Consider the following 135,496-nt stretch of genomic DNA (forward strand, 5'->3'; position numbering starts at 1 on the left):
AAAGAAGTTTTTTTATTTTTTTGTTGGATCCTCGCAAAGCAAAACAGATCACAGCCCTATTTTATTTCACTACCTAAGAAATCAAATATTGTCATGTACCCCTTGCAATGCACATGGTATGGAATCTCCAGCAGGGGCAAGCACAAGTTGTGGCAGCGGCACCTATCTACTGCATCTGGGGGGGTGCCGCTATCCAGTGGCAGATACAACTACTTTGGAGGGATGCCAGACAACATGCTGCTGTTTGAGGGAGATGCCACTGGGTTAGTGTAGGCCTACCATAACCTCATACCTGCAGGGACAAAGAAAAAATACATTAGCCCTATGTGTAGCCTATTCCAGAGGGCATTGTCAAGCTTTGTCCACAAAAACACTCCACTAATACTGAAACCATATGCTGTATGGCAGGGGTCATCGACTTTTCTCAGGCTAAAGACCCCCAAACTGATGGTGAGATGGAGCGGGGACCCCCTAATTATATATATTGTATGAAATTGTGTTTTATCAAACTGGTTCTAGTCACTCTGTTACAGATGGAGTAATGTAATGAAAGTAATTTCTCCCTGGGATTATTAAAGTATTTCTGATTCCTCATTGATGGGACAGGTGTTGTGAATGAAATGGTGCCCAGCTTCAAAGAGCTCCTGTGTGTCGCCGAATGTGTGCAATGATGACTGAAAGACATCTTCTGCCTCCATTTATCTGTTTCCTACAGTGTGTTGAATTTATGTTAATGTGTATTTAAAGGCATTTCAATTAGTGGAAAAAATTGTAGGGGGGGGTATTACAAAAAAGGTCTAATCACTCAAAACCTTTGCCCGTGGACCCCTTAGGAGTTGCAGACCCCCTGTTGAAGACCTCCGCTGTATGGTATACCAGGGACAGTTATAGACTACTATGCCGAAGAAGGTGTTTAATTGAATAAATAATGTTTTCCTTTATTTAATGAAACAAAAACAGAAAGGAAAAAAAAGAGGACTCCACGTTATATAGGCATACCGGTTTAATTCAAGAGTATAAAAAGTGTTAAAACACTTATAGAGATAGATAGATAGATAGATAGATAGATAGATAGATAGATAGATAGATAGATAGATAGATAGATAGATAGATAGATAGATAGATAGATAGATAGATTAGATGAGCTTTATTGATCTCACAGCGGAGAAATTCACTGGTCACATATTGGCATAGTACTTAAATAAGGTGCAAACAAGGAGGAAGAGGTGCATTAGGAATAAAAATAAATAAAAATAAAATAGATAGATAGATAGATAGATAGATAGATAGATAGATAGATAGATAGATAGATAGATATGCATTTTCCTATATTGATGTATTTTTAAAAAGCATATAAAGATATGTTAACCTATAAGGATTATTTGCAGATTTTACAATATTACAGTAAGATACAATCTGTAGAGTTTCACGTGATAAAAAATAAAGAACTTTGTAAACATCATACATTAGAAAATATTAAAAACAAATTCCTTTCCCTAATTATCTCCCCGTGGTTATTGGTTGATGCAGTGCTTTGTCATAATGTTGGTGCCGCTTGTTTTAACTACCTGTATACCGCGACTGTGAGCAACAACAAAAAGAAAGTCATGACAGAAATCGGACAATATATAAACAAACACGCAATGATTAAATCCAAAGGAAACAAATAAATATAGATGAGAAAAACAAATATCTAGGTCGCTTTGTTTTAATAAAAGATAAAGAAACCCAACACTCCGCGGCGCTTCCTCTAACACCACCTCCCCGGCTGACGTGTGTGTGTGTGTGCGGGCGGTGCTTCTCTCTCCGGAGATATACCTGCTCAGAGAGCACCGAAAAGCCGTCCTCCCCACACCCCCTGCTCCATGGTTTCTATCTGCTTTCCTTCACTCGATCAGAGCAACCAGCTTCTCGAAGGGGACGGTAGAGAATCCCAGAGTGTGTGGCATGGTTCAGAGGAACACCTGCGTGTGAGAGAAGGTAACACAGACCCTCAGCATGGATGCCCCTCACGCTGTCTGCCCTCCACCTGCGGGGGGAAACGCTCCTTTTGGGAGAACGAAGAGGCAGGCCGTGAAAAGACACCACCACAAACACAACCTGAAGCACAGGTACGAGTTCCTGGAGACGCTGGGCAAAGGGACCTACGGAAAGGTGAAGAAAGCCAAGGAAAGGTCTGGGAGACTGGTGAGAGGACATTCTTATTTACAGTCAATATTTAATGGTTTGCAGCCTGCTGCTGGGTGGTCACCTGTTTACAGCCTGGTATCAGGTAGCTCTGGTTTCACTTTCTGGAAAACTGACCTTGTACTACAGCCTTTGCTAACAAATAGACGCATATATTTAAACATCCATCTAGATAAAAGGAATAGTAAATAAAATACTTTCAGATTTAAGTTCTGGGGCAAACATCTTTTCCATTGTCATTACTTACCTACTTTTATCGATAATCATTCTGCATAAAACTGATATTTATAAGTAATAATATCTACATTGATTATTTAATACGTTTTTATTGAAATTGTTATTTATCTATGATTTCACTGAGGACTCCTAGATGACTTGCAGAGTCATAATTTTCATAATTTTCTCTTTACCCCATATAACACAAAATCTAGTTCTGAAGAGAGCATGAATTTTGTACTTATCATCTTTGATGTTAGTATATTCATGTGTATAATTAACCAGTGTTTTTGTTGTCAAGAAATTATGAATATATAAAAAATAGCAAGTAATATATAAAAAATTAAATTAATATTAGACTTGAGAGTATTACTGCTGCCACCCCACATGGTCGGGTTGGCTAATGATTGGCTAAGAGTGGCCATGGCCACCCCTGGCCCCCCATCTAGCTCCGCCCCTGAGCAATTCAAGCACTGAATCGCCCAGTTTGTTTGTTTTTTCAGTCGACCAATCAGTGACCGCATTTGGCAGCTGTGCAAATGTATTGTTTTCTCAGTGCTTTCAAATAACTAACAGCCGGTTTAACATAATCACTTTGATTTGACGCGCACACATGAGTCATACCTAAAAGGCATTGTGTTGGGCCGAAAGAGGTGGCTCTTCCCCCTCAGGAATCTGTGACAGGAAAGTTTAGAAAAGTTCCTGATGCAGGAAGGTGGGGGGGAATTTCAACACTCCCTTATCAGATGAACTTTGATTGCCTATGACCAGAAGAAAGAAAGCATTGAACAGGAAATGGAAAGTGAACCAAAGTTGATGTCTGATTTCAAACGGCGTATTTAAAACTGATTTATGCTCATATTAATGGAATAAAGGAATACAAAAACATATAAAATGTAATTTTTTTGCAAATCTGACTGACTACAAAAGAGTATATCTATTTACATTTTTTAAGTAATCGCAAACATCAGCTTTCTGGTTTCCAATAACGTTGATATGCATTAAGAGATGTATAACTAACCTTTTAACAAAGCTGTATGAAGCATGTATAAAAACTGTACTGCTCCTCTCCCAGCATGCTTTGCTTCGTTTATGAAAGAAGGCAGCTAAACTTTTCCTTCAGCAAAGACAAATGTGAATAAACCAGATTGAAGCCCCCCTATAGAAATATACTTTTCAAAATAATTATTATGCTATAAAACCATGTTTATCTGATGTTTATATTTTGTATTTATTGTAGTACTATTGACATTTTTACAGAAGTTGGAATATTATCTTCTGTGTGGGTGACTAATAACAAATTAAGATCATGTTATAGGTTTTTATTTTTCTGTTCATCCTGTAGGTATTTTAACTTGAGCTTATCAAACCACTAAAATCTCATACCTACCAATGTCTGTTCAAAGCTTTTTAACAAATGTTTTGTGTTCAATTTTAAATTAACCAACCATATTGCCATGACTACAAATGTGTTATTCATCCTCATATATTTTTTTCATGAAATGTCAACCAGTAAAATGATTCAGAGCCCAAATGACTGCATTAGTGAAAGCTTTAACATTCTAAAGACAAAGATTCGATATTTATCTTCAGTGAAGTATGTCCTAAAAATAACTGTCTATTTTCAGCATTTGTAGTGCATCAGTTTATCTGATTGTTTTCTTTTTAAGTGTCTGGGAAGAGGCAGAACTGTTTGTTTCATACTACGGAAGCAAAGATCAGGAATTTCCCGTGAGCTCTTGAAGCAAACATTAAGTGATTCAAGTTCAGTCTTGTCGCTTCATCTTTTCCCCTGTTTCCGTCTGAGCAAAACAATTCTCCTAAGAAATGAGTAGTTGTCTCAGATTCATCCCTGCAGTCAGCCTCCTGACTTAATCTCCCTCAGGCCATTTCTTGAATAAACAAGAGTCTGAGATAATACCAGCCAAAAGATAAATAAAAAAATTAAAAAGACAATTATTTACCTGTTTTATGTTAACCTGCATTTTCACTATGACTTGTGTCTAATAACGATGGTTTGACTCTGGAAGTGGCAACACAATGGATGTCCTCATCACTCTTATTTTATCAGTGCTGCTCCTGTTGTCTGAGCGAATACATTTGATTACATAATCTAGTTTAGATTGGGGGTCAGCATATGTGAAGTGCCTTGCATTACATACCAGCAAGTCTGTCCTAGAATGGATTATAACAAGCATGCTAAACTTTATGAGTTCTGGAAGAATTGGTTTCATTTATTGATTTAAAAAAAAAAAAGTAACAGATTTGTTAAGCTGAGTGGAATTGCTTGAAACTACTTGCCGTAATCTCAATTGTATACAAAGCTTTTGACCCATGTTGACAATCTGTGAAAAGAAAACAGGTGAAAGGATATCATCCCAACTAGATTTCAGGTCAGAAATGATAAAAGACTGAAAGGAATTTTTATTACATCCATGGGAATTGTCCACAGAGAAGTTAAGATTATTGAAGGTTTGGTTTGCTGTGGGGCATGTGGATGTTATTTAAAGTAAAGTAAGAAGCTTCAATGTGATTCTTGGCATAAAAATCCCAGAATATGTAGTTTAAGGAAATTAATAAATGGTTTGTCATGTATGTTGTGTTCATATTCAAGATTATCATCTCCAGAAATCCATTGCAAGTTTTCATTGAATAGAAAATAAATTTACCTCCTAATATTTAAGATACTGTTTTTATGTGAGCAGACAAGTTTACAATCAATGACTTGACTTTTGATATTTAGCAGCTTAAAATGAGCATAATTAGAGTTTTTCTGGCAATGCTAAAACTATATTTTGTGAACTAAACTACAGTGTAAATTTTTTGATTAATGTCAGCCTAGATGTGTGACTGAACATTGCCTTTTTTCTTCTACATTAGCTGCATGTTAGTGTGCTACCATTAATTTATAAGGATGGTTTAAAACAGTATTTAAACCCATAAAACTGATAATGTAAAGACTTTTGCTTCCTTTTAATATGATTCATCAAACCCATTCAATTTTGTTAATTAATGATGATTTAAACTTCTTTTTTGTTTTTCATCAGTTGGTAGAGCTTCCTTGTAGCTATGAGTTGTTGGCTGTCAGTGTTGTTTTGGTATTAAGAGTTTTATTTTTGTGTATTTTTGTAGGTAATATAAAAATAAAGCAATCGACATTCAGTTTATTTTAAATAGATTTTGGCTGCTTATTAATTGGAGCCTAAACCCTAAAATTTGTGGCATCAAAAACAAAAGATGGCTACTTCTCAGAACATTACTCTTATTTAAAATTGTTTTTTAAAGGAAAAACCTTTCTTCTCTTCATTTTTTTTTTATTGATCAGATTTAATAGATTTCAGTTTATCATTTTGTGAGCTTGTCGTTTTTAAACACCATAAGAAATGGTATTTTCTTTAAATTCTGATGTTATAGCGATACGATTTGCAAAAAAGAAGTTTTTGATTTTAGTTTATCAAATGTGTCCAAGTACTTTTTAGATGTAAAATGTTTCAGTATAATTCCTTTTTAAAAGATTTAAAAAAAAAATTTTACGTTATATTTTAATTCTTTATATGCATTTTACCGCTAAACAAAGCTTTATTTTTTTCCTCTGGATCACAGCTAGCTGCTTGATGCTGAGTGAGGTGAAGTTTATGACTTGGTGTGTATTTGTAGAGAAAGATGGTGTGAAATGTGATCAATTCACCCAGTGGTTGTGTATTGTGTGAAGCAGGTTTGCGTCTAACAAAGGCGGCTCACAGTCTGAAAACCTCCACAGGGGTGTGAGGTTGTCATGGGTTGGATTTTACACCCTCCTAAAGCTATGCTAACAAACGCAGGAAACGGTCAGTTCCCGGAATCAGGAGTTTGGTGTGAATGTGGTGCTGACCCCGGAGAAAACGCCAGACAGTGTGACTCATGGAAAGAGACTGCCGTTTGTCGAAAGTGATTTATCAAGTTGCTGCTTTACTCATTCTCCTGAGTCTGCAGCCTTGAGGGTTTAGAGATAAGCAGAGAAAAAAAAAAGAGGACACCCCCCGGCTGGGCCATCTGCCGCCTCATGAAACCCTTAAAGGTTTGGTTGGACTGATGACGCACATAGAGGAATCCCAGGCATTTGAGCTGCAAATACACAACCTTGACACACAAAAAGTAAAACTGACTCTCTAAAAAAAGAAAAACAGACCCAATGGTACCCATAATATGGGCCACATAGAAAATTATAGTCGACAGTTTTGTTTTTTTCTTAAATATCTGACCTTTTGTTCTCTCTGCCCCTTTAGAAATGGCGCTACAGTTTTTGGTCCACTGCGCTCTGCTGCTGTTCAAGAATTTCATTGTTATTAAATGATGGCCTGTTTGTAGATCTTCTATTGAAGTGTGGCTATCGTGGCTCCAGGTCAATTTATTCTCCCACTAATTTATACCCTATTTCACATAACTTGAAATTCTGTACTTTTTATTTCTAACAAAAGAAAAAAAAATTTCATACCAATTTTCCTAAAGCATGACATATAAATATCTTTTTCAAATCAAATATTTTCATAACCTTTGCAGATAGATCTAATCTAAAGTGCTCAAATCTCAATTTGAATGCATTTTAAGTCTAAAAATAAGATCTAAAAACATTGTTTTAAACCTATTTCCTATTTATTATGCTTCAACACCTTGTTGAGGCAAGTGTACTATAATATATGTCAGATTATGATTCTTGATTCAACCAAACTAACTCATAAACATTTTCTTACAGCAGAAATAGGTTATGAAACATCTTCCTGCTGGGTAAGAATTGACACAGGATTGGTCTTAAAAAAAAAATCTTATTGTAGCAGAGATTTGATGATGGCTTCTAGCTAATTAGTCTGATTGTTATAAGCTACAAACTGGTATTCATAAGAAAATACTAAATTTTCTCCATATCTTGGAAATTACTCAAAGAAGGAAAACATAAATGCATAACAAGATCTAATAGAGCAACCAAAACACGTACTATAGTGTTTACCACAGCTGGACCTATTTTCAATTGGATAAATTGGTATTTTTCTCCAAATACAAGAACAGCGCTGTAGCTTGACTAGTGATGTATAGCAATGGGTTGGGGAGGGGCAACTCTGTACCATGCTTTGCAATCACTCTGATAAATTCTCTGGCCTCTCATTAAAAGGAAACCATAGTACAAATGTGACAGCAAACTTTTTGCCATTTTATATTTGTGACTTTTTATAGCCTCGTTTTCTGTGTAGTTAAAAAAAATAATAATAATAACCTAATCCAAGTATTTAACTTCTCTTTTTTTTTTTTTTTAGGTGGCCGTGAAATCAATCAGAAAGGAAAAGATCAAGGATGAGCAAGACCTGGTTCATATTCGCCGAGAAATTGAGATCATGTCCTCACTGTGTCATCCCCACATCATAACTATTTATGAAGGTACAGATTTAATTCCACTTTTTAGGAGGCTTTACGGTAACTATGTGCTATCAAAAATAAAACCTATCTGGGGAAAGAAGATTAAAAGTGGATTCAGAGTTTAGTCATCAAGGTCTCTGTGCTAAGGACTCAATGCAGAATTACCCCAGCAGCTCTGAGACCATGTGTTGACTCTTGTCCTCTGTCTTAGTCACCTCTGATGAGTTGTCGCCATCAGCGTTTCTTTGTCCTCCGTTTAAAACTCTGTACCTCAGTATCTTACAGTTTTGGTTAAGCAAAGGTTTTCTTTTGTTTTTTTCCTTTTAGTTTTTGAGAACAAGGACAAAATTGTGATAGTGATGGAGTATGCTAGCCAGGGGGATCTGTACGACTACATCTGCGACAAGAAGAACCTCTCCGAGCCTGAAGCCAGGCACTTCTTCAGGCAAATAGTGTCTGCTGTGCACTACTGCCATCAGGTAGGACTGATTTCCTGCATTAAAACATGATTTCACAAGTTTTTTTTTTTTTTTTTTACTTTTACAGAATGACTATGACCTGGATGACTGAGAATCTTCAACAGCATGATTTCAATAGGTGTATCAAGGATGAAATTAGATTTTTAGTGTTATAGGCCTTCCAGGCCAGTACCACCTCTAAGATTACATAATGGGCATTATTCACTATCATGGTGCAGCTCGGAACAGGGAGACTGTGAGAACAATGTCAGGGAAATGAGCAGAGCCAGCATTGGGGCTAAAGGCCAACTCTCCTGACACAAACGCACACACATGGTTTAACGGTTTAATGAGGGCGTAAATGAACAGAAACAGAAACTTTAGGGCTTTCTATTTTTTATAGCAGTCTGTACTTCAAACTGCATCATGAATATGTGCCAGGAGGAATTTACTGTGTCACTTTCTCCGCTGCAGACTCTGTTAGCCATATGCTTCATTTTACTTTTATGGGCTTCTCGTCTCTTGTTAAATATTTAATCTTTTATGCTTACATAAAGTGAAAGATCATCTACACCTATGTTTTATTACTTAAAATGTTAGCATTGAAGATTATTTTTTTCTTTTGTTCCTTTTTAGAAGTAAACTCAAGGGCATAATCTGGTAGTTTGTTAAAAAAAAACATAACAAAGCAAAGTATTTTTTTTCCTCCAAAGGTAATTTAATTTGAATTGAAAGGTATTCCCCCCTGCTGAGTTGAAGACAAAAAAACATGGCTGACATCCTTGACAATTCAATTCAATTCAGTTTATTTATATAGCGCCAAATTCACAACACATGTCATCTCAAGGCACTTTACAGTTCAACCAGATCATACAGTCAAATTGATACAAAGTTTTCTATCTAAGGAAAACCAGTTGATTGCATTGACTCATTGACTCAAATACAATCCCCCACACTAAGCATGCTTGTAGCGACAGTGGAGAGGAAAAACTCCCTTTTAACATGAAGAAACCTCCAGCAGAACCAGGCTCAGTGTGAGCGGCCATCTGCTGAGGCCGACTGGGGTTCAAGGAGACAGAAGCAGAGATACAAAAAGCAGCTGTAAAAGGCGGCCCCGTCCAGGAAACACACAGCCAGGCAGACGAGCTCCAAGGCAGCTCCCATGCCAGAGGACGAAGAGAGCACATCCACTCAGTCACGGTCAGAGAAACAGGACCACACTGGAAAACAGGCCGATCTCCAACATCTATTAACAAGGGTGTTGATAGAAGCAGCACAGCTGATGTTTTTTTTTCCAGGATGACGTCACAACCAAACAGGAACAGACGAGGCAAAGCTACTCTGAGGAAAAGCAGAGAGAGCAGAAGGTTAGAGATTGAACTAACAGATTCTGCAGAATAGGAGAACAGAGAGAGAATGAAGCAGAATGATGAAATGGGGGTCCCTATGTCCTCCAAAAGTCTAAGCCTATAGCAGCATAACTATAGAGATAGCTCAGGATAACCTGAGCCACCCTAACTATAAGCTTTATCAAAAATGAAAGTTTTAAGCCTAGCCTTAAAAGTAGACAGGGTGTCTGCCTCACGGACTAAAACTGGTAGTTGGTTCCACAGGAGAGGAGCCTGATAACTAAAAGATCTGCCTCCCATTCTACTTTTAGAAATTCTAGGAACCACTAGTAAACCTGCAGATTGAGAGCGAAGTGCTCTGTTAGGAACATAAGGAACAATCAGATCTCTGATATAAGATGGAGCTTGGCCATTTAAGGCTTTATATGTGAGAAGAAGGATTTTAAATTCTATTCTTGATTTAACAGGAAGCCAATGAAGAGAAGCCAGGATAGGAGAGATATGATCTCTCTTTTTTATTTTCATTAGAACTCTGGCTGCAGCATTTTGGATCAGCTGAAGGCTTTTAACTACAGTTTGTGGACTTCCTGATAGTAAAGAATTACAATAGTCCAGCCTTGAAGTAACAAATGCATGGACTAGTTTCTCAGCATCACCCCTGGACAGGATATTTCTAATTTTTGCAATGTTCCTCAGATGAAAGAAGGAAATTCTAGAAACCTCTTTGATATGGGATTTAAATGACAGGTCCTGATCAAAAATAACACCAAGATTTTTTACTTTATTATCTGAAATCAGTTTAATCCCATCCAAATGAAGTGACTGGCTAATCAGTTTCTTTTTCAGAGACTCTGGTCCAAAGACTATAACTTCTGTTTTGTCTGCATTCAGAAGCAGAAAGTTAAGAGTCATCCAGGTTTTTATGTCTTCAAGACATGCCTGTAATCTATGTAATGGGTTAGCTTCATCTGGATTTATAGACAGATATAGCTGGGTATCATCAGCATAACAGTGGAAATTAATCCCATGCTGTCTAATAATTCTACCAATTGGGAGCATGTATAAAGTAAAGAGAATTGGTCCTAGCACTGATCCCTGTGGTACTCCACAGGTAACCTTTGAGCGTGTTGAAGATCTATCATTAACATGAACAAACTGAATTCGATCAGATAGATAAGATTTAAACCAGTCTAGTGCTGTTCCTTTAATTCCAACAAAATATTCAAGTCTTTCTAAAAGAATATTATGGTCAACTGTATCAAATGCAGCACTAAGATCCAACAGGACGAGCACAGATACAAGTCCATTATCTGAGGCCATGAGAATATCATTAGTGACTTTCACCAGAGCTGTTTCAGTGCTATGATGAGCTCTAAAGCCAGACTGAAACTCTTCAAAAAGTTCATTATGGTGGAAGTGATCGCAAACTTGTTTGGCAACTACTTTCTCAAGAATTTTGGATAAGAAAGGAAGATTGGATATAGGTCTATAATTGACCAAGTCATCTGGGTCAAGAGACGGTTTCTTAAGCAGAGGTTTAATTACAGCAATCTTAAAAGCTTTAGGTACATATCCCTGTAACAGAGATAGATTAATCACATCTAAAATGGAGGAGGAGATCAAAGGGAATACCTCCTTAAATAACCTGGTTGGAACTGGATCTAACATACAAGTTGAAGGCTTAGATGAAGACAATAATTTTGCTAATTCAGAGAGTTCAACTGGATCAAAGCAGTCTAAACCCGGCTCAGATTCCATGACTACCTCAGGTACAATCGCGGATAGAGGAGTGCTTATGATCTTATTTTTAATAAGATCAATCTTATTTATAAAGAATCCCATAAAATCATTGCTGCTAAGAGCAGGTGGAATGGACGGTTCAACAGAGCTATGGCTCTGGGTGAGTTTGGCAACTGTATTAAAAAGAAATCTAGGATTATTCTTATTCTCCTCTATTAATGAGGAGAAGTATGCTGCTCTTGCTTTACAAAGGGTCCTCTTATACAGCAGTAAACCATTTTTCCAGACTAGGAAGGACTCTCGCAGGCCTGTGGAGCGATATTTTCTCTCCAGTTTCCTAGCATTTTGCTTCAAAGTACGCAGCTCTGCATTAAACCAAGGAGCAAGCTTTCTATTTTTAACGGTTTTCATTTTCAAAGGAGCTGCGTTGTCTAAGGCAATACGCAGAGAACTAGCAACCCCATCAACAAAATCATCAACCTGTGAAGGGGAATAAGCTAAGCTTTTGCACTCTGCAGCACTGCTCAGTGACACAGAGCAGAGAGAAAGTGAAGCAGATTCTTTAAAATTTATAACTGCACTATCTGATAAAGATCTACTAAAATTGAACCTTCTTTTGGGGGAGGAGAACTCTGTTAAAGTAATCCTGAAGGTTATTAGAAAGTGGTCAGAGAGGACAGGGTTGTGAGGAAATACTGTTATTTCTTCACATTCTATGCCGTATGTCAGCACAAGATCCAAAGTATGAAGATGAGAATGCGTGGGACTATTCACATTTTGAACAAAGCCAATAGTGTCTAAGATAGCATTAAAGGCTGCTCTTAAGCTATCGCCTTCAATGTCAGCATGGATGTTAAAATCTCCCACTATGATGACCCTGTCAGTATTTAATACCAAATCAGAAAGGAACTCTGAAAACTCATCTAAAAATTCAGAGTAAGGACCTGGTGGACGATACAAAGTTACAAAAAGAAGAGGTTTTCTTGCCTTGAAATTTGGATCAGGGAAATTAAGGGTTAAATGTTCAAAAGAGTTGTAGGTATTAATTGTTTTGGGAGTAATCAGTAAGTCAGACTGGAAGATTGTTGCTACTCCTCCTCCTCGCCCAGAACTTCTGGGGATGTGAAAATTTAAATAGCTTGAAGGAGTTGCCTCATTTATGCTCACATAATCCTCTTGCTGCAGCCAGGTTTCTGTAAGGCAAAACAAGTCAATGTGATTATCACAAATCAAGTCATTAACTAGTAGACTTTTAGAGGAAAGCGATCTTATGTTAAACAGACCGCATTTAATTGTTTTAACTTTTTCCCCAATTGGAGTTATTTTGATTTTAATTAGATTATCATGATTTACTCCTTTGGGAATCTTTGCTAATTTATTAGATTTTGGTCGTGGGCAAGACACTGTCTGGATGGAGTAAAGAGTGGGTAACAGTAGAGAAGCTGCAGAGATGTGTGTTAAACTACAACTCTGCTTCCTGGTCTGCACCCTGGGTGGTCAGGGTTTTGGAGGACTAATAAATGTGGCCAGATTCCTAGAAAGAAGAGCTGCACCATCCAAAGTGGGATGGATGCCGTCTCTCCGAATCAGACCAGGCTTTCCCCAAAAGGATTGCCAATTATTAATGTAGCCCACGTTGTTTTCAGGGCACCACCTAGACAACCAGCGGTTGAATGACGACATGCGGCTAAACATGTCATCACTGGTCAGATCAGGGAGGGGACCAGAGAAAATTACGGAGTCCGACATTTTTTTGGCAAACTTACACACCGAAGCAACACTAATTTTAGTGACCTCCGATCGGCGTAACCGGGTGTCATTACCACCAGCGTGAATAACAATCTTACTGTATTTAACCTTATCCTTAGCCAGTAGTTTCAGGTAGGATTTGATGTCGCCCGTTCTGGCCCCCGGCAAACATTTGACTATGGTCCCTGGTGTCTCTAATGCCACGTTTCTGACTATGGAGCTGCCAATCACCAGAGTGGGCTTCTCAGTGGGTGTGTCACTGAGTGGGGAAAACCGGTTAGAAACGTGAACGGGTTGGTGGTGACCAGTGGGCAGAGATCCACGACTACGCTTTCTGCGTACAGTTACCCAATCGCCTGGCTGCTCAGGCACTTTTGGAGGACAGCTACGTGGGGGGCCTACTTCAACAGCCTGAAGCCTGGATTCTAACTCTGACACCCTCGCCTCCAAAGCTACAAAAATACTACACTTATTACACATCCCATTATCACTAAAGGAGGCAGAGGAATAACTGAACATCTGACACAGAGAGCAGGAGAGAGGAGAGGAAGAAGGAAGAGTTGGAAAAGAGTCAAGGGAGGGAGAGAGAGAAGCCATAGCAATGCTAAGCTAGCGCTAGCCTAGGCTAGCTACTTCTTGCTATCAGAAATAAAACCGTGTGAAACTGACAAGTGCTCAGTAGAAAAGTGCAGCAGAAGGTGCTATGTTTTAAAGTAGTCAGTTAGAGTTACTTAGATACAGAGATAAAATAACTTAACTTCAGATGGAGATCCTCTGAACAGCTGCACACTCAGTTGCACACTCAGTTAATCCAAACAGGAAGTGAACAGGTCCAAACAGCCAAAACAAGAAAGCCAAAACAAGAAAGCCAAAAAAAAAGCGACCTTTATGTAGGGCATCAATTTTAATGTTAACCGATGAGCTGTGTTGAAAAAAAGGAAATATTATACTAAAATGTGTCTGGTTTGTAATTTTTTTTTTCTTTTTATTTCCTCCTAGAATGGAATAGTACACAGAGACCTGAAACTGGAGAATATTTTACTAGATGGAAATGGCAATGTGAAGGTATGCATGCTGCGTTTACGTTTTATTATTATTTACACACAAGAACTTATCAGACTTTGGAAATTTTAGCAGAATTTCTCTCTTTTAGCTTCAATTTTTATATTTTAAAAGTATTTTTGGAATCTCTTACGTGATTAAGACTTTGTTTTTATTCTTAGAGTGGCTCTTAAAACTGCATTTACACTTGGCAAATATACTAACTGTGTTTACACCTGCTAAATTACTAAGCTGTATTAAAGAAGGAATAGCTGGTTGTATAAATGTCCATACTTTTGTTCATACAAATGTTTAGAATCATTTGTGCATGTGGTTTTACATGTAAGGTTGCAGGAAAAGGGACCCTTTGTCGTTTTTTTTTCTTCTATCATATGGTATGAACTGTTCCAAGTGTCAGCTAGTTTCGTTCCCAAATCTTCAGCATCCAATTATCAATGTAATGCTTTACCTGACATTTAAAAAAACGGATGACAACTATATATGTGGGATGCTGCTGTGTTCCTGCTGAAAAGACTTGCATCTTTTACTCAAGATGCTTAAAAAAGATTAAGTTTAATTATGGGCACACTTGTGAACTGCTTTTGTTTTTATATAAGTTTTTCCCCAGTCTGATTTGATTTTCCGTCTTGTGGTACAGGATGTAGGTCACATTTAATGTTGAAATGGTTTTATCATAGACTGATGTTTTTATTTGCAAAAATGTTGAACAAGGGTTGAATACTGTTTGAATTAATCTTGAACAAGAAGTCATCTCTAATAGTGGAAAGCTGAAATGATCATGGAGGGTAACTGGAAATCTGCAGTGACCTTTTGATTTCATCTTCTCTCAGATTGCTGACTTCGGGTTGTCCAACCTCTACCACGGGGATGAATATCTTCAAACCTTTTGCGGCAGCCCTCTGTATGCTTCCCCAGAGATCGTCAATGGGCGGCCATACCGTGGGCCTGAGGTGGACACCTGGTCCTTGGGTGTGCTGTTGTACACAATGGTTCATGGCACGATGCCATTTGATGGACTCAACCACAAAATCCTGGTCCAGCAGATTAGCACAGGAAACTACCGCAAACCAAACAAACCTTCTGGTACATCTGAAACCTGGTTTTTGCTTGTTATATTTATGTCCAATTGTAGGTTTTGACTGATGACTTCTTCCTTCTTTTGTTCTTACAGATGCTTGTGGACTCATTCGTTGGATGCTCATGGTGAATCCTGAGCGCAGGGCTACAGTTGAGGAAGTTGCTGGACACTGGTGGCTAAACTGGGGCTACCAGCAGCCACTGCTCTGTGAGAGGAAGGACAGTCTGACAGAGCAAACCTCTCCGCCGGTATCCCCATCTACACCCAATCTAACAGGGCTGGCTACTGTTGCGAGCTGGCTGCGCCGTACATCCAGACCTTTATTGGAGAATGGCTCCAAGATGCGTTGTTTGCTACGGTCGCAGGTCGGCGGAGGCGATGTGGTTCGACAGCGCTCTCTGCGAAGGTCTCATAAGGAGAACAATGTCTCCCAAACATTTAATGAAGCGAGCACTGATTCTCGGCCCTGTAAGGGTATTCTCAAGAGACATAATAGCATAAAACAGAAGACTATAAATGAGTGTCCAACGGTGGGTTCACTGAATTCACTAAACATTTCTCAGATCCCTTCTGTTGCAGCGATGCCTCGTAAAGGCATTCTAAAGAAACCCGTAGAGCAAGAGTCGGGGTATTATTCTTCTTCACCGGAACACAGCGACTCTGGCTGGGTGCCACAGACTAAAGAATGTCCTTCGGATCCACCCTGTAGGAAGGGAATCCTCAAGCGAAATGGAAAGTTTTCTTCAGGTGGGCTTCAAGAGTTTGGCTCTTTGGATCAGCTGGCAGCTTCTCTACCGAGAGGGGCCCCCATGTCCAGACCAAGTGGGGCCATCAGTGAAGATAGTATTCTGTCCTCTGAGTCCTTTGATCAACTCGACCTGCCAGACCACGTGAGACCCCCGATACAAACGGACAAACCAGCCAAAACTAGCATGAGAGGCAGCATCTCTGCAGACAATCTGTTGGACATAGCTGAAGACCGGATCCTGGCTGATGGCGCACTGAGACCGTGGGACTGTTATGGGTCCGGAGTGGCCGACAGTGCCTTCTCCATCAGTGACTGCGATAATGTGACCGAAACTTACAAACAGGCCATGGTTATACGGGGATCTGGAGCAAGCTAAGGGTCAGTCTAAAAATGGACAAACATAGCCTAATGAGGACACGGCTGGACTGGTGGAAATACGGGCTCACGTTTACTTTCTGGAAAACTTGAACTACACCGTGCCAAAAAGGGAAGATATGCTTACAAAGATCAGGTTTTATTTTAGATGTTTGATAAAAAAGGTTTAACTTAGAAAATTACACTGGTTTTAATATTATTTCAACTAAACAGACCTGCAGATCAGTTAAACATTATTTTAGGGGGAAGAAAATATCTAAAGATGAAAATTTGAGAGTCCTATTGTATATACCTGTAGTGCCCGATGACTTTATCCCATTTTAACCAAAACTGTGGTTTGGAGACGATATTTCCACAGCCGTCGATTTAAAGACGATCTTTCATATTTGTCCTAATATAGCCAGTGTTTGATGAGGGGCTACTTTATCACATCGACTTTGATTTTAATGCCATTATCGTGAGTCAACACTGTTTTTTACCTGTTTAAGATTCAGTTAATGATCAATAAGTAGAAAAATCAGGTTCAATGTTACGATTACTTGTCTGCTGTTTTAAACTTGAGATTTTTCTGTGTGCAAGATGACATCTTGTAGACCAAAGAGTAAGAGTAAGTTGTTGGATAAAAAAAAACAAGTGCCAAGATTATGTTTGCTTGCAAGTGATACCTAGTCTTGGTGTTTTTGTTTTTCCATTAAATTATTTGTTTGGATAATGACTTTGGGAAAAAAATGATGTGGTTTAACTGGTGCAACCTGCTTTGCCTCCAGGCTTGCACTGATTGCCTTTGACTATTTGCGTGCATGATGCAGGCTTAGTGAGGGTGAGGCTCTTTGAGTCCTTATTGCTGGGAATATAAACCTGTGTTTGTATGTCCCGGCATATCTGCAGTAAAGGTGAGGCATTGAGAGTTGGCTTTTTGGAGTATTCTGTATTCTGATCTTCATTAACTCATACTTGAAATGAATAACCACATATGCACATGAAATGTTTAATTAGGGCTGAAGTTTTTTCAATGCTACTTTCATATCAGCCTAATTTGGGGTATCATTTTTGTTTTTTTTATTTATTTAAAAAGGGCAGGAGATATGTCTGTATTTTTGTTTTTCTTTGATTAAAAATGTATGCATGATGACACACAAATTGCCTCTTTCTATTGGTAATAATTTAGGCCTAGCAGAACAATTTAATGGCCGCTTTAATGTTAAAGCTGCATATACATGCTGCTATTAAGAAAAAATCTGTAATTTTAAATAAAGGAATTGTTATTTTGGCTCATCAGGAACAGACCGTCTGCATGTTTGCACTAGGAATCCCTTTCCACCTGGAAATCATTTCCACATCTCTACAAATATGCTTTCAGTGATTAACTTAATGTAAACGTGGTCATTTTGTCATCTTTTTCTTCAGAAAAGGTTGAAGTTTGCAGGCTTTTTCTGTGTTGTTATGGTGTCTGTTTGCTAAAGTCTCTGGCATATCAGTTTGCTTGATCCACATACTTGGACAAAAGAATAAAATAAAAAATCAAAGAACTCAGTTGCTGACTGTTTTTTGTGACCCACATAGGATTTAGATTTGTTTTTTTGTTTAAGTTTGTTTTGGAGTCATTATGGATGTTGAAATCATGCAGAAATGTCAAGTTAAACTTATCGGAGCTGCAGACGAGGTACAAAGAAACTCAAACACATTGCAGTAGAAAGGTAAACATTGCTGTCAAGCCTGAAGTGGAGTCAAGTATCACAAGAGTAAAGACTACTCTGCAAGCACAGTCAGAAATTTCAGAGCTATTTTTAATGCAATATAAATCAACATTTTGAGAACAAAAAAAAAAAAAAAAAGAATTTGGGAAATTGATGCCTTTCAATTTCGTTGCTTCCCGAATCTGGTCTCCTGAATAGGCAGGGAGGAAGGCTTAAGCTTGGTTTCCTGGGATGGTTTAAGCATTGTCAGGACATCCTGGATGTCTGCAGGGCTGTAGCTGATCCCTGAACTGTATGTTTCTGTCCTGCTGAATCTTATCCTGGAAACAGCAGGGCAGGTTGAACTCCAACACGCTTCCTAGCAGCTCGCAGCAGCAGAGGATGGTATTCTGTTCAGGGTCAGATTACAAAACATCGTTGACACATTTTGGATAGCGGTATACATTAACACATAGAAATGAGCTATATCTAAAAAAAAAAATATGGGAGCATTGAGATCAATGAGGATATCAAAAAGTTTATTTCAGCAATCTAATTTTAAAGGATTTTAAAGTACTAATGACAACTTAAAGGTAATTTATCTGCATCTCAAATCCAGACTTTGTCTAGACCAATCCGACACCATGGGGTTTTTTTGTTGCTTTTTTTTTCTTCACTTCCCTTCCACAAAGCCCAAAGTTCAGCCTTAGGATTTTCTCTTACAATGCAAAATTCAGTTAAATCAGGATCTTCGGTTTACTCGGCTAGTGAAACATCAAATTAGACTCAGACTATCACATTATACCCATTCGGAGTTTAAGAATGGTGCTCTATTAAAAAAGAATAAATATGCATTCACATTCACACTAGATGCAAACCTTTACATAGAAGAATAAACAATATTTTACTACAAGTTTGAGGATCATCACATTTTATTTACAAATGGCCTTTTATGTTCTTTTCCATCCCCAGTTATCTTGACCTTGAAACTCTTTCATGAGCGCATTTTTTTGCCCAGCCTCTCTGATTATTAACTCTGACCTTAACTGAATCAAATAACTCCTGAAAACTTTAAATGTTCTTCTAAGCTCTTTTCTGACCTCCTGGGTGAAGTGTGACGACACTCCTGTTGTAATCTTATGTTGAGCATTCCTGGGAAAGTTCACCACTGTTCTATGGTTTTATTATACATATGGACAACAGCTTGTTGTGACTTTAGAGCTGTGCAACCCTTTTAATAACTAATTCATTATGGTTCCTCTGATTACTGTTTAATTTTGTGTGTTTTTTTAACACCTAACAGGTTAGATGAGAGCTATTAAAAATTATTCTTTATTTAACAGTTCTTAAGTTAATGGAACCAGTGGCATCAAATCAAATATGATTAATTACTGTTAATCCATGATTAAAGAAGGGGATAATTATTCTTTTACATAGGCCCAATTTAGCCTGAACAAGGTTTTTTTTAAACTGAAAGTGAAATAATGAAAATAAATCATTTAAAAACCACTTCAAGGGATTAATAAGAACTTTTTGTATTAGATTTTATCATTTTTTTTATGCTTAAAACATTTAAGTCTGACCAAAAAAATATATATAAATGTCTTTTTTTTTTGGCTGATGAGGAAGTTTTGGGGGGAAAATGCTCAAAAACATTCTGATCATTGTTGACAGGGCAAAGTCAAAGTAATAGTAGCAAATTCTGGTTAAATATTACCCTTACCAGATCAGTAGCCAACAGGTTGGCCAACAGTTTAGCAACTGAATCAGATGAGTCGTGTCTGTCCACCATCTTTAGCCTGTGCATAGCAGTGCTGACGCAGGCACATGTAAGAGTAGAAGGTAAGAAGGCCAAAAACCTGCAGTCTAAAGAACAAAAAGAGAGTGGGAGGGGGTTACTGGTTTTAATCATTGCAAAGATTTCTGAGATCCGCAAAGCAACACTGAGACACACCCTGAAAGACAAACAGAGAGAGGAAGTCCTTTCTCAAAACCTGTCCACCTAATATCTTAACTGCTGCAGGCAGGAGAAATCCTTAGACACATCCATTCTGTCTTTGTATCGCACATTTTTCAGTGAAGTAAACTGTTGAGATCTGGGAATTCTTTTACTTGTATGTGCTGTAATGCTATAGTCTGTTTAAACGGAAACTAACCAAAGGTATCCTTGTGACCTGCTGCCTCTGGCAGCATCACAGAGATTCGTGGGAACTGAGCCAGCTGAATAGTCGGACCCAGGTCTTTCAGAGCAGAACAATGTAGGATTACACAAACTCAGCTCCCTGCTTCCAAAAACAAAGTGCTGACACACTGTGACCAAAGTAGCCATTGCTGCCAACTGTTCTCTGCTCCAAAGACAGTGTGTAACAATTTAAAACGTGGAAAATGCTTGATTATGTTAGTTATTCACTCACTAGAACCATAACAGAGATCCCTTTTATTGCAGTGAAATGTGTTTACCAAGTAAATCAACTTTTGTTCCTCTTTATTTTAGCCAACCATCTCATGTGTAGGTAACTGAATTATGTAACTTACCCGTTAGCGCCAGAGCGATGTAGGAGTGAACATGCCGGCGGATGAGCTGGAGGTGAGGGGCCCGGACAAAAGGAACAACATGAAGAATTGGCTCCAGGAAGTCAGAGGGGATCACAGAGGCTAGACACCAGTCTAACCTGGACACCACCGCTACCTCCCACTGCTGCAACATACACATTCCTTTAAAGCAATCCACCATTATAATCTCACAGCGGGACCTTCACACACAAGGCCATTAGATATTAATACCCTTGACCCCATGTTGACACTCAGGAAGGACGTTATCCTTCCAGAGCAGAGTTAAAATGCAAAGCTCCTTAGTCATGCGTGCCTGAATACGATTCAATCACACTGGAAAAAAATCAAAATCTAGATAAGTAATTTTTTTTTCTTAAAATAAGTGCATTTGTTCTTGAATTGAGGAGGAAAAAGAGACATTTTGCCAATGAAACAAGACAATTTACACTTAAAATAAGAAAAGACAATTTCTTTGTCTTATTTTAAGTGAATAGTATCTTATTATCTTATTTTAAAAGTAAAAATACTCATTCTATTAGCAAACTATCTCATTTACCTACTCCAATTGAGGGTAAATACACTTAATTTAAGAAACTAGATTGTTTTTCTAGTGCATCGACATATGCTGAAAAGAAGTTCCAATTATGCATTTTCGAAATCATACAAAAATTGACTTTAGTGATGGTTTAAACTTATAACATTGTAATTGATTAATGCTGTATGATCTTTTTAGGTTATTTTCTTCATTATTTGTTCATAATATGATGATTTATTTAATGTTTTAATGTATTTAATGAAGCTGTCCTTGTTAAATCAGAAGCTGTTCTCCATGCTGTCCTCTGGGAAGAGGCTTCGCAGCATCTGCTGCAGGTCCAGCAGGTTCTGTAATAACTTTTTCCACACTGCTAACACACTGGTGAACTGTTGAAAAAACTCTAAATAAAGTCAGAAATCGAGACTCTGCATCAAACTGATAACATCCAACTAATAGAACTCAAATTAAATGTTTTTCTACTTCATTTTTGCACCATATTTATTTGTTTTAGCGCTGCTCTGAACTTCCATATCAATGCCTTTTGGGGGGGGGTCTTCTGGTTCCCATAATGTCTTTTAAAATAATTCTTCAGATAGTAATTTGACTTTTGTAGAAATTGCTTAAAAGAAAAATTCAGCTTCAAGTACACATGTTCATGTAATTTCATATAGTGTATAGTATTGTTCCTACATGTATTTTTTAGACGCTTCACATCAAATATGCAAGTGCTAGAAGATTTACCAGGATTTCTGAGGCTGAAACTGAGTTTTCTGTGTAGAAAGAAAGTTTTTCAGCTGTCAGAGGGACTGTTTCTCTCATTTTGGAGGCCAGAAACATGCAGACGGCCCCTAAAAGCTGCAGCTTGGACCTCTCAATAGTGTAGCGGCTCAGGTAGGAGTCCAGGTGGAACACCGCCTGGGGAAACACTTCCTCCTCACACAGCTGCTCCTCACACACCTATTAAAAAAATTATTTATTTTATAACTTTGTAATAATAATAATAAAAAAAAACGACTTAATTTTGCTATTGTTGGAAATAAGACACATTTGACATGCCCTGAATATCCAGACTGTAAGTATCTTCCTCATATGCGGTTGGATGTCCCTCTGGACCTCCCAAAGGGAGGAGGTGGACATGCTGCTGCCCTCCTCCAGGGACCGCAGGTTCTCCAGGACTCTGAGGTCCCCGATGACTGAGGGGTCTGTCCCTGCTCTGGGGACCACAACCTGGCCTGAGTCAGCAGGTTCAACCCCTGAGTCGTATTTGAAGCTTTCCATCTTTCCTTGCCAGTTCTGAAGCCGGAAAATTAGCTAAAAACGCCTCTTCTAGCTAGCATTAGCTGCTTAACCATGCGTGTTGTTACCATGGTGATGGTAGCTGCTGGTGCCGCAAAATGTTTTTAACCCCTGATGTTTTACCGACATTTCTATTTTTATAGTAATACTGAAACATACGTCATTAAAATATGAATACTACGGGAAGTTATCTAGCATTAATTTAAAGAAATAGTTTTTAAAACACGAACGTCATTAAATTACCCTTGCTCACCAGGGGCGGAGCTAGATGGGGGCCCAGAGGTGGTGGCCATGGCCACCCCTACCATTTATTTCCCCTCTAATACAGGTGATGGCAGCAGTAATACCCTCAAGTGGAATATTCAAAACATTTTTCATATATTAACAATTACTTTACCACAAAAACACTGGTATATTATGCACACCAATATACTAACATTAAATATGATAGGTACAGAATTCATGCTCTTCAGAAACAGATTTTGTTATATGGGGTAAAGAGAAAATTTCTCTGCAAGTCACTTAGGAGTTTTCAGTGAAATCATAAATGTTTTAATAAAAACTTATTAAATAATCAATCTATGTAGATATTATTACTTGTAAATACCAGTTTTATGCAGAAGGATTACTGATAAAAGTAGGTAAGCAATGACTATGACTTTATTAAAAAATATGGATGTTTTGCTCGTTAATTTTCCTGTTGGAACAGTGCAGATTGCCGTAGGCCAAGCTGTATTTCTTTTCAAATAAATTTTTTTATTTACTTAATTTTACATGTATTTTAATAATTCTATGGCCAATTTCCCAATTTAATTGTAGGTTTCATGTTTTTATTAGACAAATACATAAATGTTGCATCAACTTATTTTATGACATTCATTTCATGATAGATTTGGCCCTCTATATACTCAAAAATGTGAAAACCCTTTTAACAACCCCCTCTTTCAGAACCCCTGCTCTTAAGCATTTGCCCTCTGTTGTCAAATCATGTATTAATTACTTTTTTAGTACATGGATTGAATATTTGATTAAATCTATTGTCCCAAAGGAAATTTGATTTGGGTACATACTCTGGCTGCTACATAGTGAAAACTATGTGTCACACTACATTCACATATAAAAACACTGCTATAGAAATTCCATTATAAGACAATAAATACATAAGGGAGCATGTTACATTACATTCACAATAAAAAATTGGGAAAAATGTATAAAAACCCTTCTTTAAAAAATCTGTTATATGAGATAATACACACATAAAAATGTGACACATGTCAGTTTAAATTTTTAATACCATTGCCTATTTCACAATTTACTGCAATTTACTGAATATTAAATACCCTAAATGAAAGAAGAACCTGTCTGGCAACATGGAGCAGGTCAGACAATCTTAAACCCAATCTAAGAAAATTCAAGAATTGCTGAAAGACCAAGTAATTGATCCTTCCCTGTAAGTATGATTAAACTATCATTTGGGTTTTCGGCATACTGCAGTAAAAGCCATTATCCACAAATGGGATAACTTTTTTTTATGTTTCACGTTAGACTAATAAAACTAGAAGAAATCTTTAATGGGTCGATCCTTTTTTCTTTCAAACGCCACAGCAAACCGGAGAAAATCCAATAAAGTTGGAAAGTGGATAATAAGCGGTTGGATAACAAGGGAATATGAAAAAAAACAGCTGATATATGGATTCTAGTAACTGAATTATTATTGTATTTCGTAATGACAAAACTGATTAAAGATTGGGGTTAAAAAAAGAGCATTAAAGAATAAAAAAAAACAATAAATGGGTGGTAAAAGTATTTATAGATTTTTTTTCCCTTAAGACAGCCACTATTAAACAGTGAGAGGCTCTTTTTCACACCACTCAGTAGTTTGTAAAGGTTTTCTTTCAGAAAGTTTTGTTCAACTTTTCCAAGACTTTAACCCTTTATCGGGCAAGTTACCATATTTGAGCACTTCCGGAGACCTTCTAAATGACGTCACTGCGGCCTCGCGCATACTTGTCGAGTCACGTGATTTGGCCCAGCCAATCAGCAGGGACTAAGCTTGTTACGGTTCGCGCCATTGCGCCGTTCGACCAATCAGCGCGTGTCTGTGACGCGCGAAACGTCAGTGTTTTCCCGGGAGCAGGAAATCACCACTTCGCGGCTTGATTTCTCTAGCGTTTTCACTCGGCTCTCCAAAACTAACCATGGTAAGTTTATTAAACTTTCACATTACACGGTTGAGAAGTTGTACTAAATGATGACAGACATGTTTTTTTCGTGAGACTTTTGGAAATTGGCGAAATCATAGCATGAAAAACAGGGAGCACATATATGTGCATATGCCCAAAACAAGTAAAAACAGACCTGCATCAGTTTCGCCTACTTTAACTCATATGTTCTTTGTTTCTGAGCCACATTTTTGAGTTTCTGTTTACCAAACACGCATTATAACCAACAAATAAAACATTAGAATCTTATCTGATGCTTTTAGAAGCTTTTATAATGATTTATTCACATATATATCTCACTTCTAAAGATTATATAGCTAAAAATGGTGAAAATAAGTGATTTTGGATGTTTTTGTATTATATTTTGTATCACTTAACTGTTATTTTATGTCTTAATAGTATTATTATTTATATTATTAATTGTTTATATTGAATAAGTGATATTATGACTAGTTTTAGTGCTTTTCAAGTATATGGCATATTATTATCCACATAATGACAGTAGCAGTAATAAAAATATACAATAATTATAATATTTTTCTGTTGCAGATTTCAACAAACATGTTTTATGGAAAGAGGAAGGCGGTTGTGATTGTTCCAGCCAACCCTGCCATCAGCGATGACGAAGAGGATGAGGAAGATGATGTGGAGGTCGATCCTGATTACATTCCAGTCAGCCACAACCTGGACACTCCCACCACAAGTGAGATGAGTCCTCCTGCCAAGAGGAGACATGTGCAGCCTGCAGTGGAGGTGCTTCAGGATGGGGAAGATGAGGATGAAAATGAAGATCAAGATGAGCAGGTTATACCGCAAGCTAAGGGTCCCACTAAACCCAAACCCAGACCCACCACCTGGAGGAAAACCAAATTAAGAAATTCACCTCTGCCTGAGTACCAGCACTCTGCTCCCAACTTTATTGGGAAACCTTTTGTGTACTTTTTAAGATACTTTACCCCACAATTCATTAGCCACATAACTTATCACACCAACCTGTACGCCAGTCAAAAGGACATTAACACCACCTTCACCACCAATGAGGATGAGATGATGAAATTTGTAGGAATTCTCATCTACATGGGCATGGTAGAACTGCCATCTATAGATTACTACTGGGCCATGGACACCAGGGTTCCTCAGATTGCCAACACCATGTCATCAAAGAGGTTCAGGCTGCTCAGAAGGATGATCCACTTCAATGACAACACCCTTATCCCTGGCACCACTGACCGCTTCTTCAAGGTCCGGCCATTGTTCACCTTCCTCTGCAGTGCCTTCAGAAGTGAGGAGCAGACCCCGAAGCAGTCAGTGGATGAGGTGATGGTTGCCTTCAAAGGGAAGACAGCTGGGAACTTGAGGCAGTATATTAAAAACAAGCCTGACAAGTGGGGGTTTAAGTTGTTTGCCAGGGCCTCTGAGGATGGATTTATCCATGACATGGTCCTATACCAGGGCAAGACTACGCTGGAGGCCCATGGTGTCCCCCTGACACCTGAACAAAGAGCCTTGGGCGCCACCAGCCAGATTGTCTCTGTCCTGGCCAGTACCATGTCATCCTCCACCACAACAGCCATCTTCGCTGACAACTTTTTCACCAGCTTGGAGCTAGTCCGGTACCTCAAAACTCAGAACTGCAGGTAACAATTACTTTCTGTGAGTGAGTGAATGAATGATTACATTTTTGTTGCACTTTACTGCTGGATATGTAACCCACTTACATTGGATCCATTATTCATCCATTCCATATTTATGTGTTCAGATACACAGGAACTGCAAGGGACAACAGAATTGGACATCCTCCCCTAAAGTCCATCACAGAGATGGAGAAAAAAGGTGTCCCTCGTGGGACCTGTCACTCCGTTGTCAGTGATGATGGGATCCTGGTCCTCAGGTGGAAGGACAATAAAGTTGTCACTCTGCTTTCGACAGACATGGGAGTGGAACCTCTGTCATCTGTCTACAGGTATTGTTTATTTTAGTTTTGTCTGATTGTGTTGTTCCTGTAGATGTCAGTGCTGCCTTTATATTTTTTTTTTTACTTAGCCATTTATTTTCCTCCATTCATTTATATTTTTACACTTTTTATGGAGCTGTTACAACACCAAATTTCACTAATGGTGATCAATAAAACAAAATCGTGTTTTAGGTTCTCCAGTGAATCCAAAAAGAAGGAACCTGTGAGCTGTCCTGCAGTCATCAAAAGCTACAATTCCAACATGGGGGGGATTGACAAGAGCGACATGTTGGTGCACCTGTACCGCACCCCCATGAAGTCCAAGAGGTGGTATATGCGTCTGTTTGCATACACTATTGATCTGGCCATCTCAAATGCCTGGCTGATGTACAGGCGGGACTGCAAGGAACTGAAACTGGACAGCCAGTCTCTGAAAAGCTTCCGGATCGAGGTGTTCAAGCATGCCTCTAACCAAAGGCTGTCTGTAGTTCGCTTAGGAAGAAGCTCTGACAGTCTGAGAGCTGCCTTTGATGTTCCCAAGCCAGTCCGAGGACATCGCTGCTCCAACCCCACTGAGGCTGTGCGTTTCGACCACTCCGTGTTCCACGTTCCTGTCTACACTCATCGCCAAACATGCAAGTACTGCAGCAGGAAAGACAACATTGCAAGGTCCAATGTTTTCTGCGGGGTTTGCAAGGTCCATCTCTGCCTAAATGCAACACGCAACTGCTTTGCTGAGTACCACAACCCTAAATAAAGATAGTCAATAGATATTTAGAAGGCAGTAAGGCACTGAACGTTCTAAAATACTGTGAAAGAACTTTATTTCACAGTATTTTGGAACATTCAGTGCCTTACTGCCTTCTCAACATAAATTTATGTTCTAAAATGCTGTGAAATAATCAAAGTTCTATTTATGTTGAGAAGGCACTAAGACACTGAATGTTCTAAAATACTGTGAAATAATAAAGTTTTATCTATGTTGAAAAGGCACTAAGCCACTGAATGTTCTAAAATACTGTGAAATAATAAAGTTTTATTTATGTTGAAAAGGCACTAAGCCACTGAATGTTCTAAAATACTGTAAAATTTTAAAGTTTTATTTATGTTGAAAAAGCACTAAGACACTGAAGGTTCTAAAATACTGCAAAATGATAAAGTTCTATTTATGATGAGAAAGCAGTAAGGCACTGCAACATCCATCCATTGTTCTATTTTCCTATTATTATATTGTATTGTTATGAAATGTTACATTATACTCTATATTTAAAATATTCTGTCATGATTTTAGATGTTTTCTATGAAGTATTATCTTGTTAAAGTGGTTTCATAATGTTATTAAATGGTGTAAACAAATGTTTATTAAACTATTTCATGTTTTTTCAACAAATTCTATCTTGTGTTCTTTTTAGATTTTTTTTTACCAGAACGGGGCAAGTTACCATATATGATCACTTCGTTTCCTGTGATTTTCAGCATGAAAATGAAATTTTTTTAATAATGTAATTACAGATTATTATTATTGATATATACCACAATGACACCCTGAGATGGAAATTTAACATTTCAAAGTTTTTCAATGAGTGCCCTATAAAGGGTTAAACAATGAGTGAAGTCATGACTTAAAGACAGGATTTGATTTTGTGTGGCTGGTTGAAAAGCAATGACAGTAAATAAAGATCAATGATAACTAAAGCACTCTAAATCAAATTCACACAAAAAATAGTCTCTTTATTCCAAAGCTCACTCATGTTATGAAATAAACTCTTACATCACCACTAATGAGCAAGTCTGTGTGTCAGCAAGATGGAGCCAGATCACAATTACAACTCCCGGTTTCCACAAAGGTCTTTCTGACATGACAGTAGCCAAAGAGAAATGAGAAAGCAGTGATGCAGACTGATTCAGTCCATCTCAACTACAGCAGGGAGTCCAACTTCAACATCTCTTGACTCTGAGTTCTGCAACTCTCTGCGAACCTCTGCTGAAATGTACGGGTGTGTCTGGATCTTCAGCAGCTCCAGCAGTGCTTCCTTCTGCTCAGTGGCAAGGTCGGCCTTGTAACGCTGGGCCAGGGTGAGGAGGCTCTGATGCCACAGCACAGGAAGAACACGTTTGTCACTACGGAAGGACAGGAAGTGAGCCACCAAGGCATCCAGGACACGGAAAGGCAGGGCGTACTTCTTGTCCAGCAAGAGACGTAGGAAAATGCTGTTGGCACCGTTGTACTCCATCTCTGCCAACTTAAGCATTGCCGCGCTGAAAGACAAGAATGATTGGACCAGTTATATGACCCTGGACTACATAACCCCGGCTCTGACATAACACTGTGACAGTGAACTGTGGGTGTAAGCGAGCCGGCCTACCTGGAGTGCAGCACAGGGATGGAGCATTTGGTTAGTATGCTTCCAATAATGATGGCTTCCCTCAGGGTACAGGTCCCAGATTCACATAACGGAATCAGTATACCTGTGTTCCAATAAAAACAGAAAGTAAAGGTTAATTATTCTATCTAGAACTTAAAAACAACTTATCATTTCAGCTTTTCTATCAAGGTTCACATGGGTTTGTTAGAGAACATCAGTGAAAGAACAGGGAACACAGCAATTGTTTTCGGGCAGGTTCCATTATGTAAAAGGTTCTATATAATCGCAGAAAGACGTTTAATTAGAGGTTCTATGGCAAACTGATAACCTGCCAAGATGTAGGAACTAGCTGAAGTGCATTAATCAGACATCGGCCATTGGTAAACTTTGGAGCAGCTGCAGAGATCTGATGCTCAAGTGGGGAAATCTGTGGACAGGACAACTATTAGTGGTGTATTTCAAAAAGATGATCCTTATGGGTGTGTGATAAAACAACAAGCCACAAGAAGTCTTGGTAGAACTTTGCCAGAGGCTATGAAGGAATTAAAATAAATTATTAATAAATAATAAAAATTTTTGTAACATGAGTTCCCCTCTTAACCAAAAGTATTGATGATTGTACAAAAGTGGAACGTACAATATCTGAAATAAAGACTATTTTACTTAATCTTTTAATTTGAGCATTTAATTTTTATAATTTTATGCTTTCCATAAAAAAAAAAGAAAAAAAAAACACAAATATGTTGCCTAGAAGTTAATAACTTTTTGGCTGAAAGAAAAGCACGTTTTATTTTTTTTTTAATTGGTCCTCACAAAGCAAAACAGGTCCCTGCCCTATTTTATTTCACTCCCTAAGAAATATAATATTTTCATGTACCCCTTGCAATGCACTCACAGACCACTAGGGGTACAGAAACCCCAGGTTGGGAATCGCTGGTGTACACCAGTTTATGACATGAGGAAATGGAAAACAGTTGTTTTAGACTTTCTTGAAGCATCTTCGTGTTCCCCAAAAGTAACAGTAATTTTTGAGTTTTTCACAATCTCTTGATCGTAGCGATATTTAAAGGCTAAATCCAAAAACGTGTCTAGAAGTTTATAATTATGAACCATCAGCTACCGGAACTGTCGAAATGTTTTTCCATTTGAAGTTGGCTGCATGGTTTTAAATGTTTCTAGCTATGCTTTATAGAAATGTTGTCAATGCCGTGCTGAGGGTTGTGGAAGATAAATGACGGAATTTGGCTGTGCAGAGCTCGGGGATGGATGGCGCCAAACACAAGGCATTCCTGAAAGGAATCCTGCAGGGGCTGCAGAAGCCTTGAGAATGGGTTGGAGATTCACCTTGCAGCAAAACAAATACAAAACAACAACCCAGATATATAACAGCTGATTGCTGTGCTTTAATGACGTTGACAAAGTCCACAACTTAATTATATCAGAATAAAAAAATGCTGAAAACGAATCAACCTTCCAAGACTTTTTATTCTTATAAAATATTGGAGAAACGTGTACCTGTTATTTATAGTTAATCTTTCCCACTACTTGGTTTGTGTTTATCAATTAAAACCCCAGCAGAAAATAAATACCCATGTGGAAAAGTACAGGGGGTAGGAATGGGGGCCACAGGATGCCTCTTCATTGAAAAGCCAAAAAAAGACATTAACCTTCGCCCTTCAGCCAGAACACTGAATACCGATAGTGGATTGGTCTCCCAGTGAGACAACAACCTAAAACACACTGCAAAGGTCAGTGTGTTTTTTTCATGGAAGTGGATTTACTGCCACACAGAATGGAAGAGAAAGATGCAGCCAGCAAGCAGACCAATGCATACAAGGAGAAGTAAGCACTTTCCCCACAAAACAGTAAGGTCCTGCTACAATGGACTCTGGACGAGCAAGAAAACAATAAAAATCCTGGAGTGAATTATCTATATGCAAAGAAACATCCCAAAAATAATTGCAGCTATAATGGCAATTACAGTATATGCAGGTCACCCATCGGGGGAATGACTAGTTTTAAGATGGACAAGGCATAGACAATCACACACAGCAGTGCATTGCTACGTGTAATTTTGGAGCAATAGCAGATTTGGCATTGCTGGAGGACATCCTCAAAGAGGCAGCATGTTTTTAGAGATCATACTGTCCTGCTGGCAGATGAAGATGCAGGGCTTCTTAGCTGCGGTTTAGATTGTCTAGGGGGATTATTTTGGAGTCCTGAATGGAGCCGACACCAGTGTTAAGGCGGGAACACAGGGTTCATCTACATTCTCACTATGCTGGGCTTCTTAAATATGAATTAGTATTATATAGCTAAATAATTTGGTTTAATGGTTTGAATGTATTCAGCTCCTGCTGTGATTATGACATTTTTCACATTAAGCCTCCTTTCCCCCCCCCCTTTTTTACATACCAATACTTGAGGAATAAATGCCAAACACAGTAAAACCTGTATTCCATAATCTTCACATTGCTTTAGTAACCACCATTGCCACTGTCATTTCGACATGTGATGAGAGCCTTCATTGTATACTGCTTTGCATTTTTTTGTTGGTGGGGTCAGAGCGGCCCAGAGGAGCCTGCAGCTACGCCCCATTCTATGCAAATAAGAACGTGTGATGAAAAAAGGTGAAAGGAACACGTGCAAGCACAGTTTCAGCCAACAGACTTAAGATATATACCACCACCTTTAAACATGAAAGCTGCAGACTCTTTTGTCTTTTTAAGTAATTCTCTCTGCTTTTACACAATTGACTTTGATTTATTAGGTTATTAGGAGGCTTCTGTAGCAATCAAAGCCATGATGAGGAAGTAATGCAATCATCTGAATGAGAGGCGCAGGAACAGAGAGCTGCTAACGACAGGTTTAGATCTTTGTGTGATAAAGTGTAATCATTTTTCTCCACTAAGCCTCTTTGTTTCAACTTTAACGACTTGACTGATAAACTGTTATCCATGTCATATGCATCATTAGTATACGTCCATTATCATCTTGAAAAGCAGCTGATGTAGAAAAATCAAGTAAAAAGCTGCATAATTGAAGGCAATTGTAGCCGTTGTTTTACAGGGTTTTAGTTATGAATTGAGTTAACTTCTGTAACCATAAGGGAAATAAAAATAAAGCTATCTTCATACCAAAGCACTAATCTCTTGTATCTTATGGATACATGCAAAATAATTTATTCTAATGAGGGCTAATATTTTATTTTCTTACTAACAATTAGAGAGTGAATGGAAACATCTCTGAGTTATAAAGCATCAGGAAGACATTAGAACTAATTTCAGAGAAATTCTGCCCTCTAGTGATGACTCATAACCTTTTTATCTAAAGATTTTTTTCTCTCCTTCTATTATTTAGGAGATAATACTTCCTTCAAACTAGTACGACCTGTTGACACAATAACTGATGGGATTAAAGGTTGATAACGCTCTCAACGGTCACCCACAGACATAAGGAGACTGATGTGACCCAGTTTAAGTGGACTGTGACCGTGGCATGCAAAAACCAGCAGTGGTTTGGTTAACTCAACAGACAGTTGCTAATCCTCTGTCAGCGTCCCTCAGAATGAAATGTAGAAATCTAGCACTAAAATTAGAAATGTGTCAGATCCCAGGGAGCCTGATATTTCTGCTCTGCGACAAGCTGACAAATCCTTTCATTCATTTGATTTGCCCACATTTTGTCCTGCAAAGAAACAAAAACAACAACAACAAAACCCATAAAAAGCTGGATATTTGCAAGGTCTGCAGTGGACATTAAATGAAGACCTTATGTTTACAGTTTCTGGAAGCTGCATGCAAAGATTGGAAGAAGCAAATAAAGGCACTGATGGACACTGAAAATAAACTGTGCAGGAGCTTCAGCTCATCCGTTTGCTGTCCTGTTGTACATAGAAGACAATTCTTTCTACATCACTGTTAGTGCTCTCCATGCTGAGACACTCAGGCTTTAGTAGTTTACTGATAGTTGCTGTTATACATCCTTTGCAATGCCAGCTTTTATGTCTCTGACAAAAGAAGGAGCACAACACCTGATGTCTTAATCCACCTCTTGTGAAGGTTATCCTTCTAGTTGTGGTTAGTAACTGTTGCTACCTCATCCATACCATGCAACCAAAGTAGATCAGGGTCGCCATCAAATGCACTATAGAAAAAAAGACCGAAAATATCCTTTCTGTCCCTAATTATAGAAAATATACTAAACTACAATATGTAAAAGGTAGATAAGGACTTTACTGAGAGAATAGGTGCATTTACATCCATTTTGTTGTATCACTCATCTGTCAACTGGATCTCTCTGAAATAGGATCCTACCCTGCCTGCTGCCGCTTTTTTGTTGTTGTTGAATTTTTAGATAATTGTAGTTAAATAAAAACAACTAAAATCCAGATTAAAATAAGAGCAATCATATTTTGCCAGACTTATGACTTCAGACAAACATTTTAACAGAGAGAACATTAAACGGCCCCAATTCTGTCAGAGAACTCCTTAATAATTTTTATACCATGTAGTTTAGCATTTTTTACAATTTAAGGATAGAAATAATTATTTTAAATACAGTTATTACATAATCTATGGCAACCTGGATAATAATTGGTTGTACATGCACATATGAGCTGATGGTACGGATCATGCTTTTGGTACAGATCTGATAGTGACAGTTAGCAAAGCACCGTAAAGGCTAATTGCTGTTCTCTTTAAGAGTTACAATTTGGTTTAGTGAATGTATCATTAAATAACTTAAACACAGCCATGAATGTGGTCTGACAGCAGTAGCAATAAGCTATAAAAATGGAGCCTAGGCAGAAGTTCAACTGAAGAAACCTTTTGCTCGCCTACATCCACCTGCGACACAACCAATCAGCTTTGAACCACACCTCCATGAAAGCCAATCGGCATCCAAAGTTCATCTTAAAAGGCCTCTGATCGTACTGGTCTTCTCCTGTGTGCAGGCGGTGGATGAGCTGTGACTAAATTCAGATGACAACGTATCAACCCTCCAGCCCAGTCTCATCTCAACCGGTCCGGCAGAAGACCGCCATGGTGAGCCTGCCAGAGGCTGGGAGTGTTTCCTCTCCACTGTCGCTCCATGCTTGCTCATCATGGACAGATTCTCTCAACCTGCGTTATCCAACTGGACTTTCATCAACCAGGTCCCTGAGTGAAGCTCTAGTATCAGCCCATGCAATCCACTGGATCTCCCCATAAAGCTCAGCAGACTGTCTCGCTAAAAAGCAGTCTACAGACTGACCAACTTCATCTATCTCCACTCCATCACCAGTTTCAGGCCTGGGGGGGGAAACAGCCCTACTCTTTGCTCCTGTTCATGCATATCTATCAAAATTAGGTGCTATGTTTCCTGCCGAGGTCTGAGCGCCAAACACAAAGTAATTGTATCAATAAATTTCTTCTAATCGTCTTTTCGCAACATTAGCTTCACTGTTGATTTTGAGGAAAGTGAGGTTAGATGAACACTATCTTGTAGTTGAACAGCATTTTTTTTTCTTTTGTGTCCAGTGTTGATTTTATAACATAATCAGTTGATGACAGCTTCTTGAAAAGAAATAACCTGAAGATGCTTTGCTAACGTTACTAACAGCAACTGGGAAGAAAACAAAAGCTACATGTGCAACTACAAGCCCCACCCTCTGGTGGTCAGCAGGGACCAAACAGAACTACTGTCTCATTGGTAAGGTTGTAAAACAGCCAACAGCTGTATCCAGATACTATGCTAATTTGGAATGGTGTCTATACCAAATACAAGTGTTGTCAGCACATCTTTGCTATCGTTAATTTAAAATTTCTAGATTATTTACACATTAAAAGAATAACACCTGCCTCAACCATAAGATATCATCAAATAGGGTAATAGTTATTTTTTGGTACACTTTTCTGACTAATACAACCAGCGATTCTATTAAGAAAACAAGTTCCATGTTGAATCAAAAAAGGTCAGTTTCTTATAGTTGATAAATATGTTCTACATTCCTTTAATTAATCGGCTATTTTTATTCCCATTTAATAACGATATCGTGTTTTAGTAATGTGACAAGCCTACTAAAGAGGCACAATTTAAGGAAGAGTAACCTATCTGAGACAGTTTTCATTTCTTAGGCTGGTTACACCCTCAAAGTGACCAAATTTAACCAGTGTGCAGAGAAACACGTCCACAGGTGAGTAGGAGAGAATCTGCAGGTGCAAAAGCGCAAGGCGTAAGCTCAGAGAGTTAGCACGCTCTCATGCTTGTAATATACTGGGGGCCTCATTGACCTGAATCTAAACTCACTGAACGTTCAAGAGGTGGATGGAGAGTAGGTTAGTTTACAAGCGTGTGTTTTAATAAAACTGCTCATGAGTGTTTATCATGGGTGTGCAATTTAGGAAGAATTCTGATTCAGTAAAGCTATTTTAAAAGACTTAAAATATCAGGTGATCGGCTTTGTCTCCAGACCTGCAGATTTTGTTACAATGGAATAACTACCTGAACGAATCATTCGATCAATCAGTAGAAAAGTTACATTAGTGACCCACCTTTAAACCATGCTCCTGGTTTGAATAGGGCCTTCTTTAAGGCGCTGTACAGGTGAAAGTTGAGTCGCTTGTACTCTGCAATGTCGTCTCGAACTCTAGGCAGCAGCACTAAGTTGTAAAATCTCTGGGCCATTCGTTCTTTTAGATTAGAGGAAAAGATTCTGCAACAGAAAAGAATACATATATGTATTGCCTTGTTAAACCATCCAATGAGTTTTTCAGATACAAACATGAAAATGAAAAAAAAAAAAAAAAAAAGAATATAGACTATAAGATCACCTTGTAGCTTGGTACATGGCAGCTGCTGTCCAGGTCTCGGGTTCAGTCAAATACAGAACCTGCTCCCAGTTTGAGAGCGCAGGGATGATTTTAAAAGCTTTTGGCAGTTTGCCGCTGCGGTACTTTGACAAAACCTGGCAGAGAAGATGAGAGTTTATTAAGTTGTTCCTGGGTTTACATTAAACTCACACTTAGAAACAGGCTTTTAAAAGCAAACTAACTGAGAATAACGAGGGTTTGGTTGAACTGAATGACAAACATGATAAGGTTGATGAATATTATAAAGACAATAAAGCTAGAGATAAACAATGACTTTATAGAACAGTGCTGATAACTCTCTACTTTGGTTTGACTGCAGACACAGATACTTAAGTCTATCTAGATATTTATACCAACAGCATGATTTTATTTAAAATCATTTCCCATTAATACTGACACTTTTTAGCAATAAATCAACTTGGCTGCAGTTCCTTTATCCCCTCAACAGGAAAATGGCTTTAGTTCAACAAATAAGCTAATATAGCTTTGTAATATAAATTTTCTATTGTAAAAAGGTTTAAATTTGTCTGTACTAACTTTGCCCTGATTAAAAAAAATGAAAATCTATACCAACCACCTGGCCTTGCAACCCAAGTTTATACCATTTTTAGAAATTCAATCAGGGGTCACACTTTGGACACCTCTGACCTGGGGACTCCAGAGAAAAGCAGCTTCGTTTTCAACCATTCGTCCACATTTCAGACAACTTACCTTACTTACACCTTTGTACACCTCTATTATTCTTGGGTCCAGCTGGGGCATCGGGTGCCCTGAAACCTCAGACATCACTGTCCCCACCTCAGTCTGTTTCTCTGTGATCTTCTCCATGATGATGTCCGCCAAGGTCCTCCTGCAAGGATCAGGAAAAATAAAAAATAAGAAAATTATTAAAACCATCTCACTGCTGGAGGAAAAATGTAACCTAGCAGTTAGCTATCCTAATACAGAGAGGTGGGTTAAAAAAATCTGGTTAGTCCTTACCTGACTGGAGGGTTCTTATTCATGAACATCTCAATTGCTTTCTCATCATCGGGGTCCACAACAACTTCAGCATCACACTCTGCATCGGCACCACTGGCACCTGCTTCTCCCAGCGCTGGCCACTCCTCATCTGAGTCTGCATCCTGAGATGCGGGGCCTTTAAGGGGATTACAGAGTAACAACAAGACATTAGGTAGTCACTCAATATTATCCTTTGAATATTCCTCACTTCCCAGCCTCACATTTTTTTAAGATTGTTTTCATAATTGCAAGAAACCAATCTAAACATTAGGATAAGAAAGTATTTGATTTGTTAAATCATATTATTAGCACTTAATAATACATTTATATATATATGTATACATAATGTGTTAAATTTACTCTTTTAAACCGAAATAAGTTTTTCATTCAATCATGATGTCACACATTATAAAACAACAATGTTGCAGATGAAAAGTTTCAATTTGTGAACACCATTTTCAAGTATTGCCACAGATTTTGAGCTGGATTTAGGTTCTAAATGTCATGCCCAATCACAACCATGTAGCCGAATACTACAGTACAGCTCATTGGTGAATGTGTATGGTCGTTGTCCGGCTGGAGGTTGAATCAGAATCAAGATATTGCCATGTAGTAGCGGACAGCAGTCCGGATCCAGACCCACCCTGATTTAAAACATTTATAAATTACTGCATGTTGTCTGATTTCACTGCTGCTGCTTCTCCTGTTTGTACGGTAAAACCCTCCAGAGCTTCTGAAATCAGGCTGCATGTGATAAAAATTAGTCAATGTACTTTGTCAATCAGGGCTGCTGCTACTTTTAGACACAGCAGGCAATCCTTTGGTAACCCAGGCGATGACAAAGAAGGAGAAAACGACGAGAAGAAGTGAAAGAAAGTGTGTGGACTGCTGTAAGAACTGCGGTAAACTGGTGACAGAAAAGTTAAATGGTGTGCTCAAAGATGACCACGTAAATTTTGTGTATGTTTGGCTCAACCTACTGCTGTGAAGCAGGATTCTCCAACATGAACATAACCAAAAATAAATATTGATTCAGCCTCAAAATGAGCACTTTGATATGTGCTTTAAAATTGTCGTTAATCAAACCAAGGTCTAAAGCCTTGCAGAGCAGCCTAAAGCCAACTTCTCCCATTAAGCCATAAAAGAAGAAGAAGGAAAAACAAACAAACGGTCAGTTCAGGTGTTTCATGAAATATGTGAATCAGGAAATTGTCTATATACCAAACTGAATGATTTTTGTTCTTTACTTAAAAAAAAAAACACTTTAAATTTTAAAATGTAAAAAAATGTTCTATATTTGTATTCAAAAAGTAAATGTATAACATAGGGCAGAAACGCCTCATTTTATTTTAGTGTTCAGCTCTATACCCACATTAACTCTGACCAGCTTCCCTGCAATAGCAAACAAAACAAAAAAACAGCAGCATGGAGCTGCCATGATGTTTAGCTGGAGGATTGAGGAAATCTGTGGTATTATTCCCACTACACATTATATTTAATATATTTAATAAATTAAAACCTAAATACTAAATCGATGAGGACAATGATTATAGAGATGTTTTGACAAAAAAATAAATAAAATAACAACCATGTGCACATTCTGTGTTTAAATAAGGCAGCACTGCATGTAGTGTAAAAAGGCCCTCTAACCCAGAACAGTGAGCGGCTCCTTCTTCTTCTTCTCCGGGGCCAGTCCATATTCAGTCTGAAGCTCCTCCTGTTGGATCCGGGCCTGCTGTAAGATCTTCCTGGACAGGCGCTCATCCACGTACTCATCCTCATTTTCTGTCCGGACGTCTCGCCCCTTCACCCGGCCTCGGGCTCGGATCGTGTCCGCTTGCAGGATCTGGTCTGCCAGCGCCACTGCCGCTCCTCCGCCGCTCTTTTCTCCTCCTCCTTTGGATTTCTTTACTTTGGGCATGACTGTAAAAAATAAAACTCAGACTGGAACAATAATAGAACTTGTCTTATGTTAGCATTAGCGACCTAATCTATAAACACAGCTTGGCAAATAGTGTAAACACCTTGTAGCGCGACACGTGCAGACGCCGAGCTCAACGGAAGTGACGTCATTCTCGACCTTAAGTTTAGCGAAATAATACATCGATTAAAATTAATTGGAAACGATAATATGCAAAATAAGTTCCCAGAAAAAAGTAAAATTATTTTTTTTGCATTTATTTTATCATTATCATTATAAAAGTTAATATCTCTACATTTTATTTTTTTGTGACCCGGATATACTTAAATCCAAAAGAGGAGAACGGAAGTTATCGATGGGGGTAACATGGTAAGCTCCCAATTTACCTTTTAGCCGTGGTTTATACATACATATATATATATATATATTACTTTTAAATGTGTATATTGTCTCTCAAGTATTAGAATGTCTGTTTCTCGGTCGCGGCGCTTTTCTTTGGTGATTCATTGTGAATAAAACCAGAGCAGTAGAACTCGCCTGGCTCCTCGCTGCTCACTCTCTCTGTCCTGCAGTGTGTGCCAGGTTCCTGTGGTGGAGGGGAAGAGTGTGCAGCAGACAGTGGACCTCCTGCACAAGAAACTCGAGCAGCTGGGGGCCGTGAAGCATGGCAGCTTTTGTGTGGACTGTGAGACATACCAGTCTACAGGCAACGCAGGAGGTAATGTTCAGCATCATGCATTTCCTTTTTATGCTTAGGGTCAGTTTCCATTTCGGGGACACATTTTCACTAAAACATACACTTCCGGTCTGCCTGTCTTGAGATGCTGCAACATCCATCCATTTTCCTTCATGAGAATTTAGAGAAGGCGATAACCTAACAGTCATGTTTTTGGACCGTGGGAGGAAGCCGGGGTACCCGGAGAGAGCACACAAATGCTCAAGGAGAACATGCAAACTCCCTGCAGAAAGACTCTGGGCCGGGAATTGAACCCAAAACCTTCTTGCTGTAAGGCAGTAGTGCTACCAACTGGATCACTGAGCTGCTCAGATGCAACATTTCTGTATTATTTTCTACCTTGGTTATGCCACATAGTTTATTCTGAGAAGTGCACCAGAGTGCAACTCATTTAGAAATCAAATATATGTTAACTGTGGTAACCCTCTCAGGGCTATGAGTTAGCCAAAAGCATACAAAAATAAAAACTGTTTTAGTTGCATGGTGGACATACTCTTTGCCTTAAAAAATGCCCCGTCCATAATTGGCAAAAGTTTTGGTTGACTAAGTTCAAATTCTGTTTAACAAAAAAAGTATTCTGTCAATCAGCATTTGCTTTCTAGTAATAGAGTAATTAAAAAAAATGTTGACAGATTAATCAATGAGCAATATAATTCCTTGTTGGAGCCCTAAATGGTATGCTCCTAGACTATTCAAGCTGTTTTTCAGGCGTCTGGAAATTGTCCCCAATGTTTCCATAATGTAACTCACCAAAACAATGTGTTTTAGGTACTGCCTTAAAACGTATCTGGTTTGCCTTCATTTACCTGAAATGTTGTAGAGCAAACAATGAGAAGTTTAGAGTCATCAAGTTGAGCTAATTGTAATTACAACAATAAATTTGTTAAATGGAAATTTTTTTGAAAAAAAAAAAAGAAAGTTTTTTACAGATCGATAAGGTGTTTTTCCAGTCATATTGAAATTCTTATATTTGCAAAGCTGCAAGGGAAACAATTTTTTTGCATCACACAAGTCATGTGATCGAGTACTTGACCTTACTGCGCTGTAAAAAGACAAAGAAGAAGGCTGGAATAGTTGGAGGATGATGACGCCCTTAGAACCATGGCTGAAATATGGATTCATCTTCTGTGTTTACACCTGAAGCTGCCGTTTGTTTCAAGTCTTATCACTGGAAGAAATGTGTTCATGTGCAATTATAAGTGAATTTCTTATTACAAGGAAAAAAACAATTGCGAAAAAAAAGAATAATTTCAAAATAAGGAGAATATCACCATAGTTTTGCACACATTTGTAATGGAAGCTATTGTTTAAAATGGCAGTCATCTTTGTGTCTTTGAAATCTGTATTTTATATTTTTTGCCTACTGTATGTTGTTAGACTGGTTCAATTCAGTGATTACTAAAATATATTAGTAATTGGTAGAGTGCTGCTATTGAACCTGAACCACAGAATATGTGTTTAATCAGATTAAAGTTGTAACGTTTTATAAAGATTGAAGCTCTATTTCTGATTATAATACTAAATAGTGTCGAGTGATTTTGCAGGTTAACTTTGTGAAACCCTTGCCTTATTTGTAACAGGTCAGCCCTCTAAGCTCTTATACGTGATGCACAACTCTGAGGTTCCCCTGAGCTGCATGGCCCTGTTTGAAGGAGGACCCTGCCTGACAGCGGACACCAACTTTGACGTCCTCATGGTGAAGCTGAAGAGTCATTTTCAGAATGCCAAGGGACACAAGGTGGAGTGTCGGGGTTCAAGATATCGCTACTGTGACTTCTTGATTAAAGTCGGCACCGTCATAATGAGCTCCAGCGCCAGAGGGATATCTGTGGAGGTATGGTCAGAATGGGATATTAGCAGGAAGTGACACGACAAGGTTATCCGTTTTTTTCCCTTTATTTTAACTGAGAGTTTGCTTCTCACAGGTTGAATACTGCCCCTGTGTTGTCCCAGGGGACTGTTGGAACCTCATGAGGGAGTTCATGCAGTCTTTTCTTGGCAACAACGTTCCAGAACTTCCAACTGTCTTTGCTGCCAAACCTGAGGGTCTTTTTGCTCCGGCAGACTGCGTTGACACAATGACTCAGTACCTGGAGTTGTTCAACAAACTTCGTAAATTACAGATCACGGGAAGCAATGTCCGTTGATACTTTAACTTTTTTTTTTTTTTTATTGATGCCTTTATTCTGGTCCTATGGATCAGCTTAATATTGTAGAGGTGATGCAAACCCATCATTCATTTTTCTGTAGATTCAACTGCGCATTCATTTCCTTAACTTGATGAATTTCTTTTTTGATAAATAAAAAAAGTCAATTTTTTTTACTTATTTTTGTTCTTTTTTTCTATCGATTAGACTGTAAGCTCATCTATAAAATGTTTATATTCTGTATTTTGTAAAATAATAAAATCTTGCTGTTCAGGTTTCATAATAATGTCCTGAAAGGAGGCCCCTGTGTATAACAATGTGACACAGGCAGGATTCTTTGTATTGAATATACATTTTTTCTTTTAAACAAACAACACTACTAATATTTGCTGGTTAACCAAGCAGAGAAATTGCTGATCTGATGAAACGGTTCGAAACCTTATTGATTGGTCACATTTTCAACAGTCTTTTCTGGGAAAAAACTGGTCCAGATGATCTTTCCACAATAACCCATCCTCATAAACAATTTCATAGACTGTAAAACTAATCAGAAAGGAGGAATGCTATTGGCTAAAAGATTACAAATGTACTGACACAAGGAAATCTAAAACTATTTCCATTTTTCACACCAAAGTTTAAAGCTGGTAAAGAATATTTTGCACTTCATTACAAAAAGGGGCGGGTGTTCATACATTTCCATGGAGGGATAAACGAGAGGTTATTTTAGTTAATTTTCAAACATTTTGCATTGCTTTGCAAAGTTATTCATGCTACTAGATTTTGCTTACATCCTGTCATGTTGCTGTCAAAAAAATGTATCTTATTGAAATATTATCACCATAAATTTCTACTTTGTAAAGTTATTGTGTAAGCTATTTGGAGTGCACGTCTTTAGGTGTACCTTTGTATTGACTTAGCACATAAATAGACTAAAATTATTTAAACCAAATTGCTCAAGTCAAAGATATGCTTAAGCAAGTGAAAAGCAATTTTTAGATAGAACATTTCAAGTATTGAAATGCAGATCTGTTTTCACATTAACTCTGAACAGCATGCCACCATTGTATGTAATATAGGATAGTATATTAATTCTGATGTGGTGTAGATATCTGCACCCCTTTCAGATATACACAGGGGCCCCTTCTCTGTTCTTCTCTCCTCAGTTTAGATGGACAGCCATTCTTTAGGTGCTTTACACAACCTGTTTTCAGATAACGAAGAGCACTCTGAGATGTTAAAAGTGATTTTTTTTTTTTTAACAACTTAACCCCTGCCTACGCAACCTACCAGACCTTCAGGGAACAGCTGTATTAGTGCAGAAAATAATGCCTCTTTACTACTAAAAGAGATTGGGTGCAATAGGTTTTTTACAGAATATAGCTTTCATTAAATCAATTGGACTTATAAAAAACAAACCTTTTTTTTTTTTTTTTACTTTACAGTAACTCCTGTAAGTATGTTAGTCTAATGCATCAATTTTCAATATAATACATAAAAAAATATTGTGACAATGAGTAAAAACGGTTCAGGAAGTCTGAATGCTTTTGCAAAAGGCTGAATATACTTATGTATAATATATATACATATATAACTGTATTTGCTTTTGTGTTTTTTTATCTAATGCAGCACTAATATTGTTGATTATGACAAATGTATGCTGTTTTGTATAACTGCTTTTTTTTACATCTATTTTCTGTTTGCAGTTCAAATTCACACCTGCTTCCTTATAGTGGAAACCATTTTATTCTAAAATTGTCATTGTTACTTGAAAATAATGGTTCAAGAAGGTCATAGAAGTTGTTATTAATAAAATATTGCAATGTATTAAGTCTTATTTGGATAATTGCCAGTTACCCATTGTCTAAAGTAGTTTGTGAGAACAGGGAAACATTGGTGCTGCAAGGTAGCAGCTTTGCATTTATGACACTTTTTGTCAACAAGAATCACTAGCATTGATAGAGGGCTGGGATTAGAAGAGAAATCTCTTCCAACGTCTTGCACAAGTTAGACGTTTTATCAGGTATCTGAAAGGCCGGGAGCGGGTCAGACAGCCGCCCGGTCCTGCAGCCTCCATAGCGGCTCAGGGTTATTGTTCCATGTGGCTTGTCGGTGGGTGGACGGTAGCATGGTCCATCCTGCTGCCTGTTGTTCAGCTGCTCAGCCAATCAGAGCTCGGCTGCCCCTGATTCCCTGACCAATCAGAGCCCGGTTGGCCCTGATTCCCTGACCAATCAGAGCAGCGTGGTCTGGGATGGTTGCGAGAGTTGGGTTGTTGAATCTGTTAGGACAACAAGCCGCTGCAGCTTTCTCAGTGTACCGGATGGATGGATGGAGGGATGCTGGCGATGGTAACCATACTTTTCTTTCGAAATATCAGATTATGCAATTTTATTAAAATTGAGTGCAACCGATGGCTGGCGCCCTTGCTGCGGCGTGTCCCCGCAGACGGCACTATGCGGAGAATGTCACCGGGGAGTTTTTAAACGGTTCGCTCGGGAGCTAAGCCCTTAGTTAATGTTAGCGAACAACAACAACCATCAGGGTTAACTTCAATTGTCTTCGCTGAAACACGCTAGCAGCCTCGGCGACGCCACTTCTTCTTTAGCAACAAGAAGATAATCGGTTTAAATAACAAAGTGGGGAGCAGATAAAACACAGCAAAGGGGGTTTAGCAGCAGCGGCTAAGCACAGAGCAGAGCCGCTGTAGCTAGCGGCTAGCGGGGGTTAGCTAACTTACTGCTGGCTGGGCTAACAGCAACAAAGTTCGGCTCTCCGACTGTTCTTTGTTCTGGCTCAACATGGGGATGGTTGGCTACAGGCTAGCATGGCTTGGTGAAAAACACTCCGCTTCCAGTCGGATAGCAGATAAAGACACACATAGACTAAGCGAATGTGCTGAAATGTTAAAAATCTGCGTTAATGCGATTGTAATGGTCCATGCAGGCGGCAGCAGGACAACAGAACACGGTTTGTGTGTATATCTAGGAAGAGTTTTCCAGTGCAAGAGGGTTCATGGGTTCCCCTCAGTAATATATATGTTTTAGTTTTTAAGCAATATTTTAGTTACACGGCTAGAGGAGCACATCACAAAGGATTAACCTTTCTGTATTTCTTTCCCTAAAGTGAAGAATGGTGGAAACAATTATGATAATCGCACTAATCCTTATGCAAAGTATTTTCCTACATGAAATAAGAATGATAAATCACACAAATTCGCATGAACGCTGTTTTTTTTTTAGTAGCATTTTGAAAGGAGCATTCATTGAAAAGAGATACTGCAAATATGTTGATTATGAAAACATTTTTGGTCATTTTGGTTACTTTGTCACAACTAATGTTCAGATTGCCTGAAATTTTAATGCCAAGCGTTTAACTGAGTTAACAAGTATTTATGTAAAAAAAAACAATTGTATATGTTGAACTTAAAATGACACACACATACACACACACACATATATATATATATATATATATATATATATATATATATATATATATATAGTGGCCATTATCAACAAATAAGGAAGAGGTCAATCTTTCTGGAAAAGGATGGGCTGCCACCAAAATTACTCCAAAAGATCATTGGAAACGCATCCAGGAGGTCATGCAATCACAGAGTGCTACATCTAAAGGCCTGATCATACTTCTGCAACCACAGGCTTCATGACTGTTACAAAATGTTTAAAATGTGAATTATTCATAATATGTAACGTTTTCTAGTTTGTTATTGATGCGTTTCTTCCAGATGGCCAATTTTTGTAATTTCAGCTTCCATTAGCCCCTCTTCTCTCCTTTGTGTAGTAGGTGGCTGATGGATAGCTTTCAAAAATGTTCACAAATAGAAATGTAAAAGTGCCTATGTATCTAGTTTAGTTGAATCTCAACAAGAATCCAGCTATTCTGATTAGGCCTCAGAAGTTGGTGTGAGCACTGAACTGGGTATATGATAATAAAACAGAGTCAAGGAACCCCCCAGGTGGTTAAAAGTGAAGTTAAATGCAGTTTAATGATGGAGGAGCTGCAGAGATTTGTAACTAAGGTGGGAGATTGTATTAATAGAGCAACTATTACCCCTCACTGACTATATTACTCGGTTGGATGAGGATTCTTTCAAATTCACGAGGCTGTGGAAATTAATCCATTGACTAGAACAACGGTTTGTTAATATGAATATGACCACTGTTATAACGATGCTTATAACACCATTCAGTTTTTTATGCATCTTAAAAGTCTTGAAGATTGGCATTTAATGAACACTAAAAAGTAGTAGGCATACGAGAAACGTAATTTTACACAAATGATGAATTGCTAGTCAAAGCATAAACATTTATATACCGTTGATGAGGGTAGCTGTGGTGTTGAATGCCAAAATTGATAACTTTCACACACCTTCCAGTTGTATTTTCCTACTCAGACTCAGGAAATCCTGCCAAGTAGAAAGGGAACGCACCAGAATACCCGTCTGAGGTCGAATGCATGCCTTATAGTGAACATGGTTACCCCAAAGCAGAACAGGAACCTGTAACATGCAGTCAGAGTGGAAATCAAATCATAGTCATGTTAAACTGGCACAGTAAAAATTATGACCTAAATCTGAATCTGTGACAAGATTTAAAGATTGCTCCACGCAGATTAATTTAATCTGCTGGAGCTTGTGCTGTTTTCTAAAAAAAAGTCAAATGGGCAAAATGATCTGAGAAAATGCAGAGCAGGTAGAAATATATCCTAAACAATTGGCAGCTGTCAGGTTGTTCTACAAAGCATTGAGGGGAAACGGGTCCTTGAAAAGTCAAAGCGGTATTCCTTTGTCTAAGCAACGATGACCATAAAATGTTTCTTTTCAAACAGTCCTTTCTCATTAAGTCTTAATCTGCTCCTTTTTTTCCCCATTCTCCCAGAATGAGTTGCTGCTTTGCTGCAGGACGTGTGTCCTTTAACTGAGGCCACATGTGTATCCGGACAGATGGATCGCTGTAAGCACGTGGTTCGCCTTCGCCTGGGCCAAGATCATTCAATTCTCAATCCACAGAAATGGCACTGTGTGGAGTGCAGCACCACCGATTCAGTGTGGGCCTGCCTCAAGTGTTCCCACGTAGCCTGTGGACGTTTCATAGAGGAGCACTTTCTCAAACACTTTGAGGAGTCACAACACCCACTGGCCATGGAGGTGCGTGAGCTGGATGTCTTCTGCTTTGCTTGTGGAGACTATGTTCTGAACGACAATGCAGAGGGAGACCTGAAACTCCTCAGAGGTGCCCTCTCTACGGTTCGGAGCCCAGGTAGGCGGTCACTGCGCTCTTCCACCGGAGCCTGGGAAGGCAGGGAACCTGCCATGCAGCTGGCCCTCCGCCACAGGAGGAAAATGCTTCTGGGAAGGATGCTCCAGAAATGGATCAACAAACACCAGGAGGTTCAGAATCAGCGCCAAGAGAAACTTGAGGAGGTCAGGAGACAGAAGAGGGAGGTGAAAAGGAAGCTACTGGAAGATCTTGGCAACATTCCCCCCAGAAAGAGTGCCAGGCTTCTTACTCAGGCGCCACGTTCAACCATGACACTCATCCCTCGCAAATTTCGCGAGCCCCCAGAACGCCTACCTCCACCTCCTAAGAAGCCTTCTCTACTCACCCTGCCCCGCAGTGTTCCAGAGATAAGCAGAGCCGCTAGATTGCGGAGATACTACTCAACGCACGCGGTTACACGGAGGAGACGGGCTCCAGGTGTCACCGGTCTGCGCAACTTGGGAAACACATGCTACATGAACTCAATATTGCAAGTGCTAAGTCACCTGCAGAAATTCAGGGAGTGTTTTCTCACTTTGGACCTGTGTGAGACTGAGGAGCTGCTGGCCAAGACCAACCACTCCCAGGGAATGAAGGGGGTGACGGGAGCAGTTGTCAGTAGCGGCACCACACCACTGTCAGATCACCCCCTTGGACGTATGGGTAAGGCGGGTTGTTGGAATTTGCCTGTAAGAGAGAGCGTCCCTCCCTCCCCGCAGGCTGCAGAACTGGTCCAGCCCAAAAAGCTTCGCTGCTCCACTCGCCAGCAAATGTCTCTGTGCCACGAGCTACATACACTTTTCAGGGTCATGTGGTCTGGCCGGTGGACTCTCGTATCTCCCTTCGCCATGCTGCACTCCGTGTGGAACCTCATCCCGGCCTTCCGTGGATATGACCAGCAAGACGCCCAGGAGTTCCTGTGTGAGCTTCTGGACAAGGTGCAGCAGGAACTCGACACAGAGGGGTCCAAGCGGCGGATAGTTATCCCTATCACTAAGAGGAAGCTGTCCAAGCAGGTGCTGAAGGTTCTGAACACCATCTTTCATGGACAGCTGCTGAGTCAGGTGAGACTGTCCATGTATCATAGCAAGTCCAGCTCATCAGATGTTAGTTGCACCTGTTAGAGATGCACATATTGGATCATTTCCGGCCAACACTGGTTCCAGTCTTTGTTTGATGTCCAACTGTTGATTCAGATGTTGGGGATTTTTTAATCAGTTGAGTGTTTCTTGATGCAGGTATTAGTTTACATTTAACAGATGGTGAAGGGAAATAAAATGTCCTTTCCTATCTTTCGGTTTCTGATTTCCAGATCGCAGATCTGAGCTGATCAAGAGAAATGGCTGATTTCTGTCTGGTTTATTGCTGCATCTCTAATTAAAACTAGAAGCAGATCGTATTGCTTTATTGCTACAGCTCCTCTCTCTCAGTGAAGCTGTGCAATTTCCATAAAGAAAAAAAAAAAATACAGATCTCTGCTCCAGTTTTCAGTCTGTTTGATTTTGTGCATTAGATAAATTAATAAGGATCCAAAGGTTGTAATGTCTCTTTAACAGTCACAGCAACAGGAAAAAAGAAAACTATTACCACAGATCTAAACTTATACATCTTCACAAGAAAACAAGCATGTTTAGCTTATTGAGTTTTAGCAGTGTGCACAGGCGGTTAGCAATATTGCAGAAGATGTGGGTTTGCCTTTTCCCTCTTTGCCCACAAAGCCACCTGCACACTTGTATTCCATAAAAACTTCAGACATGCCTTATCATAACTTCCATTTAAAGGGCTTCTTTCATCTTCTATGGTTTTCATAAAAAAAGCTCATAAAAGATTTTTGTTGGTTTTGCGTCTTTAGTAATGCAAGCACCCATTGAACAGATATTTATAAAATTAGTAGATAAAGGCGACCGCAATTTGCACTGCACCAGGCTCTGCTGGCTGTGAACTCTGTAACAAAAACATGCAGCCGATGCATTCAGTGAGGGGATTACACTAGTTCCCCATTGCAGTGGCGAGGTTCGGTACACCAGCAAATTTTAACTCTGCTCCATTTTTGCAGGACACCATCCAAACGTTGAAAATGATTCACTAAAGACAGCTAGTCTTCCTCAAAGAGATTGGTAAATTGATGATTTATGAGTGTATTGATTTGGTTATGCTAGTATTTACACACATTAGATCAATTACTGGGATGTATATAGCCAAAACAGCGCATTGGAGCAGAGTGCAGTGCTGAACAAAACCACTTTTTGATAGTCTTGTCTAAGATTAAATGCTTTTAGGGCTCTGGGTTTTATGTCAGGTCCAAAGTGTGCAAATGTCATTGAATCTATTTATCTGCTTAATATTGCAGTAAGGCAGCCCTTATCATTTATCCGCCCACCCTTTTGCAACTCTATTCCTCATTTGCTGTCTGTGCTGGAAACTTCTTAAACTTTATTAAGGGGAAGTAGCTATAAAACACCCGGAATGCTACGGGTATATAGAGGGAAAACATGGAGGCTGTGATTCTTCCTGTGGCCTGTGAGTCAGATATCCGCTCTTTCACTGTGAACCTCACCTGAGAAACGCACCTTACGCTGCGGGTACAGCTTTGTTTTGCTTCCACAGACAGCTAGGGTTGCAACTAATTATTATTCTGTCGATTTTTCGACCGATTTCAACATTTGATCATATTTTACTGTGGAATGAGATGTGGGACGTTGGTCGGTCTCGACTTGGTCTTTGCCCCTAAAAGTCCTACTATTGCCTCTGTTTTGATATACACTGGTCTTGATACAACACCATGTAGTGTAAGTTTGGGATGAGAAGAAAAAAACATTACAACCTATGGTGCTTGTTAAACGATATCTTTACATATACGCACATACACAAACATTTGAATTTAGAGTCAATAATTGCTTTGGATATAATTGTTGTTCATCTCCTGTATTTAGTATGTTTAGGTATTTTTCCTGTCATTTGATTGAATACATTAAATCTGTAATAAGTTTCAAATAAATTGGTAGTTTAAGAAATTGGTAGTTTAAGTTTCTAGATAAGTAATGGAAAATATTCAAACATGTTTGTCTAAATACATGCAAATTTATTGGCATGGTGTTTTGTTTTTTTTCTGCTCCTCTACTGTCTTTAGGTGACGTGTTTGTCCTGTAAGCACAAGTCCAACACGGTGGAGCCATTCTGGGATTTATCTCTAGAGTTTCCAGAGCGGTATCACCATAGGAACAAAGGCTCTGGAGCGACTGCTCACCAGCGCAGCTGCACCCTCATAGAGATGCTGTCCAAGTTTACAGAGATGGAGGCTCTGGAAGGCAACATCTACGCCTGCAACCACTGCAACAGTTAGTAGAAACTTTTGAAGCCGCATTTCCATTTTACAACTGAAATTACTGCGGGGAAAAAATATATTTAGTCATGTTGATGTGAAAATTAGTTAACTAGGTCATCCATTACAAAAACACTATACCTCAAAGCCTAATGAGACATTTTGCATACAGCTAAAAAGAATAGAAAAGTAAACGGTTTTCTAGTTGGTTGGTTGGTCAGTGGGAGGAACTGCTGCCTGGCTCTTCAGCAGTTTTGGGATCCTGAAAGTAGGGGGGCAGTGGGCTGCTGCCTGGGCAAAGGTTTGGCTTTGGGGAAACATACGTCTGGGAAGGCACAGCTCTAGAGCTTCATTGTCCCTCTTCTTCTCCTCCCAACTCTTTTGCATGGAGGTTACCGTTTCCCTGAACTGCCCTTGAGGTAATACGGGTTTGTCAAGGACGTCTTCCTTCTCCTTAGCCGTGTGGTGAGATTCAACTACCTGGCTCTATCCTGTAAAACCATTAGTCCCATAGATCTGCCCATCGCCTGGATCGCCTTATGGAGATGCAGGCAATGATCAGTAATGATGCACACCTCCTCCCAGAGCAAAGCATCGGGTGCGGCGGTCATTTGCTCTTCCAGCTCTTCTTAATAGGCCATGAGCATAGAGGAGCCATTTAGAGCGCGTACTAAGCGCAGCTGCTCTGTAGGACTTATCAGTCAGGCTTGACTGAAAACGGTCCACTCTCGATGGAAGGGCGGGACCTCCCTCTGACATGGAAGTCTTCGGGTGCAGGTGTGTTGCAACAGCCAGCTCGACAGGTGGTATTTGGCGGAGGCTGCAATTTTCCATCCCATTGCAATCCAGGACTGAACTCCCAGCCACTAGGTGTTTTGCCTTAAATGGCTTGCTGCGCCAGTAGACGGCCAATTCTTCCAGCAGCTCCAGGAAGATTGGTAGGAGTTGTCTGGATGTCTTGCGGGTCTTAGGCGGTTTTTTCCCGTTAAAATGCAAGTGGATAGCTTCAGCCTGGACCTCTGACCACTGGATCTCTAGCATTTGCACACGTCATGCAAGCCAAAATCCAGCTCAGACGGGGACCCGTCATGACCAGATTGTTCTGAGCCCGAGGGAGCAGGTTTTGCAATCCAAATAGACTCCAACTCCGTCAGAGAGCACCTTGTCCCCCTCAATCAGCAAATCGAGCTGGTTCGAAACGAGACCTAGCTTGGGCTTTTAATGTGGTAGTGGGTCCACAGAATCAAGGATTTCTCCCCAGCTTGGTCCGACTTCTGTCTCGGTGGATAAAGATACAGCATGGTTGGCTGGTTCTTGTGTCGATGCCGTAGAGGACATTGCCGGGTCGCTACCGGACATCTTTGATTGACGAGCCAGACGGTGACGAAGCACCTTCAGGGAGGACAAGCTACAGTGTGAGCACTTCTCCACAGACTCGAGGGCTGGCTGGGTGTGTTTCAGACCGAGACATACCACACACGAGGGATTGCTGTCCCAGCTTGAAATTTTATTACCACACGGGCAGGTTCATTCCTTGGGGCTCCCCTCCACTTTCGCCGAGGATTTAACAGTCTCCATTATTTAATTCTTTTTTTGGAGATTGGCTGTGAGGCTACACAAAAATTAGCGTGTGACTGCTAAGCTAACCAGGTGTGGCTAGGTTGGGGACAGCATTTCTGCCACCCGAGGTGTAGCATGGGAGTATTGTTATTTATTATTGGCTGTAATGTGAAAAAGGGATGTGAATACTTTTGTGGGTCCCTAGTTGCTCAGCTTAGTTTTTAATACCTGAAAACATTTTTCTTGAGTTCCAAATTGCTCTACAAGTTCCAAAAAAATCTAACTTTTCATTAAAAAATGTTTTTTAGATGCCTGCTAACTAGAGATGCTCACCAGAAAATATAGATAAAAAAAACAGCACCAACATATTGATGTGTGTTTGAATTCCTCTGATAAAAACATCAGACTGTAGCTGCACTAATCTATAAATAATAAATATGTAAAAGGCTGCCAATAAAATGGAGGCAGTAGGTACAATTCAATTAAGTTTAGTTTTTATTCATTATAGTAAATGATAATCTCATTAGTAATCATTTATTTATTTAATTTATATATTAGAAGTATTATTTATGTATTTTATTTACAATAATTTTGTTTAACTTTTTGTCACTTGTTGGTTTCAGAAAGAAGAAGAAAATCCTCCCACAAACCTTTAGTTCTGTCAGAAGCACGAAAGCAGCTTCTGATCTACCGCTTACCTCAGGTTCTACGGCTGCACCTCAAACGCTTCAGGCACGTTTCCCTGCTTTGTTTTCTTTTTCTTTTCCTGCAGAATTGAACGTACTGAAGGACAGGAGTTTACTATTGTTTCTTAATGCCAATTCTTGCAGATGGTCAGGCCGGAACCACAGGGAGAAAATCGGCGTCCATGTGGCCTTTGACCAGGTTCTGAACATCAAACCGTACTGCTGCACAGACTCAGGTCACTCTGTCCACAGAGGAGGCTACACCTACGATCTGTCGGCTGTGGTCATGCATCATGGTAAAGGCTTTGGCTCAGGACACTACACCGCATACTGCTACAACACAGAAGGAGGTGAGGGAGCAAACACGTCTCCACGTGACGCTGCTGTCAGGTTCACTATTGTGCTTAACTGTTTGTCTGATGTTCCTCAGGTTTCTGGGTCCACTGTAATGACTCTGAGATGAAGGTTTGCAGCGTGGAGGAAGTGTGCAACACTCAGGCCTATATTCTGTTCTATACCCAGAGGTCTGCCTAGGCCCCTCTCTCGCTGTGACTGGTGCTGAGGGCTGCCCTTCACAAGATGTTGTCTCATGCTTTCCCTGATGTCACTTTCAAAGGGTTTGCCAAACAAGATGGTAGCGAAGGCAAATGGGAAATCAATCATAGAGGGGCATCTCTACAAATTAGAATACAAGAAAAAGTTGATTTATTTCAGTAATTCATTTCAAAGGTTGTTTGTTTAATGTGGATTCTTTTCAAATACAGTTCATATAATCCAGGTATTTCAGTTTATTCAATTATTATGCCTTGTTTAACCCCTTAAGCCCACGGGTATTACCGTATTTTCACGACCATAAGGCGCACCGGACTAAAAGGCGCACTCTCAGTTATGTGTCCCATTTCTGTATTTAACACACACATAAGGCGCACCGGACTATAGGGCGCGTTTTTTATATACAGGTACATGTCCTCTACTACCTTTAAATACCTCTACTGCGTATTTAAAAATACAGCTGGGGCAAAACTGAGTATGATTGTGCTTTATTCATGTATTTATTACAAAGTATTAATCAAACCTGGCAGCTGGCCGTGAGACAGACCAACATCGCAGATGACACAGCGCTGTGATCACTCCTAAATTAACTTAAAATCCTGAAACCTGCCGACGGAATATGTTCGCTTTTATTGCCGGTATCCTGGTGCCTGCAGTTAAAATTATTTAGATGAAAAACACCTGCCAGCAGCCGCGGTGAGGCTGCTGTTGAAGGGATTTACTGTCGGTGCAACGCTGGTATGTGGGGGTCTGAGCGCCTCCGACAGAAATAGATAATCTGGATGAACTGACTGCAATTATTAAGTTTTCAGGTGGACTTTCTCACTTAAAAATATATTAAAACTACTTTATTCCCACTGATCACAACAAATATAGCTGCAAGATTTAGATTATTTAGATGAAAAAACACCTGCCAGCCACCGCGCTGAAGAGGAGGAGACGCGCCCAGAGGCAGCTGTTGAATTAAGCTTTCAGGTAGAAAAATAGAGCGGGAGCAAAACTGAGTATGATTGTGCTTTATTCATGTATTTATTACAAAGTATTAATCAAACCCATCAAAGTAATCATCCTCTGTTTCTGAATTAAACAGCTGCGCTAAATCAGACATGCCAGTTTCCCCTTCTTCGCTGTCAGAGTCACTTTCCGTGCAGCGCGGCTCCTCAGAAATAATGCCGGCTTTTGCAAAAGCTTGAACAACAGAGCCAGCAGACACGTTAGTCCAAGCATCAACAATCCATCCACAAACGGTGGCGTAACTTGCCCGGTGCTGCCTTCCCATTATCCTGAAACTGTGGTCTCCGTCTGGTCTCCGTCTGGTCTCCGTCTGTCATCCATCGCTCCCACGCCGCTTGCAGCCTTACTTTGAACGGCCGCTTCAAACCGATGTCGAGCGGTGGAAGTTCCTTTGTCAGACCCCCGGGATAACGGCGAGCACAGCGTTCATTTGATTCACCTTTTTTTCACATCGGCTGTGAGATGGGCACGCAGCGATGGTGATGCGTGGAAAAAACCACCTAGTCTTCTCAGATACACCTGCCTCAGCCACGCATCCACCCAGCCCTTTTCATTTAATATCATATGTCATCAGAGCGCTGTGTCTGTCTCGCTGTCAGCTCCCAGATCTGCTTCTCTGATTGGTTGATGCGGCGCGTCCAGCAGCAAAACTTCAATTTTTCCATCTGAGCTGCAGCAGCGCGTTGGCGGCGCTTCAGATGCTTAAACGCTCCCGACGTGCTGCACCAAAACGCGCTGCAGGACCTTTTGCTGCACCTATACGCGCGTCAACCATTGACTTTGCATGTAAACTCGCTGCTTCTGCTGCACCTGCTGGGTCCGGTTCACACCGATGTTGAGCGGTTGAACAGCGAGCACAGCGTTAATTTGTTTCCCCATGTTTTTCACATCAGCTGTGAGATGGGCACGCATGGAGTTACATATTAACAGCGATGGTGAGGGGTGGAAAAAAAAAACACCTGGTCTCCTTACATTCAGCCACTCTTTCATCATCTCCTCAATGAGGTGGTCTCAAAAGTCGCAGTTACAACACACATAGGGCGCACCGCACCATAGGGCGCACCGCACATTTTGAGGGAAAAAAAAGACGTTTAACTGCGCCTTATAGTCGTGAAAATACGGTAGTTAAACACTAAAATCCAGTTTCTCAGAAAAAAAAAGTTATAATACTGACTGGTGGATTCTGGGAGCAGATGTATTGATGCAGCCGTAGCTCCATTCTGTCTCTTCATCTCCTGCTCCATCATCACTCTAAAAATACACCAGAAAACTTTCCGTCCTCCTCGATGATTAGAATGCACTCAGCATCTCGTAAGGAGTTTTGGTAAAGGGGGACAGAAGCCGATCACAGTGGATCTTAATTCAGATTTAGTTCTTTTAGATTCAACACATTGAAAGCATTAGCTATAAGCCAGTTGTGATCTCGAAGCTCTGGCTTTGAATACAGTCCAGTTCAGTTGTAAATCATTTTAAATTCATGAATCTGCTTTGCTTTAAAAACTGCTGCTTCTGGAACTTTTTCCTTCCACTCAAATTTCCAATGATTTGAACTTTTTTGGTGTTTTACCTTTAAGGTGAAACATTCTTTCTTCTGTCTACTGAATAGCTATCAATTCAACTTGACCACATTATGTTAGCCATAAAAATATATATTTAATTGGGTTATTGGTCTTAAGTAATATTTTTAATTTCTGAGAGACTATTTTTGGTTAATGAGCTGAAAGCCATGGCTCTGTATTTTGTATTGAATCACTGAAAAAACTTGACTGAGATATTCTAATGAACTCAGATGCATCTGTAGTTGGAGATGATAAAGATGGAAGCTTGCCACATCTATTATTGACTGATGTTTAGAAGGTGGATTGTGTCTGATAGGAGGAAAACCTTTTTATAAATGTGGCTGCAGGTTTTTTTTTTTCCACCTGCAGGAGGAACTTTTTAGATAATGGCCTGAAGACTGTGTTAGCAGGTCTGTCCTGCTGAACACCAACACGTGTGTCCATGTTTTTAAACAACAATCAGGCTTCTGTCTGGAAGCATCCAGATACTCCACTTTTCTACATTCACTGGCAACATGGATTTTGGCGTGTTTTTTTCTTTTCTTTGTTTCTTCAACACGTTTTCATATTTTATAGAACACGTTTGATCTCGAGCACTAAATACTCCAAACAGAGCCTCATTATCAGACTAGAGTCCAAACTGTGCTGCCTCCTGTTTTACCTTTTTTAATAATTGTGTAACATCAAATATGGAAGCTTTTAATACTCACCATATGTCATTAGGTTTTCATTTTTCCTCTCCTCCATCTGTGACTCAATGCTGTGTCTTAGGCTCAATACTCTGAGATCATGAATTGTTTTTAGTATTTTGTTTTAACTCCTTAAAAATAAATGGTTAACAAGGAAAGATGGTGAATGAAGGGAAGCTGCAATTCTCTGGAGGGGCTGCTGGTCCTACTGTATGTTTGGCTCGATAAATTCTCCTAAAAAGCAGCTCCTCCTGCGGTTTAACGATTTGACTGCTGCACCTCCGTCTAACCTGCTGGCAGATGAAAATCACCAGAAAATAGCAGAGGATGGTGAATTTTAAAGAATGTGTCTTTAGGAGAGGTACCCATTTTAAAGTTGAGCACCTGAAAGCAATATATTGTACATCGTTCATCTTAACAGTAAAATCAGGAATTCCTCTGCTTATGTTTTGTTTTTGTTTTTTTCTACTGTACTGTTTCTATTGAGGTCTTTAGAATTTGCTAGGTAATCAAGAAAACTGTTGTGTTTGATACGAGTCAAATGCAGAATACATTTGTGAACTCTGTGAAAGTTGGAACAATCTAAATGACGATGAATGTCTTACTTTATAGCGGTCAGATGTGGCCATGCCACTGGCTCTGATCTCCTTGAGTTCTGTCTTGTACTGTAAGAATACCTGTCATAAATGTAATGTTCGTAAGGGTTTTGCCTGACGGTAATTATTAAAAAGACAACAAACACATCTGAATGTTTCTCCTGTTACTTTGGTTTTAGCTGATCAGTTAGATAAAACAGCCCTTGGGGATACTTTTTATTTTAAAAAAAATAAATCTGGAAAATGTTATTGGCTTGGAAAACCCTAATGAGTTAATTTTTTTTTAATATTCATTCAGGTTATAAATATTTCACTATATTTGGCATGGATGATGCAGCAGATAATGTAGATCTGTTTGTCTATAGGTGCTTATACTATAAGATTAAAAATGTGTATGAATAACTGGAGAAACCTAAGGGCCTTGTGTCTCTCAAATGTTAAAATATATTGAGTAAACGTTAACAAAATTGGTTATTTTACCAAAAAAAGAAGCTTCTGTCTACAAAAAAAAAAAAAACACTATTTTGACAGAACTAAACCACAAAACCTCCATGAGGATCTACTTTAAGGTTTCAGCTACAGGACACATGAGCTCAAACATAGTGTACCAGAAGTCCAGCATGGCGGACAGGGATGGGCCTGTTTTGCAGCTTCAGACCCAGAGCACCTTACAGTCTTTTAATCAGCAGTGGACCTGTGTATCAAATAATCCTAGAATCAAAGGTGAGACCTTCTATGTGATGGCTCCAAAACAGTGTCACCAGCAGGACTATTATCTCAAAGACTGCAGTAAATCTGCAAGAGAACAGCTGAAAATAGAGAATTCAGTTGGTGCAATGTTCAATTTGAAGTCTGTACTTTCACCTGATTAAAATGTCTTGGCAATAACCTTAAGAGGGCGTCACAGCTGTATGATTATTAACAACCGATATCTAGTTCCATCTAGTTTCAAATACTGCAGCAATATTAATATAAATATCTGCCCAGATTTTCCTATTGGTACATCCCTAGATCTTATTGCTACCGTCTTAGTTAATCATTTGATCAACATTTCCCAAGCATTAGAAGAACTGATCATCAATAAGCAAGAAGAGATTCTGATTAGACTGTTATTGCTGTTCATGTTGCAGCAGCTGCTGACAGAGTTCAATCAACATAATAAAGCAAGATTATTCTTTCTCACTATTTTAGATGTTCAGCCTCCAAACATCACTTTTTGTATGAGGTGGGTTTTTTCAACTACACTCAGATTTGGTCATATTTTTCATAAAATCTAACATTTTTTTAGAAATATTTTTATTTGCTCTACTTTATAACATGTACAAACAATTACAGATAGTGGTTGTTATTTAAACATATGTATAAATATTGTATAAATATCTTTTTTTTTTTACCTTATAGTGTCTAGAAAGAGCAGCATGAGTAAAAAATGACAAATGTGTTTTTGTATTTTGATTGCTAAACGGCTTCTTCCCCACCGCCATCAGACAGCTGAACTGTTGTGAAAACTCTTAATCATGTCACTGACTCTGCATCAACACTGATAACACCAAACCAAAATACTGCATAATTGCACCATATATATTAATGCTCTGAACTTCCTTATCAATGCGTTTCTTTTTTTTTGCTGCATGATTTTTTCCTCCCACACTGTTTATATTTCATCACTGCTGCACTTTAAGGAATAGAAATGTCATCAAAGCTGTACAAAAAAAAATTTGTTTTGTATACACTCTTTGTATACAAAATGACAATAGAAGTTATCTCAGTATTTCTAATCTTTGCCTGGGACACAAATTCTTTGATAGGAGAATCAGCCATTAAGGATCCCCTGCTGTTGGACTCAAAAACTCAAATATTGTCGTATCATACATGGTAGTTTCCTGTTGCCAGACATAAACCATTCATCCATCTTATGGTGACTATCTCTGGCAGTCTATTGGCAGGAGGTGGGATACATCCTGGACAGGTAATCTGTTGCAGAGACAAACAACCATGCACACACACAGTCACACCCAAGGACAATTTAGAGAAACCAATTAACCCAACAGTCATGTTTTTGGACTGTGGGGGGAAGCTGGAGAGTACCCAGGCATGCACAGGGGGAACATGCAGAAAGACCCATGGCCGGGAATCAAACCTGGAACCTTCTGCTGCAAAGCAAAAGAGCTACCCTCTGTGGAACCATTCATCCCAATAAACCTAATCCTTTTTCTGGTACATAACTTTTCTGGTTTTACTACAAAAACATTTCATGCATGGCTTCATATAGGAAATTATTTATTTGTCACATTGTTTTAATAAAACAGCAACAATTGTTTTTGCAAACTGGATACAAACTTTGACATGCCAGGTAATTTGACACGGTGGATAGCTGTAGGTCTACAATGTTAGTAATTGTGAACAGAATCAATTATTTCATTCAGTGTTGTAAGTTTTAACATATTATTATGATTCGCCTATCCCACCCTCCAAATCAAAAAAACATCTAAAAGCACAGCTTTAACACCTGAACAGGGTGTGATAAAAACCAAAAGAATGACTGAGTGAAGAAACAACATAACTGCACTTTAGTTCCTGAAGGAAATGGCAGAAAACACATTTATTGGTCATTAATGGGGTGCTAACTCATGCCAGCTGGATGCATCTGAGAACATGCATGAAAGCACGTAACATTCATGGAGAAAAACGTCTCTAATATGCTGCAGCTTCAACATGAAGATTTACAGTCAAGTTGATCCTTTGTGTGTCTTAAATAGTGAAAAGAAAAACTGATTTCTTGCAGGAAACTTTTTTCTTTTTCTTTTTGGTGATAGCAATGGGTTTTATGGTTTATCATCCACTCCTAAAGAGTTGGATGAAATGGACTGTGGTAACTTCCCAACTTTAAAGATAAGTCCATCTGCCTATTTTTGATCAAGCTTTTTTTTTTGTGTCTCCTTGTTCTATCGCTTCTTAAAGTCTAAGTTTTAGCTAGGCAACAGCCATGGTTCCACATAGTCCCACTGCTTCCACAGGACAAACAGCAGCAAGGTCAGCAGCACGGTGGCGGCCACACGCGCCCTGGTCTTCATCAGTGGGGTGATGAAGTTGGCCAGAGTGGAAACAAAGACCAGGAGCACGGCCATGAGCGCCAGGATGACGTTGATGAGCTTCCCCAGGAGAGCTCGAGCGTTGGCGTTCTCCACCCCCTCCCGCTGAACCACCTGCTGCTGCTGCTGCTGCAGCTCCAGCTTGGTGATGCGGGTCAAGCACGACTCCACGGCTTCCTGCACCAACACAGGCCAAGAATACAGACACAACATGCTGGGGTTTATGTTTTTTTTAAATATTAATTAATTAATATTTTTCTTTGTAATTCATCCTTCTTCTTTTTTATTCTTCTTGCTCTGATGTGCATTAATCTCATGCAATTAGATTCATTTTAATAAAGATGAAAAAGATTCATATATTCTTTAGCGTTGGTGTCCAATGTCAGGGTCATCGTAGTTTTAGATGCTGCAGAACACCGGTTCGGTTGGACTGACTTTGAACACCACTACTCAATAGCATGAAATATGTGAATCTGATGCAGGACGTCCTCCTCCTACAGCAGACCAGCCTCTAAACATAATGCATCCTGAACATATTTGCTGACAATAAAAACCTGAGTGATTAATCATTCAGATCTAAGAAGTACTCCAGTAAGATTGTAAGTAAAGCACATTAAACACTTAATGATTTATAAGGTATTATTTAAAGTGGATACCTTGAATAAACATCTAAGAAAGCAAATACATAGAACAGTAAGTCTGTAAATAGACGTGTTTAATCATGCTAGAAAATACACAAGAATGTAAGTTAAAAATAAGTGAGTAGATTAAATAAATAGATGGATGTAAAAACATGTAAGTCATTTTAAGCAATTGTAAAAGTAAGACAACGAGGGAAAATCTTTTAATTAAGAAAGCCTGTGTGTAAAGAAATAATTAAATAAAAAAAAAAAAATATATATATATATATATATATATATATATATATATATATATATATATATATATATATATATATATATATATATATATATATATATATATACAGATTTGTAAGAAAAAATCTGAAATTGTCAAAAATGTCAACAAGGACTTAATTAAATAGGTGAATACATAATGAAACAACTAAATAACAGAAGTGTAATCTAAGTAAGAAAGCAAAATAACAATTAGGTTTATTAGTAAGAAAAAACAACTTACGAAGAAAAATTTACGATTGTATTTTAATACTGAAGTCAATTTTGTTATTAAAGAAGTACCTTTATTATTCAATAATTAAGTATGTACATAAATGAATATAGGTAAGTAAATAAATGCACACATAAATACAAAATATCTAATCAAATACGTAATAGAGAAGGTATCTGAGTGCTGAAAAATGTATTTATGTAACTATGTTATTCAATAAGCTGGTTACTAATAAATGCTGCTTACCTGAATGTCTCTGGCTCTCTCATAGGACTGGTAGGCCACCTTCTCCTCCATACTGGCCAGCTCCTGTTTAAGGTTGGTCATTTCATTCTGGTGCAGCTCTGTTAGATCATTCAGCTGCTCTTCAAGTCTTTCATACCTGAACATACAACACAACACACCACAGGGCCGCTTTAAGAAATATTACATTAAATATATTACCTATTTTCATTAAGATGTTTCATAAGTGTTCTCAGATCTAGGTGCTCCCAGGTTTTCTGTGTGTATCTGTAAATGGTATCCAAATAATATCTTTTTTTTTGTCACTGAATGACCCTCTGACATTTTGCTTTATTACACTGAACACTGATGTTGATCCCCAAATCCCCACAGCAATAACTCACTGAACAACAAAAGTAGTGTTAATCCCCTAACCAGGGTGCTGCTCCCTCTGCACGTAAACATTTACTGAGGCTAAGAACAGAGTTTTGATTAGATTTGTTCCTGACTCTGTGATCTTATTTCTGAAAGCTTTGTGAGGACCTTCCTGCAGAGCAAAGATGGAGGTGGGTGTGTTTACTTCTACCTATATCTCTCCTCCTGCAGGCACTGCGACATGTAGGAGTAGTCACTCTGCAGCTGACCCTTCATGTCCTCGATGGCGTTCTCCATGTGCGTCTGGCTGGCCTTGATGTCCTGCAGCCCCTCCAGTAGGGAGTCCCATGAACTGTGCATGTGATGGTGGTGGTGGTGGTGCCCGTCCAGTCGGGGACTCCCCATCGTTGGCCCTAACACCCCTCCTCCTCCTCCTCCTGCTCCGGCCCCACCAGAGTTACTGCCTGCTCCAGAGCCAGATGTTGCACTGGAGCACTCGTCGTCACTGCCGTACTTTGGACTGGACACCAAAGTCGCGCTTCCGCTCAGGGCTCGGGGTGTGGGGGCGTCCTCAGAGTTGCCCCCGACTCCGTTCTCAAGCGAGTCCTTCAGGTGAGCGATATTATCTGCACTGCCAAACTTGTTTCTGATCAGGCTGGCAAACTCTCTGGGCTTGGAGACCACGGCCGTATGAGTGAGGGCCGAGACGCCACCTTTGACCCCCTCGACCACCCCACCACCAAACCCGCTTATCCCAGCACGAACATTGGCCCTCACGTCCTTTAACCCCTGCTGCATGTCCCGGAGGACATCCTTGGGCTGCCGGGCTGGTCCATTCTGCAAGGAGGGAAGAGAGAGAAGTAAGCAGCAAAGTGGAGGATCTCTAAAGCAGGCATCCCCAACCTCGTTCCTCGAGGCCCGCTATCCTGCAGGTTTTAGAGGTTTCCTTGCTCCAGCACAGCTGATTTTATTGAAAGCTAATTAACAGGCTTTTGGTCTACTGCAATCATTAAAATCAGCTGTGCTAAAGCAGGGAAACCTCTAAAACCTGCAGGACAGCGGGCCTCGAGGAACGAGGTTGGGGATGCCTGCTCTAAAGGACAGAGGTCATTAAGTTGAAGAAAGACAGAGGAGGAGAGAAGCCCCTGTATGGAGTTAGGCAAGATAAAAGACCATGCAGCGATATAAGGGAGTATGGAGAATAGTCAGTTGTTAAAAAAACAGGACGGCTTCAACAATAGGTTTTATTTTGATTTCATATTGATCCAATCTTATATTTCTCTGCAGAAACGGAAGAGATTGGATCACAGCTAAACAAAAATAGCTTTTTACTACAAAATGGGGTTTTTTAGCAGAGGAAAAACTGAAACCTAAAAGCCTAACCACTAAAAGCTAGTTTAGCCCGCTGCAGATCAAATACCGTCTTGTAGCCCTCTACCAGTCTCCCTAGAACCAGTATCAGGACAGCTTGTCCCACTCCTCACTTTGAGCTGGAAGATGTTTATGCATCTACATCAGATCAAATCTGAACTTTGACAAGGCCAAGGCTTCTCCTCTTCTTAACTCTCCACCACTTTTTGTTTTTCTCAAGCCTGTATTTTGATATCAATAGTAGCGAAAGCCTACTGTGGGTAACATTGTGGGACAATGATGATTTCGAGAACCTCTGCTCTCAGAGTAAACCTTCTCAGACAGTCAGATCTTCACACGTTATCAGTTTAATTTTATCTCCTTCTCCGTGGACTCATTTTCATTAAGAGCTCTTTAAACCCTTTGCAAACTCAAGAGCTTTCTAGTTTTCAAAAGAGCTCTTATGAATGTGTTCAATAACATCCTCACTCAGTCAGGAGGGCACCAAACTAAAGTTTTCAACAGGAGAAACATTCACTGATGTTCTCATTGTTCATACGATTTTATTCAATGTAGGAGGGAAGAAATGGGGGGTGTCTTAAATTATTCCTCCCAGTGAGCATTTTTGCTACATTTAAACAGAATTTTTAATGTTTCACAGTACTGGGCAGTAGCGCCGCTACATGCAGCGAAGCTATTAGTTTAACTACATTTTCCAGTAGCTTGACCGTAGCGTCGCTGCTTTATTTATCAAGTAACTTTCCTGTAGGGACGTTATTGCTTTGATCAAGAATGTAGAAATTCAATTATATGGTGAGACATAAATATATGTATCACTTAATTAGCTTCTTTATTTTTTCACCTTCTTTTATAAACAGTTTCATTTGTTACTCAACCCAGTCTCATGGGAAAATGTACCCCACTACGTTGGTCCACACTGCAAAACGTAGTGGAGGTACATTAATGGCCATTTTTTTGTGGTACTGTTACGTTTCTTCTACCTAAACGCTTTCTATTGTTTTACGTCCTAGTCACGTGACTTTCAAGATTCCAGCTGGGAGAAGGAAAAAAAAATATATATGGCCGACATTCGCTCATTTTTTTGTGGAAAGATTAATAACTTGAGTTTGTTTTTGCATTAAAATGAGTTTTGATTACATTTCTAGTGAGAAATGTATAGTTTGTTGCCAGAATATTTACTCAGGGAATGTACATATTCACTTGCTTGTTCGTTTCTTGCAAAGATTTTTCAAGATAATGTGAAACTGAAACGTTTTGGTATAAACATGGCTGAGATTTCTCTAACTTTTAGTGGGAAAATCAATAATTTCAATCAGTTTCTGCATTTAAATGGGTTTTGATTACATTTATAGCGAGAAGTGTAGGGTTTATTTACATAATATTTACTTAGTGAACATACATAATCACCCGCTTGCTAGTTTTTGCTACGTTTTTCGGATCTCGTCAGGATTATGTGAAATTGCAACGTTTTGGCTGCTACCCATCGCCTAGCATTTAGCTGCCGCCCCGATTCAACATTGAATTCTTTGTGATTTAACTCCATCTGACGGATCAAACCCTCGCCACTGCGTGCGTTGCGTCTGAGGTTGATTTTCAGATCAATGCATTACGTCGTGGCATACGGGAGAAACTAATTAAACTAGTTTAAAAAAAGGATCATGGGTTAAGATCGGATGTGTTTTATTTGGAAATCTACCGGATCCTTTGTGCATTTAACTTCCTGTTTGGTGCGATCTCATTGATGGATTTTGACCAGATTTTGACCAAAGAGGAACTAAAAAAAACCCAAAACAATTTAAATACACAACCAGCATATCTGGAATCAATGACAGAGAGCATACATAATCACCCGCTTGCTAGTTTTTGCTGCGTTTTTCGGATCTCGTCAGGATTATGTGAAATTGCAACGTTTTGGCTGCTACCCATCGCCTAGCATTTAGCTGCCGCCCCGATTCAACATTGAATTCTTTGTGATTTAACTCCATCTGACGGATCAAACCCTCGCCACTGCGGCGTTGCGTCTGAGGTTGATTTTCAGATCAATGCATTACGTCGTGGCATACGGGAGAGACTAATTAAACTAGTTTAAAAAAAAGGATCATGGGTTAAGATCGGATGTGTTTTATTTGGAAATCTACCGGATCCTTTGTGCATTTAACTTCCTGTTTGGTGCGATCTCATTGATGGATTTTGACCAGATTTCGACCAAAGAGGAACTAAAAAAAAAAAGAACAATTTGAATACACAACCTGCATATCTGGAATCAGTGACAGAGAGCGACTGGGACCAGAAGTTTATTAATTTCTCCCCATTGATTTCCATTCAAAATGTTAGGGGAAGGAAAATCCTTAATAAGAGGAAAGAAATTGAAAAATGGCAACAACAAAAAAAGGTGGAATGAAGATAAAAAGGAAGAAGGTTATAAAAAGTACAAAAGTCAGTATTAAATAGAAATATTAATGAGAGAAACCGAAGGGAAGAAGTAATAATGATCAGATTAAGAGTAGGTCATACTTATTTAAATGACAATTTATACTTAATAGGGAGGAAAAATAATGATAAATGTGAAGGATGTGGAGAGATAGAAAATGTAGAACATGTATTGATGAACTTTAAAACATCTGGACCTGAAAGGAAGAAATTGAAAAGAGTTGAATGGACAGGCCAAGAATGGAGTCTTAAAGGATTATTGGGAAATAAAGGAAATATAAAAGATATTTATAGATTAAGGAAAGCATTATTTATTTATCTTCAGAATACAAAAATAAAAAATAGAATTTAATAGATGTAAAACAATGTTGCTACACACTCATGAACAGTAGGTGGCGGTATGCACGCCCCTTCCCTAGAGCCCGGTGGGAGCGAAAACATTTTGAATGGAAATCAATGGGGAGAAATTAATAAACTTCTGGTCCCAGTCGCTCTCTGTCACTGATTCCAGATATGCTGGTTGTGTATTTAAATTGTTTTTTTTTTTTTTTTTGAGTTCCTCTTTGGTCAAAATCTGGTCAAAATCCATCAATGAGATCGCACCAAACAGGAAGTTAATTGCACAAAGGATCCGGTAGATTTCCAAATAAAACACATCCGATCTTAACCCATGATCCTTTTTTTTAAACTAGTTTAATTAGTTTCTCCCGTATGCCACGACGTAATGCATTGATCTGAAAATCAACCTCAGACGCAACGCACACAGTGGCGAGGGTTTGATCCGTCAGATGGAGTTAAATCACAAAGAATTCAATGTTGAATCGGGGCGGCAGCTAAATGCTAGGCGATAGGGGAGCAGCCAAAACGTTGCAATTTCACATAATCCTGACGAGATCCGAAAAACCGTAGGAAAAACTAGCAAGCGGGTGATTATGTATGTTCACTAAGTAAATATTATGTAAATAAACCCTACACTTCTCACTATAAATGTAATCAAAACCCATTTAAATGCAGAAACTGATTGAAATTATTGATTTTCCCACTAAAAGTTAGAGAAATCTCAGCCATGTTTATACCAAAACGTTACAGTTTCACATTATCTTGAAAAATCTTTGCAAGAAACGAACAAGCAAGTGAATATGTACATTCCCTGAATAAATATTCTGGCAACAAACTATACATTTCTCACTAGAAATGTAATCAAAACTCATTTTAATGCAAAAACAAACTCAAGTTATTAATCTTTCCACAAAAAAATGAGCGAATGTCGGCCATATATATATTTTTTTTTTCTTCTCCCAGCTGGAATCTTGAAAGTCACGTGACTAGGACGTAAAACAATAGAAAGCGTATAGGTAGAAGAAACGTAACAGTACCACAAAAAAATGGAAATGGCCATTAATGTACCTCCACTACGTTTTGCAGTGTGGACCAACGTAGTGGGGGTACATTTTCCCATGAGACTGGGTTGTGTTACTTGAATCAACTGTTTAATTGAGGTCTGAAGAAGTTTTCTCTAAGGGAGACACTAAAGAAATCAGATGCCTTTTGTAGGGTTTTGTTTTCCCTAGAGATGTCCATTGAATGTAAACTCATAGCCATGTCTCGATGTGTAGAACACTACACAGTACCTTTAATTTGGTTCTAATAACAGCAAATTGTTTACTAGTTTGTCTACTAGTAATTACTTCAGTTTTTATTTTAATATGCTGATCATAAAGCAATGTTTACACTGTGATATGTCATTGGCTGATCTTTAATAAATGTTTTAACTAGTGTGTCAGACTCATTTTGAATTGACATTAGCTTGGTACAACGTTAAGTAGCTTCTGATGTAGTTAAGCTACTGTTAACACATTAGTGTAACTTAGCTTGCTATAAGTTACACTAATGTTACACTAGTGTAACTAGGTTACACTAGTGTAACATTAGTGTAACTTAGCTTGCTATAAGTTAGTAACCTAGTTACACTAGTGTAACCTAGTAACAATAGTGTAACTAGGTTACACTAACTTAGCTTGGTAGCTGTTGTGTAGTGAAGCTTAATTTATTGTTGAGTAACTGATAGCTTAGCTCACTACACTGGACAAGTAGCTTGCCCAACACTGATGTTTTATTTATATAAGGTGAATCTTCAAATATTGTAAAAATGGAAATACCACCACATGTTTGATATGATAGAAAAAGCACACTAGCTTCAGCAGGGTGTGGTCTTATTTCTCTCAGTGCACAGAGATTTAGGATTCAGAGCAAACAGCATCACAGGTTGATCAGCCATACTTACCTGCTCTATCTCCTTTAGCTTCTTATGATAATGCTCTAGCTTCTTGTGCAGATGTGCGATGGTCTGTGCTGACTTTTGGTTCTTCTTCTCAAACACCTGCTTGATCCTGGAGGCCTGCTGTTTGTCTGCGTTGTGGGCCAACTTCAGATACTCAGCCACATTATCGTCCCTCGCCTCCTGCTCCACGCGGATCTGCTCGGTGACTTTCAGGATCTTCTGCTGCAGGTGCTCTAAAGCCACACGGGTCCGCTGGGGCTCGCCGGCACTCGAACCCTCCGCCCCCCCTACTGCCCCGGCCGCAACCACTCCTGATCCGTCCGTGCTGATGTTGCTGTCAGAGCCTCCATGGCTGGTGTTGGAGGGCAGGCCTAAGGTTGTCACCTCACTCTTGTCCAGCTGAGGGGAAAGAAGCAGAGAGTGAGGAAGTGATTAGAGGGATGGAGGTGGTGGTAACTGAAATCTACTGGACAACAGTTCATTTGATCATGATGACACCCCAAACACCTGACCCATCTGCATTACTAAATTGTATAAAAATGCAAAAAACATTGAGTTTGTGTCTGGAAATTAATTAAAAACTGAGATGAGCTTCTTTAGAAGCAATAATTTTGGAGAGACCACAGATGATTTAAGGTCTTCAGATCGCATCAGGCCTATGGATTAGTATCATTTGCTTTATCTTCACGTTGTTGTACAAATTGCATTTATCAGCTGAAACTGGCTCATCTAAACAGCCGGCAAGCTTCCTGAGAAATAAAATAAATGATGATTAGAAAACATAAAGTGGGACTGTTTCAAATTGGATTAAGCAACGACAATTAGCTAGAATGATGGCGGTCAGAGTGAGGTCTGGACAAACTAAAAAAACATAAAAGGAGAAGAGAAAACATTTTTCAAGAAGTCAGTAAGTATTTTGTTTTGGAGAAATATGCTCAAATATCATCAAAAGGATGTTTGAAGATGAACTTCTAAGGATTTCTTTGGTATTCTGGAAAGAAATTATTGATGTTTGAGCAAAAGATCAGCGCATGAGGGAAAAAAATTATTCAAAAATATATATATATAAAATATATCTATATATTTTACTGCAGTTGCATAATCTCAACCTAAAAATGTTCAGTTTAAATTATTTACAGAGGTAAAGTACCACAGAAAGAGGAAGTGCTATATTAATTTGCTCTCCAAGGAATCCCTTTAACTAATGGAACCAAATCATGTTTTTCAGATGCTTTACAGTACTTCTCTAGTTTTATCCCTGCTGTTTCATGGGGGTAAAATGATGCCTTTACAGAACGGTCAATTTGCCTTTTAACTCTTCAAAATGGAAACACAAAAACACAGCATGTGGTTGATCAGTATGTTTAAAGAAAATCTTGATTATTTCATGTTTCACTTCACTTCCTGTGAATCAAGTAGCCATTATTTAAGCTGCCCTCTTTTGTCAACATCTCAGATGAACTTCATGCCTACGGCTCCCGAAACAGTTATAGACCGTGAGCATTACACCCATTTGCAATCAGTCTTAGAAATTACATATGAGTTTACTGAAGATGTAGCAGGGATTTTGCTTCTTTTTCAAACAAATATATTTCAAACAAATTTGAGTAAACTATAGAGTTAATCTGTTCAATACAAGAAGAATCAGATTCAATTTTTAAAGCAAAAAAAAAAAAGCCAGTCAGAATATACCTAGACTGAAAAAACCAACTCATAAGATCTACTTAAAAAATATATTGTAAGTATTTGCACGCAAATGATTTAATTAAAATTTAATGCTGTGATATCAAGTAACTCACTTCCCAGGATCAAATGAATTTTACTTTCTATAAGACACACCAGTTGTGAAGACATTAAGTAATATTTACTTAATTACATCCAAGTTGTTAGATTTATTTAAACAAGTTAAGTAAAGCGTACTTGTTTTTCATAAGCACAAAATTTAAGGCAAAACAGAGACACACAACCATTCACTCACACCTAAAGAGAATTTAAAGAAGCCATGACCTAACAGTCATGTTTTTGGACTGTGGGAGGAAGCCGGAGTGAACCCAAAAAGAAAACAATAGAAGGTTGGAAGTTGCCTAGTCAAAGTCTGGACCTAAATCGTGATTATAGAGCCTGTTGACGAATCACTACCCTTTATACAAGGCTGAATTGAAACAATTGTAAGGGAGGTAGGTGCTTTCTTGCAGAACTGTAGCTATATTTTTTAAATCAGGAGTGTTTTAAAGAACCGAAAGGCTGTTCCGCAGAATCTAAGACAAAATATCTGCTCTTCTCAAGAAAAATGTATGAACCATGCAGGACATCAGAGGTGAGCAAATTGTGATGCAGTCATAGTGAAATTGCAGATCTTGTAGAAGTTTCCCAGACTTCATCTTTCAGACAGCTACTAACCTAAAGTAGTAAATAACGGAAGTCTCAGAAAAAAAATAATTTTTTTTTTCATAAATTCACCCGAAAATCTCTATTCCTGAAACCTTAAATGCTTAAGTGAATTATTTTTGATATAAAAAAAATCTTACAGTACTGAGCCAAAATGGCTGCCAACATCTCTTTTGACTGACACCTCTTTTATCAAATTCTGTCCATCTATGGTCTCCTTAGACCCAACCGTAACAGAGGTAACAACAAATAATACTGATGGAGAAACACTTGACATAACCACAGGAAACGCTCTGCTGAATACATATTGTTTGGGTTGCTGTTGTCACATTTAAACTTTTAGGTAAGAATCTATAGCATTATTTCATTAATCAATATATTTAGCCATCCATGTACATTTCCATGAATGCTAAGTGAAAAATATTAATATAGGGTTAATACGTTCTAAGTACAAACTAAGTTACTTTATGTTTGACTGCTCTTTTTGAATATTCAAAGTGTTACCTTTCTAGAGAGACCAGGATTTATGAGCTGCAAATGGGTTCAAGAACAGGTTCTGATTTAATTTTGGTGTTCAGTTTACAGGTGCTTTTAGACATTTAAAGGGGGATTTTATATAAGAATAAAAATCTGAAGGGCTTGTCATCAGTAGTTATGTATGGAAAGCCCCAAAATGAGTTATTTTTAACCAAGATGACCTGAGAATCACTGACAGCCAAAAGCTTTTTTGCATGAAATATGAGCAGAGTTCTTCTAAATTAAATCTGACATATCAAATATATTACATTTTATTATGATTTGCTTGAAAAGAGATTTAAATTTTAAGGGAGCCTTTCTACTGAGATATGTATTTCTTTCTTTGGTATACCTAAAACCGAGTATAAAAATGTGTCATATTTACTTTAATTTTAGTAATTATATAATGGCAAATTTATCTACTGGATAAAAAAGAATAATAAACATTTTTTTTTCTAATGATAAACTAGAAATATCTAAATAAATAAAAAAGACATCTCACTGTATAATCAACAGATAATCTTAAGGTATCAACAGGGCAAAGCATTATTTTAGGTTAAGGTGACTATTCTCATCAAAAAAGATTAATTTTTAGACCAGGGTAAAATCCCTGAGTACCTAAAATTAGTTTATTTCCGACCTCTGCTGCAAGGAGCTATAATTGATTTGGTGGAGAGTTCAGAGAGTACAGAGAGTGGCTATTATTCATTAATTAGATGAAACATAACTGTGCTGCTTTCCTCCCAGCATACACCCTGAACCTCCGCTAGCAGATTAAGTTATTCCAAATGTCTGTTAGTAAAATAAACCACGGCCAGGGATGGTAGAATAAAAATATGCATTTAAAAGTTTCAGATATATGGAAGGTTGTACTGTGCTGCTACATCAAAGATTTCTTTATTACTGTAGTTTTTTTTATTATTATTTTGTCCAATGTAAACTTTTTGGATCATTAAACCAAGTGTCATAAGATAACCAAAAAAGAGTTGCGTTAAAGTGATGGTTTACACTCAGGCTTCATTATTGCCGATCCTACAATCAAGAAACAACTTTAATTAAACCTATCTGACAACATGAAGCGGGCTTAAAGAACTTAAAAAGCAACGGCTCATGTAAAATCATATCACTTAACGAAACACAAGAGCTTAGAAAAACTTTGCTAATTACTATTAGGTAGCAAAGCTGCACAGTGGTGCTGGCCTGCTGCCTTGCAGCAAAAAGGTTCTGGGTTGGATTCTGAGCCAGTGGTCTTTCTGTTTGCATGTTCTCCCTGTGCATGCGTGGGTTCTCTCTGGGTACTCCCACTTCTCCCGCTGTCCAAAAACATGACTGTTAGGTTAACTGGCTTCTCTAAAGTCTCCTTGAGAATGAGGTGTGTGTGTGCGCGGTTGTTTGTCCTGTTTGTCTCTATGTTTCCCTGCAATAGACTGGCGACCTGTCCAGGGTGTACCCCGACTCCATTGACAGCTGGAGATATGCATTAGCACCCCTCGCAACCCCAGCTGGAATAAGCATGACGGAAAATGTATGCATGGGTAGTTTCCGGAAGCCACAGTGGGAACCTTTTTCCGCATATTGAGAAAACATGATTTACCATCCCAGTGGAGGCCAACCTACCCGAAATAACTCTAGAAAGCTACAACAACTCATTCAAGAGGCCATGAAAGCACCCAGAGCAACATCGAAAGTTGGAGACCTGATTTAGTTAAGGCACAGCTGTCAGGTCTCCGGTTTTGGTCTGTAAAAAATCATATTTTATCCCTCTTTTCCAACGTCCTCATGTATTAACAGTCTCCAGAAAATGTCCTGTACTATTGTTTAATATAATTATATATAAAAAAAAAAACAGGATCTGCCTTTCCAAACAGAACTGCCTCTAGCAAGGCAAGTCAAACTTTAATCACCTTATTTTAGTTTGCAACTGGATAGCAAGTGTTTATTTTACATTTTTTTGTGCATAAATCTTAAAATCCAATGGGTAATGGGGCTTGGCTGGGATAGTCGGGCGGCTCGCAGTGGATGTTGTAAAATTTCCCATATTTTTAAATATGAAACCTGATGATCAAAGTTGGAGATATATAAGCTATTGTTTAACAAACAAACATAAAAATCCTCCACAAAATTCCTGATCAGGATTGTGAAAAAAAAAAAAAAAATGAAGTTTTATTTTGGAAAATATTCAGTTTAGCAGTTCAGATACATCTGATCTAAAACTAACACAGCATTAATGGGGGGGGGAAACATCATACAAGTCATACAACCACAGACCATCATACAAGGTGATGGTCTGTGGTTCTTTGCTTCTTCACAACTTGGACAACTTGTCATAATTGATGGAAGAAAACATTCTGCTCCCCAGCAGGAATTGCTGAGGAAAGATGACTTACTATGCTGACGTCCACATTGGGGTGGATATAGCATGTTTTTTCCCCCTTAATAAATGAAGCCATCTTTTTAAAAAGAAAATTATTTTTTGTATTTCCTCCTCTTATTTATTATATTTTTGTATTTATTTTTTTTATTTTAAGATTTTTTATTCATATTTCCTCTTATTTATTCCTCTTACATTGTTCTGAAAGCGACAGAACGTTGTAAGGGGGGTAAAAAACTTTTTCACTTTTTCATAGCACTGTATAAAATCTAGATCATCATTTTCATATTTAAAAGGATGACCAGGACATAAACCAAACACATAATCAACCAATCATGCATCCATGAGGGGTTTCCCATCTCAGACTAGTCTAAAGAGGTGATCTGTAGCCTGGCAGATGTGTGCGTGTGTTAGCTATTGTTAACAACTCTCATGTCCCAACACTGTAATCAAATACAGTCAACATGAGCTCAAACAGACATGATACAAAAAAATCCTAACCTGCTGTTTGGATATTTGCACAGCTTTGGTTTATTTCAGTAGAGCCCTGCAAAGCATGCAGGTTTCTTTTCCTTGAATCTAGGTTGCAATCTCCCAGCACCATGGAGGAAAATAACAAATGACTGGACTCCCTGGTGATTAATCATGTCCTGATCTTTTCTGAGTAAGTGAGATGTTTCTGCAGCAGCCATGCGATTGCTCGTATAGTAGGAGGTGGTGATGATGGTGGAGGCGGGGGTGCTGTCCAGCTTTGGGTTTGGGTGTAAACAGACAGCATGGAGGAGGGGGGGGGGAGACCGCGACGTGTCTGGAACATCTAAAATACATCAAAAGTGATGGATGAGGGATCCTGGTGGTGGGCTGTTGATGATGAGGGCTGGGATGGAAGCATGGAAAACATGAGGGACGGGCATGCCTAAGCCTTGAAAACACGAGGGAGGGTGACACACAAGCGGCACAGCGATAAATTAAATCAGAAACGTTACCATACTGCTTTAATCCAATTTTTGCAGAGCCATTGCAAGGCTGTCTTCCAGGCCCATCCTCCTCCTTCTCTTCCTCCCCCCACCCCCCTCCTCAAATAGAGTATCTGCACCCTCTTCCCCAGCCGCTTGCAGGCGGACCAGCACCTTCTCTGGATCCTAAAGCTCCATTGTTGCAGCCATCGATTTCTGCTGCCTCCCTCTCCCTCTCTCAGTGCTCTGATCTATTTTCCTCCCTCTCTCTCTCTCTCTCTCTCTCTCTCTCTGCCTCTCCCTCAGAAGTTTGCCTCCGCCTCCCTCTGCTTTGCTCTCCACATGCAAACGCTGTAGCCGAGCTGCCCTGTAATGGATGAAGGAGCTTGGGGACAGATGGATGGAGAGGAATCTGGTCTGGGAGGGGAAGGGGGGGGGAGGGGAGGGCTCAGCGCAGGCGTGCAGGTGCTCCTGTGCGGTGGAGGCAAGAGAGGGGTTGGGATGGAGCACAGAGAGAACTAGAGCCCCTTTAAACCATCATCAGAGACACATAAAACCTACTGTATGTGGTGCCAAAGTAGCCAGCAGTTCCGCAGTGACTCCCCCTCTTCTTCACTAAAGACTGAAGGTGTCACGACAGGAGCCTTTGGGAGGGATGCCCAACTTCATGTTGATGGTTGTGGTGTGGGGTGTCAGCGTGCCTCTCTGTTGGCAAAAATAAGGTAAAGGTTGCTAAAAACAAACAACAGCTTACACTTCACATTTTCTTTGGTGACAAACACATCTGTGTGCTTTACAGGGGTTTCATCTGAGAGAGCAACACAAAGTTGAGCATACAGTAATATGATTCAAAGAACATTTTGAATGTTTTTCTGACATTTGTTATGATTAAAAAAAGAAGAACATTTGCTTTAATAATCACTAAATAAAACTCACTGCCTCCAATTGTCATGTCAAATCACCTAATCAATATTCAGAGGCAGTCTGTGTGTAATCTGATCTGTTTGAAGGCCTTAGAGTGTTAAAATCTAAAAAAAAAAAAAAATAGTAAAGATCAGCTTGAATCTTTCCAAATAGGACTGATTCCCTAAGGAGAGTATTTTTTTAGGGAAGCAGCCAGGAGGGCCAAGATCACTCTGTTGGACCTGCAGAAATTCACAACTCGAGTGAAATAATCACCAACTAAACTATGCAATCAATAAGGAGGAGTTTAAAGCTAAAAATAAGCCCATTTAGTGTTGACGACAATCAGAGTAGAGGTAAGATCACATGGAGGACAATACTCTGATTCTGTCAGGGTTTGGTGAAGGTCTTTGGGAACCCAAATGCTGAGATGAGGAGGCAGAGATGAGTTTTGCTGATTTAATTGATAATCCCACACGGAACTGGAGCAAAAACACAAAATACTGAAAACCAAAAATTCCAGGAAGCATGATGGAAAACACACATGGGGAGCAACTAGACGACGGAGCAACAAAACAAGAAATCAGCAATGAGGAACTGCAGAGGTGATGTATATATGGGGAACAGATCAAAGAATGGACTAATGAGCTGATATGGAGCAGGTGTAAATAGACCTAACTAGAAGGGAGCCAAGGGGAAAGGAAAAACAAGGGGGCAACAAAGAGTAACTCAAGAGATTCAAAATTGCATAAGTATAACACAAAAATGGAAAAGAAACCAATAAACAAGATAACACAGAATAACATAAATCAAAAGTGAAACAGAAAACTTAAAAAGCAACTCAAACAGAAGTCCACAAGGGGAGAACCATAACCGATTTGTTGACACCCCATTTGCTTATGTTTGGTTTTATTTAAAAGCTACATGTTGTATCACCTTGAACTCGGCCATCTCAGAGGTGCACAAGCAATTGCATTATTTCAGCAGGGTCGATCTAAACAAATACAATGAATTAAAAAGGCCTAGTCAAAGTCCAGACATAAATCCATAAAAAAAAAACAAGACTTCAAAACTGCTCTTCTCAAATGTTCCCCGGCGATTACCACCCAGTAGTTGTAGTTTGGTAAAAACAAATGCACTTTGTTCACTAGGACTGTTTATATTGTGATTATGAGCTTCAAATAAACACATTAGCCATTTAGTATCATTCAGCCAGTGATATGAGAGGTCACAAGGTTAATTTATGGGCTGGAAGCCCTGAGCTTTGCCTCAAACAACAATCTGACTTTTAAGTTGAAGGAATGATGCTTACTGCATCAGTCAGAGAGGATTGGTGGAAACATACAGAAACTGTTGCACTGTTTTTCCAATGGGAGGCTCCTATCTTTCTGCTCTGCTAAATCTAGGTGTGGATATTTTTAGACAGGTGGCATGGGACACATCAAAGATTCTAACATTTAGTTTTATATTTTGTTGAAGGTCACTTTTTACCGCAATGAGTTTCCTAAGTTCATCCTAAAAACCTTTGAATTCAAAGGATGACTGAGAACCTTCATCAGCACTTTGAATTCAAAATTTCTACATGAAACTCAACGCTGCATGACATTATAGTACTTTTGTTAAAAAAAAATATATATATATATATATATATATATATATATATATTTATATATCCAGAAGGCTTTACACTACATTCAGTCATTCACCCAATGATGGTGGCAGCTACATTGTAGCAAGGGCGCAGATAGCGTGTACGTCAGGGGTGTTCTGACGTACACAGATTCGAATGACCCTCAATCCGTCCCCCCCACTTTTATAAAAAAAAAAAAAAAAAAAACATATGGCGAAACTCACAGAAAATCAAAAAGCTTTTTCTAATTTACTGCTTTGCAACAACAACATAAAACAGTCAGATCATAGACGGGCAATCGTTTTGTTTAACTGCAGGCTGCCTGCGTCGTAGAGATTCTAATCTAACAGTTATCCTGTCTCTGGCATTTACGTCTCGAGCCTGGTTTCCATGGTTACTCAGACAGACAGTAGTGGCGGGACAGTTCCCAATTCCGGAGTCCGGACATCAACATGAGGCCAGCCAAACCGAAAAAACAGAAAACAATTGCATCCTTTTTTCGAAAAGCACCAACTGTAAGTAAACTGTTCATTGCGGTATCATATCACCTTGCATTTTTTTGGTTGTCTGTTCGATGTCGCCGTGGAAAAAAGAGTGGAGACGGTCAGTGAGAATAGAGTGAAGAGAGGTGCCAATGTCATAAGGCGGGAGGCAGGGGGAATCGATTGGCATTTATTTATTTATAATTAAATCGACTGTTCCGACTTTTTCTGGAGTTGTTGGGGGTCTTTCAGAAATGTGTAGGCTACAGTAGGCTACTTGAATCCGTATTTATGCCAAGCCAAATGGTTTAGGTTGTTACAGGTTGAATCATGAGAAAAACTAACTTCAAAGCTAGACAAATTCCACTACACATTGGCGGATTTAGGAAATTTGGGGCCCTAGGCAAAGACAGGCATGGGGCCTTCTGAATTGAGAAGACAACATATAGAACAGACCCATTATACAGATACAGAAATTTTAATAGAATAGAAATTTGAGGATGTCATGTATCTTCAAGTTTGTCTATGTCACTGTAACTCGGAGGAAAGAATCTCTCTCTCATATATATATATATATATATATATATATATATATATATATATATATATATATATATATATATATATATATATATATATATATATATATATATATATATATATATATATATATATATAATGTGTGTGTGTGTATATATAAATAAATAAAAGGTGCATGTCACAGGAAAGACTAGTGATGTTACAAATATGACAATTGCTTAAACTGCAGAACAGTAAATTATTTAATCTATAATTAACATGGCCCTTAACATCCCCAGCTGTACACAATAACACACATTAAAGCAATGTTAATACAAAGCTGTAAAGTAGAGTGAGACGTTGATAATAACTTCCTTATGTTTTTTGAATGTATAAATTTAATTATAAAGGACTAAAACACCTAAAACTTATGGGTGATTTTACAACATTTAAAAGCCTGAGATTTTACTGAAATTGGGGCTACTGGGGCTCACTGGCCTTAGATGTAATGAGCGAACTGGAAGTGCTGAATACATCGCTCCAAAAAAGCACCCAGACATTGGAGGGCATGGTCTCTGCAGTTTCAGTTGTCCAAGAGAGATTACGGGACAAAAGAAAGCCAGCCCACTTTGAGGCAGTCTTTAAGGAAGCAGTGGATATGGCCTAGAAGCTGTCTCTAACACATAGGCCCCCAAAGAGATATTCTGGGCCAGCACCTGCACACAGGCCAGAATCTGCTGTGGAGTACCACAAAGTGGAGTTCTACAGAGTCCTTGACAAAGTAGACACACAACTTTCTTCATTTGAGGCCATTTATTGAAAAGCCATGTAAAGTACTTATTTACAAATTTGTTTTTGTATATATGTAGGCTTTGCTGTTCGTGTTTCTGTGTGTTTACAGCCTGCACTTAAAGTCAGTCCATGTTTAAATAAAACATTTTTTTTTTCACACGTCATGTGGCATGTTTGGTGAGTACTTGGTACCAATACATGTTATTTTCTTGCAATGATGGGCAATTAAGATTGATGGGTTGTCATAGCTGAGTAATAGCCAGTAATAGGGCTCGGGATCCACGTTGCATTGTGGGACGTCTCAGCCATACTGACTGCTACGCAAACGTAAGCATAGCTCTGACACAACGTTGTTGTTGAAAGAAGAGACAGAAGTAGAGAGAAAAAATATGTTAAAATCCCTAAAAGGATCTGGAATTTACCGGGACACATTAAATAGAGAAGCCAGGGACCGGTATGGTGACAAAATCAGCATTGTTAATCATTTGGATCCATATAAAGTTCCAAACAATGAGTGGAGCACCAATGAGTGAGCGCCTATACTTCAAAACAGTTCCCAAGCTACAAGTCCCTGGAGTCTCATGTGCAGTTCATGAATGGATGGGTTCAGGAGCTGCAGATCATAAAGCCAGCAAACAGTGGGAACACAGTAATCCGTACGAAGGTAAGCTGTGATCAGAGGGGCTCTGGAACCTGCTAGTTTAGCAACTGCTAACCGCTAATGCTAACAACCACTCACGCATGTAATGTACTTTTAACTAGCTGCTATGTGTTTCAAAGGTGTAGTTAGTAACGTTAACTGCCAACCCTCCGGGTTTCTCGCATATTTGAGCATTTTTACCGCTGCCGTTTTTATTATTTTCCCGTAAAAGATCCCAACTTTGAAGGAAAGAAACAATGTAGGCTATAAAATAAAACTGTGCATCTTTAACTTACCAGAATGAAAATGCAGGGAACACACTCTCAATGACATTGGAATACTGTGGAAAGTTATGTTCGCTCGTCTTACAGCCGCGATCCAAGCTAGCCGACGACTCTTTATCTCTGACGCTTGGTCTCCATGGTTACGCCTCCAGTCAGGAAAGCGGTGGAAAGTTAACCCATTTTCTATGTTTCCATGGCGATCATGTGTTGAGCTGTTACAGCCCACAATACAGCAACGGTTTACCATGGTTGAAATCAAGTTAAGGTGAAATTAATAAAATTAAAACACGGCTGAGAGGGAGTACAGTACGCGGTAGTCATAGGCAGTAGTCTGAGCTGCGGTAAAAGACGCATTCAACATGGCGGCGACGCGAAGTGCTTACGTCACGATGACCAAACCCTATAGTAACTGTCCCCCACAGTTTCAAAAACCTATCTGCGCCCCTGCATTGTAGCCACAACTGCCCTGGGGCACACTGACTGAAGCCCGTGGCAGAGGCGGAAGAAGAAAAAAAGGACACATATAACATGTCTTAATCTCTGCAGAGGACACTTTAGCACATTTTTTGGGTCCCAAGAGAGCACTTTAGCACCCATTTTGGCTCGGGAGATGGGCACTTTAGCAAATATTTTGGTTCCCAAGAAAACACTTTAGCATACATTTTGACTCCCAAGAGGACACTTTAGCAAATGTTTTGGCTCCAGAGATGGGCACTTTAGCACACATTTTGGCCCTCAAGAGGATACTTTAGCACATGTTTTGGCTCCCAAGAGAACACTTTTGCACACATTTTGGCTCCAGAGAGGACACTTTAGCACATGTTTTGGGTCCCAAGAGGGCACTTTAGCACCCATTTTGGCTCAAAAGATGGGCACTTTAGCAAATATTTTGGCTCCCAAGAGGACACTTTAGCACACATTTTGGCCCTCAAGAGGACACTTTAGCACATGTTTTGGCTCCCAACAGAACGCTTTAGCACACATTTTGGCTCCCAAGAGGACACTTTAGCACACATGTTGGCTCCAGAGAGAACACTTTAGCACACATTTTGGCCCTCAAGAGGACACTTTAGCACATGTTTTGGCTCCCAAGAGAACACTTTAGCACACATTTTGGCTCCAGAGAGAACACGTTAGCACACATTTTGGCTCCCAAGAGGACACTGTAGCACACATGTTGGCTCCAGAGAGAACACTTAAGCATCTTTTGGCTCCCGAGGTGGGCACTTTAGCACATGTTTTGGCTCCCAAGAGAACACTTTTGCACACATTTTGGCTCCCATGAGAACACTTTAGCACACATTTTGGCTCACGAGGTGGGCACTTTAGCAAATATTTTGGCTCCCAAGAGGACACTTTAGCACACATTTTGGCTCCAGAGGTGGGCACTTTAGCATACCGGTATGTTTTTTTTCAACTATTGTGCCACAAAGTGGTGAACACCACTTCAGAGATGGATGGAGCTGGGGTTCAAACCTGTGACCAGCTGGCTGCAATTAATCAGGATTTTGGTGATGCATTTCAAGAGGAGAGAAAATGAAAGTTTATAAATTTCACTGATAATAAAATTTTAATTACTTTGTTCAATGCAGTTCTGGGAGTTTTGGAATACATCTCCATTAGTTTTGCATATTTATATATTTATTTTTGCTTACAAAAACAGCTTAAGCTCAGTCATTTTTTTAGGCCAGACTACTTTTGTATTTAATTAACCTCAAAATCTAAAACTGCTTCATAGCCACACATCACCATCATGTTTAGATGATTCTAACCAGAATATCTTTTTTGCAGTGTTTTCTGGGCCTAAATGGCTTCTGGCATATATTAATCTCATATAGTTTTCCTCCTCTCCCTCTTCTATTAAGCTCCTCAATTGTATCCCTAACCTGCAAGCTACACTTCTCAGATGATTTTCATTTAGGAACCATTTATTGTTTCCTTCTACTTCGACTGTTGATCTGATACAGTCCTTATAAAACACCTCGAGGTTAGTAGTTGTCATGCATGTACATGTAGGAAGGTTTACATCAAGGTGCTGTAAATGAACAGGAAAAGAATCAGACTAAAAGGAAAGAATTGGCCATTCAAAAGTTTATTAGGGTTAAGAAATGTCATAATTGAACAATTTCTAAATTGTTACTTGCAACATTATCTCTCAATAAATAAAGGATACACAGTTTTGTAGCTTTGAAAAGAAACAAAGTATTTATAAGAACTGTGCTTAAGCAGCTAGGAACAGAAGTGCATTCATTGTTTGGGGAAGTTCTTTTGCCCTGGATTTGTGACGATGGACATTTCAAAGCTGTCAGTATGCCAAAGATTAGAATTACAGGCCCTTGTCTGCAACTCGTTCAGATTATCCATAGCGACAGGATTTGCTATAAAAGAAGTACATGCTTTAGCTGATGTTCTTAAAAACCAAAAAAGCAACAATAAATGCATGGCTTTAGCTTGGCAAATAATACATCTTTATCCAGGAACACCTTCTAATGATTGTCCTTTATGGATAAAAAAAAAGAAAAAAACTACCAAGACCGCATGGCATGCCACCGGCTGTGGCTTTTTAAACACATTCAGATTTATGTGCAATACTGCAGTTTTTTTTTAACTTAATGCTACTTCACAAGGCTAAATCAAACACTATAAGAAAAAAAAAACATTCATTTATAAAAACACATGTATTCTATAAATATATATGCCAGTGATTTCGTCCTTCTTTAAGTCTGGGCTGATTTAAAAAAATTATACATTTTAAACCCATTGGGTGAAAAACAAAAAAAAGTTAATAAAGAAAAGGTTGGCACTGCTGTCAATTAAAATCTAAGCAAAACATCAGCATGTTCAATATATCAGAGCTCAAGTATTTTCATACAAAGTAAAAGACAGTTATTAAAATATAACAAACACTGTAAAATAAGATGGTGCATTTGAACAAAGAACTCCCAAGTTTTCCTGCAGATTCCAGCCGGTCTACAGCTTCCTCCTGTGAGACTAATAACCTCAATGACATCTGAAATGGTTTCATCCAGCCGTCCCTCTTTCCTGGGAGAGGTAGAGCGTTACAGAGCAGCTGAGAGTTTTGTAAGAGCTGTGGGATGGATGACTGCAGCAAATGTCAGTCAGCACTTTGGCGAGCCCTTGATCCAAATGAGTTTAAATCCACTGATTCCAGGGATTATTGTTAATCTTTTTCTGCTCAAATGTCCCCATCTTACCACTGGGGGAAAAACAAACCAATCCCCTCCTTTACAGTACCCAAATTAACCGGTAGCAATGACAAGCGGCTGAGCTCCACCCTGGGTTTTTCGTCAGATGATTCATGGTTAAAGTCAGCTTAGATGATTGATTGTTTGAGTCTTTGTGGAACATATGATTCCTGAGTCGGGTGCTGTCCATATTGCTTCTTAGAGAGTATCACTGCCCAGATTTCCTCGGCATCCACACAACTCTTCTCTTGGCTTGATAGAAGTCTGTTGGGATAAAGAAGATGATATTTATCTCACACTAACCAAGTCTTCCAATTCTGTGCTCAGTCAGATAAAGACAAACCTGTGATATTTGTCTGTTTCCTCTTCAGCCCAGCTTTGTCTGTCTTTTCCGGGGTTCTTTCCAGGCCCTCCAGCTCTGTTGCACATTTCTCTGGCGTCTGAGGGATGTTCTCCTTCTGCATCCTCGCTTCTTTGGTCCCTCTGACCAAAGGAGCCCCTCCCATCCTCAGGCCCTCTGCCTGTCCACCAGCCAGAACACAGGACCTGTAGAGCAGTGGGACCCTGGCTTCTGGGATGCCCTCCCACTCAAAGTCGCTGCTCTCTAGAGGCTTGTCAGACCTGAAGTCAAAGCCCCATCGTCTTGATACCTCGTCCAGGTCTTTACCCAGTGCCGCCTTGTACTCCATCTGCAGCTGGTCTCGGTCCACAGGGCCAAACAGGTTCCGGCGGGTGCGTCTATTCCCCCTCAGAGGGCTCAGCATTGACATGTGAGTGGCCATGGTTCTGCACTGATAACAGAAAAAACACAAGAGAGGTCAGTTTTAAGGGCCTCTTTAATACACTGTTTCAGCTACTTGGATAATTTCTTTAAAAAACCTCTTTAAAAATGAGCTCCTCCTGCATCACTTTGTCCTTTAATGATGCAAACCTTTTGAACAATTCAAAGTCAAGTTCAATCTCCAAACTAGTCTTAGATCAGAAGGAGGAGAAAAATAACTCATCAATACTAATCAATGTAAAATTAGAGCCCAGACTCACCATCCTCCTGCCTTGTTTCACACCTCCTGAGTGAAGAAACAGTCTGTCTGCAGAGCTGCTTTTTATAAGGCAGGAAGCAGCCAGTGAGTCACTGAGCCCTCCTCCCTGTATCACTGGTACATGCCTGGACATAATCTGGTGGACATGTAATAACAAATCCTCTACCTCTGATATGTGGAACCAACCACTAGGTGGCAGTGTAACCTATCCTGAGAGCTGCAACCTCTTTATTTAAAAAGGCAACTACCTATAATGATTTGGCTTCCTAATTTTTTTTCGCTTTAACCATAAAGAATCAATAAGATTTAAAAACACAGCTTAAGCCTGATTTGGATGTAAAATAAAAACTTTCTTCAAATGATTAAATCTGACAAAGTGGACATCACATCAGAGACTTTTATCCAGATCTTCACCCATTTCCATCAGTTCTACCACCTATCATTTAGTTTTTTAACAAATAAAGAGAAAGTAATATCTGTAGATTTTTGATCACTCATATGTTTTCCGTTTAGGTCTATATTATGCACCATAATAGAATGACACTATGTCCAAACTCTGATGAATGTTTTACAATAGAAACTCTCAACACAAATAGTCTTGGACAGTTAAAGAGTCCCTGAAGAGAGAATAAGGATGTTCAAGTGTTAAAGGTTATAAAGGTAGATCATTCCTGCATAAAATCCAAAAAAACCTGGAGGCTGAAAATACGACCTGCTCAGAGAGGAGGCCAAGACTAAAGCAGACTTTTAATGTCTTAAAGCAACTCCAAACACATGCAAACATTAAGCCTTTAAGATGTCGTCATATTCTTTTTAGGCATATTTTATCCAGAAAATTATGTTTATTTAGATGGGAGACAGAGGCAGGAGGCAATGCATCACCAAAAACCTTCCTGTGTGAAACACATTATGACACAGGAGCCTATAAAATGGTTCCAGATGTTTCTTACTGCGGTACTAATCCAACAGGTGATAACTCTCTCTGAAAACGCTTAACATGCTCTGTTCTCAAGTTTTACACACAAAATGCTATGTTTTTGAGACAAGCATTATTATAGTCTAAGTTAGGGTTTGGACTCTTTTTTTTTCCTTCTGGAGGGTAGATATAACTCAATAATAGCTATTTAAGAGAGTCTAGGAATCCTAAACTATCCCAGTATAGTTTACCTTGAGGTTACTGAATGGGATTCAAAAACCTTTCAGATGTGTCTGCTTCCAGAACATCGGAGGATTTCACCAACCAAGTTTATGCAAGGTGGGTACCAATGACTAATTGTTGTAACTGTAAGACTGACTCTCTTCTTTCACCACCCACTATTATGTAACAAGGGGCATCAATGTGAAGGTCAAGAGCCAATAATTAGAAATAATAACAAAAAAAAACATAGAGGCAAAAATTATAACTAACATTTCAACAGAAGTTCCTCTGTTTTTGGGGAAGGGGTTCCACTTCTATATTTATTGAAGTAAAATAGGACTTTGGAGGAGAATGAATGAATGAACATCAGTGTGTTCCAGCTTTGACCCAGTCCCCACCCTATCCCAGCACACAACGTCAGACTGGGAGGTGGCGTTAAACCTCAGGGTGGAGTGATTCAAGCTGTGGCGGGAAGCAGGAGAGGAATCATCCTGCCCTTTTTCTCACTCCAGCTCTGCTCCACGTGAGGCTAGCGCTCATGCCCAGTAGTCACTTCTGGGCTGTCACTTTTTGTGTGCAGGAGGACCCACACAACACTGACACATGAGTCTAAAAATAACCCAACAACAGGTCCAGGTGACCTTTAGGACTTATAGAAAGAGATCAAACTTAGAAAACTGGGTTCATATCACCATCTCACATTAGAGAAAAAGGAAATCCATTGAGGTATAGGTCATTCAAACTTCATAAGGTAAAAAGCAGAATAGATATGTATAAATATTTATATTCTCTATTGGTAGAAACCTTCTGATTTTTGTTCGCTCCAGTCTGATATAAAATTTTTTTTACTTACATGTTGAGCTAAATGAAGTCCAGTCCAGCCCTTCCTTACTGGTATAGAGTCTCACAGCAGTTTGTCTGTGTGTCACCTCCTTGCAATCTTCAGTTTCACAACAGTGATGATGTCAAATGAAGCCTCCGGCTCTTGTTATCCAATCCACACCCTACAAAAACCAGACACTACAGTTATAGAGTACAGTCTTTTCTGAGCTTCTCTTCTGTCTCCCACCAGCCTTCACACACTAAACTTTTATGAACTGCCGTGGAGTGGAGGCCCTCCCCTGTCCATCCCACAGAAGGGGAGGGGATCAGCTGTGTCTACACACGTGGACTCCATAGCGTAAAAACACGAGTTACACGTGAAGGTTTGGCTTCTGTAGTGGGAGGAAATTCCAGCTCAGGACGTCTGTGTGCAGCACTGCCTCCTCCACCCTGTCTGTGATTGAGCATTCAGTAACCTGGAGACACACACACCACATACACACACACACAGGACCCTTCAGTGTTATTTCTTTTTTTTTGTTTCCTCATAGGTATTTATTAACTAAACAAAAGCAGATGGAAAGTGCTCAAAACTCTTTAAGTTTTTAATAGAAAACTTTTTTTTGTTTTAAGGTTGTGCTTTAATTTTATTTGTTAAATAGAGGATTAAAACATATGTATATATATATATATATATATATATATATATATATATATATATATATATATATATATATATATATATATATATATATATATATATATATATATATATATATATATAAATAACCATAAAAATAGAGTCCCAGTTTTTTGTGATCCTAAAACTTCAGACATTTGCATGTTTCCATTGACACTATATATCATAGGTATGGCCACATATTTAGAAGGTGATGGATCCAGAGATTTTTTATTGCAGTTGCTAAAGGAGGGCTAAGCATTGAACCAGTGAATATGTATTGTGGCTATTAAATCAAATCAATAAATAATAATAAATGGCAGGTACTTATATAGGCCTTTTTTAAGTCAGGAGACTTGACATAGCATTCAGTCCTTCATCCATTTATGCACAAACTCACACACTGATGGTGTGAAAACATGGGAAAAAATGTGTATAAAGTATATAGTAATATATAAACTTCTACAATTAAGTCACTATTATTTCTTTCCAAAGGTCTAAGAAAACAAAATACAGGGAATTCAGTATGAATTCACCAGCAACATCTGGTGAAGTAAGGTTATAATAAGTGAATTAATAATACATTTAGAATGACCTATAATTAATTGGTTGAATTACATATCCCAAATGATTTTTTTCTTGCAGTGTGTGGAAAGTAAAAATAAAATAATAAAATATAAAAAAGAATAAAAAAAAGAAATTCAACCAGGGCTAAATTAAAGTATCTTATCATCATCTGAATATAAAAGCACAAATATGTCCAACTTAGGACATACTGTATATATCCATCATTAAAGCTTTTTTCCATGGTTGTACCAGATGACTGCGGGCTCACATGATATTTTCAAGCTAAACTGAAGTTGAGAAATATTGAATATTATGATGGAAACAGAAATACTTTGAAATTATAGAAGAGCAAATGAAAATGCCAGAAAATACATACTAAAACATCTCATATAATTTTAATGACCTTTAGAAAACAATACATGGGGCTGGTTAGTGTCACCACATGATATTTTTTTATCAAGTAATTATTTTCTTAACGTTTCATAATGAGTGCATCGACTGAAGATGTCCTATTGATATATTTTATGCATACAATTTTTTTTTAAATACAGTTGAATTATGTAGACATTGGTTGTGTTTTGTGAGAAAAACATCACAACAGCCAGATGTTCAAGAATATTAAATTCAATGAAAAATTATTTATCAATTTTTTTTGTTTTTTACACACCCTGATGCAGCCACTGTATTTAGCTTAGTTGTGGTTTGCATCCAGCTGCACTGGTGCCTTGATTCTGCCACCATTGCGAGTCACAGCGAGGTTCACGTATTTAGGAGGATTAACGGTGGTTTTCAGGGACATTGTTTGCAAACCAAAATGCTAAATCTAAACCACACCACCTTCTTTTTTCCCCTGCTTGCATCAAAAAGCAATCAGATATTCTTATGGGTTTCTGTCAATGAAAGGCTGTGTTTTTTCTCCAACCCCAGATTTTAGAAGTGTAAGCCTAATGGCTGTACTGCAAACAGATTCCCCTACCTGAGCTATGGATGGCTCCAGCTCCTCCATAGTCACCATGGGCATGCTGGCTACTTTTCTGACTTTGTGTTCAGTCTGTCAGTTCCAGTAGGTGTGGTTCTTCACTCCTTCTTCTTCATAATAATACTTTCCGTTCATTAGTATTATCCAGCTTAAGCTTTCTAACAGCTGCTGGGTTGAGGACCAATGACCATGCTAACATTACCTTTGAACATTTGTGGAAGAAGATGCAGTTTTGTTGTGCTGCAACAAAACTGCATGTTGTGCTCGTCTTTGCTGTGAATTTCTTTCTCACGAGAGGTTGACTTTGCAAAGACATCATGAATGGAAGGACCAGAATCTGCAGAGCGATCAAATGTTAAGTGGACTTCTAGTATGATTCTTATAAAATAGACCATTTGGTAACATTTCTCTCTGAGTTTACAGGAAACTTTGAGACAGGGGTAGATTTAGAGGGGTGGCATAGATGGACTTCCCAGAAGTCAGAAGCTGCGACAGAAATGATCCTAATGTTGATGCAGAGCTCCTTTTAAACCTGCATAATGTACACACTTGTTAAAAATGTTTTCCAAGGTAAAGCATGATGTAAATATAATACACTGCATGCATATGTCTCAATAACAATACATCAGATGTCAGACTAACATTTAAAACATAAATTTACAGGTCCAACTTAACCTCTGGCACAGGGCTTGTAATAATTGTGTCACCTCAGTGGTAGGTCATAAGATAAGAGCCTAAACCTGAGAAATTACAAACATATCTCCATTTGTAAACAAATCGTTTCTACTCCCAGTTACATTGTTAAGGCCTGGTCTGCTTTTTTCAGCAGTGAGTCACGCTCCTAACTCCCCCGTGCTTTCCAGCAACGTCACGTTACAACTCAGCCCAGCTTCCATCATATCGAAAACAAACACTGATCCTGTCAATTCAGATTTTGAGGAAACAGACAGCCTTTGGTTTATTGGTACCCAACAAAAGTATGATGGAGACTTCAAATCGTTCAGATATAATCCCAAACACCCAACAGCTATTTATTGTATTCATTTTATCTTTCAGCTGAAGTGCGGCTATAAAATGCAGTATGCAAGCTCCAATTAAAATGTGCTATAAATGCTTTCATGTTGCATCCATTGTAAAATAATATTGTTTGGCAAGTACAAAACCCTGCAGAAGCTTTGCATGAACACTTTGTTAATAATTTACCCAAAGTGTTTGACAATAAAACCTTTCACTATTCTTACTGTTCTCTTTCAGTGAGATAACATTGATAGTTTACAGTTGAACTAAAGAGATAGGTCTGTGTTCAGAAACAAATCTAAATAAAATGAAGTTTGGGATTTCATTCAGGGTGACCGAATTTGCATGCAGCATGAAAAAACAACAAATTTAGAATTTTATGAAAATTGATAATAATATTAATAGCTGCTCATTTCTACAGAGTTTATTCAAAGAGTTTGAATTCCTGTGTACATCTGACAGACATGCATAAAGTCACCATGTCTCTGTTTCTGTTACATTCAGTAGTGCCTTGCTTTTGGATGTTTGTTCAAAACTTTTAACAAACACGTAACGTCTGTTGATCATATTTGTGAAGGAAAACACATCCTGGTGGATTAAAACCTTTGTTTTGTTTATCTTGCTGTAAATAATGCAACTCTGCTTCTGCCAGTTGGACTATTTTAGCCATTTTTTCCACCTTTAATTTTTTAAATCTTTTCCTTACTGACTTGACAGCTTTGAAACTTATGATGAAACCACATTGCAAAGGAACAATTGAATCACCTTTAGGTTTCAAAAATATCCTGCCTTATTGTCTAATGACTTGTCTGTGGTAGCCTGGGGGAGGCTATCAGCGCTCTCTTTTCATTACCAAGCAATACTCCTCCAGCTCCCTAGCCGTCCTTCCAAATTCTCAACTTGTCAGCTTGTTGCAGGTTCTCTTTAAAATAGAACACACTTAACCGGGAAATTTTTTTTCCTTTTGTTTTTGCAATACCTAAATAACCCCCCCTTGAATATCAATATGACGATAAATACTCTGGTCATTTCGTACCTTGCAGATGTATTTGTTTCATATCTGATTCTTTGAGTTAGATGTGAATATACTTATATCCCCACATTTGGCCTACTGTGTGAAATTAAAAACATACAATATGATGCATAAAAACTATAAAATAATTAATCTATACAGTTAGAAATTGTTGCAAATTTATAAATCGGGAGGGTATACAATAGGGGTAAAAATTAGTGAAGGGAAAAAATAAATGATAGGTTTATAAGTAAAATTTAGACCGAAACCAAGACAACACAAGATTAACTTCTGCATCCAACAACACTGTAACCCTTAACAATAAAAAAAGAACCTTAGCTGGATTCATTCTTCATATTAAAATCATAAAATATATATATATAAATAATAAATGTCATTTTTTCATATGCACTTGCAAGCAAAAGCAATATTTAATCCTTTCTTTCAAGCTCTTTAGGATCTGCAATAAATTCAAATAAGATCAGCTGATTTATGACAGCCACTGACTCCATTTATCAAAAACCCCCGAATGATTCACTTCAAAATATGACACAGACATTGTGTAAGGCCTTACAAGAAGTGTATGCAACCGACTGTTTATGTGTAATAACCTGGGTTAAAGAAATGGTTTAGCCATTAATTCCAAAAAAGTGAAAAAAATAAATAAATACGGTATATATATATATCCACTGGACTTTGTTTCCAAGTTTGAAGATGTTTCTGGAGCAAAACGTCTTCAAACTTGGAATCAAATATCAGTGGGTTGTTTTTGTGTGTGTGTGTGTGGCCATGTCTTTAATACCTTGTGGGGACAATTTCCCAGGAATATGCTACATTTTGGAGACTCATAGGTACTTGTGGGGACCAACAACTGGTCCCCATAAGGAAAGTTTCTCTTCATGGGGTGGGGGTTAGGTTTAGGACTAAGGTGTGAATTGAGTTTAGGTCAGGTTTAGGGCTAGGTATGTGTCGGTAATGGTTAGGGTTAGGGCAAGGGTCATGGTTAGGCCATATAAATTAGTGGGAAATGAATGGAAGTCAATGGAAAGTCCCCACAAGGATAGTGTGACACAACATGGGTGTGTGTGTGTGTGTGTGTGTGTGTGTGTGTGTGTGTGTGTGTGTGTGTGTGTGTGTGTGTGTGTGTGTGTGTGTGTGTGTGCGCGTGTAAATCCAGACTGAGATATTACCCCGGCCCCAAATGTGGAAACTAAAAAAGCATGTTGCCAGATAACAATAATAACAATAATAATAATAAATATTTATTAAAACTAAATGAATAATTAAGCCATAATTTATTTAAATAAAATAATCTGCGTACATAATTTAGGCCTAATTCCATTTTATTAATGTCTCCTCCCATATATATACTGTATATATATATATATATATATATATATATATATATATATATATATATATATATATATATATATATATATATTAGATAATATTACCCTGGCCCCGAATGTGGAAACTAAAAAAGCATGTTGCCATATAATAATAACAATAATAATAATAATAACAATAATAATAATAATGATGATGAATATTAAAACTAAATGAATAATTAAGCCATAATTTCTTTAAATAAATAAAATCTGCCTACATAAATTAGGCCTAATTCCATTTTATTAATGTCTCCTCCCATATGGTTTAACAGTACGGGCAGTAGGCAGAAAAAGCTGAGCAACCCACGGTGTCCTCTGCTCCGTGGGCGCCAAAATCCATTGCTAGAGAGTTCCTCTGTGGATCTCAACTGCATGACCCGTCTTTATGGATACGGGGTGAGTAATCTCTCCAGTGATGTCACGTGGGAAGCTTAAGTAACGGGCGGTCAAAGCGCGCGCAGATTTGAGAACACTCAGCTCTGCCGGTGCACGTGAGCAGGACTGCCATGTGTTAGCAGAGACAAGCTAAATCAGAGCAAGAGACAGCAGCTATTGGAATAAAATACTCAGCTGCACTCTAATTAGTTTCACTCTTTAACAACTATTCATCTCACCGCTTGTTTTACAGCAACTATCAGAAGCACAAAAACGTCCCTATTTACAGAGCTTATCTATCTGAGCAGGGAAAGGGTTAAACTTGAACTCAACTTTATTACATAATACTCCATACCATAAACCTTGAACTGAACAGGAGGGGAATTAATGCATAGGAACACAGGATTCCAGGATTCCTTCCAGTCTATTATGAGACCAACAGGACACATTTACCATATTATCTTCATCTATTGGTTGTTTTGTTTTAAAGCCTTCCTCTCCCATTTGAAGGCTCTATGGGCAGATGCAGGTTATTAAATCAAGAGGTCATTTATGCTGTTCATTTAAATAAAATAGTAAAAATGTGTTTTATGCAAACCTATTGAATCGTCTCATTATAGTCAGCAAAATTGTTGCACCTATGCATAATTGTTTTACTTGATATGTTTTTTTGATGTACCCGTCATTTATTTTAATATATATATATATATATATGTGTGTTTCTTATGTAACTTTGCTGCCTCTTGGCCAGGACTCCCTTGAAAAAGAGGTTTTTAATCACAATGGGATTTTTTCCCTGGTTAAATAAAGGTTAAATAAAAATATTGTGTTTTAAAAGCCAATGCACGGAGTGGATTTAAGACAAGATCCACAGCTCTCACCAGCCTTATGTTTAGCCACCTCTGAACTAGAGGAAAACCAGAAGCTTTGATCTTAGAGGAACGACTAGACCTGTTTTCAGTCGATCAAAAGTCCTTCAGACGGTTGAAAGTAAATTATTTTGAAATCAATATTCTGGAGGAAGAGCAGAGAGGCACAAACTCCACCTTTCTTAAGGGTCCAGTGCAAAGTTTCCCCATTCCATGTTAGGTGAACCATTCTACTGGTATACTCACAAAAGTGAATATCGCCTTCAAATTTTAATAAACATATATATTTTTTTCTGAATACAACACTGAAAATGAACCTTTCAGACAATGCAGGTTGTCAGTGTAGAGCTGTTCTCTAATAATACCTCAAGCCACAACAGTGGGTTAGGGCACAGTACACTCCTAGAAAATGTCCAAATTGTGCCCAATTGGCCATTTTCTCTGCCATCATTTTATAAGGAGATAATGCGCTGCATTTGGTATTAGATCAGTCTTGCACTTGACTACAATCAAGCATGGTGTGGAAGTGTCAGTTAGGGACTGCAGTATTGCTGCTGAGAGAACAAAGAATGCCAGCATGTGTTGGGACATATAAGTCAAAATATATGCTCATGCAAAGCAGGTGTATAGCTGGATGGGGGGCCACGGCTACCATTAGAAACTCACTGGCCACCCCTGCAAGCTGATTTATTGTTCCCATGTGGATGTGAGTTAGCAGCTCCTGAACAAGTGGTTCCCATCTAAACCAGCGTGTGGCAGCAGAGGTAGTGATAGATAGCAGGGATAGAGATAAATAAACTAGAGATAAGAAATACAGAAGCCATGCTGTTTTCAGAACTTTTATACAAGATGCATAGAGAAAGACCTGGTTTCAGGTTTCTTAGTCATAGGCTAATTGAAACCTTTGGCTTTGAGGCCTTTGTCAATGTGACCCTCAGCAGGAAGATAAATGTATTGCTATATTAATGTAACCTGTTTCTAAGTACTTTAAAGAGGATGACGGTCACTTGATTCGACAGCACTGATGAACTGCAGGCCGCTATTCAAGCAACTAACAGTTCATGATCACAGCAGAGCCACTGTCTGACCACTGACTCTGCAAACTTCACCATGGACTACCAGGAATGTGGACTTTTGTGCCTCTTCACATGTAAAACAGGTTTGGTACATACTGTATGATGCTCTGAAGGCGCCCTCTTGTGGCAGTACTAGCTACTTTTCTGGCACACTAATTTCTTCTGAAAGTTTCAATACGCTTACGAGTATTGACATATTGTTAATGAAAAGTTATTCCTTGGATAATGTCTTCAAATAAATCCTTAACAGCATTTAAAGCATAGATCAGATTTTTTTTGGAGGGAATAAACATGGTGTTAGCCAAGATAGGATATAAAACAAAGGTGAGAGATTTGCGACAAAATCTCTGTATGGTTATATGTACGAGCTTAAAGAGAAAGTCTTTAAAGCAGCTCTGAGGTCCTGTGACCGTTGTTCTAAAGTAGTTTATCACATAGACATTGCAGATAGGAGAAAAAGGCTGTTTAGCAAGTTTTAAACCAACCAGGTTGAAATTCAAGTTCTTTCACAAATGCATCGTACTTGAAAAATCAGGTTTATAGTAGAATGCTTTTGGACTGATATGAAAGCAAGTGGAAGCTTTGGTCAGACATGTTTGAATAAAACATGCACCACTGAAAATTCACTTAGGTAATTAGTGATCCATGTGGGACACACAAAAAAGGTTTAAATATTTGAACAACACTTCACTCGGATTTTCTAAAAATATTTCAACGCCCCCTAGGAATGTGCACCAGATCAATGTGTAGTTGTAGTGTAGATTGAATGGAAATCAGTGACCCACCTTTCACCAGATTCCCGTGTCCATGCTAAAACTCATGGACAGAACTGAGGGAAGGCCTGGCTATGATTTAAGCTGGTTTTGTAGACTCCATGATGTGGATAACTGAATGTGAACCAGCATCTACAGGCCACAATTAAGTCTATGTAATCCTAACCCATGAAAAGACATACATGCTGCAGTGTGTAGATGGCAGTAGGTAGTTCACTCCGGAAAAGTGCTTAATGAAGATATCACATTGGGAAGTTGCTAAAGACTTTCAGTAGTAGCAATTACTGTGAAATTATACCTTAAGCGTACCATCTGTCAAACTTGACTGAATCTATATCAGAAAGCAAAGTTCACATTTGAATTTCATAGAAAACAGTTCCTATTAATAGGGATGTGGGATACTGTAAGAGTAAATGTATGTTTGCATGTGTATTCACTAAATCCAGAATAAAACAATTTTTAACCAATGGGGTTCTTTAATTGCAGGACCAATACACATAACAAAAGATCAACTATGTAAAACCTAACATGCAAACTGACTTCCGTTTACTACAGTTTCAAATAAATGCAACAATTTTGCTTCTTTAACAGGGATAACCAACCATTATCAATGCAGGAAAGTAGCAAACCGAAAACACAATCATAAGAGGGAAATAATTCACCTTTCCCCAATCTTTTTTTTTCCTTTAGCACAGTGAAAATGACAAAAATGCTGACCCAAATTAATGGACATAAACTAAAGCTTAAAGAGATTAAATCTGGAATGCAGCGCGGGACACCTGTGTAATGACCATCACAAACGGTTTGAGTTGGTGGAACAGATGAGGCACTGTCCCTGCACACACCCACTCCATGTGTTTGAAGAAGGTCCCGACAAAAGAAAGGGAGGACACTAAAAGGCTTTAAAAAAAAAATAAACAAAAAAACGATCACACGTCGATGCTGGAGTCCATCATATGAAATAGCAGAGCTGAACAAACGTCGGTCTGCTGCTCCCTTTAAACCTTACATGGTTTTCCTCTATCTTCTCTCAGTAGACCTGGAGCGGCTGTGGAAAAAGGAGAAATATCAAAGTGATGTAAACAAAAGATTGGGCCAAAACAAAAAAACTCTCAAAGCCATTAAAACATTTCCTATAGTGTGTATACATCTATAACCCTTTATCCATTCAAAATTTCAAAGCCAAACTTTAAGACTTGATTTATTTTTATTGGGATTTTAGAAAATGTCAACTAGGTAGTTTTGTAAATCACCCCTGTCACTATTGCTGCATGACTTGTAGGTGTGTCTTCAACTTCACAGTAAAGTAAATTGTTACGAGTTTTATGAATTTCTATAATACTGAAAAATAGATGTGGCCAGGAGGCAGATGCGTGTGCCTCGATACAGAAATGTTCAGACCAATGACATGCATAGACGTGTATGACATCAACCAGACACGGAAGGCTTAAGCAAAACAAACACGACTGCCCCCATATTAGGTGGAACACCCTCCTGTATTAAGCTCCATCTAAGTCCTCATTAATGCTGCCTTCCCACTGCATAATGCTGCCACCACCATGTGTCACTGAGTAGTGTGGCCACACTTGTGAGTGCTGTTCATTTTCCAACCGACCACTTTTTTCATAGAGGCCAAAAGTGCACCTTTTGTCTCTTCCACATGTTTGGAGTTTCATAAATGGCCTGTGGCAAAATTAAACCGCAACACAAGAAAGTAAAGCAACATGCAAAAGGCAAAGGCTCAAATGGTTCAGGGTACAGCCAATGGGTTCTTATTCAGATTACCCCGAGAGGCACTATTGGCTTCTGGTAACCAGGACAATACGATAAATGCTGAATTTACCAAGGGCTACCAGAGTTAAGGAAACTACATGCAAAAGATTTCAAGTTTTTTCCTAAAAGGGTAACCATGCAATTCTGCATAACTTTGCTTCATTTAATTGCACAACTTACACCGAGTTGTTAATCTAAAGTGACAATATGTGAAAAGGCTTAAGGGATATAGATATTTTGCTAAGCACCAAGAATCAGATATAACACTGGCTACTCACTCTTAAAACAGTCAAAAAAAAACATGTTACTTTCTGAACAATAAAAAAGGAGATTAAGATATTGACACCTACCTTCTCGAACGAGAGAAGGACCTGGAAGGCTTATGGTTCCTTTCCCGGGAGGCGGACCTCTCTCTCCTCCTGTCTCTTGACAAAGACCTGAAAAATAAAACGGGACAGTTGGGGAAAGGCACTATTACTACTGCTTTACTCTGATCCAACTCTGGCTGGTAGCTGGCTTTGTTGAACTTATCCTGAGTCTGTGGTAGATTTGAGCTGAGAACTGACTCGAGGAGAGCGTTAGATATATTGAGTTCTTTCTGAAGGAGGCTGTAGATGTTGCTCCATGTAATCAAAAGCATTTCATAGTTTTTTTGAAGGTGCTACCTCTTCCTCCACGGTCAGTCTATCTCAAAGTACATGTCACTCCTATCACATGAGGACAAATCTTTTGTCCTGCACTTCATTTCAATGTCAATAAATAATGTCATATATATATATAGCATATAAAGGCTATGGCAAATTAGTATTACTTTAATTCTCTGTCAAATCCCACCGATACATTTGGCATGTCATCTCATTATTTTGCAGCAGCAACAGCATTAAGTGTTGTGGTAAATATGCTTAAATAATCTCCAAATGTCACAAAAACTTTCAACACTAGCTGGCGATAACCTGCACCTCATGGTTTCCTATATAGCTGTGCTAATGCTCATATCTAGGCTGATTTGAATCAAAGTAAATTTACAAGCTCTTATTAACTTTTCTGAAACAAAACAAAAAAATCCTGACCATCACAGAAACGAGTACGTTTAGTCAGGATACTTGATCTCTACTCATTAAATGCTCAGCCCTCCTTCATGGGCCTGGTCTCACTGCTTTGGAAATGGCAGATGTATATAACGGTGCCGTTTTGTTTATAGTTAGAAACGAAATACTGAGTGAAAGGATGTCTCTGGCCTATACGCAAATGCAACCTGACAAAATACAAGCGTTACAAACCTGCTTCGGCTGCGGCTGAAGCTTCGCCTGCGTGGGGATCTGTGCAAGAAACATACAAGAGTTAAAAACAAGAACAAACAGACTGTGTACCTGCCGACCTGTAAGTTATTATACTCCTATTGCCTCATTACTGCTCTTTTTTTCTTCTCTATTTCAGTAAATTAAAGGGGAAGCAATTAAGGTCACTGGCAACAAACCAAGCACATAAAGATGGCAGACACCCCCAATCCTACAGTATAAAGTATTTTAAGTCTGAATGACAATTCTACTCCAGTTTGTAATGTGTGCTTATGAATAAAAAAAAATGCACGTATATGTTGATAAAAGTGGAGATACCGCTTAAAAAAAAAACCCATGAAACAGCCTATGTGGGGGAAACTGAAACCTACAGGGGGGCTACCATCTGTATGAAACTGGTCCACTGCACTTAAAAGTGGCGCCATGACAAATTAAGGCTGACAAAGCCATATCCATCAGAAACAACCAGCTAACACCCCAATGAACCAACAGATAGGGTAATCATTAGGGAGTGGGTGTTTAATTCTGTGACTAAAAAAAAAATCTTTCCTTATATCCCTAAAAACAAGTGAAGGTATATCAAACCTCTGAAAACATGAATTTCCAGAAATTTGATATCGTACCACACCCTCTTGGAAAAAGTAAAGGACTTCAATAGTTGTGGACAACATAAAGCTATGAATGAGAAATAAAAGGAAAGAAAAAAGAATAACCTCTTCAACCAGCTGTGTCTTCACTGTTAAAACTGTAATCTGCAGTGTACTGAATGAAGCAGGAAAACTTACTAGTATTTTTGGATTTCAACAAGCTAGAAATGACGAAAGGGAGGCAGACTGTCGACCGGGTAGGTAGGCAGAATTGGCTGAATGAGACTGGCCAGATGCTGCAAGGTGATAAGTTGGCAGGCAGATGGGGGCTGGTTGTGGCTTTATTCCTGCTTTAATTGGTAAGCTGCAGGCTGCTGCTGGTGGAGTGTAGACTTTTGGAAACATAATACGCCGATTGGTCGGGAATGTGAGGTAGGCCGCTGCCGTTTGGTTAAAGGTTGAAGGAGGAGGAGGCTGAGAACGGCATGCTGAGGAACCAATGGGCTGGTGCAACCTGACGACTGGCCATGCCTGGGTCATGTGACAGCACCAGCCAAGCTGATTGGGCACGATGGTCAGCAGTCACATGATGCTGAAAGAGGACTAGTTGACTGACTCAGAGGGTGGTGAGAAGAGGCATGGTGGTGGCTCTGCAACGGGTTTCATTCTTATTAATATAGATGAAAAGTAAAAAACATCCTCAAATAAAAAGAAAAAAAAATAACACATTTGCCACTTTCACCCCCCCACCTAAAAACAGGTTATACCTTGTTCTTTCTGCAGAAAAAGTACTTAAACCTGTTTCAAATACCTATTTTGCCACACTTAAGAAGCAAAAGGTATGAATGTACACAACAAAAGGCATCAACGCCTGAAGCAGAACTGAATGCCTTGCATGCCTTATTAATGAGGATTTTTGTAGTAGAAAAAGATGGAAGGTTCTGCTAATATTCTAATTAATTTGTTTGATATTTTAGCAATTCGATTCAAATGACTAATATAAATAAAAATGTTAGAAAGAGCAACAGCCATCATTGTAAGATCAGCAAAGGAGAAAAAAAAGCTACAAAAGTCTAGAATGGAAAACCACCTATCAAGAAAAATACTGTAAATAAGAGAAATCAAAAAGTAAATGGCAGAGAAAGAGGAACATGAAAGAAAAATAATAATCAATCGATTTATAGGTTACCTCCGCCTAGGCGGTGGGCTTCGACGTCTGTAGTCATCTCGATCTCGAACGCGTCTGCCCCATGAGGGTGGAGCACCACGACTACGGCTGCGCTTCTCACCATTGGACAGCTCTACTCGAACCCGGCAACCGCAAAGCGTCCTACAAAGCAATCAGTGGTGGGTTATGGTATGTATATACTCTATAATAGCACCCCTTAGTACACACACTGTGACCTACCTTCCATCAAGCTCACGCACAGCATCAGTCGCATCTCTGGGGTCTTCAAATTCAACAAAAGCAAAACCTGGGGGGTTCCTGGCCACCCAGACACTCCGCAGGGGGCCGTAGTAGCCAAAAGCCCTCTCTAACTCTGTCTTGTTTCCATTATTACCCAGATTTCCGACGTAAACCTTACAGTCAAGAGGACAATCCCGATGCATGACTGGATCTGAAATCAAAGAAAATGTGTTATAAAAAACACTAGTGACTAAAATTCACAGCACAAAAACATAATTGTTATATGGCCAATTGACAAAAAAAAAAAAACCTACAAAACTCTGTGATAATGCTACATTTCAGTGGTAATCACAATTATTGTTGGTACCAAAAAAAACATAAAACCAAAACTTGACATAAACATCACCCATGTGTTTAGTAATGCAAAACATTTATAATACCAGGGTTGCCTCGATTAGATAAAACTCTGCCTTTCAACATGGCGGAGAGCAGCGAAAAGATTTGCTATGGTCAATGCTGCTCTCATTTTTAGCCTTCACGTGCTGTGACATATATTATATAGGACTGAAACAATCGGACTAAAAGTGATTAATCAATTATTGAAATGGTCATCAACTCTTTCAGGAATCGATTAATCAAGACTCTAAAACATGCCTTTAGCTGACAGAGCAACTCAATTAGGGCAGTAATTATACCAAAGGCCATAAACAATTCGCATTTAGAATAGAAAAAAAAACTTTCGTTTGTCAATATGTGTATTCAGAACTCAAGTGGAAAAGTTTTAGTTTCACCTGGTTTAATTTAGTAAAAATGGTCTTTAAAAGGAGCATTTTGTTATCTGACAATTCATAGAAAAAAATGATCAACAGATTAATCAATTTGCAAAATAATCATTAGTTGCAGTCCTGATTTTATACCAAAATATATCACCAAATTAAACATGGGTCATTTTTTTTATTTTACCAAATGCTATCATCAAGCAGTCAGCCAATGCATTTGATAAATCCTCTTCTTCCTGTCTTGGATCATCTTTGGATCCAACACGTTTCTGTTCTCTACTACAAGAAAAGCACTTAAACACGATGCGCTGGTAATACAGGACGATCTTCACCATAATCCCACCTGGATTATCGAATAGAAAGCCTACTACATAATAACATTTTTAGTTACCAAATACAGTTTTAATACACTACTAATCGCAATGTCCCTCGTTTTAAAATTTAAAATACAAGTACTACATCTGCAAAAAAATAAAAAATCCCACTATCACTATTTTGTAAAACGTTTTAAACCCCTGAGAGCATGACCCAGTTTTCTACCTGGATTACGGTTAATGTTATCTTCAGCTGGGTAACTAATAATGTACCTAAATCCCACACGGATTAATCCTTAAATAACATTTAGTTAAATTAACTCACAAACTCGACAAAAACGTCGCAGGTAAGAGTGAAAAACACGATGCAGACTGAATGATGAATGTGTTGGGAACATTAGCTAAAATGGCGTTTTTCTGAGGCCTACTCGTAGATGCAGCGCTATCAGCCCCAAAAACCGAACAATAAAAATACACACAGCTAACCTACGAGGCACAATATAACCGATGTGATACATAGGATGTTACTTTTCATTATTCAGAAATACAATTAAACTGAAACCTTACCTTATTTAACGCAGCTCGCAGTTTAAACTATGGCAACTCTACAGCAGACGTGCTCCTCTCTGTCGTCGATGGAAAATGGCGTTCGGGTGCAGAGTACGCCTGCGTGAAGATTAGCCGCCAGGATGTAGTATCCCGGAAGGGCGGGCTTATGGCGTTACATTTCCTTCTTTCATCTATACATTCTCAAAGAAAATATCTAAAGCCAATTATATAGTTTCATTTTCGAAATACTAATGTCAACAATTAAATTTTAAACATACAGTTCTAGGTTTTCTTCGATACATTAGAGGGATTTACAAAATGCAATACCACGTTTGGCCACAAGGTACAGACGAACGGTTATGTGGCGCTGTTTCACAATGTTCGCTCTTGAATTTGATCGGTTGAATCAACAGACTGTTGCTCAAATGCGTCCGGCTATCAAATGTTAAAATGTTCCTCTGTGGGGGGTATTTGTAAACTAGAATATCTATGTCATAGAACTGAATGAACTCATTTTGCTGTCTGCAAAGGATATTTAGGGATTTTTAAATGCTAAGTAGTGGGACTATAGTATATTTCTCTCCCTCATACAGGAAATAGCATCCACTAATGCAAACACAGTTTATTGGAGGAGAAAAAAAAATACTTGCATACTTTTTGCTTTTTGTTGTTATTTCCTTCATTTTTTTTCCTTCTTCTTTTTTTGTCAATAAAAAGGTTTCCTTTAGATTTGGGTTTTCATTGCAAAAAACAGATGGAATCACTCTATAGATCTCAGGAATTGGTCTAGGAAGTTCTTGTCTTACCATAAGTACTCCTGTCAGTCAAAGGTAATGATGACTGACAAAAGTGAAACATACAATAACTGAAATAAAGACTATTTTACTTTATATTTTATTTACTTGTTTGCAATCAACAGCTCCACAATTGAAACTGATCTGATGTGTGATAATTTTTAGTTGATTACTTCAACGGTGTTTTCACTGGTCTGCCTAAAAAGTGGATCAGACAGCTGCAGCTGATCCAGAATGCTGCTGCCCGTGTCCTCACTAAGACTAAGAAAGTAGAGCACATCACCCCAGTTCTAAAGTCCTTACACTGGCTCCCTGTATCTCAGAGAATAGATTCTTCTGTTAGTCTATAAATCTCTGAATGGCTTAGCACCTAAATACATCACAGATTTGCTATCAGTGTATCAACCCTCCAGACCACTCAGGTCTTCTGGCTCCAGCCTGCTCTGCATACCTAGAACCAGAACTAAACATGGAGAAGCAGCATTTAGTTCCTATGCTCCACTTATCTGGAAAAAAACTTCCAGAAAACTGTAAAAGTGCGGAAAGCCTGAGTTCCTTTAAATCAAGACTAAAAACACAATTGTTTATGATTGCCTTCGACTGTTCTAGTTAAACAGTTCAACTAAAACATATTTTCTTTAATCCAACTGTTTTGTTTCTGCATTTTTTATTTTATTTATTTTTTATTTTTTCCTACTTGCTTTGATTCTGTTTTATCTTCCTGTATTTTAATCATAAGCACTTTGCATTGTCTTTGTACTGAATTGTGCTATACAAATAAATTTGCCTTGCCTTGATATACTGAGTCCTGTTATCCACAGAGATATTGGGATGACTGCAAACACTCCTCTGTTCCTAAATGTTCACAGAACAAAGGAGATGATTATAGATTTCACAAGTAACATGTGGGTCAACAGTGGTGTCAGATTCAGGAGTTTGTCCTGCAACTGGACACTGTAATTCCGCTCAGGAAGGACATTTCATCCGCATTGCCTACTGATGGTGGTCAGAGGGCTTCACAAAATAATTCTTCATAAAATTAAGAACAATATGGACAACTATGAGCATCTCATTTAAAAGACTTTAAAACACAAATTTTGCTTTCAACTGCTGCAAGACCGAATGCTACAGAAGAAAAACGAAAAGTAAAACAACAGAAAAAGTGTCATCAGTTCCAAAGTACATGGTCTTGTTGTGTTTACTTTCTCTTAGCTTTTTGTTTTTCTGTATTCAAATCAGTTGCCAAATCATTTGTAGTTTTGCATGGTGTTCTTTATAGTTTTAACTTTTTCTTTCAGTATTCATATTCTGTTTGGATTCAGATAATCTTTAGGTACTGTCTAAAGTTATCATTTCATTCTATTATTGTTATTATTAACTGTACTAGAAACTGATTACAGCACCCTAATTGCACCAGGGAGTGTTTTCACAGATCCTTCCTCCCAGTTGTAAGATTTTATAACCACCACTGTTCCCAACAATAAGTTGATAGATTCATGCTGATATTTGCACAGTTTCTATCTTAGTCAGTTAAATAACATGCTGCTGTCCTTTTGCACATCTCTGATGTTGCTGCTATTTTCAAATATCCATTACAGTAAAAATATCCACAACTGTATATTGGTTATTTATTCTCCAGGTGCACAATTTTTATATTGTTAAAACATTTTAAGGTATAGTATTTCATTTGTTTATTTTTTAACTCTTCAGTATTATGTTAATTTTATACACACTTATAAGGTCCACACCTTTTCTATAATCTTCATCTGCTGTGTAACACCAGAATTTCCCCATTGAGGGACAATAAAGGGATTTTCTATTCTCTTTTCTATTCTATTAATAGTAATATTATCAATATTACCATCATCACTTTTTTGTAAACAATAGTGTAATTGTGTGACATTTTGCCTCAATTTCCTTGATAGGCCTTGACTGGCAGGCTAGTAAAAATTAAGAAACACAACTATAAGTAGAGAAAAGTCACATATAAAAAAAAGAACATGTATAAGACAAAAATAAAAATAAAAATCACCTACAAAAGTGAGAAAACAGAAATATTATGTTGGTGACATACAATTGATTACAGTGACCGTTTAAAACTGGTTTAATGACACAATATGTGGAAGTCCTAAAGGTCAGTGATGAATGTAGGAAAAATCTATAGAAACTTTGTGTTAGAGAGTGTAATGCAGGATTAGTTAAAAAGTTTGAATTGCTGTGCTTTTTGTTGCAGTTATCACAAATGCCTTTTACTTTGATTTTTGTAAATTCTCTAAAAAATCTTGAAAGTAGAGTCTTCAAAAAACAAAGAACAAAAGAACTCCTTTATTTTTTAACAGGACATTTACTTGCTAATAAAGGCCCTTCCAGAGCTATGTGGAGTTTTTAAAGCAAATGTTGAAAGTACCCTCTTCACCATTGATGCCCACACCTACATTCAGACTGGAAGTCAGAATTCAAGTCTGACTTCCAACTGTCTGTGTGACTCTCAGACTGTTATCTCAGCTTATACAAAAAAAAAACAGTAGAAATGCATGAGTTTCTCTACATATCTTGCTCTCTCTCTCTTATATGTGACATTTCCATGCTCTTTAATGCTATAAATGATTTGTTCTAACCTGTCTCTAATTGTATAAAGCAAACAAACTGTCAATAGAATACAAGTCATTAATATTTTTTTATTGTTTATATGTATTACTATGCATGGTGGTTCCCGACGGGGCCTATTGGGGCTGGTGCTGCCTACAGAACAGGCCCTTACCCCTGAAAACATTCTCTGCAAAAATTAAAATATAAGTAAATCTTTTTTTTTTCTCGAGTTAAGGGTATTTTCCCTTTATTTGAGCAGGCAGGAAAGACAATGAAACAAGATGATGTATATTTACAATAAAAAAAATAATCCATGAAATTACTTTACATGAATTATATCTAATTATCATACCATAGGGTTGAAAAGTTCTATTCTCTTAGTCAGATCATCATTCATAACTGCTTTTTTATTTTACTTATCTGGATCAGTTTTGCAGTGTGATACTAAATCAGGCATGTTCAACACAAAGAGCAAGCTGACAGTAATTTCTTTTCTGGAGTTTTTCCACAATCTGTTGATAGTGGTGATACTTGTGAGCTAAATCACAGGATGTTTACATTACATTACATAGCAGCTCCTCGCCAGCAGGAGCTGATGTTTGCTCACCATGTTTTCCTCTGGATAGTTCCAAATTTTAAAGTTGCTCCATGTGGATATTTTGTCCGCCCCGATTCTGCACGGAGGAGAGTGGAAGCCTAAAATGACATAATATGGCTGCACAGACTTCACGGACATGTCAAGCATAAACCAAGCCTTAAGCTCCAGTTATATCAAGACAGGATCACATTTTTTATCTGTTAGATCAGGGGTCTGCAACCTTGGCTTTGTGGCTTACTTAATATACTGAACAATGTACCATTTCCTTCATTTTTAGTGTGTTTTCTTTTCTTCAGTGCTACTATGCCTTATGGTGGTATGCTAATTATCAAAAGGAGATTGAAATGTTACGGAACAGGATTAGGTTCATTAAGAACATTTAAAATAATTAAATGATTTTTCCTTTGTATTTTGGTATATTATGAGAAAAAAAGTCAGAATTCTAACTTTTTTCTCAGAATTCTAAATTTAAACTCAGAATTCGGACTGAATTCTGACAGGTAACAAACATGTTAGGAGAATAGCTCTCTTGTTTTAATGACCTTCTACTCTTCCATTAATGAAATTGTCAGAATTCTGACTTTTTTCTCAGAATTTTGACTTTAATCTGGAAAATTCTGACTTTTTTCCCATATTAAACTGAAATAAAATTAAAAAATCTGTTAACTTTCTTTTATTTTTTTCAGTGGCCCTAATCTCCTTCGGTAAAATGTAAAACTTTTTGTGCGGAGTTCTTAGCTTGATCTCGATTATGGGAAAAGCAGAACCATATAAATTACACATAAAAAAGGAAAATGTAAGTCTCTATGTTTATTACAAATTAATTTAAGGTGAAGGGCGTATGAAACATATTTGTGAAGTGAAATGTACGGTCAAATAAAAACAAAGCATAGCAAAACACTTAAACGGACCGATTTCATTGTATATTTCCATTTCCCCAGCTACTCTGAACGCATCATTACGCATGACACGCCCCCCGCTGTCTGTTATGGACCGCCCACAAAGTTTCTCAGCCAGGTGACAGTTGAGTCGGAAAGGAAGCGAAGCAGCTCGAACACTGCCTGCGCAACCAACTGACTCTACACTCAGATATTTACTCTAAACCAAAGTCAAAAGCAGCTTTTCAGCTTTTGATATAGTGAACTTATTTTTCCCCACAAAAGCTCGTAAACCAAAAACATCCATTTGCTTCCTCTTTTGAACATTGACCGGCTGGTAGCCTGGGACATTTAAAGGCAGCTCGCGTCGTTACTTCAATAGTTGTTGAATTCTAACTAGGTAGGATTTCCCTGCCGCCGCCAACATGTCAGAGACAGCCGGGGAGGCGAAGCCCGAGGTGAAGCAGGCGAGCAAAGAAGTGAAGGAGAGCGAAAATGTCGCGGAGAAATATTCAGCCATGACCGTCAGTAAGAACAGTGACATTAACATGGGAGAGCTGGCGTCTGTCTTCAGCGCTGTACCCTCTCACAAACCAGTGAAAAAGGTAAGGCTTCTTTCGCTACCGTAGCGGACAGCTTCTACGGAGACTATCAGCTGTTATCTAACTGTTTATGACTGCTTATTGGCTGTTGCATTACATTAATATTCACTTTCTCCTAATTGAAGGCTAAATGTACGTATCATCCAGACCCTTAGTAGGAAAAAGGAAGATACATATACATCTGGATTTTTTTTTATATATGTCTAGTAATAAACGTACATGCTTCTTGAGCTGTTTCATATTTGTATCAAATGTGGAGAAATCCAAAGTATTGCATAAGGCCGATGGAGGAAGGCCAGCTTTCAAGATCTAGAGACTGTTTTTTTTTTTTTTGGTCTTATGTAAACAAACAGACAGATTAGTTTAGAATATCTAATTTTAAGTGTTTAAAAAAATAAATCTTCAACAAACTGTGATGTCTCCAAGCATTCCTGCATTATTATACTACCACCCCCATGTTTCTTCATGGGGATGGTGTGTTCAGGTTGACCTGCAGGTGTTTTTAATTCTGTTCAGAGAAGAACAAGAGCAGTTTTCTGTCTGGACTCACCAGACTACCTATTTATCTCATGATGCTTGTGTCTCCTACATGGCTTTTGATGACCTCTAATGATCTTCTGGACAGATTATTGGAATCCATTACTCATAGCAGACGTTTAAATACATTGCTCCATCTGAGAGACACAATGCTCCTCTGTCTGCATCTCTCCTTGCAGTCTGTTCCACTGGATTTTGGCCACAGTATAGTGGTCTGAAAACAAATGATTGTCACAGTTTTTAACATTATCAGTTGCATACCACTTCACGCCATGATGTCATAATTAATTTTGCAACACACCACTAACAATTCATTTAAGAACTTGAAGATTTAAGGCAAAATATTTTCCACTTACATCCAGAAGTTTAGATGGTAGATCACAAGGAATAATTCTTGGTTTATGTCTCCTTGCTGTTTTAATATTTTTACTAAATAAACTACCAAAACTAGCCTTTATTTCTTGGCTACTGTAACAATTGGCCTGCTTGTTCTTTGTTAGACTTCCCTAAAGTCAGATGTTACCCGACACTTTTAAGGAACAAGGAAGAGTCTTAACCTAAAAGAGGCTTTACAAAAATCAGACTGAGCTGTTAAAGAAGCAGCAGATTTTTGAAGATATGCTAACATAAATCTGGTGTATCTCAAGGGAAAATACTTGGTTAAATCAAAGGTCTGAAATGTTTTACTTCTACGTCTTGCTGTCTTGTTTATATTTCATAGTCTCACATCCACTTTTCTTTTAAGGAGTTCATTTATACTGAGGCAAAGACTGAATTGCTTTAGCATTAGTTTGTTGAGAGTGTTTGTCTTTTTTAAAAGGAAGTGTTCCTTTAAAAAATAATGTAGGTCACAGTTTGCCCAATCATCAGATTTGATAGGAGCAGAACTTTGCAACTGTTTCCAAGAACAAACGACTCAGTTTTCATCAGTCATGAGATACAGATTAGCTTTATCCCATTTTCAGGATGATGATTTCTCCCTTCTCTAGTGCTGTAGAAGACAAAACAAAGAGTAGATCAGAGGGAAGTGTTTGCAGCTTCTCTTAGTTATAACTTAAGACATGCAGCTAGATTACACTGGTTTGGCTTTTGGAGTATATAACTTTAAGTACTCAGTCATGTATGACCTTGGATTCTTAAGATATCATAATTTTTATCTGGGTGAGTATGTGGTTATTTTTGTCACTATGATTTAAAAAGGAAATAGCCTAACTTTGTTTTTGCTTTTTGTCTTGTTTTTCAGTCTTATTGTTGATGGGTTTAATTATCAGCCTTTAACCTTGTCAATAACTATGGGGAGCACAAATTTACAGATTTTTTGAATAATCATAAATACTTATTATTTATTTGCAAGTCGTTGTAAAAGTATTTGTTCCTATTCAAGTTTTCCACCAACAATAAATATCCACAAATATCATTGTCTTAGTATGTATTCTTTAATAATATTCTATGAAAAGTACATTTTTAAAAATGTAACTTTTTTTTTGAGAAATGTGGCATATAACTTTTAATCATTTGCAAGTCTCTTTATGATTGTTGCACACCTTAAGACTTAAGACATTTTCATCCCTTCTTATTAAAGAAGAAAAAACTAAAGCTCGGTCATATTGCATGCATAGCATCTCTAAAAATCAGTTTTCTAGTCTCGCCATGAGACTTTTCAGGATTACATATTGGCTTGGCCATTCTAAGATCTGAATATGCTTTAAACTAAACTGCTGCATTTAAGCTCCCTGCTTAATGTTTTCTTGCTGGAAGGTGAACCTTTTCTCCAAATGGTTTTCCGCCTGACAAGTTTTTTCTCCAGGAAAGTATTAGTTATTTAGCTCCCTCTTGGGATCGTATTATGTTATTTAAACCGTCTGTACATTTTGTTCTAATTTAATCAGCTCTTTTTTTATATTTTGATAAGTTATGTTGTTTATGGTGCCTTTGTGCCATGATGCAGCCATTGTTTCTAACATAGCACCAATGTAATCTGTGAGCAACTTTCCTGGCTCTGCTAAAGATCAGTAATTTTTGGCTGATAAATCTGTGCAGCCCTTCTTTTTTTGGTCTGCTATTTGTCACAATCCAGGAGTTTAAATCATTAGTGTCCAAACATAAATCGGTTTGAGATATCTAAATGAAATTTGCAAAGGCACTTTAGGCATCTAGTTTATGCTGTAGAACAGAGAAGTTACTAACTATAACACAGTAATGATGTGGCAAGAAGTAGATAGCAATATAACTTTGGTAAAACTACTGGATTCTGTGCCCTCAAAAAACCCTTTTGCTTTTGTCTGTGTTTTTCTTTGATTTTATGTTTTTGTCATATGATGCAACTTTAAACTAATGAATATGTTTGTCTTTTTTGTTTTTCTTAGCAAATTCAGTTTGTTGAAGAAAAGCAGGAGTTCAGCCGGTTCCCCACGAAAACAGGCCGTCGCTCACTGTCCCGCTCCATCTCTCAGTCCTCCACCGACAGCTACAGCTCTGGTGAGAGTTGCCTTTCTGAACATTTCAAATGTGTTTACACTATCAGGTTTTAATGGCCATTGTTATTTACATAATCTTTTATTCCAGCTGCATCCTACACTGATAGCTCAGATGACGAGACCTCGCCTCGGGACAAAACACAAATCAATTCCAAGGGCAGCAGTGACTTCTGCGTGAAAAACATCAAGCAGGCTGAATTTGGCAGACGTGAGATTGAGATAGCAGAGCAAGGTAATGCATGACACCCTCAGAGTAGACTGACTGGTTCACTATTAGCCGACTCATCAAAAAGTCAGACAGAAAATCTGTTTTGATGTTTTTTCTTTTTGAAACCATGGTGGTGGTACATATTTCCCTGTACTTTTTGGTCAGGATTATTTAGATAAATAGAGAACAAACCCACCGCTTTTTGACAATTTAATAAACAAGTTTTTAAACTGAAAGTATTTAGTTGATAAATGTCATAAGGAAAAAAAAAAGGATTGAAGAGTTAGGTGAAAGAGTGCTTTTATTTAGCCATACACACACTATCCACTTTATAAGAGACCCCTGTTTATTACTTGTACTCCTTTCATAGTGGCCAAAAAACCTGTTTAAGCCTGGGAACAACTGGCTTTTAGTGGCAGTGGAAACAGCTCACTGACGTCTGTCTGCTCGGGTCAAAAAACCCGACAAGGGACCTGCCTTAAAATCGCCTCGGCTCTGATCAACTTGTTAATGAAACATCAGAGCCAGTTTCACACGCAAATTAACATGATACCATTGAACAAAACGTACAGACTTCAACACACTGTGCCAGTCGCTTCTGATATAACAAGTTGAAGCAACCCTGTTTACATTCAATAAACATGGTGCAGCACTGGTGGGATTCGGACAGATAATAGAGTGAAACAATAAAGCACACTATCTAGGCTCTGGCTTCCTTACATGTTTCTCTCCATTGTTTACTTTCCTGATTTCTGTCACACTAGTGACATCATCAACGCTAGCCCAGTGTGGTGGTGTCACGAGACACTGCGGTGGTACAGAGGCTAGCTTGTCAACGAAGGGTTAGAAACAACTTTTTTTTGCCAGTGGGAAGGGAGCTAAGTGCGATTGTTAGTGGGTATACCACTAACAATTGGAAAACTCGGCTTAACATGTTATTTTCATTTGGAAAGCGGCTTTTTTAACAGAAGAGCAGGCCAACATTTGGTGAATACAGTCAGACCTGGTAAAAAGTACTTTATACATTAAAAATAGATCAGAATAAAAACAAAAGCAAATAGGTGACCAAGAAATTGGTAATGTTGATGGTACAAGATGGATGTTCTGAATTACTCAGTCTCAATTTCAGCTGCTAAATTTAGATGGAAAGATGATAATTTGGTGTAAACATGAAAGCATAGAGCCTTGTGTCAACAGTGGAGTCTGCTAATGGTGGTGGTTTAATGTTGTGGAAGATATTTTCTTGACACTCTCTGGGCCTCTTGGTATCCGTGGAGCATACACTTTCCAGAGTATTGTTGACCATTCCCATCCATTAAGGACTGCAATGATCCAATCCTCTGACCACTCTTTTCAGCAGGGTAATACACTATGTAACAAAGCTCAAATCCTTTTAATTAAACTGGTTTCTTGGACATGGTGTAGAGTCACCAAATCTCCATCCACCAGAGGGATGTGGAAGACCTACAGCAGGAATGTTCTGCAGGCAAATTAGCCCATGCTATATCACTACTAAGTAAAATATCACTGAGAATTTTTATTTGTGTTGTAAAGGTGCTCCCAAGAATGAAAGACATTCTGAAAGTTAAAGGGTGTTCAACCCCATATGGGGTGACCCACTAAATCTGTGGTGAGCATTTTGTCAGAGTCGATGTAGAATTAGCCGTTTCTCTGAGTGATTTTGTGATTTAGAGAGAGACGGAGTGCTGTCAGTTTTTGTGCATCATCTGTGCTCCTGTTTCTCCCACTCACTATTTGTTATGTTGTTCAGATATGTCGGCGCTCATCTCACTCAGGAAGAGAGCACAGAGTGAAAAACCTTTAGCGGGTGCCAAAGTCGTGGGCTGCACTCACATAACTGCTCAGACTGCAGTAAGATCTCTTCTTCTCTGATATTAAAGTTTAATAGCTCAGGAGTGGCTGCAGTCTGTACTGAGGCTTGGATACATAATATATATTAAATGAAAACAGTGTCTCATGTTCTCATTGCCTGCCTGCTATTCTGGCTTTTATCAGGTGCTGATTGAGACTCTGGTGGCTCTTGGGGCTCAGTGCCGTTGGACTGCTTGTAATATATATTCAACGCAGAATGAAGTTGCAACTGCTCTTGCAGAGAAAGGTAAGCAGCAGAGATGGTGGAAAAACAGCTCCCTTTAAAGCCTTGTTGAGTTGCCTAACACATAATCTTATAAATATTAATTATTAACCTAATTTTTTTATGGCGTTGTGTAAAATGCATTTTGACCCTTTTTATATTTTATTTCTGCTTGATTGCTTAAAACAGAGTTTTATTTACCTCCTATTAGCTTTCTTCTAGCAGAGGCTTGCTTTGTAATGGAGACACTTCAGATCTTTAAAAACCAAGGTTACTGTTTGGAAAAGGCATACTCTTGAACATTGAGCCCTACAGAGGTAATTGGACCACATAAGTATTCCCATTTAGTGAGAGGGTGTCTCTGCATGGGCCTTTTTTTTTACCCTTGGTTGCTATGTAACTGTCAAAATATTCACTTAATGTCAGGAGAAAACATTTGGAGTTCTGCCAGAGTAAGTGGGTTCAATGCTCTTTGGGACTTCTGCACATTTAGGTGCTGGTCTTTGTAAATTATTGAAGTGCATCATCAACATCCAGCTGGGCTGTTTATTAAACTGTTGAGAAAAAAATGGAAATGCCAACTGCTTTCAGACTAGGGGTGTGCAAAATAATCGTGATGATGATGCATCGTGATTCTAATTTTCGTGATCTACTGAATCGATTCTTGATGCCAAGAATCGATTATTAATTTAAAAAAATGAATAAATAAAATTGCATGAATGGTTGGCGAACATCAGCCAAAAACAAGTGCAATACCACTTCCAGTCCAGTAGATGTTGCTGCAAATGTGTTGACGCACGCTGCCTTGTGTCACAAGCATTTCCGGCCGCGGGATACTGTGCCGAGTCATTCAAAAACAAAACATGGAGGAGAAAATATGGCAATGCATCGCAATAATTCAAGTATCGTGATGCATCGTGATAGAATCGCATCGTGGCCTGTGAATCGTGATTCGAATCGAATCGTGACTTCTTTGGCAATACCCACCCCTATTTCAGACCATGTCCTGACATTGTCTAACACAAACTCAGGTTGTTCCTGTTGTTATTGCTAACTTTCAGGCTTCTGTGCCAACACTGGCTAGCTGATAAGATGCATAAGCTATCTGGAAAGAGCTTTCATTTTTATGCACAATTTATCAAGAACTTTGTTGATTTAAAATAAATCACACTAATATACATCTAGCAGATTCATGAATATTTCAACTATAACTTTATTCATTGTTTATTCACATTAGAGAGCAGATTTTTAAGAGGAGCTTCACTAACTGGACAACAGAGTACAATCTATAACCTGTCAACAGAAGTAGTACATTACTTTATTCAACGTCTAGTTCAGTAGAACTGAGAAGCAGTGAACCTTTGGGGAAAAATTATTTCTGTTAATGTCTTCTTTGGTACTACCTGTTGCACTGCTTTTTCCTCCGGGTTCCTTCATCCGCCAAGGATCACACCACAGAGTCAGAATTAGCTAGATAGAATAATAAAATGCGTCTTCTTTAGCATAAGTACCTTCAGCAAGATGTATTTTTAATGAGGTATTCGACAATAAAGATCCATATGAACGTTTAACTCTGTCAAAAGAAAATGTTTAAAAATATATGTTAAAGTATTAGATTTAATATTTATTTACAGGATAAAAATAACCCTCCCTTAATTTATATTATGGCTAATAAAAAGTAAAATGTTTATAAATGTAACTTTCTCAGTGTTCAGACTTTCAGTCTGACAACCTCTGGTGAGAGAGGTCATATGAACCATTTAAACATTTATGACCCTTTTTGTTAAAAGATTTAATAATCGTTCTGAACTGAAATCCTTGTAAAGTTAAAACAACGCCTAGCCCTGTAATTGTGGTCATTTTAATGAAAGAGTGGGATGTGTTCTTCAAATCAGTGTGTCTGGGAGCAGTCGTTGGCTTCATTTAAAAAGGTTCCTCTTAACGTGAGGAATATTGCATCTGAAAGGGCTGTTTTCCATGTGACCAGCTGTACTGAACAAAACTTTAATCCAAGATTGGCTTCAGCTTAAATCGTTGATCTGAACCAAGTTGATGATGAAATTTGAGCACCAGGTTGTTTGTTTTTGAGGCTAATACGTCTTCATCTCTGGTATTTTAGGGGTCGCCGTGTTTGCTTGGAAGGGAGAATCTGAGGATGACTTCTGGTGGTGTATTGACCGCTGTGTCAACACTGAGGGCTGGCAGCCCAACATGGTTTGTTTAAAAAAAACAATTCTTATCCCCTTATGTATCGCAGGTCTGGTAATAATATATAGAGCACTATTAGAAGTGGTTGCCTAAAGTTGCCCTGAAACAGGGAAGAAAGAGCAGTTTGTAAATATTTCAAACTTTTTCTTAAATTCTACATGGGAAAAAATCTAAAATGCTTGGGTCTATGGATGTGGAAATAAATCTGCTTTTAAATCTCCATTAGATCCTTGATGATGGTGGCGACCTGACACACTGGGTGTACAAGAAATATCCAAATGTCTTCAAAAAGATCAGAGGCATTGTGGAGGAGAGCGTTACTGGGGTTCACAGGTAATCTGGGTTTAAGCAGATGTGAATTTTTTGAACTCATTTACATTTAAGGAAACATGTTTTCCCATCTTCACATCTAGGTTATATCAGCTTTCTAAAGCAGGGAAGCTGTGTGTTCCAGCCATGAATGTTAACGACTCTGTGACAAAGCAGAAGTTTGACAACCTGTACTGTTGCAGGGAGTCTATCTTAGATGGGTGAGTAAACTCTGCTTTGGTATTTTACTGCTGGAAAAAAACAGGAAGATTTGGTTGATGGATACATTTACTGTGTTTTCTGGACTAAGCTGCTGTTTTATGTCTCATCGTACAGTAGTCTGTGTTTTAACATGGTCAGCATGTTGTAGAGCTGGATTAAACCACTCACTCATCACTGTTTCTGTCTTTGTGCAAAAGCGAATTTTGTCCCGAAAATAACACTCATCAGATAAAATAAAAATGTTTATTTTTTGCCAAATAGGGAATATGCCTTTTAAAAATAATTTTAGATTGATTTTGATATAATTAATAGCTATGGATTATGTAAAATAATATATTTCTGTTGCAATATATACATTTTACGTCTCTAATCGCTTTAGCCTGAAGAGGACCACAGATGTGATGTTTGGAGGCAAACAGGTGGTGGTATGTGGGTATGGCGAGGTGAGAAACATTTAGCAATATCAAGAGAAAGTCTGATTTAATGCTGTAAAACAAAAAATGAATAAAAAGAGTTTTATCAGTTATGTTTTAATGTATTGATGACTAAATTGTTAATGTTTGCCTGATTCGGTTTTAATGCAGGTTGGAAAAGGTTGTTCTGCAGCCCTGAAAGCTTTGGGAGCCGTTGTCTATGTTACAGAGATTGATCCCATCTGCGCCCTGCAGGCCTGGTGAGGAGATGATGAATTTAAATGATCACTATGCTAAATGTGGTGACATACTGCGGATACATTGGCAGACTGCATCATTATTAATGAGATATTGAATGAGCATTAAAAAGAGAAAAAATATATTTCACTGGTTTGATCAGACATTTATAAACTTGTTCAATGCAATCGTCTAATTTATTTTGAGATATTTTATGTATTTAAATCAAATTTTAAACAGGTGCTCAATTTAAATGTCCGATGATAAGTTTCACATAAACCACCCATTTGTTGCAGGGATCCGCAAGCTTATTAAATAATCCCTGATGTCTCTTTCACCTTTTATGCTTTTAACATAGTTGGAACTAAAGCAGAATGTTTGCTTTTTCAGGCACAGACCTGGTTCTACAGCATACATTTGAAAAGGATTTAGGCCAGAGCCTTGAGGAGTTATGATGGATGTTTGGGATCATTGGCTTGTTGGAACATCAGATGTTGTCAATTTCTTCTCTCTGACCCAAACTCTCCTTTTCAGATAAAAGAAAATTGGGTATAATATTCAAGAACTGCCCGTGGTTAAGCACAACAATAACTGGACAATACTGGGGCATCATGGAAACCATCTACACCTAGTTTCAGATAGATTCAGAGGGTGGTGGTCAAGAAAGAAGGTTCACCGCAAAGCCAGATTCTTTATGGAGAAAATGTTCTGATACAATCTTAGTTTGTTTTATTAAGCAATAGTTAAATAGATGAATCTTTATACTCATAAACATATGTTAAAGATGGTGGTGGTAGCTAATGCTGAGAGACTTAGACAACATTTATTGTCGAAGTACAGTGTAGTTGAAAATAATGCATTGCTCAATGAAAAGGGAAGACTGTCTGAACTCCACCTCTTTGAAGGTAGACTGGGGAAACTTGGACACTGTCAGGTGTTCCAACTGTACATGGATCCCAAACATATAGTATAGTAGCTACTTTCTTCATTCGAGTAGTTTGTGCATCTCTGGGGGGTAAAATTACATGGCAGCTTTAGTCAAAGTTGCAAGGTTACCACTGTCAAGGAAAATAAACCAAAGGACTCTTACTATCTCCACTCTGCAAACCTACATGTGACAAGGTGGTTACATGACAACATCACTGGGGGTCTTATGTTAACATGTCATAAGATGCTCAACCAGTGCATCAACAAAAGGGATCATCTGATGCCTTCAGGAGAAATAAAATAGAACTTTCCTTCCAGCAGCATTTAGACAGTTTTTATATAAAGTCTGTTTTATGCACATTTTTTACATCTGCATTTTTTTTCTTACATTTTTAATTCGATTTATTTAGTTTCACGTTTCCTTAAACTGGTTTATAACATTTTTTAATGCATCTGCATTTTTTTTCTTACATTTTTTATTCAATTTATTTAGTTTTACATTTCCTTTAACTGGTTTATAACATTTTAATAGCATCTACTAAATATGCTCTCTTGCTTTTTCCACTAGCATGGATGGATTCAGGGTCGTGAAGCTGAATGAGGTCATTCGCCTGGTTGATGTCATTATCACATGCACTGGTAACCCAGCGTAAAGCCATACTGAGAATGAACAGATACAGGGTTATATAATCTGTGCTTTTTAATCTATTAAGAGACCTTTCAGGTCCTGGTTTTCTGCACTGCTCCATGTTGAACTGTGCTGCTCTTTAGTAGATGATGGCTGCATTAAAAATGTCTCTCTTCTAATCTTTGGACAGGGAATAAAAATGTGGTTACCAGGGACCAGCTTGATCGAATGAAAAATGGCTGTATTGTGTGCAACATGGGCCACTCTAACACTGAGATAGATGTGGTAAAACAATCAGATTTTAAAATCTATTTAAGTGACTTCTAGAGATCTTTGCAGGATTGTGCAAAAGATGACTGTGACCTGTGTTTTTAATTCTTCTAGGCCAGTCTAAGGACTCCCGAGCTGACTTGGGAACGAGTCCGCTCTCAGGTGGATCATGTCATTTGGCCTGATGGGAAACGGGTCATCCTCCTGGCTGAGGTAACTACATCTATCTTACACCTTATAGCTACAAATCGTAATGAATTCGATGCAGGTTTAGGAATAATGTCCTTATAAATTACATTATTTTCTTTTTTTGTTAAGAATGTTTGTGGGTGTTTATTTGACTAGGATGTTTTATAAATCTGGCCTCAGATAAAGGTCTGTCTTGCTCCTTTAGTTTTTCTTTCAAATTAATCTCTTCTAAATGATGTAGGTGATAAATGACCCTTCCTTCTCCTTTCAATAACATGTTTTTGTGTTTGACAGGGACGCCTCCTGAACCTTAGTTGTTCAACCGTTCCTACCTTTGTCCTTTCCATCACAGCAACCACTCAGGTGAAATGGCTGTAAAGCTGCGCTGTATTTATGTTTCTGCTCCAATTTGGTATGATTGCCAACATGCTTTTCCATTTTCTGCAATCATAGCAGATTATTTCTTGACCTGACCTGAAAATGACAGAGTTAGTGGGTCACTAAGTTATGTCTACTTTTATATAATCTGCTGCTTTACTTGTTTTTATTAAACTCAAGAATTGGTGTCTTTTTATTTTGGACTTTATCATGTGTTAGTAATAGCCTTTTCTGTTTTCCAGGCCTTGGCGCTCATAGAGTTATATAATGCTCCAGAGGGACGGTACAAGCAAGATGTTTACTTGCTTCCCAAAAAAATGGGTAGGGATTTAAGGATTAAACAATGTTGTTTTACCCTTTCAAAGCTTGTCGGGGGAACTACTTAACAGCACTAGGATGGGAACATATTAACCTTCCACTACAGCTGTCTAACAAACAAATGAGTTAGACTCAGGTTTAATTGATTTGTTTTTGATATAAGGTAAATTGTTGTTGAGGCATATATGCACAGCAAGGACCTTTTAAAGGAATCAGGGTAGTTTTTTTAGGAGTCGATACTGTACCATGTGAATTTACTAGAATATAAACACCCTAGTAGGGAGACTGGAGGATAAGTGTTGCAAACAAATATATATATTTTACGCTTTTAACTATTTGTGTGTTTGGACACTAACACACACACACAAGGCACTGTTTTTATGCTAGTTTACGGACCAGTGGCGGGCGGGGCTTCTGGTGCCTTAGCCTTCAGTGGGACCCCCCCATCAATTTATATATATATATATATATATATATATATATATATATATATAAACCAAATGGTTTATATATATATATATATATATATATATATATATATATATATATATATATATATATATATATATATATATATATATAAATTAGTAAATGTGCATACATGTAATAAGAGCCACAACATTGTTTCTTGGACCTTATTTTTCTTGACGTTTATGCTTTCTCAGTTGTTGGGTGTGTGGTAGAGGTTCTCTTGTCATAAAACTAATAGTTGCAGCAGATGCACTTTATCACTTTAAGGAAGTCACTGCAAAGCCCATGGGAAACTGTAGAATTCCATTGATGCAGAAAACACAGCTGTATCTGTCCCAAGGAGTAGTGGACGTTCAGAGCCTTCAAAGCCTTCTCTGCAGGCCTACAATCAATCCGAAACACTAACCTACATTCACAACCTAAACCTTTCTTTTTCTTATTTTCAAATGTATACATTTATTTAAAAAAAAATCAATTCTCTTAATTTTGTAGTATTTATCTTGGCTGCACTGCTTCAATTTCAAGAAAAACGTCAAGAAAAATAAGGTCCAACAAACGCTGCGGTTCTTATAATATACATATATATGCACATTTACTGGCCTGTAGTCAAAAACTATTTGTGGAACTCTTATTAGAGATATGTTGACTTTAAAGTCTTCTGAATGTTTACAGTCTGTCTAATTTTTTTTCATTGCTTTTTCAGATGAGTACGTTGCCAGTCTGCACCTGGCCACTTTTGATGCCCATCTGACAGAGCTCACTGATGAGCAGGCAAAGTACCTGGGTTTAAATAAAAACGGACCCTTTAAGCCAAACTATTACAGGTGCGTATTTACTATACACATTTCAAATAAAAAAAAACATGCAACTTACAACACTTCCTCTAATAAGCATACATTTTAGGAAGCAACTCTTTGGAAAACTAGGATGTAGCAAATGCCTCTTCTTGAAGCTAGCATTAAAACTTTAGTAATTTGACATTCAAAATAAGGTCATAAATAACTTGATATCAATACATTATATATTTTCCTCTCAAATGAACTTCTCTCTTATTGCTTTTTAAAATGTTTGATGAAGGAAAAAGCCAAACCTCACCAAATGTATTTATTTAAACTTCTTTTTCCTTTTTGCTCCTACAGGTATTAGGCTGCCGGCACATAGAACACCTCTATATGGATCTGTATGTTTTTGATTAACCGTCCATCTGGCAAAATATATTATTGTATAATCATATAAGTATAATGTATTTTACACTATTCACAGGATGCACAAGCTATATTTAGAAAGATTTTACCTGCTGCTTCCTTTAGCTGACGCACGTGGCACTTAATCGGCTATAAAAGGTTAATGTAATAATAACAGCACTCAGATGTCTAAAAGAAAATTTATTGAATGTGTTTCCTTACCTGCTGAATCATGTCTGATAGCTTTTTCGGTAAACAGTGCCAAATGACAGCCAGAGTAAAGGGTTTGTATTAATGAAGAGGGAAAAATAGAATTAAGATAAATATGTTGTCATTTGTATATGATTACTGTATGAGATGTAATTAGGAAAGAAGCATTCATAGAATGCACCAATTAACAGCTCCCAGTTATTCTCTTAGCTGGATGCTGGATTTTTGTTGTAATGTTGATGCAGAATGGCTGTGAAACCATGTTTGGATGTGGGCTATCTTTATGATGAGTGGCGTTGATTTTTTTTTTTTTTTTTTTTTTTGCTGAAAGTGGACCAAGTGTGAGTTAAATGTCCTGTTGCTGGACTTATTTTTTTTTTAAGTTGCCTAGTAAGAGGCTTTATTATGATAACGAGAATGGTTCGCTTACAGGGTGAGCCATAGCGACTGAAATCAATCCTTTATTTACACAGGTTGTTTTGAGTACTTCTACCACCTGATGGCCAAATATAGCTCAGTGCTGCTTTAATGTTTCTATGATACTATAAAACATGTATTCATAACAGACATTCCATTGAAAGGAGAAGAGGTATTCTGATCTTTAGTAATATTGCTACTAACACAGCTAACCTGAAGATCTGGGCAAAAAGTAACTTTGGTTCCTGTGTACCAGAACAGATAGGGTTTTCTTTTTTAATGTTTAAATGATAATGTTTTCACCACCTGAGGGCATTAGCATCATTTTTATATATTCTTCTTACAAGATAAATTTAATCTGATTTTCACTATAATGGTTAATCTCTGAATCCTTTTAAAATTCCCTTTTATAATATTACAAAAAAAAACTATTTCTAGTGGTTTTAATACTTTTATGTTCCACTGACCTGATAAAAGTACAAGTCTTTTTGTTCAATTATGAGTTCACAACAGATTTGAAGCGTTTATATTTTTCATTAGACTTGTAATTAGAAAGTTCTTATTTTATGCACCAGATGACTTTTTTTTATTAATTTTTATATGCATGAAAGTTAAAAAAAGCTTATTTACAGCCAATTTCAAACCAAAGCTTGCTTAAGCCTTTTTGTCAGCAAATATCCTCTTATCATTTTTAGCCAGTTCAAAGCAGTATTTTGTGTAGCTTGTGAAAACCCAATAATAACCTTTCCCCCTCTATAATCAGATGCCGTAATTTCTTGAACTTTAAAGCTGCAGAGTTTGGAGGCTGTTATGTTTAATATGTAGTTTCATGTTTTGGAAATTTTCTAAAATAAGATAAAACTACTGTAATGTAATGTCTTTAATAGCTTATAAGAAAACAGTTTTTCCCCATTGTTTTTTGAGCTAACAGTTCCTACATGTTTGCACTGACAGTTTTAATGGCATCAAAGCCAGGGACACCCAGATTAATTGGAGAAAGCCAGGTCTGTAACCATTGTGGTTTATATTTACAGTGCTTGGTAACTAATTCAACACATGTTAAAGCTCTGACCTGAGGTAGAGCCAGCTATGCACCCAAACCCTCATTATTTTGTCTTAAGGAGTTTAATAGTTTTTTGGGCTTTCTCATAAATCTATAATAGCAGAACATTATTTTACACACTATCAACATGTTGAATGTTTTTTTTTTTTATTGTATGTTTTTCCTCAGTTTTATTCTTTTAAGCAAATAAATCTATTATATATCTACAGTATATAGTATATATATCTATTTTTGCTTAATTATAATCACAATTAATGTGTTTTGACACAAATGAATGTGAAACCCAGCTACTGTCATTGTGGAGTCCCAATGTGATGTAACGGTAGAATGTTGTTTAATTTTAATGCTAGATCCCTAAATGATTTACCCTATATTTTAAATATTATCAGAGTTTAGGTTAAGCGCTTGACAAGATCTGTTTGGAAAATCTGAATTCTGTCCTCCATTTCTTTTAATAAATGTTTGACTGTTGAAAACTGCCTGCTTGGATTATTTCCCCACACACATTGTAAAGAAGGCTTTACTAAGTGTCCCCTAGTGCACATTTTTTGTTATTGTAAAGTTAAAATTTGACAAGGCACTTCCAACTTAATGCTTTATTAATTTAAAGAACTATAATATACTTTATCAAAGTCGTACTGTTGTAAAATCTGTCAAGATGGTAACACTAGGATAGCGATAGAAATCGATATTGGATAAGTTGGTTTACTAAACTTAAAAAGGATTTATTTTTTTAGCTTTTCTAAAGTTATCTTTTTGAAATTTAGACACCTACTGCAGAAAAACACCAGGCCAGAAGTTGACCCAGAACTGGGAAGCTTCAAATCCCATTTATTTATGCAATTGTATTTTTAATATGTTTGTTTTGTGTATATATTTATATTCTAATTTGTTATTTATGAGTTTTTGACAGTGGGAGACAAGACGTCACACATTGTGACCTCGATAGAAATGTTTTTTTTTTTTTTATATATAAACTTTATTATTTACAATACACAACAATACAAAACTGCATTGTGGACATATCGCAAAACAACAAAAACCTTTGCTAGGGGGAGCATTAACAGAAAACGATAAAAGTATAATAAGAAATGACAAAATACTCTTGTTTAAAGAAAAACAGTACCAAAGGTGACAAAAATACCAGATGCCACAGTGAGTCAACACAATAAATTATCTAAAATTCCAATTTGATTGCAAGCCAATAAAGTTGTTTTTGCTTTTTTATTTGTAGAAGGTCGAATTGTAAATATATGTTTAAATTCAATCAGAAAAACTGAAAAGTCAGGTTTTTTTCTCAAAAATTTGCATTTATGAAGATGAAATTTAGCCTTAATAATTAATAAATTGATAAGAAAACTCTTCGCATTCATTCTTTCATTTTGTTGAAAACCACCTCGATAGAAATGTTAGTACATTTTTCCAAGACACGCAAACGTCACAAACTAGTTCTCGTGAGTTGATTTTAATCTCGCGAGACTACACTGCGGCTGTAAATGAATTATGGAGGTCGGTGGGAATGGTGGTGGGCTTCCTGTAAACAATAAACAGAAAGCGATGCTACCAAATAAAGGAGGCAGGGGCGAATTTCCTCGAACCCCAAGAAAAGACTCCGAGGTACGAAGGGAGACATGTTTATTGTCATGGTTTATCAGAGAGCAACGAACGAAGGCCTTTTCTCCTTTTGCCTCTGTAAAAACGGCTAGCTCGCTCGTTGTGGATTAACTCATAGTTTTAGGGTGAATATTGTAATATTAGAACCGATGGACTTTATTGAAATAAAGAGTAGCTCTGTGTCGTTTAAGCAGTGTACTTTTGTTAAGCCATTGCCAATTAGTATTTCGGATATACTTCTGAATACTTATTTGGCTGTTGTTAGCTAGCTTAAATTAGCCCATCAAAGGCCAGAGCTGCCTTTCTCTCCTTTATTGCATCAAACAGAGCGATGCAACTCTCTCTGTATAGATAAATATGTTATTTTAATAAAACACATCCTAATATGTCAGAGCAGGCGATAAAAGGAACCAGAAGGTCTGCAGAAGCCTGTCATTAGTTAATTTAAATGTCGTGTGACTAATGGGAAAATCGTCGTTAAGACCTATTTTCCGGCAAGTTTTCGGTGTTTTTCCTTCCAAATGAGCCATTAACAACCTATAGAACCCATATAACCCCGGTCAGTTTATGAGACAGTGATGCCTAACTGTAAAAACAACACTGATTTAATTTTAAATTTCGTCACGCTTATCCCACCTAAGGAGAATAAACCTAATAGTCAGGTTTTTGGAATGTGGGAGGAAGCCGTAGTACCCGGAGAGAACCCACGCATGCTCAGGGAGAACATGCAAACTCCATGCAGAAAGACCCCTGGCCGGAATTCGAACCCCAGACCTTCTTGCTGCAAGGCAGCAGTGCCACCCACTGGGTCCACTGAGCAGCTTTTTGAAAATGATAAACATTGGAATCTGTTGGTTGCTCCTGTATAGCATTGCTGTAATATACTTTTGGTTTTTCTGTGATATTTTAGATATAATTGTTAAGCTTATATTAACACACTCATGGTGTGGTACTCCAGCTGCACTATATCACCTTTCTGTCTCTTGCTGAATGGCTTTTAGGAATATGTGCTTTTTGCTGTCACACCTCTAAAGATGTTTTTAATGATTATGAGGTGTAGATCTTTTTTAAGTCTGTCTTAGGTCTTGGTCTTCTCTCTTGTATTTTTGTGGTTTGGTTGAATATCGAAAAACAAAGCTTGATCTGATCATTTCTGACCACAGCCCTATTGTTCACAGGGTCTGTCTGAGTCTCCAGATCTTGAGTTTGAGTATTCTGATACAGATAAGTGGGCTGCAGAGCTGTCAGGTATGTATGCTCTTGATTTCTAACTGCCTCTTTTTATTTTATAGAACTCAAATCATAGTTTAATATACATACATAGTGCTTCTTATTTTGATAATTATTTGCAAATATTTCAGAGCTTTACAGTTACACTGAAGGACCTGAGTTTGCTCTCAACAGAAAGTGCTTTGAAGAGGAGTTCAGAGCTCATGGTATGTAGTTTTTTTCATAACCTACCATTGGAAGATTTAAGATATTTTTTATAACATCATATTCTGGACCTCAGTGTCGGATAAGAAGTGGACAGACCTTGATGCAGCTCAGCAAAGAGCTCACGCAATGCGTCTTTTGGATGGTCTGGAATTCATTGCTCGTGAGAAGAGGCTGAAAGTTGCCAGAGCCATTCTCTACATGGCTCAGGGTCAGTACAAGTCATGCTCACTGTGTTTCATTTCATTTTCTTTTTTTCTTGTTTGTTTCACTGGAGTATATTTCTTTTTTTTTCTCAGGGACCTTTGCAGATTGCAGCTGTGAGGCTGAGGTCCAGTACTGGATGAGATATAACATCTTTCTCCTGCTGGATGTTGGAACCTTCTCTGCTCTTGTGGAACTTCTCAACATGGAGATTGAGTATGGCTAACATTTCTTAAGCTAACTTATGATTTTTCTATCCTCCGTCTCTCTGTATATCAGTCTGAATGGACCTGCTACACCTTCTACATGATCTGATAGGAGCAGAAAGGATTCATTCATCTAATATTTGATCTCTGTAGTGATATCAAATCCAAAGGGAAGTTTTGTACTTACATTTTAAAACAGACTGGGAAGGGAGAATGAGCAATGGATACTTGAGTCAGGCAAAATGTGGGATTTGGATGTTAAAAATGTATTTACAAAGCTTTGAATGGAGCAATGTTGAGCTGAGAACCATTTTCTGTTGTTCAGTAACAGTGCTGCCTGCAGTAGTGCGGTGAGAAAGCCGGCCATCTCGCTTGCTGACAGCACAGATCTCAGAGTGCTGCTCAATATTATGTATCTGATGGTGGAGACGATCCAGCAGGACGACCCAGCTGACAAACCTGAATGGAAAATCATAAAGGAAACCTTCCGAGCTGAACTGGGTAAACTTCTACAAAAAAAAAGAAAGATGCAGTCATTTTAAGGTCATGTTGAGAATTTTATATGAAACCTATTTGTAATTTGTTAATATGAAAATCCAGGTTCGCCTATTTTCAACAATGAGCCGATTTCTGTCATGCTCTTTGGAATGGTCACCAAGTTCTGCAGCGGCCATGCTCCACATTTTCCCATGAAGAAGGTGTTGCTTCTGCTTTGGAAGAGCATACTGGTGAGGGGGGTCAATTCACACTGCCTCTCTTGTATTCTTTTCGGTCTGGCATTGTGTTTTAAAATCTTTTCCCATCTGCTTCAGTTCACACTGGGAGGGTTTGAGCAGCTTCAGAGCATAAAAATCCGCAAACGTCAGGAGCTGGGTCTCCCCCCTCTCCCAGAGGACAGCATCCGGGTCATCCGCAGCATGAGGGCAGCTTCTCCTCCGGCGTCAGCGTCTGATCTCATAGAACAGCAGCAGAAACGGGCTCGTCGAGAACACAAGGTTCCAAAAACTGATTTCAGTCTTCAGTTCACGGTCTATATCTGAGTTCTAGTTGAAATCAAAGAAAGCAAATGATTAGCAAATCCTTTTTAAAATTAGTTTTGTTTACTAGCTAAACGATTTAAACTCCATGCAGTAGTTTTTCAATAGATTTCTCCAGCATAAATTGAAACGTTATCCAATAACCAGATGTGTTGGAATACATTACATGTGAAATATTACAGTTTTTGCATCAAAGCAATCTTTATCACCACCAGAACTGCACACACTGAAGCTGCAAAAGAGATTATTATTTATATTTCGTGTATCTAGACTAATGAATAAAAGGCAAATCAGTCAAATCGAAAAGTTTTTTTATTTTAAATTCACTTTATGATTAATATCTGAGCCTCTGCTTACATTCTGCGTATATTATCTACAACTTCCTGGATGTTATTAATGTTTTTTGTTTTTTACCTCAACATTTATTATGGCAGACTTAATATTGAGTGCATGTTTAATATTGATCCATTTATCTTTCCATTTTTCTGCTTCCATCAACCTTCCAATTAAACAACATAGGTTCATCTGTCACTCCCCTACAGTTGCTATGATATTATAGTCTCCTCATTGTGTCTCGCTGCAGTTTAGTCAGGGTGTGATTATCTGCTTGGTTTTTCCTCAGGCCCTGATTAAACAGGACAACCTGGATGCTTTTAACGAGAAGGATCCCTATAAGGCTGACGACTCACGCGAGGACGAAGAAGATAACGACGACAATGACAACTCTTTGGAGCCAGAAACGTTCCCTCTGGAACGGGACGAGGTGATGCCTCCACCCATTCCTCATCCACCTTCAGAGAGGGTGTCATTCCCTAAGGGGTTACCCTGGGCTCCCAAAGTCAGGTATGGCACAGTAAACCAAGATAGTTTGAGGGAAAACAATACGTCATTTATTGTTTTTATTTGTTTACAGCTGCTATACAGAGCTTGGATTTTATAGAGCTTTTTTTTTTGTGTTTTTTATCTTTTTCATCCAATAGGGAAAAAGATATTGAAAACTTTCTTGAATCCAGCAGAAGCAAATTTATCGGTTACACTCTGGGAAGGTGAGTTCCTTAATGCAAGTTAAAATAACCAAAAATGTGACATGCGTGCATTATAAAGCTGTCTTTTTGTTCCCATCCTGCAGTGATACGGATACAGTGGTCGGTTTACCGAGGCCAATTCATGAGAGCATCAAGACGCTAAAGCAGGTACTGCAACGTGATGAAGAGAGCAAAACTATTAGTGTTTTTTATGCTGTTTGTGATCACTTCATTTTCATCTTATTCTTCCAGCATAAGTATATTTCTGTAGCAGAGATCCAGATGGCAAAGGAGGAGGAATATCAGAAAACCCCTCTGTCGGTGGTAGGTGGGAATTAAATCTATCATAAATTGTCTTGAAATGGGTTAGTAGAATGCTTCTCCTTCTGTGTTTTTTTGTATTTAGGGTGAAGAGGAGGTGGAGTTGTGTGCCACAGAGCTGCTCTATCAGGGAATTCTGCCCATTTTGCCCCAGTACATGGTAAATGCTTCCTGCAGCTTCAGCTGCTGGCTCTGTTTGGTTTTGTGGGAAATTTAACATCAAAGTCTGTCAAAGGTACCGTTAAAGGTTATTCAGAAGGTTTCAGCAGCGGTGATTGAAAACTCCATAGGAAATAATGCAGGTTTCTTAGCTCTAATAGCATTAGCCCAGAGCTCTGCTTAACGCTAACCTGAAGAAGATCCAACATGTTTACAGAGAAAAAGTACCAGAATTATGTTGCCTCTTGATAGATTGCAACATGGAAGATGCTATTTATATTCATTCCTTTTTGCATCTGCTTGTCTTCCTTTTTAATTTTGGAATAATATAGATATGATATGGAACAATTTAGACATTACAATAGTTTTTTCCCTAAGTACTGTACTTTAACTGAACAAAAATAATCATATTTCAGCTTTCCTTTTGGTCACCGGTTGGAACTGATTTTGATCAAAATGATCTTAAGATGAAGCTAATTTGTGCTATTTTTAGGTATAAAATGGAAAAGAATTGGAATTTTTATTTTTTTTTACCACTTAAGGGATCTCATGATCTTTGAATTATGTATTTATTTTAACATTTATTTAAATTATGGCAGCAAAATATAGAAAACATCTTTTCTCTTTCCTTTGAGCAACTTAAATAAGCTAATTTCACTTGGTTCTATTACAAACATTAGATATAGTCTAAAAAATCAAAAGGTTTCAGTTCTAGCTTGTTTTCCCCAGTTGATGTTATGATGTATAATAGTTTCAAAAGGATAACTCACTTTAAAGCTTGCAGACTGACATTGCCTCTCTGACTGTTAGATTGCACTGCTGAAGATCCTGCTCGCTGCCGCCCCGACATCTAAAGCTAAAACCGACTCCATTAACATCCTGGCAGATGTTCTGCCGGAGGAGATGCCGTAAGTAAACTGAACACTGAAATCATCAGACCTGACTGATAGAAACCTAGATATCAGCGGGTTTTTGCAACACTTGGGTAGTTAAATTAATCTCCAATGACTGGATAATATAAGGATATATTCTTTGTATTAACAAAAAAGCTACAACACTGAACATCTGTTGCAGTTTGGTTGATTGATGCTCGTCTCATTGATACAACATGCAGTTAGTTTATGTTTTAGATTGAGGGATTGACTTGATTTTCTTTTTCTAATCTTCCACCTGTCTTTGTGCAGGACGACGGTTCTGCAAAGCATGAAACTTGGCGTTGATGTGAATCGCCACAAAGAAATAATTGTTAAAGCCATCTCTGCCATCCTGCTGCTGCTTCTAAAACACTTTAAGCTGAACCACATCTACCAGGTGAGAAAACCTCTGGTTTTTGTGAAAATGTCTGATAATTAGATCTATAATTATAATTATGTCTTTATCTGAAGGGATAAAAGCTTGTATTTGTTTCATTTTTTGTAAACAGTTTGAGTTCATGGCTCAGCACCTGGTGTTTGCCAACTGCATCCCTCTCGTCCTGAAGTTTTTCAATCAGAACATCATGTCTTACATCACAGCTAAAAATGGGTACCATTAACTTTCCCTTATTTTGAAGTAAACATCATTCCTTTGGACCGGAAGCCTCTCAGAACATTGCTAGAGTTGATTTCCTTGCTTTCTTATCAGCATTTCAGTGCTTGACTTTCCTTACTGTGTTGTCCATGAGATGCCCGAGTTAACGGCTGAGAGTTTGGTGAGTTTTCTGACTCCAGCTGCAGCTTTGACTGTTAATTTCAGAGCATTTAGCTTAACTTTGATCGATTTTTGTCTCAGGAAGCAGGAGACAACACCCAGTTTTGCTGGAGGAACCTGTTCTCGTGTATTAACCTGCTCAGAATCCTGAACAAATTGACCAAATGGAAACACTCCAGAACAATGGTGAGATGGCAACATCGCGCAGAGCTCATTCAGGCAATACTTTCAAGCTACATCCTTCTCATAAGCTCTTCTTCAACAGATGTTAGTGGTGTTTAAGTCTGCTCCCATCCTGAAGAGGGCGTTAAAGGTCAAGCAGGCCATGATGCAGCTCTATGTCCTCAAACTGCTCAAAGTGCAGACCAAATACTTGGGGCGTCAGTGGAGGAAGAGCAACATGAAGACCATGTCTGCCATCTACCAGAAGGTGCGACATCGTCTCAACGATGACTGGGCTTATGGAAATGGTGAGTTTAATGGGTTTCTGTGTCAATACTCCATCTCCTTCAGTATAAAAAAAAACAATGTGTAGATTAAATTTTGCTGTCAGCTTTAAGATAAATAAAAAAATTCTTAGTGTTGCGTTGAGCATTATTAGACCTAAGTTGTTTGACACCTTTGTTTGAACAGATCTGGACGCCCGTCCCTGGGACTTCCAGGCTGAGGAGTGCGCTCTTCGGGCCAGCATTGAGCGCTTCAACAGTCGTCGCTACGACAAGAGCCACAGTAATCCAGACTTCCTTCCTGTGGACAACTGCCTGCAGAGCGTCCTGGGGCAGAGAGTGGACCTTCCAGAGGACTTTCAAATGAACTATGACCTTTGGCTGGAGCGCGAGGTCTTCTCCAAACCTATTTCCTGGGAGGAACTGCTGGAGTGAGGCTCAACTGCTGCAAAACCTAGTTTACCTTCTTAAATAAACAGTTTGAACCAGATCAAACTCTTTATGCAGCATTCCGATACATGCGCTGACGGTTGGATTTCCCTCTGAGATCAGCTGGTAACTTTGTGGTTTTATAGGTTGTTCAAGCCTCAAACAAAGTGCTTTCTGACCTAAACCTTGGCCTTTAAGACATTTAGTATTAAAGTGAATCCTGATCAAGAAAGGGACAAATTTGACAAAGGCGAGTTTTTTTATATTAAGGTTCCTCAAAGCTTTCCCCTACATTGGTCACATTTTATAAATGACTCTGATAATGGTTTTCCTCAGAGCTGCAGGTATTTCTCCATGTGCCTCTCACCTGCCTGGATGGGCTGGTAAATCTGCTGGAAGCACTACATGACAGATTTTAATTGAAGCATTCATAGTAACCTTTCTGTGTTAATGCTTTAGTTTAGGAACAACGGACCAGACTTTATACGTACTTAGCTCTGCTCAGTACGTATAAAGTCATCAGACATCTCTGACCAACAGGCTGAACCAGAAGTGGCTCAAAACTTTTACCCAAAAATCATTTGTTACTGTCTGTCTGACAAACATATTTCTGACTTCACTCCTCAAGTAGCTTATTTGAACTGAAATGGAAACTTAATTTCATGTTATTAAAGTTTAGTTGTTTTTTTGTTTATAAGGGTGGTGAAGAAAATATAGATGGGTGTAAATTGTGCAACATATTTATCATGACTCTTTGTTCTACATGGATTAAAATATAATAAAATTGTACCATTGCTTATTTAAACCTTTTTTTAAGAGATCTTTTCTGTCTGTAGCAGAGAAAAAGAACTTGCAGCCACTGTGCTGCATATTTGATGTTACCTGCTGCCAGAGATGGGAAGTAACGAAGTACAAATACTTCGTTACTGTACTCAAGTACATTTTTCTGATATTTATACTTTACTTTACTACTTATTTTTATGGCGACTTTTTACTTCTACTCCTTACATTTTTACACAAATATCTGTACTTTCTACTCCTTACATTTTAAAAAATTGGCTCGTTACTTTAGTTTTGAATCATTTCAATGGAGTTACCGTTATTATTTTTCACGTCATCAATACCAAATTCAATCTAATTGGATGGGAATCTACGTTGCATTTGACGCACCACTACAAGATGAATCGACAGATTCGGCGGTATTCATTGGCGGCAAATCATTGCAGCTTGGTGGCGGTGGCGTTAGCATAGTAGCATGGATGATGAGATGATTGAAAATGAACACAACGTAGATCTAGTCCTATTGGCAGACATCCATTTAAAATGTAGGCAACGGCATGAAAAAAGTGGTTTCTACTTTTACACTTTTTTTTTTTTTTTTTTTCATTCTTCAACTCTTTATTTAGTCTTTTTCATAATACAAAAACAAAAGAAAAAACAAGAAGAAAAAAACAAAAAACAAGCTGGGGGGAGCATCCGTTGCCATATTTACCAAAGTTTTTTTTTTTTTTTTTTTTCCCTCTTATGGTTTGGTTTTGGCCTTGAACATTGACCACTTCTGCCATTTTTTCTCAAAGTCACCTTCTTTAAGGCTCAGACGAAAAGTCAAATTTTCCATGGTGTATAGTTCATCTACAATATTCAGCCATTGTCCATGCCCAGGTGGGTCACGTTTCAACCAATTCCTTGTCAATGCCTTTTTGGCAGCAATCAGTAATATTTTGCAGAGGTAAATGTCTTTTTTTCCAATGACTTCATATGGCATAAGTCCTAGGTATACAAAGCTCGGATTTCGGGGTATAGATAAGCATAAAATTTCCTCTACTGTCTGAATGACACTGTTCCAGAATAGCTGCAGTTCAATGCATGACCAAAAGATATGGGAGTGATTGGGATCTACATGTCCACACCCTCTCCAGCATTTCTGTTGTTGCCTAAGTTGTTTTGATTTTATATATGGGGTGATAAAAAAACGAATTAGATTTTTCCATCCAAATTCTCGCCATCTTCTTGAGTTGGTTGAAGATTGTTGTGTTTTACACATGGAGGACCAGTCACTCCCAGTTAATGTAATGTTGAATTCTTGTTCCCACTTTTCTTTAACATAGAATGAATTTCTGCCATCGCATTTTTGGAGACTATTATACAACTTTGATACAATTTTTGAGGGAGTTCCACCATATGCACGTGTCAAGATTATAATCACCTCACTAATTCCTTCTGATAGGTCCCTGTTAACCTCTTTGTCGTAAAAGTGACGCAATTGTAGGTAGCGATATAGGTCTCTGTTTTCAAGATTGAATTCTTCTTTAACTTTTTCAAATGATTTAAATATTTTCCCTTCAGTGAGTGTACATATTGCCGTAATTCCCCTCTCCATCCACCTGATAAATGTATCATCTGACCCACTGGGGCCAAAACTGGGCATTTGAGATGGCCATATTAATAATTTACTATCACCTTCAATTTTGTTTTTCTTAACGACCTCATACCATGTTTTCAAAGTTTCGCCCAGAATAGTTCCCTCCTCTTTACTATCTATTAAAATTTTACACCCCAATTTTGCAGGAGGTGGTATTTTACCAAGATTGAATTCGATTTGCTTCCACTTTGCGCTATATGTTGGAGAACACCAATAAACAACGTATCTCAGTTGGGCCGCCCAGTAGTATTTTTTAAGGTCAGGTAAAGCAAGTCCTCCTTTTTCCTTTTCTAACTGGAGTGTTCTGAGTCTTACCCTAGGTTTAATACCCGCCCAGATAAATCTAGATAAGACCTTATTCCATGTAGAAAATTGGGTTTCTGGGATCCTTATGGGGAGGGAGAGGAAGACATATAATAATCTAGGCAGCAAATTCATTTTTATCACCTCTATTCTTGTGCTAAAATCTAAGGCCAACATTGACCAACGTGTTACATCTTTCTGAATTTGATCACTTAGAATACCATAGTTTGACTCATATAGGTCTTTTAGATGTTGGGTGATATTCACACCTAAGTATTTTATTGATTTTGTGTCCCATTTAAGTTTATAATTACTCCTCATATTACTGCTAGGTGTATAATTCAGACATAGTACCTGTGTCTTTTTAATATTGAGTTTATATCCTGACATCTCACCAAAATTTTCCATAATGGAAAAAAGTTTAGGGATTATTATGTTTGGGTTCTTTAAGTAAGTGATAATATCGTCAGCAAACAGGCTTATTCTATGTTCCTCTGTTGCTATGTTGATCCCCTCCAAATGATCATTTTGTCTAATATCCTGAGCCAATGGCTCAATGAATAATGCAAAGAGGGAAGGACTAAGACAACAGCCTTGTCTTGTACCTCTTTTAAGGTTAAAGCTACCAGACAATGAGCCATTAATCCGCAACCTGGCTGTAGGATCCCCATAAAGAGCTTTAATACAGCTAATAATTTGATCATTGAAGCCAAATGTCTCCAGCACTTTATAAAGAAAAGGCCAGCTAACTCTATCAAACGCCTTCTCTGCATCAAGGCTAAGCAACACTGCACTGAGCTTTTTTTTGTGTATTTGATCTATGACATGCAGTGTGCGTCTGATATTATCTTGGGTTTGCCTGCCCTTTATGAATCCAGTTTGGTCTTCATTTATTAGCTCAGGGAGGATATGCTCCAACCTTTTAGAGATTATTGATGTGAATATCTTGTAATCTACATTTAGTATGGATATGGGGCGATAAGATTCGCATAGTGTTTTATCTTTGTCTTCTTTTGGTATCACTGATATCACTGCTTCTTTCCATGACGGGGGTACTTTGGCGTATTTGAGATTCCAATTCAGAGATTCAAGTAGAGTGGGCGTAAGGTCCTCCTTGAAGACCCTGTACCACTCATTTGGAAAGCCATCGCTCCCTGGGCACTTATTATTTTTCAAATTACTAATGGCTTTATCCAGTTCTTCCTTTGTAATCGGAGTGGTCAAAGACTCATTTTGGACTTGTCCAATGGAGGGAAGATCCAAGGATAATAAATATTTTTTGATCATCACTTCATCTACAGGGTCTGGATTAGAGTATAGTGTCATATAGTATTTTTTGAAGCAGTTTTCTATTTCTTCAGGTTTAAAAGTCAAATCTTTACTCAGTGGGTCCCTAATCTTCGATATACAATTTTTAGTTTGTTGTATTTTCAGGCGTCTTGCTAGAATCTTTGTTGCTTTCGGACCTGATTCATAAGTGGTTTGTTTAGCATATCTAAGTTTCCTTTCTAATTCATCTGACAGTGTTGCATCTATTTGTTTTCTGACATCCTTCAATTGTTCTGTTAGCCTCATATTATTAGCTGTTTGTTGTTGTTTTTCTAACTTTTTCAGTTCTTCCTGTAGTTTTTCATATTTTAATCTCTTTGCCTTAGTTATGTATGCCATCCGTGAAATCAAGTTCCCTCTCATAGTGGCTTTAACTGTGTCCCATAATATTGTTGGGTCAACCTCACTATTTATATTATCTTTAATACAATTTCTAATTTCCCCTTTAATTTCATCCATAGTTGTTTTGTTATTCAAAATCCCAATATTCATTCTCCACAGTGTGTTTTTACGAGCACTATCTAAGTGTATAGTTAAATAAACCGCATTATGGTCAGAGACATCAGAGGTTCCTATTGTACATTCTATCACCCTATGTCTATCCCCCGCACTCATCAGGAAATAATCTATTCTAGAATGAATCTGATGTGTAGCTGAAAAATGGGTAAAGTCTTTCTCTGAAGGGTGGAGATTCCTCCAGACATCAAACAGGTTATATTCTCTCAGTAAAACATTGAGGCATTTTGACATAGGCAGTTTATGCTGTTTTTTGCTTGTTGTGTCTAAGGAGTAGTCCAAGACTGTATTCCAGTCTCCTGCATAGACTATTATACCCTCACTGAATCCGACAATTTTTTCAAAGAGCTGTATAATAAAATTTTTTTCACATTCCGGAGGTACATAAACACAAGCAAATGTGATTAATATGTTATCAAGTCTTCCCTTAACTAAAATGTATCTGCCTTCCTTATCTCCTTCTTCCTTAATTAGGTCAAAATTCAGCGTGTTTGACATTAGAATAGCCACTCCCCTTTTTCTGCTATTTTTACAGGAGCTGTAAAAAGAGTTTGAATATCCAAACCTCCTTAGCTTATTATGTTCTTTATTAGACATATGCGTCTCCTGAAGCATTACAACCTCTGATTTATCCTTTTTTAATTTTCCCAACACCTTGCTTCTCTTAATTGGATTTCTTAGGCCATTTACATTCAAGGATGTGATCTTTAAATTACCTGGCTTTGGCATATAAATACTTCTAATGAAACATTGGTCTCCCCCAGAAAAGTATGTACTTTCACAAACACAATGAAATAACATAAATAAACACAACAGAACAGTGACTCCCAAGAGTGGAAGAGATCTAACTCTTCCAGGTGGACCCAGTTGGAGGGTCGAGGGTATAGTCTCTCCTCTAGAGAGGGCCCAATACTAGAGATGGTAATCAATTTTAACAAAAGAAATAACACCATCCTATAAGTCCAACTTAATAAAGCTACGATTGCTATCTCTCCCCCTGATCAAAAAATGAGGTCAAATGATTAATTAGTTAACAGGCGAAGTCCGACAAGGAAAAAGCTACCTCACCAGAATGTAGTAAATTTACAAGAGAGCCTCAGCTGTTCTCCTCTGCGTCATCTCTCTGAAACCCCTTCAGTTTCTCCCTCGCTCTCTGCGCCGTAGAGTTACTCCTCTCCTGATGATCTGATCTCCGCTCCCATCCGAGAAGCTCCGACAGTGCGGCGTCCAGCGCATGTTCGC

At 38.3% G+C, this 135,496-nt stretch overlaps 11 protein-coding genes across 14 annotated transcripts; 6 read left to right on the forward strand and 5 right to left on the reverse strand.

Moving 5' to 3' along the window:
* The first annotated feature begins 1,998 nt into the window (after window positions 1–1,998).
* On the forward strand, window positions 1,999–17,883 carry nuak2 (NUAK family, SNF1-like kinase, 2). Of its 2 annotated transcripts, none has more exons than XM_038279940.1 (6): window positions 1,999–2,187; window positions 7,692–7,812; window positions 8,119–8,270; window positions 14,087–14,152; window positions 14,980–15,232; window positions 15,321–17,883. In XM_038279940.1, exons 1-6 carry the CDS (start codon window positions 1,999–2,001, stop codon window positions 16,349–16,351), a joined length of 1,812 nt encoding a protein of 603 aa, XP_038135868.1. In that variant the 3' UTR covers window positions 16,352–17,883. The 2 variants fall into 2 exon arrangements, with proteins under 2 accessions (XP_038135868.1, XP_038135869.1); XM_038279941.1 differs by lacking the exon at window positions 1,999–2,187 and adding an exon at window positions 6,431–6,460.
* Window positions 17,884–18,127: 244 nt separating this feature from the next.
* On the reverse strand, window positions 18,128–22,427 carry ccnd3 (cyclin D3). Its single transcript, XM_038279837.1, has 5 exons — window positions 22,171–22,427; window positions 21,856–22,071; window positions 20,562–20,724; window positions 19,750–19,892; window positions 18,128–18,436 (listed from the first exon to the last, which is right to left on the reverse strand). The coding sequence occupies exons 1-5, from the start codon at window positions 22,390–22,392 to the stop codon at window positions 18,284–18,286; spliced, it is 897 nt and encodes a 298-aa protein (XP_038135765.1). The 5' UTR covers window positions 22,393–22,427; the 3' UTR covers window positions 18,128–18,283.
* A 2,018-nt stretch (window positions 22,428–24,445) lies between these two features.
* LOC119780020 (piggyBac transposable element-derived protein 2-like) lies at window positions 24,446–27,343 on the forward strand. Its single transcript, XM_038279895.1, has 4 exons — window positions 24,446–24,611; window positions 25,182–25,387; window positions 26,509–26,595; window positions 26,779–27,343. Exons 1-4 carry the CDS (start codon window positions 24,609–24,611, stop codon window positions 27,341–27,343), a joined length of 861 nt encoding a protein of 286 aa, XP_038135823.1. The 5' UTR covers window positions 24,446–24,608.
* Window positions 27,344–28,291: 948 nt separating this feature from the next.
* On the reverse strand, window positions 28,292–39,435 carry bysl (bystin-like). 2 transcript variants are annotated; one of them, XM_038279942.1, is made up of 8 exons: window positions 39,264–39,435; window positions 38,456–38,728; window positions 36,785–36,941; window positions 36,515–36,653; window positions 35,765–35,898; window positions 35,486–35,646; window positions 28,953–29,055; window positions 28,292–28,845 (listed from the first exon to the last, which is right to left on the reverse strand). In XM_038279942.1, exons 1-8 carry the CDS (start codon window positions 39,418–39,420, stop codon window positions 28,491–28,493), a joined length of 1,479 nt encoding a protein of 492 aa, XP_038135870.1. In that variant the 5' UTR covers window positions 39,421–39,435; the 3' UTR covers window positions 28,292–28,490. The 2 variants fall into 2 exon arrangements, with proteins under 2 accessions (XP_038135870.1, XP_038135871.1); XM_038279943.1 differs by lacking the exon at window positions 39,264–39,435 and adding an exon at window positions 38,830–38,979.
* A 1,633-nt stretch (window positions 39,436–41,068) lies between these two features.
* On the forward strand, window positions 41,069–41,609 carry med20 (mediator complex subunit 20). Its single transcript, XM_038279897.1, has 2 exons — window positions 41,069–41,296; window positions 41,388–41,609. The coding sequence occupies exons 1-2, from the start codon at window positions 41,069–41,071 to the stop codon at window positions 41,607–41,609; spliced, it is 450 nt and encodes a 149-aa protein (XP_038135825.1).
* Window positions 41,610–43,815: 2,206 nt separating this feature from the next.
* usp49 (ubiquitin specific peptidase 49) lies at window positions 43,816–53,286 on the forward strand. The gene is made up of 6 exons (XM_038279944.1): window positions 43,816–43,957; window positions 46,508–47,952; window positions 50,019–50,226; window positions 52,394–52,502; window positions 52,601–52,806; window positions 52,887–53,286. Exons 2-6 carry the CDS (start codon window positions 46,573–46,575, stop codon window positions 52,988–52,990), a joined length of 2,007 nt encoding a protein of 668 aa, XP_038135872.1. The 5' UTR covers window positions 43,816–43,957; window positions 46,508–46,572; the 3' UTR covers window positions 52,991–53,286.
* Window positions 53,287–59,129: 5,843 nt separating this feature from the next.
* Window positions 59,130–74,412, reverse strand: tmcc2 (transmembrane and coiled-coil domain family 2). The gene is made up of 5 exons (XM_038279986.1): window positions 74,027–74,412; window positions 67,769–68,164; window positions 61,895–62,520; window positions 61,333–61,468; window positions 59,130–60,135 (listed from the first exon to the last, which is right to left on the reverse strand). Exons 1-5 carry the CDS (start codon window positions 74,027–74,029, stop codon window positions 59,836–59,838), a joined length of 1,461 nt encoding a protein of 486 aa, XP_038135914.1. The 5' UTR covers window positions 74,030–74,412; the 3' UTR covers window positions 59,130–59,835.
* Window positions 74,413–81,322: 6,910 nt separating this feature from the next.
* Window positions 81,323–85,733, reverse strand: cdkn1a (cyclin-dependent kinase inhibitor 1A). Of its 2 annotated transcripts, none has more exons than XM_038279809.1 (3): window positions 85,484–85,733; window positions 82,796–83,243; window positions 81,323–82,716 (listed from the first exon to the last, which is right to left on the reverse strand). In XM_038279809.1, exons 2-3 carry the CDS (start codon window positions 83,232–83,234, stop codon window positions 82,661–82,663), a joined length of 495 nt encoding a protein of 164 aa, XP_038135737.1. In that variant the 5' UTR covers window positions 83,235–83,243; window positions 85,484–85,733; the 3' UTR covers window positions 81,323–82,660. The 2 variants fall into 2 exon arrangements, with proteins under 2 accessions (XP_038135737.1, XP_038135736.1); XM_038279808.1 differs by lacking the exon at window positions 85,484–85,733 and adding an exon at window positions 83,494–83,640.
* Window positions 85,734–94,646: 8,913 nt separating this feature from the next.
* srsf3b (serine and arginine rich splicing factor 3b) lies at window positions 94,647–101,070 on the reverse strand. The gene is made up of 6 exons (XM_038279946.1): window positions 100,917–101,070; window positions 99,257–99,467; window positions 99,038–99,178; window positions 97,244–97,282; window positions 96,314–96,400; window positions 94,647–95,238 (listed from the first exon to the last, which is right to left on the reverse strand). Exons 2-6 carry the CDS (start codon window positions 99,457–99,459, stop codon window positions 95,211–95,213), a joined length of 498 nt encoding a protein of 165 aa, XP_038135874.1. The 5' UTR covers window positions 99,460–99,467; window positions 100,917–101,070; the 3' UTR covers window positions 94,647–95,210.
* Window positions 101,071–105,882: 4,812 nt separating this feature from the next.
* On the forward strand, window positions 105,883–121,596 carry LOC119780056 (S-adenosylhomocysteine hydrolase-like protein 1). The gene is made up of 17 exons (XM_038279945.1): window positions 105,883–106,362; window positions 109,263–109,374; window positions 109,462–109,605; window positions 111,353–111,453; window positions 111,598–111,700; window positions 113,796–113,890; window positions 114,111–114,217; window positions 114,298–114,414; window positions 114,795–114,858; window positions 115,000–115,088; window positions 116,561–116,631; window positions 116,811–116,905; window positions 117,005–117,103; window positions 117,374–117,442; window positions 117,700–117,778; window positions 118,950–119,070; window positions 119,386–121,596. The coding sequence occupies exons 1-17, from the start codon at window positions 106,183–106,185 to the stop codon at window positions 119,390–119,392; spliced, it is 1,653 nt and encodes a 550-aa protein (XP_038135873.1). The 5' UTR covers window positions 105,883–106,182; the 3' UTR covers window positions 119,393–121,596.
* Window positions 121,597–122,623: 1,027 nt separating this feature from the next.
* On the forward strand, window positions 122,624–130,489 carry strip1 (striatin interacting protein 1). Its single transcript, XM_038279947.1, has 20 exons — window positions 122,624–122,737; window positions 123,913–123,982; window positions 124,096–124,170; window positions 124,245–124,379; window positions 124,468–124,588; window positions 124,904–125,079; window positions 125,179–125,306; window positions 125,391–125,573; window positions 126,238–126,458; window positions 126,596–126,661; window positions 126,745–126,808; window positions 126,893–126,964; window positions 127,047–127,121; window positions 127,931–128,028; window positions 128,305–128,431; window positions 128,544–128,644; window positions 128,744–128,810; window positions 128,891–128,995; window positions 129,075–129,279; window positions 129,443–130,489. The coding sequence occupies exons 1-20, from the start codon at window positions 122,624–122,626 to the stop codon at window positions 129,688–129,690; spliced, it is 2,451 nt and encodes an 816-aa protein (XP_038135875.1). The 3' UTR covers window positions 129,691–130,489.
* The last annotated feature ends 5,007 nt before the right edge of the window (window positions 130,490–135,496 follow it).

Source organism: Cyprinodon tularosa, unplaced genomic scaffold (genome assembly GCF_016077235.1).
Source record: "Cyprinodon tularosa strain WSP-4 unplaced genomic scaffold, ASM1607723v1 ctg154, whole genome shotgun sequence".
Taxonomy (NCBI): Eukaryota; Metazoa; Chordata; class Actinopteri; order Cyprinodontiformes; family Cyprinodontidae; genus Cyprinodon; species Cyprinodon tularosa.

Coding starts and splice junctions, on each gene's coding strand:
- nuak2 (XM_038279940.1), top strand. CDS start 1,999: ATGGATGCCCCTCACGCTGTCTGCCCTCCACCTGCGGGGGGAAACGCT. Junction 8,271..14,086: donor CTGTGCACTACTGCCATCAG/GTAGGACTGATT, acceptor ATTTCCTCCTAG/AATGGAATAGTACACAGAGA. Junction 15,233..15,320: donor CAAACCAAACAAACCTTCTG/GTACATCTGAAA, acceptor TTGTTCTTACAG/ATGCTTGTGGACTCATTCGT.
- ccnd3 (XM_038279837.1), bottom strand. CDS start 22,392: ATGGAAAGCTTCAAATACGACTCAGGGGTTGAACCTGCTGACTCAGGC. Junction 22,072..22,170: donor TTACAGTCTGGATATTCAGG/GCATGTCAAATG, acceptor TTTTTTTAATAG/GTGTGTGAGGAGCAGCTGTG. Junction 20,725..21,855: donor TTTCAGCCTCAGAAATCCTG/GTAAATCTTCTA, acceptor TGTATGTTGCAG/CAGTGGGAGGTAGCGGTGGT.
- LOC119780020 (XM_038279895.1), top strand. Junction 25,388..26,508: donor GTGCAGCCTGCAGTGGAGGT/GCTTCAGGATGG, acceptor CAGTGATGATGG/GATCCTGGTCCTCAGGTGGA. Junction 26,596..26,778: donor CCTCTGTCATCTGTCTACAG/GTATTGTTTATT, acceptor ATCGTGTTTTAG/GTTCTCCAGTGAATCCAAAA.
- bysl (XM_038279942.1), bottom strand. CDS start 39,420: ATGTCTCACAGTCCACACAAAAGCTGCCATGCTTCACGGCCCCCAGCT. Junction 38,729..39,263: donor AGTGAGCAGCGAGGAGCCAG/GCGAGTTCTACT, acceptor TATTTTTTACAG/TCATGCCCAAAGTAAAGAAA. Junction 35,647..35,764: donor GCCATGTACCAAGCTACAAG/GTGATCTTATAG, acceptor TTTCTGTTGCAG/AATCTTTTCCTCTAATCTAA.
- med20 (XM_038279897.1), top strand. CDS start 41,069: ATGCACAACTCTGAGGTTCCCCTGAGCTGCATGGCCCTGTTTGAAGGA. Junction 41,297..41,387: donor CCAGAGGGATATCTGTGGAG/GTATGGTCAGAA, acceptor TGCTTCTCACAG/GTTGAATACTGCCCCTGTGT.
- usp49 (XM_038279944.1), top strand. CDS start 46,573: ATGGATCGCTGTAAGCACGTGGTTCGCCTTCGCCTGGGCCAAGATCAT. Junction 50,227..52,393: donor CGCCTGCAACCACTGCAACA/GTTAGTAGAAAC, acceptor TGTTGGTTTCAG/AAAGAAGAAGAAAATCCTCC. Junction 52,807..52,886: donor CTGCTACAACACAGAAGGAG/GTGAGGGAGCAA, acceptor GATGTTCCTCAG/GTTTCTGGGTCCACTGTAAT.
- tmcc2 (XM_038279986.1), bottom strand. Junction 62,521..67,768: donor AGCTAAAGGAGATAGAGCAG/GTAAGTATGGCT, acceptor CCCTCCTTGCAG/AATGGACCAGCCCGGCAGCC. Junction 61,469..61,894: donor CTGCAGGAGGAGAGATATAG/GTAGAAGTAAAC, acceptor TTGTATGTTCAG/GTATGAAAGACTTGAAGAGC.
- cdkn1a (XM_038279808.1), bottom strand. CDS start 83,625: ATGTCCAGGCATGTACCAGTGATACAGGGAGGAGGGCTCAGTGACTCA. Junction 83,244..83,493: donor TGAAACAAGGCAGGAGGATG/GTGAGTCTGGGC, acceptor TTCTGTTATCAG/TGCAGAACCATGGCCACTCA. Junction 82,717..82,795: donor GAAACAGACAAATATCACAG/GTTTGTCTTTAT, acceptor TTATCCCAACAG/ACTTCTATCAAGCCAAGAGA.
- srsf3b (XM_038279946.1), bottom strand. CDS start 99,459: ATGCATCGGGATTGTCCTCTTGACTGTAAGGTTTACGTCGGAAATCTG. Junction 99,179..99,256: donor GTGCGTGAGCTTGATGGAAG/GTAGGTCACAGT, acceptor ATTGCTTTGTAG/GACGCTTTGCGGTTGCCGGG. Junction 95,239..96,313: donor TCCTTCTCTCGTTCGAGAAG/GTAGGTGTCAAT, acceptor CTTTTTCCACAG/CCGCTCCAGGTCTACTGAGA.
- LOC119780056 (XM_038279945.1), top strand. CDS start 106,183: ATGTCAGAGACAGCCGGGGAGGCGAAGCCCGAGGTGAAGCAGGCGAGC. Junction 116,906..117,004: donor CTAACACTGAGATAGATGTG/GTAAAACAATCA, acceptor TAATTCTTCTAG/GCCAGTCTAAGGACTCCCGA. Junction 117,104..117,373: donor GGGTCATCCTCCTGGCTGAG/GTAACTACATCT, acceptor TGTGTTTGACAG/GGACGCCTCCTGAACCTTAG.
- strip1 (XM_038279947.1), top strand. CDS start 122,624: ATGGAGGTCGGTGGGAATGGTGGTGGGCTTCCTGTAAACAATAAACAG. Junction 125,307..125,390: donor TGCTTTGGAAGAGCATACTG/GTGAGGGGGGTC, acceptor CATCTGCTTCAG/TTCACACTGGGAGGGTTTGA. Junction 126,459..126,595: donor CCCTGGGCTCCCAAAGTCAG/GTATGGCACAGT, acceptor TTCATCCAATAG/GGAAAAAGATATTGAAAACT.